The 124,213-nt window shown below is 55.2% G+C and overlaps 6 protein-coding genes across 23 annotated transcripts; 2 read left to right on the top strand and 4 right to left on the bottom strand.

Moving 5' to 3' along the window:
• The first annotated feature begins 7,642 nt into the window (after positions 1-7,642).
• On the top strand, positions 7,643-21,202 carry LOC104016269 (TLE family member 6, subcortical maternal complex member). 10 transcript variants are annotated; one of them, XM_087769153.1, is made up of 21 exons: positions 7,643-7,754; positions 8,292-8,415; positions 9,071-9,219; positions 9,917-9,980; positions 10,436-10,480; positions 13,760-13,822; positions 14,038-14,079; positions 14,783-14,978; positions 15,453-15,469; positions 15,862-15,966; positions 16,118-16,162; positions 16,433-16,588; positions 16,906-17,035; positions 17,138-17,325; positions 17,400-17,476; positions 17,780-18,029; positions 19,242-19,489; positions 19,714-19,861; positions 19,944-20,094; positions 20,476-20,552; positions 20,806-21,202. In XM_087769153.1, the coding sequence occupies exons 2-21, from the start codon at positions 8,392-8,394 to the stop codon at positions 20,911-20,913; spliced, it is 2,283 nt and encodes a 760-aa protein (XP_087625279.1). In that variant the 5' UTR covers positions 7,643-7,754; positions 8,292-8,391; the 3' UTR covers positions 20,914-21,202. The 10 variants fall into 10 exon arrangements, with proteins under 10 accessions (XP_087625279.1, XP_087625277.1, XP_087625278.1 ...); XM_087769151.1 differs by having other exon boundaries at positions 14,038-14,112; positions 17,141-17,325; XM_087769152.1 differs by having other exon boundaries at positions 13,760-13,849.
• Positions 21,203-22,449: 1,247 nt separating this feature from the next.
• TLE2 (TLE family member 2, transcriptional corepressor) lies at positions 22,450-49,596 on the bottom strand. Of its 4 annotated transcripts, none has more exons than XM_087768946.1 (20): positions 48,381-49,595; positions 48,200-48,297; positions 47,413-47,476; positions 45,975-46,019; positions 43,935-43,997; positions 43,627-43,701; positions 42,961-43,153; positions 39,148-39,164; positions 29,867-29,968; positions 29,506-29,550; positions 28,064-28,204; positions 26,839-26,980; positions 25,426-25,586; positions 24,944-25,020; positions 24,332-24,581; positions 23,896-24,143; positions 23,618-23,765; positions 23,385-23,535; positions 23,153-23,229; positions 22,450-23,064 (listed from the first exon to the last, which is right to left on the bottom strand). In XM_087768946.1, exons 1-20 carry the CDS (start codon positions 48,687-48,689, stop codon positions 22,957-22,959), a joined length of 2,514 nt encoding a protein of 837 aa, XP_087625072.1. In that variant the 5' UTR covers positions 48,690-49,595; the 3' UTR covers positions 22,450-22,956. The 4 variants fall into 4 exon arrangements, with proteins under 4 accessions (XP_087625072.1, XP_087625073.1, XP_087625075.1 ...); XM_087768947.1 differs by having other exon boundaries at positions 42,961-43,150; XM_087768949.1 differs by lacking the exon at positions 28,064-28,204 and having other exon boundaries at positions 48,381-49,596.
• A 7,616-nt stretch (positions 49,597-57,212) lies between these two features.
• Positions 57,213-67,271, bottom strand: TLE5 (TLE family member 5, transcriptional modulator). 3 transcript variants are annotated; one of them, XM_087768951.1, is made up of 8 exons: positions 67,256-67,271; positions 67,082-67,140; positions 66,447-66,544; positions 64,881-64,944; positions 62,404-62,448; positions 60,733-60,795; positions 59,160-59,234; positions 57,213-58,472 (listed from the first exon to the last, which is right to left on the bottom strand). In XM_087768951.1, exons 2-8 carry the CDS (start codon positions 67,106-67,108, stop codon positions 58,251-58,253), a joined length of 594 nt encoding a protein of 197 aa, XP_087625077.1. In that variant the 5' UTR covers positions 67,109-67,140; positions 67,256-67,271; the 3' UTR covers positions 57,213-58,250. The 3 variants fall into 3 exon arrangements, with proteins under 3 accessions (XP_087625077.1, XP_087625076.1, XP_087625078.1); XM_087768950.1 differs by lacking the exon at positions 67,256-67,271 and having other exon boundaries at positions 67,082-67,238; XM_087768952.1 differs by lacking the exon at positions 67,256-67,271 and having other exon boundaries at positions 57,213-58,469; positions 67,082-67,238.
• A 17,545-nt stretch (positions 67,272-84,816) lies between these two features.
• On the top strand, positions 84,817-100,698 carry GNA11 (G protein subunit alpha 11). The gene is made up of 7 exons (XM_087769039.1): positions 84,817-85,046; positions 89,493-89,677; positions 90,983-91,137; positions 92,156-92,284; positions 93,694-93,823; positions 94,589-94,742; positions 96,410-100,698. The coding sequence occupies exons 1-7, from the start codon at positions 84,911-84,913 to the stop codon at positions 96,598-96,600; spliced, it is 1,080 nt and encodes a 359-aa protein (XP_087625165.1). The 5' UTR covers positions 84,817-84,910; the 3' UTR covers positions 96,601-100,698.
• A 10,635-nt stretch (positions 100,699-111,333) lies between these two features.
• LOC104016272 (granzyme G) lies at positions 111,334-119,766 on the bottom strand. Of its 3 annotated transcripts, none has more exons than XM_087769594.1 (6): positions 119,634-119,766; positions 114,686-114,838; positions 114,425-114,572; positions 113,163-113,304; positions 112,782-113,015; positions 111,334-112,088 (listed from the first exon to the last, which is right to left on the bottom strand). In XM_087769594.1, the coding sequence occupies exons 2-6, from the start codon at positions 114,750-114,752 to the stop codon at positions 111,951-111,953; spliced, it is 729 nt and encodes a 242-aa protein (XP_087625720.1). In that variant the 5' UTR covers positions 114,753-114,838; positions 119,634-119,766; the 3' UTR covers positions 111,334-111,950. The 3 variants fall into 3 exon arrangements, with proteins under 3 accessions (XP_087625720.1, XP_009467397.2, XP_087625721.1); XM_009469122.2 differs by lacking the exon at positions 119,634-119,766 and adding an exon at positions 118,126-118,256; XM_087769595.1 differs by lacking the exons at positions 114,686-114,838; positions 119,634-119,766 and adding an exon at positions 113,484-114,310 and having other exon boundaries at positions 114,425-114,552.
• On the bottom strand, positions 114,850-119,978 carry LOC104016273 (cathepsin G). 2 transcript variants are annotated; one of them, XM_009469123.2, is made up of 5 exons: positions 119,876-119,978; positions 119,634-119,778; positions 119,306-119,441; positions 118,731-118,982; positions 114,850-118,362 (listed from the first exon to the last, which is right to left on the bottom strand). In XM_009469123.2, exons 1-5 carry the CDS (start codon positions 119,937-119,939, stop codon positions 118,228-118,230), a joined length of 732 nt encoding a protein of 243 aa, XP_009467398.2. In that variant the 5' UTR covers positions 119,940-119,978; the 3' UTR covers positions 114,850-118,227. The 2 variants fall into 2 exon arrangements, with proteins under 2 accessions (XP_009467398.2, XP_087625719.1); XM_087769593.1 differs by having other exon boundaries at positions 119,634-119,793; positions 119,876-119,963.
• Positions 119,979-124,213: the final 4,235 nt, after the last annotated feature.

Here is a 124,213-nt window from a genome sequence, read left to right as displayed (position 1 = left end):
GGGAGCCAGAGCTGAGGGAAGGCAGGGAGGAGAGGGAGCCTTGGCAGGGCCAGCCCGTGTCCTTCCTGCTGTGGGAAGGGCTGCGGCAGGGATGGCCAGCGGCCCCGGGCTGGGGGGGCATGGGGCTCTCTGCCCGGCTGGAGAGCGATGGGGGGACACCGGGAGGCAGCACCCTGGCAGGGCCAGGCTGGACCAGGCTCAAGGGTCAGCCAGGGCTGTGTCTGCTCCACCGCGTCACCCACGGTGTCAGCAACAGCCGCACCCAGTTCTGGGGTTCAGGTCAAGATGGGGGGATCCCAGCTCTGCCCCCAGTGCTTGGGGCCACTGGGGTCCTGCCCACAGCTTGCCGGAGGTGGGCAGAGCTGCCAATGCGGCACAGGGAACCCCAGCTGGACCCTCAGAGTCCCGGCTGCTGTAAGCTCCCTCCACCTGGGCACATCCCATGCTCTCCAGGGTACCGAGGCCTGGGGAACAGGGCCCAGGAGCGCCCGGGGTCACCCCAGGCCCTCAGGGGGTGGGATGGCCAGTCCTGGGGTCAGCTCTGCCTCCAGAGCCTCTTGCCTGCCTTTGGTCAGCGCAGCCCAGTCTGTCCTGGTGAGGAACAGCAGGCGCCCTGCATGCCCCGGGCTTGCTGCGTGGTGTTGATGTGCTTACGCAGTGTGGGTTACTCCAGTCTAGACAAGCCCTGACCAAAAATACCTTCCCTGTGCGGAGGGAACTCCCTCACCACACGCTGCTTTTCTGTTTTCCTTTGAGAGCTTTCCTCCCGCAAGCCCGTCCCTGGTCCCCCAGCAGGCTGCTTCCCCCTGTCCCAGCCCTCCAGGCTGGTTGTTTAATATCGGATGGTGCAAAACAAAGCTGGTGGGAAGTGCCAGGGCAGGGCGTCTCTGCCGCAGGGTTTGCAAACAAAGGTCTGTAAAGGAGTAGCAGCTCCTGGAGTTGGGGGCAGCGAGGCACAGCCCAGGTTCAGGAGCTTGTCTGCTTGGTTTTCCTCTGGCCAGGCTGCGGTGCCCAGCAGCTGCCCCAGTTTCTGGCATTGCCTCGTCAGCTACTCTGTGCAGCCAGGAACGTGCCTGCTCCCTTCCCTTGAGATCTGATTTTGCCCCTTGGATGCATCTCTGGAAAAACCAGCTGGGCCACAATGCTGCAGTGTGCGGCTCCGAAGGGCAGGGCAGCCTGGTGCGCAGTGGGGAGCTCGGCTGCTCTTTCCCCAGGCGGACAAGGCTGCCCGCCTGTTCACAGCTGTGCCTCTATGTGGGAGAGGGGCTGAGACCTGACCAGATTCATGGCATGCCAAGCCACGAGTAACCTGGAGTTGGAGGGAGCGCCCGAGCCGTGTCTGGACACAGTGATGGTCTGTGAGCTGCAGCCAGCCCCTGCCTTGTGTGTGCTCCCCAGCCCCTCTCTGGAAGGACAGGGGATGCTGGCAGCTACCTGTGTGCCAGCTCCTCGGCCCCATGGATGCCAGCAGGGCACTGGGGAAGGCAAAGCAGGCTGCTGCAAAGTCTTCAATCTGTCCCACTTTTGCTAGCCCCAGTCATGGCTGAATGCTGTGGTGTGCTGCTAGTGCTGCTCTGGCTCTGGGCCGGACCCTGCTGTCTGTGAGGGGGCTGCCTTGAGTCCCCCGGTCTGAGCACTGGGAGGATCTGGGCCAGGCTTGCTGCGCTGCTGGCATAGTGGGGCTGGTATTGCTCTTGGGAGCTGAGGGTGGGGGAGCAGGGTCTTGCAGTGGAGTAAAGTGCCCCCCACCAGCTTGTGTGCCTCCCTTTCCCCATTCAAGGCTTGAGGTTGTACCAAGCCCCGTGGGTCAGAGCTGGCAAGAGCTCTGTGCATCCTGCTTGGTGGATCCCAGGCAGCTCCGCTCACGTGCAGGGTGAGTTGTGGCCATGGTCATTGTGCCGGCTTGCGACTGGGGTGTCCAAACCCCTTTGCAGTGGGTGACTCAGGAGTTAGGGATCCAGTCCTGGTTGTGCTGGGGCTGATTCAGCTGCAGGCTGAAGCCAAGCAGCGTTGGCCTGCAAGGCATGGCTGGGACCTGCTCTCTGAGAGCCGTGCTGTTCCCCAGCGTCAGCAGCTCCACGCACCAAGTGCTCAGCCAAGACGCCTCCTTTCCAAAATAAGCTGCTTCTGGCAGCACTCAGCCACGCTCTGACTTCCAGCCCTGCTCCAGAGGGGGCCCTGGGCTGCCTCCCCCAACCTGTGCCTCCTGGCTGCCTCCTGCCTTGCCACGCAGCATCCTCCCTCCTCTCGCCCTGGCACCTGGGACTCCTCCTGCCGATTCAACGGGCTTTGTCTGGGTTCATTTTCCCTGGCCCCATCCACGGGTTTCTTCCTGCTCTTGGCTTCTTTCCCCAGCTGATTGGGGCAAGAGGCAGGCAAAGGGGCTGAGCTTCCCGGTGCCCGCAGCACGATTCCAGGAGTGGGCAGAGGCCTTGCCAGGAAGGATGTTACTCATCCCTTAAACATCCCCTTCCCTGGCCAGCAGCCACGGGAGGAGGCTGCCACCAGATGAGCCTGCGGCTGGGGGGTGCGAGGTGGCCCCTGCTCAGGGACACGCTGGGAGGGGGCCAATGCCTGCCGGTGGAGCAGGTTGCACCTTTGGGTGGGGATGTTTGCAGCTCCCTGCCCGAGCGCAGCCTGTGAGGAAGCGGCATGGGGGGGGCTGCCACATCGCGTGGGCCTCTTCTCCTCAGCGTGGCGAGGGCAAAGCTGGGGTGTCCGGGCCAGGACCCCCAGGCTGTGGCCCCCAGAGGTGGCAGTGCTGCCTAGCATGGCCCTCGGGGGCTGCGAGGGCCCAGAACGGTTGGGAGTGAGGGGCTGGTGCCTGGACCGGGCTCCCTGAGCGGCCCATGCCCCTGGCATCAGCCCCTGCCTTCCCACCGGCCAGCTGGGAGCAGGCACCGTCCCACCCCACCGCCGGGCAGCGAGGGCCCGATCCCGCCCCGCGCTCGTGTGCTGGCTCGGAGCTGCCAGGCGGGGCTCGGCGGAGCGGAGGCGGCTGGGAGCACCGGGGCGCGGCGGCCGGCGGCAGAGGGCAGCAGGAGCCCGGCGGAGCCGCTGGAGCGGGGCCCTTCCGCAGCCCCGGCCCCGCCGAGCCCCGGCCGCCGCCCCTGGGGCCCCCGGAGCCGCCGGTGCCCGCGGCGCCGGCTCCGCTCCCGGGCGCTCCGCTGGCGCAGCCCCGGCGCGGGGCTGGGGAGGCCCGGGGCTGTCGGGCCCCTGGGGGCACGGCCGGAGGAGCCCCCAGCCCCCGGCAGCGCCGCAGGGCCGCCGCCCCCGCCCCGGTGTCCCCTGTGCCCTCGCCGCGCTGCCCGGCCCGGCCCAGCCTGCCGGGACCTTGCGGGGAGCACGGGTGCTCCCTCCAGCCTCTCCTCCTCCTCCTTCTCCTCCTTCTCCTCCTCTGATCCCATCAGTGCCACCTCCCCCCTCCCCCTCTAATCGACGATTCCTATGAAATGTCCCTGGTGCTACCGACTCCTTTGATCTCACTGAGTAAGGGAAGGAGGGGGCTAGAGAATAAATTAAATAGCAAAAGAAGGAGGAAATGAGGAGGGGAAAGCCCTCCCATGGGAGGTTGGTAAATGATGCCTCTTTCTCATCAGAGCAGCCAGGCAAGAGCCTGTCCCAAGCCAGTGCCCAGTGCCGCTGGAGCATGCAGGGTCACCCTGCTTTTGGCTCTGGCACAGGGGTTGGAGCTGGCTGGGGCTGTCCCTCGGCAGGGCAAGCGGCTGGGGCAGCAGGCACCGCCGGGAGCCCTCCCCGCTGCGTAACCCCGGCCCCGCTAGAGCCGCTCTGGCATGGAGCAGCTGGCAGCCAAGCCTGGAGAAGCAGCCAGAGAGTACGAGCAGCAGTTTGTTTTCCACTGCTTGCCAGGAGCCGCGTGGAGATGTGGCGCTGCCAGGGACGTGCTCTCTGGAAGCGTGGGCCTGCCGAGCGCCAGCCCTGCCATGGGATGGTTGACCTTTCCCCACCAGCCCTGGCTCTTGCTCAGGGGAGGGCCTGACCTGCCTAACAGCGGATGAGGTGGGTATTCCTGGGATCCTTTCCTTTCCCGCTCCTATCGTGATGTTCCCACCAAATGCACTGCGAGGCCACCAGGGGCTGCAGGTCCCTCTCCATTATGGCAGGGATCACCCTGCTGCCAGCATGTCTCTGCCTCTTGGCGGTGCTGCGTGAGAGCTGGCTGCTGGAGAAGAAATGACCCACACAGTGCAAGCAGGCCTGGCCCTTCCAAGCCTGCACCTCTCCCCTGCCTCTGCAGATGGACAGTGTGGGCAGCCGGCGGTGATGGATGGTGCTGTCAGAGCCCGGCACTCGGGCCTGGGACGGGATAGAGGGGCTGTCGCTGCCTGGCTGGGAGCGGGTGAGGATGAGAGAAACCGCAGCAGCAGGGCAGGGGGATCTGCCAGCAGCTTTGTTGCCTTCATCATCAGTGCTGCAATGGCATTTGCCCAGCTCTGCTGCCATCGTGCCCTCGTGTTGGGGAACAGTGCAGCCGGGGGGGAGCCCAGTTCCCCCTGTGACAGCCCAGCACCGCCTTGAGCATCTTGTGTCCCCTGGCATGCAGGGCCACGAGTCTGTCCCTGGTCCCACGCCCTGGTGCAACTGAGGGCTCCCTGAGCATGGCACAGCATGCAGGGGCTGCTGCAGCCAGGGGAAAGGGACTTGAGGGGGCTGCAAGAGGGGGCTGCAAGAAGGGGCTGCCCGAGAGTGAGGGTACCAGGGTCGTGCTGGGGGCTGCTCATCGGGGTCTCTGTTCTCTTCTGCTCCTTTGGCCTCTCTCACCCAGCCAGCCCTTCGTACCCGTCTCAGCCCACGGGATGATGCTGGGCAGAGGGGACGGGGTTCCCAGGCTGGGGAGGTGGCTTAGGGGCAGAGATGGCGTGTCAATCCAGCTCTCAATTACTTTTTTTCCTGTTATTTTAATATTTTTGCCTTTTACACTCTTGCTGCCTTAACATGACCTTGGCCAAATTATTTCCCCTCCCTTTGAGATTTATGGCCCTCTTCCAGAAATGATCTGTTCCGTCTACGAAAATAGACATTGTGCTGCTATCACATTTTAAAATATAATAATAAGGGCTGGGAGACCGCTCTTCTGCCCTCTCCCTCCCCAGCCACCCTCCCTCCACAAAGCACAAACCCCACAGGTCGCTGGTGTGGGGCCAAGAGCAGGTGCAGCGAGGGTGGGGGCATCCCCAGCCCTTTTCAGCTCCAGAGACGGGGGGGGTCTCCCTCCTTGACTCCCCTTGGCAGAGCTGGGGTAATGGGAGATCTCCCATCTGAGACCGCAGCTGCTCTCAGCAAATGCTGGGACTGCCGGGGGACAGATGGGGTGAAACAGGCTGAGCTTCCCACGGGGGGACTGGGGGTGGTCCCTGGCTCTGTAAAGCCAGCAGAACCTGGCTCATGGCTGGAAGCCCCTGATCACAGCCTGAGGGGACAGTGTAGCCCATCGCTCCCAGGACTTCCGAGCCCTCCGGGCACATGCAGGGTGGCCTTTGTGCAGTCACGCTCTATTTCAGTGGTTTCGTTGAGGTTATTATTATTATTATTGTTCTTTTCTACCAGGGCCTGGAGGCAAGTTGTTGTACCCGAGGACGGGCTCTCGTTCCCCCGGCGCGTACCCCACCAGTGCTGCCCCGCAGCACGCTAGGAACCAGCATGAGCAGCTGCATGCTCTGGTGCGATGGGGACGGGGAGCAGAGGAAAAGGCAAGTGCAAACCCACCTCCCCAGCCCCATTTCAGCTGGAGGGGGTCTGGGATCACAGGGGTGTCCCAGTGATGCAAAATGGCTGCAAAATAAACCAAACATAAAAATCAGATCAAACTTGGACATTTCCGTTGTTGCTTTTCCTCTCCATCACCTCGTTTGTTTCCTGACTTGTGCATGCGTGTGTTTATGTGTGTGGCTGTGTCTCTGTGTATACATTTTGGGATAATTTGCTTTCTGTTGGATTTTTCCCCTCCTGTTGTAAGTGTGGAGCCTTGTGCTATCCCCGCTCTGGGCAATCTGTAGATGTGAGCCCTAAAACGCGGTCAGTCGCCCTTAGGTGCAGGAAGGCTGTGCGGATGCCACACTCAGGTAATTTAAGGGGTGCATTTAACGGCAAATTTTAACTCTGCAGGAGGGAGTTTCCCTTCTGGATGTCCAGAGCTGATGTCTCTCTGGACAAACACCATCTGGGCAAAGGAAAAGGGGCTGGGGAAGTGTCTGGGTTTGCTTTGCTTTCTGCTCAGTGGAGTCACTTTGATCATCCTGGAAAGCCTGTGTCTGTGTGCTCTGGTGTGAGGACGGGTCTGTCCCATGGGCCGATGGCATCGCTGCCTTCCCGGATGGTGATGGGACCAAGAGGATGGAGCTGTGGTGGGGAGGAAAGGGGCCGGATTCATGGATTAAGGTTAAACAGGAGGAGAGGCTGACCCCTCACAGCTGCTGCTCTTCAAATGTTTTATTTCCTGCTCTGTGTAAGCCCGGATTGACCTGCAGGCAGCAGAAAATGTCGAACAACAAACGATCTCCCTGAAAGGAGAAAACCACCAGAAAACCCACGAGAAAAACCCAGTGGGTTGAATGGACCCCAGCCTGCTGGCTGGAAACATGGGGGCTCTGGGGAGGAGGGACAGGGACTGGTGTAGGGCGAGTGGGCTGGCAACATGGGGGTCCCTTTCCCCAGCTCCAGTGTTCTTCCACACTTGAGTTTTCCCAAGGGCCGCCCGGAGCAGCATCGCGGGGCGCCGGAGCTGGGGAAAGCCGCCCCATGGGGCAGGCGATGGCCGGGAGCTGGGCTGGGAGCAGAGCCCCTGGCGGGGGGGAACGCGGGGGGTCCCTAGCAGGGGGCGGGAAGGGGCTCTCGGCCGCGGGAGAGGGCCGGGCCCAGGAGCCCTTCCCAGGCCAGCGCCCGATGCTGTCGGCGAGAGGGATGCTGCTGCTCCCCGCCATCACACGACGCAGGGAATTCTCGGTGAGCCGAGCCCTGCGGCCCCGCAGGAGGATTTCGGGCTTCGTTCCTTTGCTTGATTAAAAAAAAAAAGGGGGGGGGGGGCGGACACGACTTCTTGCGTTCAGTGTTTATGAGAAAAAAGCCCAAAGCCCAGAGCGCTGCCTGACCGGGAAGGGGCGGCGGCGGGGCGGCTGGCGCAGGGTCTTCGGTGCAAGACTCACGACTCCGTCTTGCAGGCGAAGCTGCGGTACCGGTCGCGGGGGTCCCGCCGCGGGGCTGGCGGGGGGGCCGCGCCGCGCCGACCGGGGGTCCCGCCCACCGGCAGCGGAGCGGGGCCGGGGCCGCGGGGGGGCGGCCTGGAGGCAGCGCCCGCCCTCCCGCTGCCCCCCGCGCCCGCCCGGCACCGCACGGGTTAAATCGCCGCTCCCCGCCCGCGCCGCCTCTTCTTTGGCTGCTCGGCCTCCCCAGATTGACACCTTCCGCGGCGGCCGGCCCGGCTGGCCAATGGAAAGGCAGCTCCGCGCGCCCCACGTGGGGGCGGGCCGCTCCCGCGGCGCTCCCATTGGCTGGCGGCCGGGGCGATTGCCCGCACGGGCCAGGCCCCACGTGGAGCTGGCGCTGGCGCTCGTTCATTGATCGCGCTCCGCAGAGCGGCTGCCGCGGCGGCGGGGCGGGGGCGGGAGGGGAGGGGAGGGGCGGGGCGGGGCGGGGGCGCCGGCGCCGGCCCGGCCCGGCCCGGTGCGGTACGGTACGGTTCGGCCCGGCCCGCCCCAGTGCAGGGGCGCGCGCCTGGGTCCGGGGCCAGCAGCGCGGTAAGTCCCGTCCCGTCCCGTCCCGTCCCGTCCCGTCTCGTCTCGTCCCGTCCCGTCCCGTCCCGTCCCGGTTCGGTCTCCGCCGCGCCGGTTCGGGCTCACTCCGGGACTCCCGCTGGGCGGGGTCCGGCCCCGCTCGGGGCCTGGGGCGGCGGCGAGGCCGGTCCCTCCCCCGCGGCCGTACCTGCTGCGGGCGGCGGCGGGGCCATTGTCTGTGCGGCGCGGGGGGGAGCGGGGTCGGGCCGGGCCCGCGGCGGGGCCGGGGGCGGTGGAGCCCACGCTGGGGGCGGGCAGCCGGCGGGTGGTCCCTCAGTGCCCGGAAGGAGCCCCGGGGCCCCCCCCGGTCCCCGCGGGGATGCGGAGCGGCTGGGCCGGGGCGCGGCGGTGCGGGGGTCCCGGGCGTTGGCGGCCGCGGGGGAGCTGCGGGCAGGGCCGGTGCCCCGGGCCTCTGCCCTGCTCCGCTGTGGCTCCCGCAGGGCCCCGTGCCCTGGCCGGCAACGGGCAGCGCCGGGTGGTGACTCCCTGTCTCTCTCCCAGGGCCCGATCCGGAGCTGGGCAGCGTCCCCAGGCTCCCGTCCTGAGCCTGCATCGGGGCTCAGAGTGGCGAGAGGGATCCTGGGCCTGTCCGGTGCCAAAGATGTTCCCGCAGAACCGGCCCCCGGTGAGCCCGCGGCGTGGCCTCGTCCCCTCCAGGCCACGGGCGAGCACGTGGTGCTGTGGCAGCCGCGCCGGCCTGGCCCTTGGCAGGGCCTGTGTCCCCAGACCGAGCTCTCCGCCTGCCTCACCCCACGGGAGCGCGGGAGGTTTCGGCCTTGGCCTGGGAAGTTGTGCCGATGGCCTGTAATGCACTCGGGAGCATTGTCGCAGCTCTTCCCAAACTGATGCTGAACCCCAGAGCGGCGGGGATTTGGGTTTTAAGACATGCTAGAAGCTGGATCGCAGTCAGGGTGTGAGGGATGAGCGGGTGGGAAGCTCTGCCTCGTGGCACGTGGGCAAGGACAGACCCCCGCTGCTGGGGCTGGGCGGGAGAGCCGGGGGGGGTTGCACATTCTGCCTGCGTAGGCTTCGTGCTCTGTGCCACCCGTGGTTGTTAATCCTCCTCTTCTGGCTCAGTGGCTGAACCGATGCTGAAAAGGTGGAGAACAATTGCCCTCGGTGCCTGGCTGTAACCAGTATCTTCTGCAATAACTTTCTGCTGCCTCCTCCATGTGCCGCTCTCCCAGACGTGCCCGTAGCCTCTCCCCTGGGCGCGGGAAACCCCTGGGGGCCTCGCTGGGCCAGCAGCAGTGAACCTGGGGGTCCCCTCCTCTGCCTAGGCCCATCTCCAGGCTCCCTCTGCTGCCTCTGGAGCCGCTGTTGCTGCCAGTGCCATCCCCAGCACCCCACAGTCCCTCAAGCTGACTTACCCAGAGACCTTGGACCGCATCAAGGAGGAATTCCAGTTCCTGCAGAACCAATACCACAGGTGAGAAGCTGCCAGACCTTGCATGCCAGCAAGGTGCTGGGCACTTAACTGGCGCTGGCGAGAGGCGGGCTCCCCCTCAGCACTGGGCATCAGTGCGGACTGGCAGGAAGTGCAGTCCCGTGCTGCTGTGGGCACTGGTCCATCTGGAGGACGGCTGTGCCAAGCACCACCTTGGTAGCTTGAAATGACACTGTTGGAGGGGGAAACTTGCCCTCCTTCCAAAAGCCCTGGGATGAGGGTGCTGGCTTCCAGGGCCCGGCTTCTGGGCTGAGCTGGAGCCATCACTTAGCAGACCTGGAGTCCCTCTGATCCCCCTGCTGCTGGCCAGGATCACCTTCCCTTCCGTGCACAGTGCTGGGCAGAGCAAGGTTTGAAATGCAGCTCGGCTTTGCAGTGCGCGCACCATTTGGGAAGCAGATGCTGGGGAGGGGGTTAAAACTCCATGCAGATTGCTCCCTGATGCCTGGATCCCTTTCCTGTCCATCTCCTCTTTACCAGCCCCTTCCCACCCTCTTTCAGGTGGTTTTCTTGGCTTGTGCCGGGAGATGGGATTGAATCTGAGAGCAGGAGGCTGAAGCACGTGGTGCACTGGGAGGGCTCATGGTCTGTCCAGCCAGGGGGATCTTGTCTGTGGGGGAAGCAGGGGGTCTCTCCCTCTCTCTTCCTCTGTCTCTCTTTCTTCTCTTTATTTTTACAGCTTGAAGTTAGAATGTGAAAAGCTGGCAACAGAAAAAACAGAAATCCAGCGTCATTATGTCATGGTTAGTGAGCTCCACCTGAAAGAAGGAGAGCGGTGGGGGGTGTCTCCTCTGAACCATCAAAGGACACGCAACCCTGAGATGCTTTGGCTTCCACTTGCGTTTGGGTTGTGTGGCCAGGCCCTGAGATCTGGTTCCTGTGGCTGTTATTGTCTGGTTTTCCCCCAAAACAAGCCGTGGTGTTGGAGCAGGTCTCGCTGCCACAGCTCACGGTGGCGGAATGGTGGCAAAGCTGCTCCCATGCAGGATCCATGTTGGTTCTGCAGGCTGTGGCCGCATGCCACGGACACCTGTGCTCCTGGGCAAGGAGCTGGGGACTGTGTTCTCCTCCTGGCCTGGTCACAGCGTGGATGTTTGTGGCTGGACTGACCCTGCACGCCAGCGCCAGAGAGGACTTTCTGGTTGGGAGTCCCTCTGGGCTCCCCAGCCACACTGATGCTGCCTTCTCTCCCTTGTAGTACTACGAGATGTCCTACGGCCTGAACATAGAGATGCACAAACAGGTGAGTCTGGGTAGGACGAGAGCGTTGTGCTGGGTCCCCTGACCGTGCCTTGCCATCTGGGCCCTTCGGGGTCATCCCTTCACACAGAAAGTGGTCCAGGGAAGGCTGCGCTTGTGGGGGACGTGCTCCCTTCTCTGTGCTTTGGGAGCTCTGCCCTGCTCTGCGTCACGGTCTTGGCCTGTCTCCTCAGCACATGTGTGTGCTCCGGCTTGAGCTGCCGTTTGCTCACTGGGTTCAGGGAACGTGTTCCCAGCTGGGTCGCGATGCGCTCGTTGCAGTGGGGAGAGAGCAGCGGTGGAAGACTTGCGCTTGCATGAGCGGCCTCTTGGGGACCACTGTGGAGGAGACTGGCTCCCACGGGGCAAGGGGTGCTGCAGCATCGTGGCAGGGTGACGAGCTCTGGCTCGCTGCCTTTGCAACTGTCCAGTGCCAGCTGGCCCTGGGGGCAGCTTGCCTGGGGCCCAGGGCTGAGGAGCATCCTGAGGTAGGGAGGAGGGGGCTGGGGCATGGGTGCAGGCTGGGCTCCCCCAGGGCTCGGGGCTGCACATCCCCCCCTTGCTGCCTCCCCATCCCTCCCTTCCTCCCGCTGCGACACGCTCCGGGTCACCAGCTGCTCTGAGACAGAAGGTTTCTTCTCATCTATTTTTAAAGAGCCTGTGGAGGAGCCTGGCAGGGCGTGCTGCAGCCGCGGCCTCCTTCCTTCCCGCCGCGTGCCCTGCCACTGCCAACTGTTGCGCAGGAGCCGGCTCGGGCCGGTGGCATGGGGGTGCCGGCCCCCAGCACAGGGCTGGCTGATGGCCGCTCTCGCTGGCTTTGCACCCGCCGGGTGGGTGTTTCTGCTGCTCTCGTCGTTTCCCGTGGTGCGCCTTGCCCCATGCTGCCATCCCTGCTGCGCAAAGCCAGCCAAGAAGGAGGCGTGAAGCCGCCCTTGTGAGGGGCGACGCCGAGGGTCCACCCAGCCTGGCGCCCCCTCCCTGGAGGGCTGTGTGCTTCTCTCATCTGGCTGCCGGTTCTCCCCTGGCCCTTGCAGGCTCGTGTTTTCTGCTGGTCCCAGGTGCCGCTGGCTGCCTGCCAGCGAGCTGTCTGCGCTTTTAACAAGGGCCCGTAAGTCTGCTCTGACAGCCAGCGGCCATTGTGTAAAAAATGGGAACCGCCTGCGCGGGAGCCGTGGGTTATCGCTGCTGTGGGGAGATCGGGTCGCCGCCTCTTCTCCCCTCAAATCTGGCGCTGCTCATGGGCATGGGCAGGGGTCCTGACCGCTCTTGGCTGTCCTGGGATCCCCGAGGAAGCACTTGGCCCATCGCCGCTGGTGAAGGCAGGGTAGTGCCTTGGTGCGGTGCTGCCTCCGTCCCTGCTGTGCCCAGCCCAGCATCCCCTGGAGGCTCCCCAGGCGCCTGACTCCTGTGGTGCTGGTGTCAGCAGTGCTGGCATCGGCAAGGGCCAAGGCATGGGGTGGTTTTGCCCTGGGTTTGTTTGGAGGGAAATAGGGCTGGAGGACTGGTTGTGGTGGTGCAGCTCTCCAGGCAGCCACAGGCTCGGCAGGGGAGGCTCAAGACAGGAACAAGCAGGAGACGTTATTTTTTTATTGTTGTTTTGTTTTTGGCATGGAAGGGGCCTGTAGCTTTTTATAAAACCACCTCCCTGAATCTGCCTGGCCTTGGACTTGCTCACCGCGAGCCAGAGGGGAGGTGACAGTGCTGGTGGCTGGGGGGGCTGCAAACAGCATGATCATTTTTCATGCTGAGAGCGTTAAAGTGCCAGTAAATTGCACATTAACGAGTGCGAGTGAATTGGAGGCAGCTCTCCCCAAGGAGCTGCTGCCCATCAGTGCATTAGGGAAGAGAATCCATCACTGCTGGCCCCGGGAGACAGCTAAATCCTTCCCAGAACTGCTGGCTGCCAAATCTTCTTGCTCCCCCCGCTTTCTTTCTTTTCTTTTCTTTCTCTTTTTTCCTCCCTCGGAAGGGGAAGCAAGGGCGGGTGCTGGATTGTTTCTGCTCTCTGTGGGTCTGGCAAAAACGGGTTGGTGGCTGCTCCGGAGGGTGGCACAGGGTGTCCCTGGGTCTGTGTCCCCACACCAGGTGGGCAGTGCTGTGGCCCCTCACCCTGGCACTGTGGCGCCTGTGCCAGCTGGGCACGGGAGACAAGCAGGGAGATCCGGGACTAAGCTCTGTCCCTGGCTGTTGGGGCCCTTCAGCCCTGGTCTCCTCCTGGGGCTGACAAGAGGGTCTGGGTTTGACCCCCTCCTCTCAGCCCCATGCTGGCTCTGTAACGCTGTCATCCTCCTCACCAGGGTGGGCAGGGAGCTCCTCGGAGCTTGAGACAGCACCTTACCTGGACCCTGCGTGCCCGGGGCACCTCCTGTCTGTCCAGGAGCGGAGGATGCCTGGGTTTAGGGAGAGCTGCTGATCTCTGCCCCCTCTCTGCTGCTGAGGTGGGGTGGGGTCCCCAGCTCTGCACAATGAGGAGCAGTGTGGGCGTCTCCGCTGTTGCCTTGAGCCGTATCTGCTCTCCTGGCTGTCACTCACTGGTGCTTGGGGCAGGGGCCTGATCCTGCAACCCCTGGGGGGTCTCCCCAGGGATGTATCTGTGGGGCTGGGGATGGTTTAGTGTCTGTGCTCGCCCCCCAGCATGGGGCCAGCGGGGGCTCTGCCCTGGCTGTGGGGTGCCATGGGAGCGTGGCACAGCACAGCATGCTGCCTCTCTTCCTCCCTGTGCTGCTCCCGTGCTCAGCGCTTCTGATTGCCTGTGGCACTCAAGTGTTGCGGAAAAACAGCAGCTGGAAAGAGAGCACCTCTCCAGGGCTTCCTGCGGGCTGGGAGAGTAGCAATTAGTGGTTGTGGTGTTGGCAGGAGGCTGTGCAGAGGGCGGAGGGGAGTCGGCCGGGGCCATGAGCCGTGGGGCTGGGGGCTTTCTTGGGGGTGGCCCTTGGTGGCATGGGCCATGGGGCTCCCTGTCCGTGGCAGGGAGGAGGCGAGAGCCATGCTGGGGCTCTCAGGGTAGGGGTGGAAGATGCTGGGCTCATGTTTTTGGAGGGGGTGACGTTAGGAAGGAGAGTTTTCTTGGTCCCCCCCGAGGTGTTTCTGCTCTTTGGTGCTGAGCAGCAGCGCTTGGGGCCAAGCGCCAGCACCCTGTGGTGGCTTGGGTGGCAATGGGGAGGGGGCGTCTGCCTGCCTGGGGAGCACCCTTGGCAGGAAGGGTCTCCTGCCGAGTCGGGGCTGCTCAGTGCGGGAGCAACTCTGCCCCTTGCCCTGATGGGCACTGCTTTTCTTCTGCCAGACGGAGATTGCGAAGCGGCTCAACGTGATCTGCGCTCAGCTCATCCCGTTCCTGTCTCAGGAGGTGGGTGAGCCCTTCGGCCCCGACCAGGTGTGCAGACCTCCCTTCAGGGCACAGAGAGCGTCCCTGCTGGGGGACCCAGGCCCTGCGCTTTGGGCTGGGCTGGGGGGGGCTGGCTTTGCCCTGTCCCCTGAAGAAACAAGACTGCTGTAGCCCTGCTTGCCGCAGGAGTCGGCGGGGGCATCGCCTGGCGCTGACACGCTCATCTCTCCCTGCAGCACCAGCAGCAGGTGGTCCAGGCCGTGGAGCGTGCGAAGCAGGTGACTATGACCGACCTGAACGCGGCGATTGGGGTACGTCAACCCTCTACCCACCCCTTCCCACCGCCCCCCGGCTGGGGGTGCTGGGCTCCTGCAGGCAATGGTGTCTCCCGGGGCTGGAGACCTGTCCTGCCCTGAGCACGCAGGGGTCGGCTGCAGCCCTCTGCTCCATTGCCTTCTCTCTCCCATGGCTGAGTCAGGGGGAGGAGGGGGACAAGCCAGGCTGGTTTGGGGGGCTGCCAGCAGTACTTGGGGTGGAGGAGATGCTGCTGCTGCTGCAGCAGTGCCAAAGCAGGGTGTGGGGGTGATGGCTGGTGCATGTCACTGTGTCCTGATGTCTTGTGGCCTGGGTGGAGGGGGGGGTTGCCACCATCCACACACCTCAGTTATTCCCTCAAGACCACAGTGGTACGGTGGTATGGATACAGGTAGGGTCCCCCATCCATATGGATACGAGTAGGGTCCCCCAGCTGTCCCAGTAGCTCCTGTCACAGAGTGGGAGGAGGCGGTGGGAGGGACGTGATGGCTCCACAGCTTAGCTGGGGGCACCCTGGGAGCGTGCCCTGCCCTTCCTCACCCAGCTCCTTATCCCTGGGCTGACCCAGGGCTGCCGGTGGGGAGGAGCAGCCTTTCCGTCCCCCCTGCCCAGTGGCTGTCCTGACTCGGCCCTTTGGCTCTGCTTTCTCCTCCTGCTCCTCTCCAGCACCAGCTCCAGACCCAGCACCTCTCACACCACGCTCCCCCCATCCCGCTGACTCCCCACCCCTCCGGGATGCAGCCCACTGGCCTCGCAGGCATCGGCAGCACCTCGGGGCTGCTGGCACTCTCGGGGGCGCTGGGGGCTCAGGCCCAGCTCCTCGCCAAAGATGACCGAGGAGTCCACGACACCGAGCCCAGGGGTGAGCGTGGGGGGACAGGAGCCAGGGGGGAGTCTGGTGTGACCCTCCTGGCAGCAGGCAAATCTGGGAATGGGTGGTGCTGGGCCCCAGGGCTGCTTCTACTCCCCGTGCCCTTCCCGCTTGGGCACTTCCCTGGGGTGGGGGCCAGGGCTGGGTGGGAGCCAGCTTGTCCGTGCCTCGGGGCTCCCAACCAGGCTGGCGGAGCAGGGGGCTTGCCATCTGGGAGGGGTTTGGGTGCGGGATGTCCCCCACTGAGCAGCACCTCCTGGGAGGGCAGTGGGGTGGGCTGAGAGGGGGGTCATCCCTGATGGGGGCCTGGGACCACCCTGCTGCTGTAGTACTGGCCCAGCCCTGCCACGAGCACCCTGGCACCTGCGGGAGGAGTGGGCGGCTTTCCTGGGGGGCTCTCGGCAGTGGCACAGCATGTCCCTCCTTCCCTCCTTCTCCTGCTGCTCCGCGTTGCCACGGTGACAGAGCGAGACCCCGGCCCCGTAAGTGCCTTTTCCTTCTCTTGCACTGTTTCCCTCTGGCTGTGCAGGCTCCATCTGGGACCCCGGGAGCGGGTGGCTGCGTGGGGGACAGGTCCTTGGGTCCTGCTCCCTGGCTGAGGCCCCGCTGCCAGCACACCCGGGTGAGAGCGGGTGGGTGCTCTTCCCATGGGTTCCCCTTCCCCACATCACGTGGGCAAACCATACTATCCCCCCACACAGTGTCCCCCTCCTCACTCCTTTGGCAAGAGCTGAAGCCTGAGCTGGCAGCACAGGGGGCCGCACTGGGGCCCTCCATGCCCTGGAAGCCGGCTGCAGCCCCACATTGGCGCTGCCTGTCCTGGGAGCTGGGCACAGTGGCTTGCGGCCCCTAATGCTGCGTCCCCCTGCCCCAGAGCTCCCTGGCACTGCCCAATGGTGAACGGGCACGAGCCATCTCCGAGTACCTGAGCAGCAGCAAGAAGAGGAAGGTGGAGGAGAAGGACTTTGTTACAGACTATGTGAGCCCAGGGAAGGGTGGCTGGAGGGCTTGGGGCATCCCTATCCCCTCCTGTCGGGCGATGAGCGGAGCTGCCCGCACCTCCGGCACTTCCCAGGCAGGAGCGAGGGCAGCCTCAGCTCCTTCAGCTCCAACCATCCTCTGCGTTTCAGGGCAGCGACGCAGACAAAAGCGAAGACAACTTGGTGGTGGATGAGGTCAGTGTGCTGGGGGCTGGGGTTGGTGTGCACTGCCCATCCCTCTGCCTAAGTGGGGGGCTAACAGGCTGTTACAGACAGAGACGGGCAGCACGGGGAGGTGGCGGTGGGACCCCTGAGTCACGTTCACTGGCCATCGCTGATGGCAGTGATGAGCCCCTGGATCTAGGATCCCAGCCTGGCCCTCAGTCGAGCTACCAGCTCACCATGGTCTGGGATGTCCCCCCACTCCTGCCTGCTCTGCTGCCTGCTGATTTCCCTCCCCCCCAGGACCCCTCTTCCCCGCACAGTGTCCACTCCTACTCGTCCCGGGAGAACGGGGTGGAGAAGGTCCCACTGGGGAGGAAGGAAGCCGTACCACTCAGCCCGACCTCCATGGCCTCCTCGAGCAGCACGTCCCCGTCGCGGAGCAAGGATGCACCCATGGTACATGCACTGTGTGGGGCAGCCAGGGTGCTTTGCTCGGGGGTTGTGCTCGCGTCCTTGCTGCCAGAGCTGCTGGATGTGGGTCCATCTGCCTCTAAACCCACGGGGTAAAGGCAATGCTGGGGGAACAGGGTGGGGTTCTGCTCTGTTAGATCCCCTCTCGTGTCCCATCCTGCACACCCTGCAGTGCTGGCTGGGCTGGGCTGGGCTGCCATCAGGGGTGAAGAACAGGGACCAGCTTGCTGGGGCAGACCTGAGGAGACCCCCTGGCAGGGCAGGAGCACGGCTGTCAGATATTCCCACTCTGTTCCTGGCAGGTGGAGAAGGCAGGGACACCCAGCCTGAAGTCCAGCACCCCCACCTCTCAGGGTGACGCCGCGGCCCCAGGCTCCAGCAGTGCCCAGCAGTTTCGCCCCGCTGCCACCAAGGCCCCTGTGGACCCACTGGGTGAGCTTGGCCCTGCCAGGGCCTGGGTGGGCGGCTCTGGTCCCACCAGCTCCTGTGAGGACAGACCCTGGGGCCCGTCCCTTCATGCCACCTCTCACCCAGCAGCCCTGGGCCTGAGGAACCCGCTGGGAGTGCAGAGCGCCTACTCGGCTGCCTTCGGCATGGCCCACCCCACGGTTAACGGGGACATGGCCGGGACCGGTGCCTATGCCAGCCTCCACCTCATGTCCCCACAGCTCAATGGGGCTGCGGCCACCGTGGGAGCCGGCAGCTACGGGCGCTCCCCCCTGGTGCGTGAGCCTCTTCCCTGCGGGGCCCTGGGGGCCATTGCGCGCGAGCTGCTCTCACCCACTGTCCCCTCCAGGTGGGCTACGATCCGCACCCCCACATGCGCGTCCCAGGGCTGGCGGCTGGCATGCAAGTGGGGACCTCAGGGAAACCGTAAGTGGGGCTGTGCTGGGGGCTGTGCTGGGGGCAGGGGACGAGGAGTCCTGCAGGGCTTAAGCTGGGAGGTGCAGGTGGGCCAGGGACAGCTGGGATGAGGAGCACAGCCTTGGCAGGGGGCACCCGTTCCGAGCAGTGGCAGGCTGTTGCATGCCTGGCCAGGCTTCACCAGGCGCCACTCTGCTCACGGCTCTGACTCCAAACCCTGCTGCATGTGTTGTGCGTGCTGGGTTTGATGTGGCACTGGCCGCTCTCCACATGGGATCTTTAGATGGTTCTCACTGATCTGTCCTCTTCCAGCGCCTATTCCTTCCATGTCAGCGCTGACGGGCAGATGCAACCGGTGCCTTTCCCACCCGACGCCCTCATCGGCTCCGGCATCCCCCGCCATGCACGGCAGCTCCACACCCTGACCCATGGTGAGGTGGTCTGTGCCGTCACCATCAGCAACTCCACGCGACATGTCTACACTGGGGGCAAGGGCTGCGTGAAGGTGTGGGACGTGGGGCAGCCGGGCACCAAGACAGCCGTGGCTCAGCTGGACTGTTTGGTAAGGAGGGGCGCGCCGCTTCTCTGGCACAGCTTGTTTTCTTGTTTCCGTGCACTGTGCCATTGTGCTGTGGTGAAGATGGGGTCTGGGGATGCATTGGGGACCTCAGAGGTGCAGGGGGTGTCTGAAAACGATGATGTGCACTGAGGAGAGTCTCCATGTGCGTTTCTAAGCAGCAGCAGTGTGGGGCTGCTGGGGAGGGATGGTGGCTCCATGCTGCCAGTATGCTCCCCTGCACCGCTCTGTCTCTTCTGAGCATCCCAAGCCGTTGGGGGGCTTTTACACATACACACCCCCCCTTGGCACTGCTTTGTTTGACAGCACCTGCCCTAAGACGAGCCTTTGCCAGTGTCAACCCCCTGGCCAGATACTTCGTACGGGCCAGAATCGCATGGGCTGAAGCATCACTTGGATTCAGCTCTGTGCTTCTTTCTGCTTTTGCTTGTGTGAGTTTGGCTAGAGGGAGAACTCCTATTTCTTTTAAAAATAAATGAGATGGACTGTCAGACCACAGCAACTCACCAGAGCCAAGCTGGAGGCACAGCCATCACCTGAGAGTATTTTTAACCTGTGTTCTTCGAGATTTTTTTTTTTTTTTTAAATGGGCTGCTGGAATTGGAGTCCCTGTGCCTGCTTTGAACAACCCAAACCCAAGTCCTCTCCTCGATATGCTGGCCTTGGGGCCTGGGCAGCCTGACAAATATTATTCCTGGACGATGCTGACCTTGAAGATACAGATGCATAAACAAGGAAATGACTGAGTCATGATAATTTCAAGCTGCATCAGAAATTCGGGAGTGGGGGAAAATGGTGTTTTAGTGCTCAGAGTCGTGGGCTGTGGCAGCCTTGTTGGAGCTGCCTCCCTGGCTGCTCCTCATCTCCTCCAGGACTGGCCATGTCTGTCGGGCAGCTGCTGGCAGGGGTACTGTGGGGCGAGGGTGTCCCCAGGGCCGTTCATAGGGCAGTAACAGACTGAGGGGCTCCTGTGGGGGCCAGCCAGGGCGACCGCTCTGGGCACGGGACAAGGTGGGCTGCACAGCCACCCCTGCCCCAGCCCCACTGTTCTGGGGAGGGTGGCTGTGGGTCTGCCCCGCTGCTGCTGCTCCTGCCCTTGGGACAAGCTGCTGGCCCCGGGGTGACGAGGCAGTCTGGGATGGGTGCAGAAGGGCTGGAAGGCAAGGGGTTAATGGGGTCCTCCCTCCTGCACCCCAGAACCGTGACAACTACATCCGCTCCTGCAAGCTGCTCCCCGATGGCCGGAGCCTGATTGTGGGGGGGGAGGCCAGCACCCTCTCCATCTGGGACCTGGCGGCCCCCACGCCACGTATCAAGGCTGAGCTCACCTCCTCTGCCCCCGCCTGCTACGCCCTGGCCATCAGCCCCGATGCCAAAGTCTGCTTCTCCTGCTGCAGTGACGGCAACATCGTGGTGTGGGACCTGCAGAACCAGACCCTGGTCAGGTGAGTATGGGCAGGGCTGCTCGGGCCTCCTCCGGCCAGGAACCGCTCGGTCCCCTCCAGGGCATCCCCACCCCTCCCTGTGGCCATGGGACAGTCCCTGTCCTTGCAGCAGAGATCTCCCACTCCTCACTGCTGGGTGCCGGCCCAGTGCGCGCTCTGTGCTGCAGATGCTGGCAGCCCTGATGGCCGTGCCCTTGCCTTTTCCCCCCCCCCCTCTTTCCCAGGCAATTTCAAGGCCACACAGATGGTGCCAGCTGCATCGACATCTCTAATGATGGCACCAAGCTGTGGACAGGGGGGCTGGACAATACAGTGCGGTGCTGGGACCTGCGGGAGGGGCGTCAGCTGCAGCAGCACGACTTCAGCTCCCAGGTAGGGGCTGGGGCCGGCTGGGAGCACTGTTGGGCTGGCCGGGACCTGCCAGGCTGCTGCCTGACCCTGTCTCTCCCCCCAGATCTTCTCCCTGGGGTACTGCCCGACGGGAGAGTGGCTGGCGGTGGGCATGGAGAGCAGCAACGTGGAGATCCTGCACGTGACCAAACCAGACAAGTACCAGCTGCACCTCCATGAGAGCTGTGTCCTCTCCCTCAAATTTGCTTCTTGCGGTAGGCATGTCTGTCCCAGTCCTGTAGCTCTGGAGGCTCGTGGATGCAGTCTCTCCTGACTGTGTGTGCCAGGGCTCATAGTACTGGGGGCAAGCACTGGCTCTGGTAGCCAGCCTGGTCCTCTGTGGATGTAAGTGGTATTTCTCAGAGAAGGGGCATCTGTCCCTCTTGGAGCAACACCCATGGCTATGCTCAGCTCTGTTCTCTCAGGACTCCCCTTTGTGTTCCTTAAAACAGCCCCTTGGCTAAGGAGTGATAGAGATGTGGCCTTCCAGTCCCCACCTTGTGTTACACAACCTGGGCACAGTTTACTGCAGGAATCCAGTGGGTGGGCCTGGTTTGGTGACACGATGCTCTTTGTCCCTTCTGTCCCTCCTACAGGGAAATGGTTCGTGAGCACAGGGAAGGACAACCTGCTGAACGCCTGGCGGACGCCCTATGGAGCCAGCATCTTCCAGGTGGGGGGTGTGGGCAGCTGTTGGGGTCAGGGTTAGTGGGAGGTATTCCTCTGGGTGAGGTTGCCCAGAGCTGGGACTGCTCAGTAGAACCCAGCTGCAAATGTATCTTAGCAATAACAAGCCTCATAAACAAACTTGTCTCTGCAGCCTCCCCAGGCACAACTTGGGGCCCCAAGTCCCATGGGGTGGGACTGGGACCTTGCTCTGGGGCTGCTTCTTGCACTTACCCCCCCCTCCACCCTCCTCTCTCCAGTCAAAGGAAACCTCCTCTGTCCTCAGCTGCGATGTCTCCACGGATGACCAGTTCATTGTGACTGGCTCAGGGGACAAGAAAGCTACGGTTTACGAGGTCATTTACTGAGAGTGAGAGAGGTGCCAACTGCCGGGAGGGCCCATGCCACGTGGACAGGCAGATGTCCACGTGCACAGATGAATGGACTCTACCTGCTCTGCTGCTGACTTCCCAAAGACTGTGCAGCCTGTGGCTGGGGCATCCGAGCCAGAGGAAAGCGGCGAGGGGTGGAGGTGGCCCTGGGACCATGGCCAGGCGTCATGCTGGGCTGGGAGGTGGCGGCTGCTGCTCGCAGTGAATTTCCTGGGGACTTTCTCCTTGTTTTGTTCTTTATTTGTTGATTTGTTTCTAAATCTGGACTGGGGGAATTGGGTGGGGGGGTGTGGTCTGGCATTGTTAGAGCTTTTTTGTTTTGGTTTTGTTTTTTTGGTTTTTTTTTTAACTTTTTGCTGGGTTTTGGTTTTTTTTGTTAAGGCTCTGGGCCAGGCTGGGGAAGATGGGCTCTGTCCTCGTCTTCCTCTGTGCCTCCTAGGATGTATTTAATAATAAAAAAAAACCCCAAAAAGCAGAGTTGTGCGTTGTCCTGGGCAGCAGCCTGGGTGCTCTGTGGCAGTGGGATGGAGCCAGGTGAGGCTGGGGGAGGCTGGGGCAGTAGCATCGTCCCTTTTGGCTGCCATAGATCACTGCTCCTTTCCCTTTCCTGCATTGGGGCAGGTTTGCTGGCACTCTCCACTGCCTGCAGTCTATCCACTCAGCCCTGCAGTGGTCCTGTGCACAGTGGAGGGCAGCCTGGGGCTGGACCACTGCTGACCCTGAGGGGAAGGATGCGTGACGGCGGCTGCTGTGTATTACTGTCCCTGGAGCAGCTTCTGCAGTGTGTGGGGGAGAGGCCAGTGCTAGAGGAAGTGGTTTTCAAAGGAAATGAGATGTGAGCAGTTGGCGCTGGGTTATCGGTCTGGCTTCCCGCCAGCGCGGCCATGGGGGAGGCAGGGCTGTTGCAGACAGCCTTGGTGCACAGCCTGCCAGCAGCGACCACGATGAGGGCTGGCAGGGAAGTGAGGTGCTGTTGGCTGTGGCGCGGCAGCCACGATGTGCTCTTGCCCTAAGCGCGGCCCTGAGGCACAGCTTGCCACAGCCAGCCCAGAGCTGGGGCTTGCAACTGCTGCGCTGCTGGAGCTGCTGTGATGGGCAGGCAGCCAGGGCAGGAGGGGCTCCCCCATGGTAGGAAAGGCCTCACCACTGCTGCTGGCCAAGGGAAGGCAGGGGCCTCTCCTGGACCCCCAGGTACACTTCACGGCCCAGCTGTTGCCATTGCCTGGGAGCGAGGCCAGCCTGGCAGAGCTGGCTGGGGAAGCCACAGCAGAGGGCTATGCTTACTCTGTACCTGTGAGGGGGTGAGGGATGGGAGCAGCTCCTGCTTCTGTCCCCCTGCTGCAGGGCCCTGTGCCCCAACTGCCACTGTGGGAGGGGGCTGAGCCCCCTGCTCCGTGTGTACAGCTGCAGGCGCCATTTCAGGGCATCTGGGGCTGGCGGTCAGCTCCCCAGGGATGGGTTTCCAGTGTCCTGCAGTGACATGAGGCCCCAACCCATCACCAGACCAGCCACTCATTTGTTCCTTTTTATTAGTAAGGGATTGAAAACACAGTTAAATACATTACTGATAATTTACAGCTGTTTCTGCAGCAGAAAATGGGTGCCATTAAATCAGTAGCAGTAGTTCAGGAGCAACACTATGTCAGTTGCTCTTGGCCTCCCCTTGCCGCTCTGCCAGCTCTCCAGCTCCCCGTGCCTCCAGCCCTGATGGACAGACAGGCCGTAGGATGCCCAGACCAGCCCCTGCCCGCTGCCCAGCTTGGGGGGACGCCTGGCCACAATGAGCGCTCACATCCAGCTCTCCCCTTCACCTCTGCGACATGTTGGGCAGGAACCAGGGCAGGGGAGCGGGGCCTGTGCCCTAGCCTTGTTCTGGCAGCTGAAAGGAGAGGAGGAAGAGGAGGGAGAGCAGGGCTGCGGGAGGGCTGGCCCAGCACGGGAGGCCTCCGCCACCCCTGGCAGCTCTGGGCAAGGCCTGGCCCCTTCCCTGATGGATGAGGGAGGGTGACAGATAGGGCCTCAGTACACCACCTCGTACACTGTGGCCTTCTTGTCGCCCGAACCCGTAACGATGAATTTGTTGTTGACGGAGATGTCACAGCTCAGCACCGACGAGGACTCTTTAGACTGAATGTGAGAGAGGCACGTGGTGAGGGCAGCACTGGTGGCTGAAGCTGCCCTTACTCCCCACCCTGTCCAAACGACTCCCCCGCACCTGGAAGATGCTGGCTCCATAGGGCGTCCGCCAGGCATTCAGCAGGTTGTCCTTCCCTGTGCTCACAAACCACTTCCCTGGGGAAGGAGACAAAGTGGGTCAGTGTTTGGGACTCCATTCGGGGGACACACACACACGACATGACACCAAAAGGACCCATCTAGGGCTGTACGGAGCCACCCCTCATTCCAAAGTCGACACAGTCCAAGCAGAAAACACAGCGCTCGCCTACCGCAGGAGGCAAATTTGAGGGAGAGGACACAGCTCTCATGGAGGTGCAGCTGGTACTTGTCTGGTTTGGTCACGTGCAGGATCTCCACGTTGCTGCTCTCCATGCCCACCGCCAGCCACTCTCCCGTCGGGCAGTACCCCAGGGAGAAGATCTGGGGGGAGAGACAGGGTCAGGCAGCAGCCTGGCAGGTCCCGGCCAGCCCAACAGTGCTCCCAGCCGGCCCCAGCCCCTACCTGGGAGCTGAAGTCGTGCTGCTGCAGCTGACGCCCCTCCCGCAGGTCCCAGCACCGCACTGTATTGTCCAGCCCCCCTGTCCACAGCTTGGTGCCATAGTTAGAGATGTCAATGCAGCTGGCACCATCTGTGTGGCCTTGAAATTGCCTGGGAAAGAGGGGGGGGGGGGGGGGGGGGGAAGGCAAGGGCACGGCCATCAGGGCTGCCAGCTCCCGAAGAGCCAGCATCCCCCACCACATTCCTGCTCTGTGCCACCAGCCGCCTGCCCCAGGCTCACCTCACCATGGTCTGGTTCTGCAGGTCCCACACCACGATGTTGCCGTCACTGCAGCAGGAGAAGCAGACTTTGGCATCGGGGCTGATGGCCAGGGCGTAGCAGGCGGGGGCAGAGGAGGTGAGCTCAGCCTTGATACGTGGCGTGGGGGCCGCCAGGTCCCAGATGGAGAGGGTGCTGGCCTCCCCCCCCACAATCAGGCTCCGGCCATCGGGGAGCAGCTTGCAGGAGCGGATGTAGTTGTCACGGTTCTGAATTGGGATTACAGCAAATGGGGCAAGTGGAGAAGGAGCTGATCAATGCATGGCAGCGGGGGTGGGGAGACAGATCTCCTTTTCTCATCACAGACGTGAAAGGAGCCCTTGTCCGCCTCCATTGTAACAGGAACACGTTCCTCTTCCCAGCCCCCACAACATGCCTTTCTGTTCCTTCTCCTTACCAAGCAGTCCAGCTGAGCCACGGCCGTCTTGGTACCCGGCTGCCCCACGTCCCACACCTTCACACAGCCCTTGCCCCCAGTGTAGACGTGCTGTGTGGAGCTGCTGATGGTGACGGCGCAGACCACCTCACCATGGGTCAGGGTGTGGAGCTGCCGCGCATGGCGGGGGATGCCGGAGCCAATGAGGGCATCGGGTGGGAAAGGCACCGGTTGCATCTGCCCGTCAGCGCTGACATGGAAGGAGTAGGCACTGGAAAGAAGCAGAAGAGAGGACTGAACAATCCTTGCGTGATGCCCGAGTGCAGGAGCTGACCTCTCCCATTAGCCATGCTCGAGGCAGGCGGAAGGTGTCCAGTGCACTCTGGCTAATGAGGGACATGATTAACTGGCTCCTTGTTACCACCAGCTGCCCGGAACAAAATGACAGCATTGGACTCAGAAGTACAAAGAAACTCCAGCCAGGCCCTGCCCTGCCCTACACCACCTGGGTGTAGAAATGAGCCATGGGGAAGGAGACCCCCCACACACACTCCCCTGCACCCACCCCATGCTGCCCGGCTCAGCCCCTTGCTGCCCACCCTCCCTGCAGCCCCTGCATGCAGCCACACTTACGGTTTCCCTCCAGGGATGGTGGAGAGTGAAGATGAGATGGTGGAAGCCCTCAGGTGAGGGTGTGACTCAAAAGCCACCTGCACAAAGGAAAGGGCACATGATGAGTGAAGTGCCAAACCCCCAGGAGGGGACATGAAGGCTGGGCTCATGCCCTGGGACCGGACCAGCACAGCTCTGCACAAGGTCCCTGCTTGCTGCTTCCTCCACATGCAGGTGACAAAGGCCAAAATGGCTCCCAAAGACACAGCCACACACCATTGAGACCAGTGAGGGCTTCTCCAAGAGCTCTGCAGCCTTCACTGGCCCCACAACCCAGACACCTCCAGAAGGGAGCCCCTCCTATGGCTGCAACCCCCCCAGCTTGAGCTCATTGCAGCAGTGCAGATACTGCACGTCAGGGACAGTGCATGCCCAGGACAGCAGGGGACAGACAACAGAGCCAACATGTGCCAGCAGATTGGGCCTGTCCCTTGGTGACTTACCATTGGGGACCGGCCGTACATCACGGCGCTGCTGACCTGCGGCGAAAGGTGGATTCCCATGTACATGCTGGGGGCTGGAAGCTCCCCGTTGAGGGTGGCATGAGGCACCATCCCAAAGGAGGACATGTAGGGGCTGGACATGCTCAGCGGGCTGCGGAGAGCTGCACAAGGAGAGAACTGCTCATTTGCCCTGACCTACGGGTGTGAGCAAACATCACCCGAGGGAAAAGGGCATCTGACAGAAGCCAGGCAGCAAGAGGCTGCATCACCTCTGCACCGGGCCCAGCCAAGCCTGGCATGAACCAGTGGCTCAGGAGGAGGGCAGGCAGGTTATGTATTGGGAGCCAAAGACCAAAGAAGAGGGGCAGCCCCTGAGTCCCATCAGTCAGGGACCTGGGATGCAGATCCAGCACAGGAGATCAAATGGCTCTTTCCCTCCAACGGCTGCACCATGGACCAGCTGCTAATCCACAGCAACCTTCATTTCTGCTGCCAACACCTTTTCAGTCTCAGCCAGGCCAAATTATTTGCAGTTGATGGCTAAGTGGCTCTACTTCCAGGGTTTTGATGATTTATTGAAATCGATTCCAATTCAATTTTTGCTAAACTGCTGTAATGCCAGACAAGGGTTTAACGTCTCCAGTCCTGGCTCTATTTCTTCCTTGGGCTAGCTGTCCTCCTCCCATCACTTTCTGGTCCCTTTGGCTAGACAAGTGGTCAAGCTGTTCCAGAGACCTCTCCCCAAGGCTTCCCTAAATGTCTTCAAGGAAATTGAGGCAGGAAAAGGGGGCATGACCAGTTCACCATCAGCCACCACAGAGGCCACTGCTGAGCACTCACCCCCCCCGCCCCCCATGCTTTCAGAAGAAGGTGGAAGACATTGACAGGGGCTCCTGGATCAGCTGGATCTTGCCCAGGGTCTCTGCAGCACCCAGCGTGTGCAGACCCTCACCCCTACGGAGCTCCTCAGCTGCACAGGGAGACTGGCCATGTCCTGGCCTCCTGCATGCCCATGTGCCAATGGCAGCACTCAGCCACCCCTCCTACCCCTGCAGCCAAGCCCTGAAGCATGCAGCTTCACATAGCAACAGCAAAATGACAACTTGTCAGAGAAAAACAAGGACCTCCAAACAAAACACCTGCCCCCCCCGAACACCTGTAGCGAAGAGCTCTGCACATCACCACACCACCTCCAGCAGGTCTGAGCCCGCCAGGAAAGCATCACCAGTCAGGTACGTGGTAATTGCACATAGGGGCACACATTGGCCATGGTCAACATGTTTGATTACATGGAGCAAAATGGCCACCCCAGCTCTGCTGACGGGAGAGAGCGTCCTGTCTCCCCTCACTCCAGCCCCATGGCACTGTCCGCAGCAGAGCACAACACCCCCCCCACTGTCCCCAAACACTCACTGATGGTGTCAGTGGCAGGTGCCTTGGTGGGGGGCTGCCGGAGCAGGGCGGCCGAGCTGGGGCCAGGGCTGGGCGTGAGGGAGTCACGGGGCGGTGAGGAAGCAGAGGGCTTGGAGGTAGGAGCGCTGGCTGGAGGGTCAGTCTGCATGGCAGAGGGAAGAGCATCTTCAGTGGCAAGACCGCTGCCCGGAGAGTGATCCCCAGTGCCGCAGGCCTGCCAACAGCCTCGAACCACCCGGGAGGGGAGGGGGGCACCAAGAGGCACTGCTCTCGGACAGAGCTGGAGGGGGACTCGGCCGTCCTCAGCCCAAAACCCCACTCCTTTCCTCCTTTGCCCCTCATGCCCTTCCCACAGCATGGAAGGAGCCCCATGCCTCTGCTCCCCTCCCCAGGTGCAAACGCTCAATGCAAGCCCCACATCACCCCAAACTGCCACAATCCTGCACCCCTGCAGCACCCTGCCACTGGCACAAGGTCTCATGTGAAATCCCTCTTGTGCAGGGGGCACCCCCATCCCTGGCCTGTGCGGAGCAGGACCAGGAGAACATTTGGGACTAACTGGCTCCTTCAATCCCCACAGCTATTTCATTACTTTCTTTTTTCTTGCTTCTCCTATTTCTTCCTCTTTTTCTGCCTGGGGATTTTGTTGACACCAGCAAAGGAAAAAAATTAATAACAGAGAAAAGCTACGTGCTGCGCTGGCAGATTGCTCAGGGCGCTTTGTCTGCTCTAATCCGATTGTGCCGGGGAGCCATTGCTTGCTGCTCCCCATGGCCCCCCAGCCAGCTCCTGACCCTGGCATGGTGGGGATGCATCGCTTCAGTCCCTGTGGTGGTTGGGAGGGCCAGAGAGTGGCAGAAACATCCCTCCCCCTTCCCACACACTGATGTTTCAATCTGAGCATTGGGCTGGTGCTTGGCAAGGAGGAAGGGAAAAAACCCAAAGAAAAATCGATTGTTATGAGCAGCTCTGGATAATCCTGCAGGCAGCCGGATGGAAAATACCTGCAGAGCCAGACCTCTGCCTAGCAGATGATTAGCTTCCCTCTGAGGGCACAGACCTCTGCTCCCAGTGCTGGGGAGTCTGGTGGTGGGTACCAAACACTTGGCACTGACATCTCCTCGCCCACCTTTGGGCTACAGCAGACAGGCTACAGAGAACTTCGGGGCCACGTCCCCAGCCCTGCTGCCCACCCACAGCCCAGGCTGCCCACGTGCCTCCCTACCAGACTCTGGTCCTTCAGCTTGAGGGGTGTTGTGCTCCGGCTAGAGGCGATGGAGGCAGGGCTCTCAGGCATCTCCCTGCGGGCTGGTGGGAACTGGCTGCTGGGTGTGCAGCCAGGGCTGCCGGGCTCTGAGGGGGGGTCCTGGGGGAAGAAAAGGTCTCTAGGGAGTAGGAACCCCAGCCCCTCTGCACAGGAGGGCAGGCACAGGGGCCCTGGAGAGCCACCTCCAGGTCCAGAGCCCAGCAGGCACCATCAAGCCCCCATCTGCTCCCCCTGTCTGCCAGGCAAGCTGCTCATCCAGCAGCTTGCTGTCCCGTGTCTGCCTGAGCGGCATTAACGAGGAGCATCTGCTTAGAGGCCTCAGCTCTGCTCCACAGTCCCCTGGATGAGAAACCTCCTTGATTTTTCTCTTTGAACAAAATCAGAGGTGACAGCAGATTCAGAGGACACTGGTGGCCACGGATGCCTTCACAAGGAGGGATGGTGACCAGCACACCTAAGGAACTGAGAAAGGGCTTCTTGGCAGCCCTTCAACAGCATTTCAGAGCCAAGGCCACCCATCAGCTCTTGCACTCCTATAACCATTCAATTAGGGCTGTGATTTTTATCACCATAATTACACCGATGAGCAGTTTTTATAAGTGTCGTTTTCTGCAGAAATCCCTGCTGATGTTCCTTTCAGGGCTTGTATTTTCTTGGGAAGTGGCAGGAGGAAAAAAAAACCACGTGTTGTCCCTCCCCCCAGTCTTGAAGGGGAAGAAAAGGGATGTCCTCGAAAACACCACCTCTGACAAGAATAGCTGGGGCTGGGATAAAGTACTGTTGTATCTGCCTTGGTGGTCAGGGAAGGTTGTACCAGAAGCGCCTGGCAGTTTGGTTGCGAGAGACTGAAAATCAGTGTGTCCCCTGCACTGAGACACGGACACGGGCTCAGTGTGTTAAAGTCAAGGCCAGGCACCATATGTGACCACCCAGACAGGGACTGGCAGGGCCGGGCTGGGTCAGGGTCCGCTGTGAGCTCTCCCACCAAAGGCAGCACAGCATGCCTGCCTCCTCCTGCCACCTCCATTTGCGTGAGCTGCCACCAGCAAGCCCAGCTCCCTGGGGCTCTCATCCCAGCTTATCAGCCTCCCCATATGGGATGCTACAGGAGGGGGCTGAAACGAGATTGTGAAGCGGAGCCAAGTCTATGACTGGCAAAGCTGAGCCCTGGCTGGCACAACGTTCAAACCGGAGCACTGCGAATCGGAATCAGCCTTGGCTGGCATGAACGCATCAGGGCAGGGCTGGCACGTGGCCTGGCTGGCCACTCCTGCCCAGCAGCAATGACTCGGAGCCTAATGAACCCCAAAGCTTGGGAACCAGAGTCCTAAACCTGATGACTGCAGCTTGAGCTGGATACCCTGCAAGGCTTCAGCAAGCCCTTAAGGGAGGGGGCTTACCTCATCCACCACAAGGTTGTAGTCACTCTTGTCCCCATCGCTATCCTGCAAGGGGGGAGAAACCCAGAAAGGCTCAGTCAGGAGTGGGAGAGGCTCGACCAAGCTCTGGGCCCTGTCCCACAGGACCCCAGCCAGCAGAGAGACCCCATTTTCTCCTGCACATCACTTCTCACGGACCAACACCACGCCCTGCAGGCAGCGACTCAACCCTCTGGCTGAGGGGCTTCCCCGGGGCTCTTCATTTCGTTCCATTTCATTTTGCAGGATTACAGCCCTCTGCACCCAGAGTAGGCACAGAGCTCCCTGGACACCTCCAGGGCCCAGGCCCGTCTCCCACAGCCATGCTCTTTGATGCACTCACGTAATGCCCAGGCAGGTCCTTCTCTTCCCGCTTCTGCTTCAGCCCTGTGCCTCCTGTCTGCTCCTCGTCCTGCAGACTCTCGGGAGGGGAAGCAGAAATGCTCTGAGTCAGAGAGAGGGAGAGGAAGGCGTGTGAGCTGGCAGGAGAGCAGACAGCCTGCAAAGCCCTGCCAGCCGCATTTCTGCTCTGGAAGAGACCTCCCAGTGCTGCTGGCTGCACCCAGCCAGTGTCCAGCATCCAGCCAGCTATCTGTGCAACCTGTGCCACAGACGGTTTGGGGGGCAGGGGTCCCCTTCCCCCACCAAGCAGGGGTCAGGGCTAAAGGGGGAGGCACTACTCTCCCTCTCTGCGCAGATACCTGCGGCATCCCCTTACTAGCACCCTGTGCACCCTCGGCCAAGAGTCCTCTAAGATCCAAAGGTACCTCAGGGCAGAGATGGGGTTTAGTCTGGTGCTTTAAGCAAGGCTGGGGAAGATGTTTCCAGACCCCTGAGTTCTAACCCAGATTCATCCATTCAGCTCTGACGGGGCAGAGAGGAGGGAAGCAGGATGGGGACCACCCCTGGGGGTTGGCTGCCCACAGTCTCCTGGCGTGGGCAGAAGGCAGATGCATTTTTAGGGTGCTCAGAGACTTACCCACATGCAGCCCCAACACAGCATCACCTCCCTTTCCTAGCTTGGCCCCAGAATGACTCCAAAGTGAGCTGCCCTCACCCCTTCCCCTGCCCACCCCTCACCTCAAACCTGGCCAGGCCCTGCATCCCACCCAGGGAGTGCATGGCCAGTCCATCAGCCCATCACCGCCTTCAGCCTGGCAAAGCATCTCCCTGGCTGGTGGGCAGGAGGAAGAGAACAAAGCCCTGCCCCAAACCCCAAAGCTACAGGCTCTCCTTCCTTGTCAGAGCAGAGAGGTGGGCAATGGGGCAGGTGGGAAAACAGCCCCAACTGACAGATGAGACCTGCTGTGACGAGGATGGGGGAGGACAAGGAGGCGTAGCCATGCCCTGGCCCAGCCACTGGCACACAGGGCTGCATGAAGCCAGGAGCTGAGCAAGGCAGCATCCCCATTGCGGCTGGAGAGCAGATCCGCCCCTTCGGGAGATAACAAGGCATGGTGGAGTGGAAAATCCCCATCGGAGACATGTTTACTTCACCTTAACCCTGCTGCTCCAGGAGCCAGAGGGCTAGGAAGCAGGATGGGGCTGAGCAGGATGAACACCTTTTCCCTGAGATGCTGCCAGCAGCTGCAGGGGTGTCTCAAATCCCCTCCAGCCCCCCACGCTCACTGTGTGGAGGATGATAATGCGATCAAGTGGTGCCTGCCCACCCACAGCCCCCTGGCTCTTGTGCAAACCAGAGGAACACCAGGCTGACACCAGTTACTAGAGAGGCTGCCCTCCCTCCCAGAGCAGCCAGGGTGCTTGGGCTGGGGCAGTTTCTGGGGCACGGCTCCCCAACCTTCCCAAGACTACTCTGCAAAGCTGTTCGTGCTGGGTGTCGGAAAAAATGCCCTATCCCAGGGGTCCCACATGGTCGATTGTTTCCAGCACAGTAGGATTAAGAACCTCAACACATAAAACCACGGAGCAGACAGGATGCTCCCTATCCCCTGAGTGATCTCTGGAGGAGGTACCTGGGTATATATGGGATCACAGGGGTGATCCATCCTGCACAACACATGACCATCTCTCCCTCCTCCTCTCCCACCTGACTGCAAGCCTATGAAGATCAATGCCAATTGCTCCCCAATGGAGGGGCTCGTTAACCCTTCCTTCTCCTGCCTGTACCAGGAGCTGGAGCTCTGGCTTACTGCAGCCATGGAGCCTGGGAAGGGAGTCACAGACCTGGGACTCACAACAGGCTGGGGGGTATCTTAAAAGTGAGGGTGCAGCCAAGGGTTACAGAGGGGCTGGCAGCACTGGGCTTAGGTAAGGAGACCTGTTCAGCCTGTTTCCGAAACTGGAAACTCCTTGAAAAGTACAGAGCTGGTTATTTTGGGAGAAGCCCTCGACCTTTAGATCCTTTGTAGTAAAGATAAGGGCTGGCGACCGGAAGATCACGTGCTGTACGGAAAGAGTTAAGGGTCGACCCTCCCTTGTCTCCGCCCCTTATAACATGACACACCTACTGCTGGGGGTATAAAGCCCGGGTCGGCTGGAGATCTAGGGGGATAACCTTGATGTGTAGTGTTTGCTACACAGTGGTGACCCCGACGTGATCAGGCAACAGCGATGGAGCTCGCGGAACTCATAAAGGTACTAAAGTCGGTAACGACAACGGTGCTCAAGCGGGGGTTTGCGGCAAGGCGGCGCCGACCTGCTGCACGTGGTGTGCTGATGGGGCAGGAATCTCCTGGGAACGAAAAGCCAACAAGTTTAGTTTCGGAGGGGACCCAGGCTGGCTGGGAAGGAGTGGCCTGTGGGACACAGACGGAACCGTTGTTACTGGGGGCTGAGCCAACGGAGGAAGGGGAGGTGCAGGGAGACTATGGCGCAGCGGGAACAAAGGAGTCGGGAAAGGTGTTCCCGATACAAGTGGGGAGTTTAGAGCGGCCGCCCACGGAACCTTCGGCACCTCCTGCACCGGTGGATCTACCACTTCCTCAATACCCCTGGGGCGAGTTGCAACAATGTGTGGAAAGGGAGCTGACTGATAGGTTGCTGGATTGGGTCCCGGGGGCTGATGTGGGATCCCAGCAGTATCGTGAACTACGTGAAGGAAGATGGCGGGAAGGAGAAAAAGAAGGCAAAACACCTGAGGACGCCCCGTTGTATCCCAGTGATCGACGAGTGCTGGACACACAGAGAGCGGAGCGCAGGACATTGAGGGGGTGGTAGGGCTCCCCCGGCACTGTCAGTGATACCTGAGCCACCAGAGGGAACCCCTATCCCTAGGGCAATGGGAAATCAAACTGGTATTCCCTCACAGTGGAGGGAGCCTGTACACGATTACCCCATGAGCTCTGATAGCAGTGAGGGCGAAGGGGGTGACGAGGGATCCTCGATTGTTGCTCATCCGCCCCCGCTTCCGAGACGGACTAACGAGGTTTCAAGGGAACTCGAGGCATTGATCAGCCGATTGAGAGGGGTGGTGGCAAATGCGGAAAGTCTTATGCCAGGGGGAATGCCGAAAGAGAGGGCAAACGGGACAGATTGGCAGATGATTGCAAAAAATTGTGTCTTGGAAGGAGTGCGATTCCAGGCCCCTCCGATTCAAGCATTTCCTATCCGAGCAGCCCCAGGTGGAGGATATGAGTGGCAACCGTTAGATGCAAAGTTGGTGAAAGAATTGGTCACAACGGTGAAAAGTCATGGATTAAATTCCCCAGAGACCCAAGTCCTATTAGACTGTGTTTTTGCAACGCCGCTTGCACCTTTTGATATCATTCAGTTGATGCGGGCCGTATTGACCCCCTCGATGATGGTATTGTTTAGGGAGGAGTGGAGGAATCGGTGCACCCAAGTTGTTATTGAGGCGCAACAGGCCAACCATCCCATGGCAGGAGTGACTTTAGAGCAGCTGATGGGTGAAGGGCAGTTCGCAACTCCTCAGGCACAGGCTCAGCGAATGCGGGGGCGCGATTTTGCTGCATCTTCGAAAGCTGCCCAGGAAGCAATACGCATCATCGCAGCTCTTGATAAAAGGGAGCCTCCATGGGTCCAAATACGGCAATCGTTAAGTGAGCCCTTCACAAAGTTTTTAGACCGGCTGCAAGCGGCGCTCCAGGTTGCTCGACTTCCTGAGCAGGCTAAGGAGGCAATATTGCTTGACTGTGCACGTACGCAAGCAAACCCACAAACTGCAGTGTTGCTAAGACAGTTACCCATAGGGACCACGCTTTCACAGATGATTCGTTATGTGCTGGAACAGGAACAGGCGCAAAGTATGCAACCGGTAGTGGCCGCAGTCCATGCGGCCTGCCGCGGCGCACGACTTATGTGCCATAGGTGTGGGGGGCAAGGACACATGGCGCGACAATGCCCTTCAAAAATAAACACCCCCGGAACAGGGGAAGGAAAGAGAGACCTACGATGCTGGCGCTGTGGGCGACTAGGCCACAGAGCTCGACAGTGCAAATCGGGGAGTCAGCAAAGGAGACCGGGCTGGGGAAACGAGAAGAGGGGATGGCTGAGGGCCGTGCCATCCCCACCTGCCCCAGTGATCAGCTCAGCAGGCCCGACGACAGCAGCGCAATGTATGGCACAGGGAGTCTCTCCTTCCCCGGGACCAGCACAGTCGCCTGCGGTCCCAATGATGCAATATCCAACTCAGCTGCCTTGGGGAGATGGGAGCGCGCAATAGAGGAGGCTGGGGATAGAGCCTCGCCGTATGTGGCACTCACCCTAAACATGACCACACGACCAGAAGTAGATATTATAGTTACCCCATGGCTCCCAGCGTTGGGGGGAACACCACGCCTCGTGTTAAGAGCCCTTTTAGATACAGGAGCGGATGTTACAGTAATCCCATCACATCTATGGCCAGATGATTGGCCACTCAAACCGAGAGGTTCGCTGCAAGGCGTGGGAGGCATGCAGACCTCGCATCAAAGCAGGAACCCAATGCAAATTATGTTGAAGGATCCGGAATCTGGACAAGCTAGGGTAGCATGGTGTAACCCTGTCATTGCTGAGTTACCCATTGTCATCTTGGGACGATGTTGCTTGCAGAAGATGAATATAGTGCTGCGTACAAATTTATCATAATGGCCACTGCCTGTGTCCGCCCATTAAAACTCACCTGGTTGACAGATAAACCAGTGTGGGTAGAGCAGTGGCCATTGACAGAGGAAAAGAGGGCGGCTGTTCGACAATTGGTACAACGAGAACTTGACGCAGGACACATCGAACCCTCTACAAGTCCCTGGAACACCCCCATTTTCGTGATAAAGAAAAAATCGGGAGCGTGGCGACTGCTACATGATCTACGCGCAGTTAATGCATGTATACAAGACATGGGTCCGCTACAAGCGGGCCTCCCTTCTCCGGCCATGATTCCACCTGACTATCAAATAGTGGTTATAGATATTAGAGATTGCTTTTTTAGTGTTCCCTTGCATGAAGAAGATAGAGTACGCTTTGCCTTTACTGTTCCTGAGCCTAACAATCAACACCCGTGCGCCAGATATCAATGGAAGGTGTTACCCCAGGGCATGAAAAACTCACCAGTCTTGTGTCAAATTGCTGTAGCTGCTGCGATACGCCCTATTCGAGAAAATTTCCCTACGGTCATCATTTTCCATTACATGGATGACGTGTTACTGGCGTCCAACCAAGAGGAGTTACTGGAAAAGGCACGCGTGCAGCTGATAGTCAGTTTGGAGCGACATGGGTTACACATTGAGCCTCGGAAAACACAGGTAGGGCGTGCAGTAAAGTATTTAGGTACTCAACTGAGGCCACGAAGCGTGACAGCACAATCATTTGAAATTCGGACTACAGTGACAACACTCCATGAGGCACAAAAATTAATTGGACAACTATTGTGGCTTAGAAACTTTATTCCAATATCTGAGGCAGAAATGACTACCTTATATCAACTCCTGAAAGGAGGAGATTCCCCCTAGCTCCAAGGACTCTTTCAAGAAACCATCAGGAGATTCTTAGGACAATTATGGAGCGAGCCCAGCATTGGGGTCTCGCTCGATTTACACCTGAACAACCGGTCACTGCCCTGATTTACATGACCGATACCGCTGGCCATGGTTTACTAATTCAAAATAATGGTGAAAAAGGCTGGCCTTTTGCTTGGTTGTATCAAGGCAAACCAAAGACGGCTTTAATTTCTTGGCCAACATTATTATCCCAGCTTATTCTCCGCTGTCGGAGGCAAACTCAACACTTAACAGGGAAGGACCCGGAGGTCATCGCATTGCCCTGTTCTTTGGCACAGTGGGAGTTGGTACTTCCACAAGTGGGGCTCCTGCAAGCGGCGATAGCTGAATTTACGGGTCGTATTGAAGGTCTAAGACCACACCCCTGTGGGGAGATAATCCAGGTACTCCATTTTTTGCCAGCTAGTGCCATAGTTGAACAACCCACCGGAGGCCGCACGGTTTTTACCGACGCGTCATCGATTACTGGGAAAGCTGTCGTTACATGGCAGGAGGATGGTCAGTGGACCCACATTAGTTATCAAGATCAAGGGCAATCCGTGCAGTATCTTGAGGCCAAGGCGGTATGGATGGCTCTCACTCAATGGCCCGAAGAGGCCTTGGATCTAATCACAGACTCTTGCTATGTATATAAGTTACTGAAGAAGTGCCGATGGGCACTTGGGGCAACGTCAGAGATTGCCGGAATGTTGCTCACCGCACTGCAAATGAGAACCGCTCCTGTCTGTCCTATCCATGTTAATAGTCATAGTTCCATACCGAGTTTTCTTTCTGCTGGGAATGAAATAGCGGACAGCTTAGCAAAGAGCGTACTGGCGGTTGAAGAAACTTCTAACCTAAGGCGAGCTTTCCGCCTGCATGAGCTCCTCCACTGTGGAGCTCGCGGTTTAGCTAGGCTCGCTGGCATTACGTTGCAAGATGCTCGCTCTGTGATTGCTGCTTGTCCTGTGTGTTCCAAAGGTCCCCTCTGGGAGGCAGGGGTAAACCCTCGAGGGTTGCAGCCCAACCAAATATGGCAGTCTGATGTTACGATTTATGAACCCTTTAATCCACGTAAGTATCTGCATGTCACAGTTGATACCTGCAGTGGAGTTATTTTAGCGACTATGCATGCTAAACAAAATGCTCTCTCAGTTATTTTACATTGGCAGGACTGTATGGCGCAACTTGGCATCCCACAAAAAATTAAAACAGATAATGGAGCGGCATATGTCAGCAAGAAGACAAAGGACTTTTGCGCGCGCTGGGATATTCAGTTGAGTCATGGCATTCCCTATAACAGTACGGGCCAAAGCATTGTAGAACGCGCGCACCGCACATTAAAAGAGTTACTCGACCGACTTAGGGAGGGGGAAAAGATAAGCCCAGGAACAGGGGTTCCCCCTCCCCTTGACCCTCCCTTATTTCGGGCACAGCGTCTGTTGACGACGGCACTAATTACCTTAAATCATACCATTCGAGGGAACACCTATAAAACCCAGACTGCAACCCAGGCACATTTCCGGCTCGATGAGAACGAAGGGCCTTACCCTTTGGTTCAAGTACGGGACCTGCAAACCCGTGAATGGGGGGGCCCTTATTCCCTCCGTTGCTTGGGACGTGGGTATGCGTGTGTGCAAACCGAGAAAGGGACGCTAGAATGGGTACCCAGTCGAAATATTCGACCGTATAGACATTAATCAATCTATTGAGTCTTATCTTGACAGGTTACCATTTCCCTATGCATCCTGATGGTGTGGGGGAGTAATGAGGGAGCCGCGACGAACTACTGGCTGGACTGGGCAAAATCTATGAACGTAACGGATGCGTGTCTGTATAAGTCTTACCATATATCGATTATTTTACACGCAGCTTCCCCAGCAAGATCCAGAACTACTGGAGCTAAGGGAGGGGGAAATGTAGTAAAGATAAGGGCTGGCGACCGGAAGATCACGTGCTGTACGGAAAGAGTTAAGGGTCGACCCTCCCTTGTCTCCGCCCCTTATAACATGACACACCTACTGCTGGGGGTATAAAGCCCGGGTCGGCTGGAGATCTAGGGGGATAACCTTGATGTGTAGTGTTTGCTACAATCCTTGCATCAGCAAAGACTCGGAATTGAGGTGGCCCAGAACCTTCAGCTACAAAACCCTGATGCAAACACAGCCCATCCAAGCCAGCAAAGCAAAGGGAATGGGGGCCTCAATAAGCAGAGCCCCTTTGTCTTATATTCTCTGCTCAGATGTTCTCCTGGACTCCCCTACATCCCTACGCACACATATTTGCTGCTTGGCTGCTCCCACCCTCCACACTGCAGCTGGATTTACTCTCCAGCCTGCAGCACCATGGAGTTCAAACACTGCTCTGTCCACCCTAGACACGACTGCATTTTAGCACTGCCTCCACCATGAATGTGTCAGTGGAACGGATGCCAGCTCAGGTGCAGGAGCAGGTCTGGGGCCTGTGCATTCAACCCCTGGGGCTCAAGCTGGGTTTGCACATACAGTGCTGCTCGCCAGAGGGACTAGGCTGCCCCAGGAGCCAGGGCAGAAGCGATGGGCCCTGCTCAGAGGCAACAGCAGAAGGGCTGAACACTTTGCCTGGATAAACGAGGGTGGGAATGCACAGCTGGACGTGGGTCAGGGCCCTCTTCCTTAGGCTGGCCTGGAAGGAGGCTCTTTCTAGCCCTTGGGTAAATCAGCTCCACTGAGAACTAAGGATGACCCCAAAATTCCTCAAATCCAGAGACTTGGCTCAGCCTCGTGAAGACCCCTGCCTGCGGGAGAGGGCAGAGCTGCCCCAAGCCTCTCTCCCCACCTACCCCCAGCTTCGTGGCTTGCCCTTACCTTCTTGCCATGCTGAGCCCTTGCAAACTCAGTACCCAGGGGAAGGCCAGTCGTCGAAGCCTGTTACCCTAGTCACCTTGTGTGCAAGCACAGCCAGCCTCTAAAGGTGACTCACGGTGGCAGGGGGAGATGTCCCCTGCCCTTATCCACCAAGCTGGGGAGGGAGGGGGAGAAAAGGAGCCCACACATCATGAGAAATGAATGGGAGACCTGGAACCCACAGCAGAAGGTGAGCAGGGTGCCTGGGCTGTGGTGTACAAGGGAATAACATAGACCTGCTCTGCCTACAGAGCAGCCTCCCCTCCCCAAGGAGCCCCGCAACCCCAACCTGGCCCCACGTGCGAACAGAGCCCCAGTCCCTACCGCTGCCTCCCCTTGTGCTGGCGTGCAGCCTCGGACTTGCAGGCTGCCACCAGACAGAGGACAGCTCGGCTGCCTCTGGGCTGTTTGCTTTGAAAGGTCAGGAAACAAAACATTCCTGGAAATCCTACTGCAAGTGCTTGCCAAGAGAGCCGGCTGCAGTGTCTGCAGAAGACAGCCCCTGCCCCTGCGCCTGCCTGCGGTGCCAGCCCCAGCTCCAAGCACCGGGCTGCCCCAAAGCCAAGCCCACCGCTGCCCCCCGGTGCCCTCCCCGCAGCCGGGTTCTCCCAGCACCCGCAGCCCTTCCCAAGAGCCGGCAGCCAGCTCTGCCTCCGGCCTGGAGCACGCTGGAGATGCTCAAAGTGACTCTGGGGGCTGGCAGGCTGCCAGGCAGAGCCCCCTGAAAGGAAAGCCTCGCCCATGCATCGAGGCCAGCTGAGGCCACCGGCCCAGCCAGACCCAGGCCTGACGGCATGACTTACCCGGCTTGGGGTGCGCTCTGGAGCCCAGGTGGCAGCAGGGAGAGCGTCCAGGCAGGTCCGTATTGTTGAAGCAGAGGGGAGGAGAGGAAGAGGTGGTTAGTGCGGAGGCTGTGCCCCAGGTACCTGGGCAGAGAGGAGAGGGGGGCACTGCAGGGCAACACAGGAGGAGACAGTGGGATACGGGCTGAAAAATCACACCCAATTTCCCACTTTGCCCATCTGCAGCGTGGACTCTCTGATGTCTAATATGAGGTGGGCACATTGGTCTTCCTCAGGGAAGCAGGGGGGACTGCTCTAACCACCCACCTACTTTCAGAAAATTCAGTCCAGCTTTGGAATCTCTTCCCTGGATGTGGTGATGGGTCCAAGGCTGCCAGGAGGGGATGAGCCGGCTGGCCAGCTGAGACCCCCTGAATCACACCCACCCTATTTATGGGGCCAGATGGGATCCACCTGAGGATACTGAGGGAGCTGGCAGAGGAGCTTGCCAAGCCACTCTCCATCATTTATCAGCAGTCCTGGTCAAGCGGGGAGGTCCCAGATGACTGGAAGTTAGCAAATGTGATGCCCATCTACAAGAAGGGTCGGAAGGAGGATCCAGGGAACTACAGGCCTGTCAGCCTGACCTCGGTGCCGGGAAAGGTCATGGAGCAGATCATCTTGAGTGCCATTACGCGGCACGTGCGGGACAACTGGGGGATCAGGCTCAGTCAGCATGGGTTTATGAAAGGGAGGTCCTGCTTCACTAACCTGGTCTCCTTCTATGACAAGGTGACCCGCTTAGTGGATGAGGGGAAGGCTGTGGATGTTGTCTACTTGGACTTCAGTAAAGCCTTTGACACTGTCTCCCACAGCATTCTCCTGGAGAAGCTGGCTGCTCACGGCTTGGATAAGTGCACTCTGCGCTGGGTTAAAAACTGGCTGGACGGCCGAGCCCAGAGAGTGGTGGTGAATGGAGTCAAATCCAGTTGGTGGCCGGTCACGAGTGGTGTCCCCCAGAGCTCAGTATTGGGGCTGGTCCTGTTCAATGTCTTCACTGATGATCTGGATGAGGGGATTGAGTGCACCCTCAGGAAGTTTGCAGATGACACCAAGTTGGGTGGAAGTGTCGATCTGCTGGAGGGCAGGAAGGCCCTACAGAGGGACCTGGACAGGCTGGATCGTTGGGCCGGGGCCAACTGCATGAGATTCAGCAAGGCTCAGTGCCAGGTCCTGCACTTCGGTCACAACAAACCCACGCAACACTACAGGCTTGGGGAGGAGTGGCTGGAGAGCTGCCTGGCTGAAAAGGACCTGGGGGTGTTGGTTGACAGCTGCCTGAACATGAGCCAGCAGTGTGCCCAGGTGGCCAAGAAGGCCAATAGCATCCTGGCTTCTATCAGGAATAGTGTGGCCAGCAGGACCAGGGAGGTGATAGTGCCCCTGTACTCGGCACTGGTGAGGCCGCACCTCGAGTACTGTGTTCAGTGTTGGGCCCGTCACTACAAGAAGGACATTGGGGTGCTGGAGTGTGTCCAAAGAAGGGCAACGAAGTTGGTGAAGGGTCTAGAGCACAAGTCTTATGAGGAGCGGCTGAGGGAGCTGGGGTTGTTTAGTGTGGAGAAGAGGAGGCTGAGGGGAGACCTTATTGCTCTCTACAACTACCTGAAAGGAGGTTGTAGCGAGGTGGGGGTCGGTCTCTTCTCCCTAGTGACAAGCGACAGGACGAAAGGAAACGGCCTCAAGCTGCGCCAGGGGAAGTTTAGGTTGGATATTAGGAAAAACTTCTTCACCAAAAGGGTAGTCAGGCATTGGAACAGGCTGCCCAGGGAAGTGGTTGAGTCTCCATCCCTGGAGGTATTTAAAAGACAGGTAGACGTGGTGCTTGAGGACATGGTTTAGTGGTGGACTTGGCAGTGATAGGTTAACGGTTGGACTCAATGATCTTAAGGGTCTTTTCCAACCTTAACAATTCTATGATTCTATTTCCTTAGGAAGCCATGCTGAAAAGCCCTGCTTGGAAACCCTCTGATGCTTTTTTTGCATGCACAACAAAATAGGTCCACCTCCCTGGGCTCAAGGAAGAAGTGCCAGGCATTTGCTACAAACCTAAGCATGGGGTTATGGACTGGGGTCTAGCAGCCTTCCCTGGCTGATCTTCACTCCTAACAATCACATCAGCATTTGGAGAGAACAAGCTCATCCCAGTCTCTGCTGGCAAAATGAGGCAGGCAGGTATTGGGAGATGAGGGACTCTCCATGTGGGCAGCTGCTCCAAGGCTATGGTCAGCATGAAGCTGGGGAAAGGAGAGGGACTGGGTGCCTGCCATCAGCACTTCAGCCCTGGCTCAGCTTGATCCACACCAGCTCCGGCTAACTATAGCCGAACACCAGGGATTAACCCCAGCGATATGTAGCATTTCACTATTTTTTTTTAAAGGAATTATTCTGGGTGTCTTTGTGCCCTCTGCCATGGCTGGATGCCCCTGCCAAGGAGCAGCTCTGGGCTGTGCATGGCTGCTGCTGGAAGCACAGGCTGCCCGGGTCTCTAAGGGTTAAGGCAGGCACAGCACAGCCTGCTTTCATGCTCTTTCTGGAGTTTGTTTTTCTCCTTCGGGGAAGGCCATCCTTAAAGAGACACTGACAGAATTAAAACCACAGACACCTGCATACAGGGGCGCAAAGCAGACATGGAGAGTTTCCTGCTGCTATTTACACCACCTCGAAATCTTACAAGCAAACCCGAATCATTAGGAAAATGCAACAAACCCCTCCACTGCCCAGTTTTGCTGTTACCATCGGGTCCTGTTCCAGCAGCATTTCCAGGCCTCGAATCAGGGACATTGGGAGCAGCGAGCACCTTCCCCAGAGGAGCTTGCAGAGGAGCATCACTACGGCTGCTGAATTTTACTGCCTGTTTCTAGTCCATAGAGCTGCCCTGCTGCTCGGAGCCCTCTGTCCGTGCCTCACTCTTCCTGTCAGCAAAAGCACCCAACGCCTGTGCTCTGCAGAAGATGACTTGAGCTCAGAGTGGCTTCTTCTTCGTGCAGCACTTCAATAGCAACAAGCCACCAGCAAAGCTGTATGGTGTTATTAATTTGGCCCAGGCCTGCCAGTAGCATTCAGAGCACTGATTTAACGATGGTTAAATATTGATGATGTTTGTAAAGCACTTTAATCCTGAGAGGAGGAGGCACCCATAAGGATGAGGAATTACTGCTATTTACAAGGCACCACACATGCAATAAGGCTCTGCTGTCTAAATTCCTCGCCACAGACCCGTGGCTCCTACCATTTCTACCAGGGGCTTGCAACAGTATTTTCCCCTAAGTCTTGGCTTCAGGCATCAGATCTTTACCTGGTGTAAACCTTGGTGTAAATAGAGGGTTTCTCTGTGGTGAGGATCTCACACCCTCCCAGCTGCCTTGTGGATGGGGGACCCTCACACACTGGAAATGTCCAGGGGAGCAGGAAGACCCATGTGGGCACAGACGTGTGCCCAGAGCCCTGCTGCCCAGTGTCTGGGGTGCAAACGCAGCCACCTCCACCCCCCCACCGCCGCACACCGTCACTGCACACAGCTGTTCCCCTGGTCAGAAATAGAGCCAGCCTCCCAGGGCTGCAGATATTTAATTAGCTGGATCTGTCATTCGCAGTGCTTGCTGCTCCCCCTGGCCCCAGGGAGCAGCTGCCAGGCATTGAGGAGCCCTGGGAAACAGGCATAGCAGGCAGCAGGATCCCTCCCAGCACTGCCCATGCACCTCTGGGATGTCTGCCCAGAACTGACTCAGCCAGCCTTCGAAGTGTTAATCCAGCTGTGCTTCTTCCCCTTACCTCTGTTCTCCCCATCCTGCGCAACTCTGTCCTCCTTGGCAGCCAGCTGAGACTGTGCCATCAATGCCCCTGAGAGGGTCAGGAGCCCCGAGGTGCTGCTGACCCCGCTCAGGCTAGAAGGCTGCATGCTGGAGGGGTGGGGTGTCAGCGGGATGGGGGATGCATGGTGGGAGAGGTGCTGAAGCTGCTGCTGCTGAAAGAGAAAGAGCAAATGGTCCTCGATCCGGGAGGAGACAGCCGCAGCCAGCCATGCCGGAAGCCCTCAGCTTCCTGCATGAACTGCAATGCAAAGCGCAATGGGATGAGACGCAACGTGAGGAGAAGGAGGGGAGCAGAGCTGTCAAGGCTGCGCAGTCCAGGTCACATCGCTTCCCCTTCCACCCAGGGCACCTTGAGTACCTCCCTGCTGTGGATGTGATCCTGACACATGGCAGACGAGCCCAAGCTGTGGCTCAGCCCTGCTCTGCTCAGGGTGGCAGGGGCCAGGGAGGATCCCAGAGGCCATCCACCGTCTTTGGGACACAGTGGCAAACCCCCTCACTGCCGGGGACCAGCCCTAGGCTTATCAAAGTAGTAAAGACCCTGGCTTCCCCCATCACTGCACTCTGTGGTCTCAACCCCCAACAAGGAAAGAGCCTTTGCCCGCAGCTGGACAATGGGACTCACCCCGACGATGCTGTTCAGTTCCCCCATGGTCACCTGCTTGGCCCGCTCCACAGCCTGCAGGACCTGCTGCTGGTGCTGGGAAGGAAGAGCACGGGGAGGTCACACTGTGTTCCTGGCCAGAGGGACCACAAGACCCAGCATTGCCCCAGCCGCCCAGGGCTGCGCAGCCCCCTCTCCCATCCCTCCAGCCCAGGTACAGAGGTTTTCCCCACCTCCCGTTGTTCAGGCTGGACTTAGGTTTGCCCCTTCCCAAGGGCCTTGAGAGAAGCCCGAGCAGTCCGGTGCACATCCCCTGCCTCCCCCCTTACCTCCTGAGTTAGAAAGGGTATAATCTGGGCGCAGATGGCACTCAGTCTCTTGACAATCTCTGCCTGAAAGAGGAAGCAGGTATCACCATGGATGGGAGGGCTCTGAGCCCCGTCCAGTTCTCTCCAGTGGAGAGGAAGGCAGCCAAGCATCCTGCAGACACACACAGCCTCTGCAGAGGAGATAAACTCTCCCCACCCGCTCAGCGTAAATCCTCCTGCTGCCTCTGCATCCCTGCTGGGATTTCCCAAGCTGCTGCCAAGGGAGGGCTCTGCCCAGGGCTGTGGGACCCTCCCAGGCTGTCAGGTTCCCCCAGGCACATGGGAGGGAACCCGACTCCTAAATCCCTCTGTGGATCCAAGCCAAGCCGAGCTCCGAACTGTCAGTCCTTTCGCAGCCCAGCTGGCTTTGCTCAGCCCAAACCCATCTTGGCTTTGTGGGCTGCCGCTCTTGCAGCCAGCGGGCAGGCTGGCAGGGAAGGAGAGCCGAGCCACAAGCGCTGGCAGCGGGCCATCGGCATGTTGCTTGCTCTCTCCCTGAACATCAGACTCGAAACCAGAGGGAGAAAAAGGGGGACGCAAAATTCACACAAACGAATTCAGCCCTCTTTGCATTGTGCCAGCAAAGCCCTGCAAGGCACCAACAGAAGTACGGGCTCTGCTCTCCCCACCCCAGACGGAGAAGGCGCTCCCACTCCCACCCCTGCCGAAGCGCCAGGCCAGCCCTCCCTGCTCCTTCCAGAGGGGGAGCGGAGGCACAGAGCACCCCTGTACCTGTCCCCTGCCCAGCAAGCGGCAACAAGGAAATGGAGAGGACTTGGAACGTCCTCTCCTCAGCCTGTGGTCATAGACAGACCCACAGCCTGGCCGTGTCCCCACTGGGGTAAGCAGCATTTCCCAAGGGAAGGATCTGTGGCTTCCAGCCCAGCCTCTCCAAAAGAAAACCAGCGCCTCCCGGGGAAAAACTGATCCCCCCCCACCCGCTGCAAATCCACCCTGGCACTGGGGGAGGGATTGGCTGCTCTGAAGTGTTTTCTCAGGTTTCCCACAATCCCTGACAGCATTGCAGAGAGGTCAAACCACGCACAAAGCCGTCAAAGAACAAAGGGAACATCTACCTGCTGCGCTTAAAGGCTGCGTGCACCCTGGGGAGCACCCGCGCCCACCAGCACCCCAGTCACCGGCAGGTCCCAGCTGCTGCGCCAGCCACTGCCCTGACATCCACATGGGACCCCAGGAGCCAGAGACTGACCCCCTCCTCCGGACCTCTCCTGCTCACGCAGAGCGGGCGGCTGGACGCGGGTGGGCCAGGGCTCCCTCTCCCCAGCCACTTGGCCATCGCCTGTCACCCCTCATGGCTTGGGCCACCCCTGGGTCCTAGTCCCACCGGAGCTCAGAGCACGTGGGGATGGCAAGAACGTGCTCACAGGCTACTCTCCCTGCTAACAAAAGGAGCAAACTCGGAGGGGCTGAGCCAGCTGGAGGAATATGGCAGTTGACTTGCCACTTTGTCAGGCACTGGTCCAAACTAATTTCCCTGGCAGAGAGCCCGTGATGACTAGATTGATAAATCTGAAGAGGGAAAGCAAATTAACGCTGGAACAAAAGGGGAACCAGGGAAGGGTGAAAACACTCCTCTGGCTTCAGGAAAGGAAAAGGGGATTAAAAAAAAGAAAAGAAAAGAAAGACAATCCATTTGCCTCTGGGCTCCAGCTCCTGCTGTTTCCTCCATGCTCCCTCCTGCGTCTGGGGCCCCAGGGAACCGCGGGGAGGTACGTGTGCAGGGCTCACAGCCAGGCTCTGAGAGGTGCTTTGGGATGTCAGGGAGGAGGCCCTGTCCCAAGGCACCTACCAGAACTCAACAGCACACATCCTGACAGCTGCTGAACCCCTTTGCAGGCCAGCCCCTCACACAGAGCCGTGCTACATCTCCATGCCATTACAGCTACATGGGGACGAGGGAGATAATTTTCCAACAAAGTCTCCACCCTCAACCTCTTCCCCACCATTCCCTGCTGCGGGCCCGGACCCAATCTCACTTACCTGCTTGTGCATTTCAATGTTCAGCCCGTAGGACATCTCATAGTACTGAGAGCAAAATCACAACACAGCCTGGTTAGGAGCTGCCCAGAGCAACTGGCCTGTTACCAGCCAGGGGCTCAGCAGCCAGCCCACCCCTGCTCTCCCCAGCCAAACTCCACTGCTGCTGCAGGGGGTCCCTGCTCCCCCCAGCCCACGAGAAACAGCTGTCCAGCACGCCATGGGCCCAGACCTGTGTCACGAGCCTGGGACAAGGTCGGGAGCCACCACGGTGTAGCCTGTTTAACACCTGTGATGATTACACTGCAGTTTCTGCACTAGTTTAAGCCAGCATAAGCCAGCCCCATTGCCCTCCACATCCCCTCCTGTCCTGGTTTGTCCCTTCCCACTCCTAACCCAGACCCACTCCCTGATGCAGCTGCCCATCTAGTCACACGGGTGGCCGTACCTGCGCAAAAGCAAAGATGACATTGGGTTACACCTTTCACCAGTCACTAGTGACTCTGGCAGCTGTAACTGCAGCAGACCCCATCCCCTTGCCCCTGAGGACGGGGAGAAGGGGGGGACCAGAGGACCTCCCTTCCTCCAGCAAAGCCCATTTCAAAGGCAGCAGCCCAACTCTGGGAATCCCTGAGCCTCCAGGATGTGGGAAGGGATCCCAGCTGGTGGGTGACAGGAACATTCCCTGCTTTAGCCTAGTACACTGCTGGCCTCACGGGTGGCGCTGTCATCACCCAGGGGATGGGGGTTGTTCAAGTTCTGTTTGTCTTTTGGATGGCATAATTTGGGTTCCCCCTTCCCCTAGAGGGGCTGGTAATGTCAGATGCTGAAGGAGAGGGAATGCTACTCCGTCTCTGCACTTCCCATCCTTTCCCTTCCTTCCAGCAGCTACCCCCCTCCTGCCAGGGCTACCAGAAGCAGAAGGCCTGGTAGCTCTGGCTGGTGGGTCAGTGTCAGGGGCTATTAAACCTGCGCTGGCAACTGTGGAGGGGTCCTGCCCTGCTCCTTCTAAAGGCAGCTTCCCCTTCCACCCAAAACACTAGTCTTGGCAAATTGCTTCCAAGACACCTCCCCTTGGGAGAGAGACAAGAAGGAAGGAGAAAGAGCTCTTAAAAGGCCAAACAGAAAAAGGAAAAAAAGAAAATAAAAGAGACAAAACCTATGGCACGATTCCTGGGCTCAAGCAGCACTGAGTGGCAGCAGACATCAGCAGAAGAGCCAGCCGTTGCTAGGAATAACGATTAACTCCTTCCTAACTCACGCACCCCACCAGCCCCACCACCCAGGCCAGGCATCCGCCGCCAGCACAGGTGGCTTGGGGAGGCCGCTGGCCAATTTGGCTGAGCGGCTGAGTGGAGCCCCAGAGCCCGGGACGTCACCGGAGGGTGGCAGTCAGGGGTGCTTTGGAGGAGGCATGGAGGACAGGGCAGGGGTAGCTTACCATGACATAATGTCTCTGCATCTCCGTCTTCTCACTCACCAGCTTCTCACATTCCAGCTTCAGGCTGCAAAGAGGATCCACAGTTTTCATTCATGGACCTGCATCTCCTGCCCCGTCCTCCCAGTTCCCACTTTCCACCCCATGACCTCAGCAAGCTCGGCACATCTCCCACCTCCCCCCGCAGTCTCATGGGGCTGCAGGGGTGTCACACACCCACCCCTAACTGGTGTTGCCATCCCTGGGGGACCCGAACCCCTGCAGCTGTCCTGCCCACACAGCCCTCGCTCCCCCTGGATGGTCTATCGTACCCACCCAGTGCTCTGTTTCCGCAGCACCGCTGCCATTCCCTCCACGTCACCCTATACCCAGCTCAGCCAGAGGAAACAAACCATGGGTTGTCTCCCCCTTGGGAGCCCCACTCAAGACCTGGCGCCCCAGTTCACGGTTTCATGCTACCCCTCTTCAGCCTAGACCCCTCTCCCATTCTTCCCCAAGCACTCCTTTCACCAGGACCCCTGTCTCCATCTTCTCCTGCCCCAGTTCACCCCCTGGTCTGCATCCCATCCTCCCCATGCCCAGACTCCCCTCTCCCCGTGCCCTCAGTCCCCATTATGCCCCTTCTCTGGATGCTCACCTCTGCCCGCAGCCCTGCCTGACTCCCGGCTGCCTCCTGCCCCCTAAGCCACCTCGTCTCCCCACCTCCCGCCCTACGCCCCCTCCTAAAACAGGGGTCCCCCGCCCGCCCCTCCTTTCCCGACCCTGCAGCCCCGCTCCGCCCGCCCCTCACCTGTGATACTGAGCCTGCAGGAACTGAAATTCCTCCTTGATGCGGTCGCAGATTTCCAGGACCGAGAACTTGAAGGGCTGCCCGGGCTGAAGAGGGGTCTGGGGAGAGACGGCCCGGCTGGCAGTGCGGCCCCGCCGCACTGCCCTCGCCCAGCCCGGCCCCCGCCCGCTCCGGTACTTACCGGGTGCCGTCCCTGCGGGAACATCCTGAGGGCCCGGGCCCCCGCCCCGGCCGCCCCGCTCCCCGGCTCCTGCTCCCCGCCCGTCTCCCCGCCCCTGGCGGGGCAGCTCCCCCCGCCGGGCTCCGGGGGTCCTCGGGGGTCCCTCGCCTCAACGCCGGCAGCGGGAGGGCGGCCGGGCCGCGGGGTCCGGGCGGAGGCGGGGGGGCGGCGGGGGCGGCGAGCGGCCCAGGCGGGGCGAAGGCGGCTGCCATCGGGCGGGCGGGCAGGGGGGGCGGCCCGCCGGCCGCGGGGTCTCCGCTCGCCCCCCATGGGGGCCGGGGGCGGGGGCAGCGAGGAGGCGGGGGCGGGCGGGCGGGCGAGAGGCGCCGGCGGTGCCCCGGCGGTCACCGGCTGGCGGAGCTGCCTCCCGGCCCCGCCGGCCCCGAGCGCCCCGTCCGCCGGCGCCCGCTTAAGGTGGCGCGTCCCCGCAGGACGCGGGGGCCCGCGGGGCTTGGGACGGCGGGAGGGAGCGGCTCCGCCGCACGCCCGGGCGGCACCGGAGCTCCCGCCCCGCCGGCTCCGCGCCCGCGGCGGCCCGGGCAGGCCGCCCCGGCCCCACGACAATGCCGGAGGCCGAGGAGGTCCCGGGGAAGGCCCGGCCCTGGAGCCGCTGCTCCGGCGCCGAGCGGACCCAGCCGGGCGACGTTCGCCGACGCCGTTACCCCAGCCCTCCGCACCTGCCGGAGCCCCGCTCGCCTCCCCGAGCTCCTCCCTCGCCCCGGGACCCCCTTCCCGGCGCCACTCGCACGCGGGGCCGCGTCCCGCAGCCGGGCGCGGGGCAGCGCCGACAGCCCCCGGGGCCGGGAGCACCCCCGTCCCCTGGACTCGCAGCCGGCCGCTCTGGGACGACGCGGCGGGGCAGCGCGGGGGCACCGAGAGCACAAACGAAGGCGGCCTGACGGCGCCCGACCGAGCCGGGAACCCCAGGGGCTGCGGGCCCCCGGTGCGCAGGGACGCCGGCTCACCGCCGGGCCGCCACACTGGGGCCTGGGCGCGGGGCTGCAAAGCGCAACGCCAGGGGCTCCCCAGGACCGGCCCCTCGCCTGCCCGGGGCGGCAGGGAGCGCCGGGCGCGCCGCGCTGCCCCGCCGAGGCGGGATGGGGGCGGGACGGGGCCGGAAGCGCGCCCGCAGCGGCCACGGCGACCCCGCTCCACCTTAACCACCCTCACGGCCCGCAGCGGCGGTGGCCGCACCTGCCATTGGCTGCCGGCGCGGGAGCGATTGCCAATCGCCTTGCCTCGTTCCCACATGGGTTCGTGACGCCACACCCCTGGAAGGCCAATGAGAAGCGAGCGGGTCGCAGGACCCCCCCCAGCGGGGGCGCCGCGGGGCACGCTGGAAGTTGTAGTTCGCCATTCGCTGTGCCGTTGCGCGGCGGCGGCCGCCCGGGGCCGGCCCGTCCCACCCGCTGCCCGCCGGGGGCCCAGGGAGGCGGGGCCGGTCTCTCTCGGGCGGGCCCGGCCCAGAGCCGCCGGGCAGTCGGGGCTTCCGCCGCGGGCGGCCCGGCGGGCGGACTACGCGGCCCACAAGGCCTTGCGGCGGCCGCCGGCTGCCACTCAAAGTAACGTGGGGCGGTGGAGCCCGGGGCGGTGCTCAGCAGCCGCGGCCGGCGCAGGGCGGGGGGGCCGCGGCCCGAACGGGGCCGGAGCCGCCGCAGCCGCCGGGCTCGGCCTTGGCCTCGGCCTCGGCCTCGGCCTCCCTGCGGGCCCTGGGGGACAGAACGGGGGGAAACCCCGGCGCCGCGGGGAGGAAGGAAACCCCCGACCGGCCCCAGGGCTGGGGCGCTCGGCTCTGCCGCGGGAGGTTCCCGGTGGCTCCCGGGGAGCGGCTGCGGCGGCAGCGGGGGCCGGGCCGCCCCGGCCGCAGCAGCTCCGCAGCTTCGCACCCGCCGCGAGCCCCCCGCGCTGTGCCGTTACCCCGAGCGGCCCTGCCGCGGGGAGCGGCGCGGTGGGCACAGTGCCGCGGGGCGCGGAGGGTCGCTGCCCCCTCCGCAGAGGGGCAGGCACAGCGAGGGGCCGGCCCGCAGGCTCGGCCCGCGAGCAGCGCCGGGCTCCGGGCGCGGGCCCCCGGCGGCTCTCCCGGCCTTCCCTAGCCCCGCCGCTCTGCGGCCAAGCGCCGTGCCCCGGGAGCCCCTCCCGCCCCACCGAGGGGCCTTTCCCCGTCCCCCACGATCCCTCCTCGCCCACCACGGCCCCCCAGCCGCAGGCTGCCGTCAAGTCACCACATTTGGGGGTGGCGAAGGGGGAGTGAGGAACCATCCTTAAATATTGCAAGAACCAGCTGTACCTGGGCGCTGCACAGGCAGGCACAAGGTTAAATATTTAATGCCTCACATTTCATCCTAATCTTTTATTAATTGTGTTATTTACTTGCTGCATGCTGGCAGCAGCCAGGGCGGGGGCAAGGTGGTGGGCACCAGAGGCTCACTCCTATCCCCACCCTGCGCCATCCCAGAGCTGCCTGCTGCCGCTGCCCCCTCCCCACGCTGCCCCGGCTGGGACTGGGGGCCTTCCCGTGGCAGTGGACCGGCTGGCTGGGCTTGGGCCCTTCCAGCCCCAAACGGTCCTTGAGCAAGCAGCTGGCCCTGTCCAGCCTCTGTGCCTTCCCCTTTGCCTTCCCTGGCCACGGGTGTTCACCGGACAGATCCAGCGCTGCAGATGGGGACGGCCACTAGCCCGCCACCCTGGCCCCAAAGCCCTTGAAAAAAACCTTCCTTTTGTATATGCATGTATATGTGTGTGTGTATATCGTATATCTGCACATATGAATATGCATATTTTAATCCAAATGTAAAGTTTTAGAGACTTTATTTTTTGTTTGTTTGCCTATTTGGGGGAGTTGGTTTTTTTTTTAAGGAAAATGTTTTTTCAAAAGCTGGAAACATTTCAGATCATGTCTCAAGGGAAGGAGAGACTGAGGTGATGTTTTGCAGCATTTTTCAAAACTCCTTACCAAAAATTGCTGGTTTTCCTTAGGCAGTTTCTCCGCTCTCCTATCTCGGAGAGTGACACAGGTAAACCTGGAACAGGCAGCTCCGGAATGATGGATGTCACACGCATCTTCATCACCCTCCATTAATGACTGACATGGGCCCTGGAGCAGGACAGCCTGTAACCCAGAGATTAATTTGCTTCAGCATGTGCTTGGACTGGGGAGAAAACAACCACAGTTAACCCTTTGCACCCACAGGCCTCTAAATGCAGCAGCAAAGGGAGCTGGTGCCACTCCTCCCTCCAGGCATAGGGAAGGGAGGCACAGGGCAGAGGACGTGGCTGAGACCAGCCAGCAAAGCCAGGCAGAGCCCTGGCTGCTGCCACCGCCCGCTGCAGGATGCTCAGCCGGGGGCCCAGCTGCTTCCCGCAGCAGCCGCGCACTTGTGCCTGATAGCGGCAGCGCTTGGAAGAGCCCCAAAGGACAAGGGCGTTTGAAATCCACGCCAGGATGGAGAGGCGAGTGCTGTAAACAGCAGTTCTGTTTATAACCAGCAGAGAAACCAAACAAGCCCAGGCTTCGGGACACTCGGGAGCTCCGTTTGCCATTTGAACCCAGATCCAAGCAAAACAGGTTGCTGCTTCTGGAATTACCCCAATGAGTTTACCTTTCAGCTCCCTCCCCAAACGCCAGCCTGGGGCATGGGAACACGCAGCCTCCCGCCCTCGCCAGGAAGGGCAGCCCCGGCTCTGTGCTGTGGGTCATTGCTCTCCCCATGTGCCTCCTTTGCGCAGCCTCCCATACCCAGCACATCTCCAGAGTGGACAGTCAAGGGCAGAGACCATCACGTTTGTCAGAGATGCCTATGGGCAACCAGGGCTCGCCACTCTTGGGGCAGCTGAAGCCTGCGCACAGTCTCTCCTCCAGCCCCCAGTCTGAAATCCTGCCGGGTGCCCCTTCTCCCGCCTGCTCTGCTCAGCTCTGCTTTGCTCCATCCCTTCCAAACGCTGGCACTGGGCAGGTCGGTGGTGAAGAGCCACATACAACCATCTCGCATCCAAGGGGACTGCTCTCATAGCGCAAAGCTGCTGTGTGTCCAATTTTGCAGGTGTATTTGCTGGCCTGGCAGGAGACTGCTGGGGATGGAAAGGGAGATGGGGGCACGGCTAGGACCCAGCACTGCCTCAGTCTCCTCTCAGAGGATGGGGATGCCCCATTCTTTGCAAACTGCTTCCCTGCACCTGCCTTTTCAGGTCCACGCAGCTTTGGGGCCCATTGGGTTTAAGCACATGGGCAAGCTCAGCCCTGGGTGGTCTTTTTTTTGGTAGCCAGGTAGTGGTGGGTTTGCACACAGGGTTTTGGGGTCAGTAGGGCCATTATGGGGTGGGGGGGAAGAACCAGGGTCACCAGATTTAGAAGAGTCAGATTTTCCTTACCAGGACTCAGTCGACCAATTTGCCTGGCCTGTGGAAGCAGGGAGCAAAGATGACCATGAAGTTTCCAAACCATCCTGTTTTCAGCTTCTTGCTTTCATACTTGAATGAGGAGACCTGAACTCAGTGGAGCTGAGTTCCTGGTACCCTCAGACAGTGTGAATTTCCCTGGGCATTTATACCAGCAGTTGGCACAAACAGGGGCCTTATCCTGGCTGGACTCCATCCTGGAATGAACATGAGATGAGAAAGGAAACTGAGGGAAGGGACTGGCAGCAAGTCTGCAAGAGCTGAGCCAAAGCTGTACTAGAAATCAAGGTTCTCCAGCCACACTCCTGGGACCAAACCACAGGTCCCCATCCCTGGGCCCCCAGTGCTGTCACCTGCTCTCTAAAGCCACGTGTCCCCAGAGCATCTGCAAGGCAAACCACAGGCGGGAGCTGGGGGGGATCTCTCCTGCCATGCCCGGGCAGGGCCCCCCCGGCACACTGCAGAACCGATGCACTCCCTCCCACAGCCCCTGCGCTGCTGCGCTCCCACCGTGCCAGGGACACCTTGTCACCACAAGGCTGCGGACTGGGGGGGATGCCTGCAAGAGAGATGTGGGAGCCCTTAGAGCAACCCAGCAGCCGACAGCTTCTCGTCTCTGGCACTGCCTTCGATCTGTATGTTTGCTTCTGTTTGCACTTACCAGCTTTGAGTGGTTTTTAATTATTGATGCCTCTCTTAGCTTTTATCTCGTGCTCACTGCAGCCAGGAAGGGCTTGGCGTTCCTGCATTAGTGATGAATTGGGAAGGAGGCCCTGCTCCACCGCGCTGCAAAGCATTCCTGGCTTGCAGGCTGTGCCATTGTTTCAAGCAAAGCTGCACTGAAAAATGAGGAGGGTGGGAGCGGGAGGGGGATGTGGTGGAGGCGATTCCTGCTGCTGCCACAGAGGCGACAGGGATCTGTCCTATGGGAAAAAGCTGAAGGGGATGAATCGAGAATCAAACAGGTGTGGAAACCTCCTTCACCCAGGGAAAAACTGGCACCCACTCACCTCATCGAGAAGGAAAGATGCCATTTTATGACCCTGCCAGTGACAGGCAGATGGAAGGGGAAGACATGGGAGACAGCAGAGTTTTGCCAAGCCCCTGGCAGCTGCAAGCAGGAATCAATATCAAACCCAGGCTAAATGCTGTGCTGCTCTGTGGTCAGGGCACAGGGCGCTGATGGGTGGGGGTCCTGCCCCTGCCCTCCAGACTCAGCCAGCTCTCCATCTGCCGCAGCTGAAAGCTCTTTGGACAGTGGCTGTCACTAGGTTGCTCTCTATCCCCCCTTAATGAGCCAGAGTTTATCGAGCTTTTCCAAGGATCCCGGTGCCAGGAGAGCTGGTTCTCAGCCCATCTGCCTGTGTCCCCCTCCCACTCTTGTATCGCAACCCCTTGCACACAAAGCGAAGGGGTTTCTCTGCCAGGAGCCAGTCTTAAACCATCCCTGATCAGCAGAGCTTTGGAGGTCCCACATCACCCACTTCTCATGAGCGAGCATTGAGCCAGGGCAGGAGAGGAGCTCACAGCTCCAATCGTGAGAGAGGTTACAAGGCAGAGCAGCCTGTTTGGAAGGAGAAAAGCTGTTTCCTCAAGTCTGCAGCTACTGGGAGAGTCATGAGGGAGGTGTTTTTAACCCTTTTTTGCTGCTGGTATGGGTTAGATTTGCAGATTTTGGTACGCAGTTAGATTTGAGCCCAAATCTGGTAAGGTGCCCTATGAAATGACTCTGGAGATCCAGAACCAAATCTGGTGGTTGCAAACAGAGCCAGGCTGGAAGCATGGGGAACTGCAGCACTGCTTGTTTGTGGAATGGGTATCAGGGTGCGTCCCACCACCCAGAGAAGCGCTTTGGGTGCGAAACCAGCACACTTCAGGAATGGGTCACTGGAGGAAGCAGGAGTGGAGCACGAGGTTCAGCTCAGCATCTGCTGGGAAGTGCAGGGGATTTGGAAAGCTCGAAAGCTCTGTCTTTATACTTTACAGTGGGTTAGTCTCCTGCAGGGAGCAAGGAGACATCCACAGCCCGGTCAGGAGTGGCTCCCCAGCCTCAGCCTGCTGGCAGCTGAGGATGCTCAGCCAGCAGCCTCGTGGTTTGTTCGACCCCTTGCCCATGGAACCGAGGCTGCTAATTAGCTCTAACAACAGGGACGTCTGTTCCTCTAAAATCGCCAGCCTGAAAACACCCCAGACCAATTTCTCCTAAATCCTCCTCCCTTGCACATCCATCAGGAATAACAACCACTTATGGTGCTCCCTGCCCCCAGGCTAAGTTTGAACCAGTAACCTCGAGGTGAAAGCGCTTGAAAAGCTCCAGCGCTCCCCACAGCCAGCATGCTCCCAGCGGGGTTTTCAGCAGCACTTACAGAGCAGAGATGGTTTTAGCAACTGTCGCATCGCAGCAGCCCCTGGCCCGAAGCTGTGTTGGCCTTTCACATCAGAAACCTGCTCGCTCTGCGTCAACAAGGCCCTTGGAGCAGCTGCAAGACCGTGGGGTCAGACTGCAGCTATCGGTAGTGTTTCAGCTGGCTCCTGCCCAGCAGCCCCTACGCAGTGCAGGGGGGGCAGGCACTGGACCTGTCTGCCCAGTGCTCCAGCCCCCCAGGGGTGCTGAGGTCAGGCCAGCCCCTGCCACGTGGCAGCAGCTCTGCTTTTGCCATGGGCTCTGCGCTCTAGATCTGCCCCATGGTGGCCAAGCAGCCAGCGGTGACGGCTGCGTCAGGAGCATCAGGCCCTGCACAGGGGTGCCTGGTTTGTCAGGGGACAGGGCTGAGACCCCCAGACAGCCCTGCAGAGTCCCAGCCAGCAGCCAGAGTTCAAAGACCACCACTGGAGCCGTGCTTCTCCGCAGACCTGCCTGGTCCCTTGCAAGCCTGTGCCAGGAACGAGCCATCCCCCGGTTCATGGTGGCGAGGCGTCACAAGCAGATAATGGGAGCATTGTCAAGCCCTCGTGGTGCCCACAGGCTCTGTAACCCATCTGAGGCTGCAGCACAGCTGTGCCAGGCCTGGCCGGTGCTCCCGGGACAGTGGGACATGGGACACATGCCAGTCACTCCATCCCCTCTTTGCAGCAGGCTGGTCCGCGTCAGAAGAAACCCATCAGAAGCAGCTCTGGGGAAGGGGCTGAGCGGAGCTGCAGCCCCGGCGGGTGTTCATACAGCATTGTGCACCTTTCCTCAAGCCTCTCTCACCCTGGACCCAGTGCCGCAGACAGCCCCAGCCCAAAGCACCACCACTCTAGAGCCAGTGGTCCCAGGCCTGAGCCGGTTCAACAAATCCCATCAAATCCCACCCTTAGGTGTTTGGCCTGATCTTTGCCCAGTGCCAGCAGGACAGGGACACAATGGCCACTGCTCCCCTTCTGGCTTTTGCCAGGGTCCCTGTCTGTGCCTCCACAGTCCTCCCACCTTGGTGGGCATCCAGGGGCACTGAGACACACCCCCCCCCCCCCCAGCTTCCTTCCCAGGGGAAGGAAATTTTCCCACTCCAGCTGGCCTGGGAGATATGGAGGGGAAGATGTTATCAGGGCAGAGCAGGCTCTGAAGCCAGAGGACAGCTCTAATTATTGAGAGCCAATTCCATTACAGCAATCTCAGCCCCAGGGCAATGCAGGCCAGATTTTCCAGAGGGGCCGAGTGCCACGGAAGCAACTTATCCTCTGCACCCACAGGAAAAATGAATTATGCATGCACAGAGCAGACCTGTGGCAGCCCACAGGGACCATTCCCATGCGTTACCAAACCATGCTGCTCCTGCTCCAGCAGAGAGCCGATAGCCCTCGGTGACACTTTGCTCCAGCCCTCCTCGCTTTTCAGCTGGAGAGCTCCCAGGTCCCTTTTGCCACCACCTGCTTTTGCCTTGCTCTCCAGATTGTTTTGGCTTTGCCCAGGCGTCCTCCTTGCCCTGGCTCCAGCAGACTCCAGCCAACACTCCAGCGTGGGCACACAGCTCCACAAGACTGCCTGTGGGAGGAATTGCGTCCCAGAGCAGGATGCAGGCAGCGAGGACGGTCCTTCTTCTGCTAGCAGCTACAGAGGCAAGAGCAGGAGAGAAGCCAGAACCAGAAGTGTCAACGTTAACCCCCCTCCTCCTGGCTCACAGAGAAACCTCCAGAGAGAGGGGGGGCCCCCCAGGAAGGGCAGCACATCACACCAGGTAAGGCAGGGACTTCTGGGACATGCTCACCTGGATGAGGGAGGGCAGCTCTTCCAGACACCTCCCACAGCCCACGGGGAGCTGTGACAGCACATGGGGAAACCAAGGCAGAGTCCAAGGTTAACCAGCAAAGCTACCTGTTCTCCCCCACCGACTCCCCTATCTAGGGGGGCAGGAGAGGGAGGGAAGTATTTTAAAATCATCCCAAAGGTGGCAAGAAAGCAGGCAGCAAGTCACAGTCTTAACCAACCTTCTTATTTCTTTATTTGAAAGGCACAGCTTGTACGTCCTTGATACAGCATTTTCAGTTCCTCTTTTTATAGGTCAAGTGATTAAACACAAAAAGCAAACCAAGATCTTTCTAAAGGACTATATACAAACACCAGATTATTATTTAATTTTATTCTTTTTTTGTTCCATTTTTGTTTTTTTTAGAAGACACGCTAGCGCACGGATATAAGAACAGAGAAAGCTGCTGTATCCTCTACATGGGGGCGGGGGTGCAGGGAGGGGGAGGACCAGGAAAGGCTCTCAGTCTGCCTGCCCCTCTGCCCAGCTGCCCAAGCCTCCCCCAAAGCTGGGTGCTATGCCGAAGGGGAGCAAGTGGTGGAGGCTCCCCCTCCAGCCCAAGGCCAAGAAGCAGCCGAGGAGAAACCCCGACGGCCAGAGTGCGTCGTACTGCCACGGTGCCGTGGGACTGGTTAAGAACAGATACATGCAGAACAGCAAGGTGCCGGCCTGGTATTAGTGCAGAAGGGGTGTGGGGAGGACAGGGACAGAGGTGGGGCAATGCGACGAGATCAAGAGCGCTTGGGAAGGGAGGAGATGGTTTCGGGGCAGGGATCCCAGCAAGGAGTTGTGCAGAAACCATTAGGATCAAGGGGCATCTTTAAATACCAAGGGGGGAGCAGCGGGCAGAGGGGAGCCACGCAGCACCGAGAAGCAAGTGGCCCCAGAGCAGCCCAAGCCACGCTCTGGCTTGGCTCTGCAACAGAACAGGAGCAGGGACGGGGATGCCAGGCTGGGCACAGGGAGAGCACAATCGGCCACACGGTTACTGCTATGGCGCTTGCATTGCTGCAGAGCAGCCTGTCCACTGGGAAGGTGGTGGGGGCATCCCCCAGGCACTGCTGCCCATGGGAACAGGCCTGGCAAGCTGCCACCAAACACAAGCCCCTGCGATTCTGCTGCGCAGCAACTAGAGAGAGATACTGCATCTTGCATTAACCCGCCCCACCCACCCCCCAGACAGCCCCCTTCCCCCAGCCCCCTATTCACTCTAATCTGATTTCTCCCCATCGTCATCTTGGTGGGCATCTCCGTCATGCCCGTTCTTGTCCTCCTTGGAGAGGTGAGCCTGGGATCCCAAGGCTGAGAGTGAGAGGAGCCCGGTGCCAGCACTGACAGCGGGGAGGGACGGGGGCTGGAGGCCCACAGGGAGTGGAGTCAGAGGCAGAGCGAGGGCTTGGAGCTGCGACAGCTGGTGAGCTTGAAGCTGCTGCTGTAGAGAATGATGGACAGACAGGAAGACAAGAGAGGGATATTGTCATTTTGAGTGCACTTGGAACCCAACCCAAGGGCTTGGGCTGCCCAGACAGACTTTACCAGCAGCCAAGCTTAAACCAGGGACCTCAGGGTCCTGGAGAGCACCGCCACCTCACGGGGGGCAGGGGGGGAGAAAGAAAAAAAACACCCCAAACCACCAGATTCTAGAGTCCTTGGGCTGTGACAGCCTCAAGAGAAGACTCAATAGTGTGTCCCCAGCAGGACATACAGCCCCTAGCCCACAGGACATCTGGCCTCAGACTCTGGCATGCTCCAAGGATGTGGTTAAAGCCCTCCCGACCTTGACCAAGAACAGACGGTGTTTTCATGTCAAGGAGCTGCTGTGGTTCCTGCTCAAAACCAAAGCTCCTCTCCTTGCACCCTGCTGGGACAGAGCAGGAATCTGTGCTCCGCCTGCAAACCCATGCCTGCATCATAACAAGTCTGGACAAAACCAGCCCCATGCCAGCAGGTCCGGCCCAGCACTCACAGCCTCATCCCAGCATCCACTGCATGTGGAGCAGCCTGCTCCCAGCATGCAGGACACATCCCCAGGTCATGACTCCCCTACCCAGCTCTGTCTCAAAGGCCAAAGGCACAGATTCCTGTCCCTCTGAACCCAAATGAAATATGCATCACGTACACGGATGATGGAGTTCAGTTCTGGTGCCGTAACCTGCTTGGCTCGTTCAATGGCTCCCAGGACTTGCTGCTGATGCTGGTGTGAAAAGAGGAATGCAGGGTCATTTCTAATATCACAGGGAAGGAGAACAGGGACCCAGCCCCGCTGGGTCCGACACACACACATGCAGATTATCTCAGCTGCTAACACTGAGATGTCAGGGCACAGAGGCAGGCTGGTTAACCCCACAGCTAGAGACACCTGCACGCACTTCATTTGTGACAAGGAGCTTAACCACTGAGGCCCACAGTAGCGAGGAGCAGGGAAGGACGCATGCTTGTCTCATTCCAGTTCCTCGCCACAGGGTTAAGCAGGTCCCCCTCTTACTCCCGTCCTTGTCCCACACTGGACAGGCCCAGCAATCCTGGGCCAGAAGGGCTCTAAGGTGAGCAATGCCTCTCACCCTGCCTCCCCTCTCCTACCCAGACCTGACACAAAACACGACCCTGTAACAAACAAAACAAGCCCTAAAATCAGAAGCTTTTGGGAAGCTCCCCACTCCTTGGGACACATCCTGGGTCCCAACTGCAGCAGCTGGAAGATGCTGCAGTGGAAGAGCCTAGCACAGCTGCTCCAAACACAGTCAGGAAAAACAGCTGTATCACATACTTTAAAAAAATAAAGGACAACTGTACTTGCTCCTCTGAGAGCACAAGGTCTTCGAACACCAGGCCTGCCCATTGCACTCCAGCAACTGGATTTTTCTTTCCGTCTTGGCAGCAGGACAGGGTTGGGGAGGGGGAAGAGGTTGCATTAAGATGAAAAAGGTTTAGTCGTGGCTTAGTTATTACGCAGCTCTGATCTGATCAGCAAGCCACTTTGTCTTCCCCGAGAACAGGTGGCTGGGAGAAACACAGCCTATCCCCCAACCCCACAGCTAACCCAGACCAAGAAACACAGCCTCCATCCCACAGCTAGTCCTGACCAAAAAAAACAGCCATGGGAACAGCTGTAGAGTTTAGCCTCTGCAGGGTTGTGTGGGGAGACGGACAGATACGGCACTAGAGGTGCTTCATCTTCCTCCTGCCTCAGGCAGCAACTCCCAAGCCCTCCCAATTAATTTCTCAGGGGAGTAGGAGGAGCCCATCAGCTGCATTAATTAATGAGGCAGAGGAACTAGATCTCAAGGAGGAACGATATGGAGGTTATTTTTTTCAAACGGCCCCCTCCCCCAATTAGCCACCCGAAGCTCCCACTACCACAGAAGTGGTCGATGACTCAGGAATCATGGGCAGGAGAGAACAGAGCCCATCTTTGTCCACAGCCCCCAACAAAGGGGACGGATGGGCACATTAGCCACTGCACAGTGCCTGGGGGGGGGCTGCTTGAAGGCCTCCAGGCCAAACCTGTCTTGAAGGGCTCATTCCCTGCACAGGGGCTGAGAGCAAGCGACAAGGTTTCCCAGACCAGAGGCAAGGAGCTGCCCATGAGGAAGGGCTGTGGCACCTTGCTGCCCCGCAGTGGGATGGGGGCCTCCACTCCCCCATGCCAAAGCATCCCTGAGCCAGAGCAGAGGCTGAGCCAGGGGACTCACCTCTTGCGAAAGGTAGGGCAGAACCTGTGCACAAATCCCATTTAGCCTCTTGACGATTTCAGCCTAGAAGGTGGGAAGAATGGAGAGGAAAGGCATCAGGTGGCTCAGGACAGACCACCCTCAGCACCAGCTGCCCCACCTTCCCCCTCCCCAGGCAGGGCCTGAGTACCCCAACAGCCCTAAGAAAACACACTCCCCTCAGAAAGATGCTGGCAGTGTCCTGGTGCCATGGGGGGGGATCACCTCACCCCCAAGGCCCCTCCCTACATAGTTAAATGAATCAATGCTGCTGACTGCAAAGAGCAGATTTTCAATATTCTCTTCCCTCTCCAGGTCTTCGATATTCATTTAACAAAGTCAGGAGCAACCAGAAAGGAAACTTATTATAGACCCAGGTGGGGATGTGTTGAATTACATTTGCCATGCAGACACAGACAGATACACGTGCTGCCGCCACCAAGACCCCCGCTCTGCCTCGGAGACCAGCTGCTCAGCCTCCTCAGACTCCCCCTCCCCAAAGGCAAGCGTTCACCCACTGCCAGCCTCCCTGCGGCCAAGCTGCAGGACTGGGGCTATTCGGGGAGACCACAGGGACTGGGCAGCTTCTTCACTAGCCTCATACAAGCAGACGGCAAATTTGGAGGTGTTAAATGCTTTTCTCCTGGGAAAGAGTAAAGCTACCAGCAAATCACTTTACAATGGAGTCAAAAGAAATAGAGTCAAAGGGTTTAGGCATGCACCAAAACTGGCCAAGGGGGCCCCACCAGCACCACAGGGGAATGGACTAGGCTGGGAGACAGTTCATGGGACAGCAGTGAGGATTCGTGGCTCAGATCCTTTACCATGATGCAGGTTTTCCCAGGGAAGCCAGTCTCATGGGCTTACCAACAAGGGTGATGGGATCGGAGGCACCAAGTGCCTTTGCGGGGAGCAGAATTGTGCTAAGATGCTTATAACTGAGCCACGACACACAGATGACTTTGTGACTGGAAGCTGAAGCCAGATAGAGTCAGACTCAGAGCAGGCTCATGTTGTTAACAGCACAGGTAATTAGCCACTGGGGATAATTAACAACTTAACCAGCAGTGAGGGTAATGAGCAAACTTATCTAGGCTGCAGTCATCTCCATCACAAGGAGGCTTTCTTAGAATGTCTGCCATCACATTACTTAATCACAGCCCAAGAGAAGTGCTCTCTGGCCTGACTGCAGCACGAGCCTGGTGGGAGCCAAAGGTATTTTTCATGTTGGGTGATCACAAGCCTTCTCAGACACCAGGCAAGATGGCAGGGCCAGGAACTCTCCTGGGGCCTGGGAGGAGGGTTCGGAGAGACCCAGGGTCATCTCCTGCCCTCCACCCCAGGCTCACATCTGCTAATCAACTCTGAGCCCCAGCTCCACACCCTGCCTGCACTGCCTTGTCCAGTGCTTAAATATCTATTTAGGCCCTGGGGAGAACCAGAGCATGCCCACAGCCCAGGGTGGGAGCCCTCAGTCCAGCTCTGCGATCCTGAGAGGTGGGGGGGTCCCTGCATTTCAAAGGCAGCTCTAATGTTTTACAGGCTCATGGCATTTCTAGTTCATGAAATACCACTGAAGTGACAGGGGGCAAAGCACAGCAGACAACCCACCCTCCACAGGAATTAGAGCACTTGGAAATGCCTTCCCCCTACCTGTTTGTGCATTTCAATATTCAGCCCGTAGGACATCTCGTAATACTGTAGAGCAGGGGAGAAGAGAACAAAAGAAATTGTAAGTCAAGTCTCCACCAGGTAAAGAGGCACCATACAGCAGTGCTAGGAACTACTACTGCTTTCCTAGCAACGTCTTCTACAAAGGCTGGGCAAGGATGGAAGGAGAGAAGAGCCCAGCCCTAGGAAACAAAGACAGCAGGAGGCAAACACAGACAAGAGACCCTCTCCAGGTCTAAGGCAGAAGCACTGAGCCCAGGCACTCCCTGCCCACCCTGCTCCAGTCTCACACTGCTGCAGATGGGAGACCTGGGAACTTGCTGACTGGGCCCCATGCAACACCCCTCACAGAAACCTTTCAGCAGTCTGCATCAAGGTGAGAGTGAGTGATGATCCTTCAAACCTACAAAAAGGCTCAGGGCTCCACAGACTTCCATATCCATGGCCAAAAGAGAGGCAGCCTGACTCTACAAGCTTTGCCTGGCCAATATCCTAAAGCCCACATGGCTGCTTCAGCAGCAAATGGAAGAGATCACAACTGGGCTTCATCTAGCAAGTAACACATCCAGCTGCACACAGCTTCAGCTGTTTGGGGGGAAAAAAAAAAAACCACCACACAAAAAAACCCACCCAGAAAACCCCCACACAGCAGCAACAGGCAGCTACAGAGCAATCTATTGGCAGGAGAAGCTAATTCCTGACCCCTGGAAGAAGCTGTTTTAAGGCTGATGTTTGAGAGTTTAGAAATCTCCTCCACCAGCTTGCAGGCTGCAATCCTGATTCTTCCAAAGGGAAAGAAAAATCCACATCTGCGCTTATTTAATTCAAGGAGAAGATCACTGGCATTTTCATACTGACGCCACAAGTCTGAGAAGCGCCCAGCTTGGTATCGCCATGATCTCAGTCTGCTCTAACACTGCTGCTGGCTCTCGAGGCTTCTTTGCATTCTGAAGACCAAGCAGGAAGCAGGAGCCCGACCCCCAAGCTGCTAATTGTGACTTATTCAAAAATCAGAGCAGCTGTAGCAGCTTTGCACATTCACAGAAACCCTCCTCTTCACTTCCCGTGACTTGCTGTGGTGGGGAGCAACAGCAGCTCTGTGTGACTCCAGCTCAGCCATGCAGACAAGGCAGGAGCTGCTGTGCCCGCAAAGCCTCGAGTGCTGCACAACAAGCAATAGCCCTTCCTCTCTGCTGCCAACAGTAACCTGAATCAATTCTGGTGACTGTCAGCATTAAGGGGAAAAAAAAAATATATCTCAGCCACACCTGGAGATGAGTCTCCATGCAGGCTGCAAGGCTCAGGAAGCAATCATTTATCAGTGAGAATGGGGCAGGCTTCTCCATTAATATACAAGGAAAGCTGTGACCTCTTCTCCTTGGCCCCAGCCCCAAGCACGCCTTGCCCCCCACAGCCTCGAAGTCTGGACACACAGGCAGTACAGGAGGATGGAGGAGCCAGCTCCCTCATTTCTGGTTTTAAAGTCCTAACTCTCCTCTGAAGAGCTGCTGTATTAATTTCTACATCTTATCTCTTCCTCCTAGGGCAGGTGCAGCAGCTGGCAAGCAGGCACCACCTCATCTTTACGGAGAGTATCACAACCTCCTGTTAACTCCTTGATAGGAAAGGAACAGACCACAGCCTTGCCTGGCACCCCTCCGCTACAAGGGCTCTTCCACACATGGGAAGACAGAGGCATTACCTGTCAGGCAAATCATCACCCTGCCTACAAGAACATGGCTGTTTCCTGGTGGATTTCTCTTTAGAGAGTTATAGCTAAGCCTGCTGCCCACGTGTGGCACCAGGTCTCATGCCTTTACCAGGCACTACCCTGAGATTTGCACACTTTGTACTGGGACACATGCACTGGTGAGACGTGCTAGCACTTTGCACCAGGGGTCCACAAGGCTGCTGCGGTCATGAGAAGGTGCAGAGGGTTTAACTCTCACACAGCAGCTGGTTTCTGCTTCCAACTCCCACCAGGCTTGCGGGGTTTCCCAGCTTCACAACTTATCAGAGCACTGCTTTTTCTTTCACTGACCATGACTCTTCCAGAGTCCCCAGACGCCTGCACACCAGCACCTTGCAGCTCCTTCTCAGGTACATAAGAGCTGTCACTTCCCACATTGCACAGGGAGTAAGGTCAAGCAGCCAGTCAGTGGCAAGGCCAAGGACCCCGTCACCACCCATCAAGCAGTCAGCCACCAGGCCCATCAGTTTTCTATGTCCAACAATTCTCTGCTACTTCCCTGCATTTCAACAATCCACTGCATGCAGACAACACAAAATATAAAAAAGCCCCACTTTCAGAAAAGTCAATGCCGGCCTTGCCTAGAGACCTGCCACTCCACAGGGCAAAGGCTCCCTGCCAGGCAAAACCCAGGCACAGGCACCCGCTCGCCGCTGGAGTCCCCACCCGTGCCACCCATGTGCTCTCAGCTGCCAGGGCCAGTCCTTACCATGACGTAGTGACGCTGCATCTCCGATTTCTCACTGGCTAGTTTGTCACATTCCAACTTCAAGCTGAAAAGCCAGAAAACAGTAAGAAAACCACAAACAGGAGGTGAGAGAGTTGATTGCCACAGAGCAGCTGCTTCCTGCACAGCCTCATCCTGGCCAGGCTGGCTTCTTGGACACCACCATCCAGACTCCAAGGGGCAGTCGGAGCTGGGCCATGCTGTGCTGCCACAGTGGTGACCGCAACAGAGCCTGCTCTCACCTTCCCAGCTGGAGTCCCACCAACACACGTTCAGAAGAAGCAGCACAAGGCAGTCCACCAGCTGGACACTGACCTCCCCCAGGCAAATCCTTTCAGCAGGAAGCAGAAAGCTGGGCAGAAACAGAGGTGGCTGCCCAGGGAAGGGTTTGTCTTTCCTCAGCTGATTGCTGGCAGCTGGGGACAGCTTCTAGCACAGGCCTGTCTGCAGCACTCGAGATGCTCCAATACAACTTCAAAACCAAAGCCAGATCCATTTCTGGATGGTGGGGGGAGGCCAAGTGCAGCACATCACTCCAGAAGAAAGGATTTTTTCTCTCCCCTAGGTTCTTCACACCCTTCAGAGAAAGTGCTGCTGCTCCCAGTGTTTTATGAGACTCCAACTCACCAGCCGAGCAACTGCAGCTGGCATGTGCTGCCGTTTTATGTTTCAAACAAGAAACAGCTTCACCTACACAAAACCTGCTTCTTCTTGAGCAGATTAAGTCCAAGGGGGTGGAGTGGGGGGACAGCCTCCCTTCCAGCAGGCATGTTTCTTGGGCTCCCCTACTCTCTTGCTGGCACTGCCCAGAGACACAGAGACACCACGAAACAGCCATTTCCCAGCAGTTTTTCTGCCTGCTCCTGCCAGAACGACACCACCGCAAACCTGTGACCCAGCCGCCCAGCAGAGTCCAGGCTGGGGGAAGGCAGACAGGGAAGTTGCAGCCGCATGGCACCAAGGCATGCGCCACAACCAGTGCCTCGCAGCCTGCCAGGCCGTGGCAGAGGGCATCACCCAGTTGATTTAACCCAAGAGCTTCACATTTATTTCAGACATGCACACACACAAAGCAACAGACTGTCACAAGCCAGCTTCTGGGTCAGCAGAAGTATTTCCACACACACCCGCACAAAAGCGGAAGCTTTTGGATTTAAGTGCTTCATGCAGCATTCGCTGTCCAAGAATGGCAGCCAGTGAGAAGAACTGAGGAAAACTCCCAGCAAGACATGGGAGGCCTGGCAAGCCTCCGCACGGTCCTGGCCAAGCAGTGCTCAGAGGAAAGACCTTGGCTGGAGAGGGAAGATGCATGTTCTCCTTGCTGGGCTCCCAAGTGGACACGACTAATCCCCTGACTCGGGTCCTCCTCTAGCCAAAGGTGACCCAAGCTACGTGACTGGGTCCCCTCCTTGGCATTCCGTGCAGTGCAGCGAAGCAACGAAGCAGAAGAATCGGAGCGATTCTTGCGTGGCGTGCCGCCGCCTGCCAGCCCAGTGGAGGCTGCGGGGCAGAGCTGGGCCTGGCCCAGCAGCGCATGGGAGCACGTACCTGTGGTACTGGGCCTGCAGGAGCTGGAACTCATCCTTGATGCGGTCGCAGGAGTCGGAGGTCGTGAACTTCAGCTGCTGCGGCAGGTGAGAGGAACCCTTGAACAACAGGAGACAGCGCTGGTCGCCGGGGGCAGGCAGCCTGCCCGTCCCACCCGCGCAGCTGCCCCGACCCGCCCTGATCCCGCCGCCCCAGGCCGGGCCGGGCCGCCTCACCCCGCGCCAGTGGCAGAGCCCCTGCGAGGGCAGGCCGGGCCCGGGGGCAGGAGGGCGCCGGGGGCCAGCGCGTTCAGGCCCGGGACGCGCCCAAGGTCACCCGTGGGGCCGCCGGCGCCTGGGCCCCTTCCCCGGCGTTGCCTCCGGCCCCGCCGCCCCTCGGCACCAGCCCGGGAGGCTCCGCCGGCTCGGGGCCCGGCCGGGGCTGCGGGGCGGGGAGACCCCCGCCCTCTCGCTGCCGGCGGCGGGAGGCGCTCGGTCACCTCGGCCCCGCTGGGGCCGCCACAGTGAGGACGGGGGGTCCCCTCGCCGGGCCGGCCCGCGGCCCCCGCCATCCCCCCGGTGCCCGGCCCCGCCCCACGGCCTCGCCACCGCCCCGGCCCCGGCCGTGCGGGGCTCCCGCGCCCGGCGGCGCCGTACCGAGTGCCGGCTTTGTGGAAACATCATGTCAGGCTGCGGCTCGGCCCCCGCACGGAGCGGCCCGGTGCCGGTGCCGCCGCCCGCTCCCGCGCCCGCCGCAGCTCCCCGCGCCGCCGCCTTTGTCCGCGCCGGGCCCGGCCGCCCCGGCCCCGCGGCCGCCCCGCCCCGGCCGCGCCGCTCGCCCCGCGCCGCTCCCGCCGCCCCGCCGCCAGCGCCTATTGTCTAATGGCGGCTGCGGCTCCGGCTCCGTCCTGCGGCTGCTCGGCACCACCTGCCGCCGCCGCCTCCCCGGGTCGGGCGGGCCCATGGCCGCCCCCGCCCCCGCCGGTCCCCGCCCCCGCCGCGCGGCGCCGGCGGCCGCGGGCACCGGCCCGGCCGGGGCTGCGGGCGGCCCTGCCCGCGGCGGGCGGCGCGGGGCTCGGCCGGGCCGCGCGAGCCGAGCGGGGGCCCGGGGTCGGGGCCGGCGCTCCGGGCCGAGGCCCTGCGCGGCCGCCCGGCTCCCCCGCCCCGCTGTCGGGCGCTGTAGGGCACGGGGATGGGGCGGGCCGGGCCGGGCCGGGCCTTTCCCCCATCGGCGCCTCCATCCGCGCCCTCACCCTGAGCCCTGGCCGCTGCGGTCCTGTCGGGGCTGCCTGTCCCCCCACACCCTCCCGGTGCTGCGGGCTGTCGGATGTCGCTCCCATTTCCCCGGGCCCCTCCTCGCTGCGGGTGCCGAGGCAGGACCCCAGGCTCAACACCAGCGGAGGTGTGGAGCGCTGCCCCGCGGGGCCCGGGGTCCGAGGCGCATCTGGCTGAGCCACCGCAGCAGCTCTTTGCAGAGGCCTTGGGTTTACCCTAGACCGGGGTAACTCTGGGACTGAAGTCCGGCAGAGGTTTGTAGGGCAAACCTCGGTACCTGCAGGCCCTGGCACCAGGTCACGGGAGCTCTGGACAGTCCTGGGTCTCGCTGTGCGATGAGGCTTCTCGCCTTTCACAGCTCTCTTGATTAGAAGAGCCTTGACCAACGCAGTGAAGCTAATTCATGTGGCTCCTGGTGTTGCATCTTTATTACATGGTGTCGGAGGGAAAGGGAAGTTCTGCTGTTAATGAAGCCACCACTCCAGTTTCTTACAGGTTCTTAAACCTGATGTGACACTGCAGGATCTGAACTGTGCCAGCAATGCAGAGAACGCCATCAGATGCGGCTCATTTTCACATCTTTCCCCAAGCAGGAGAACAGGGTTTGTTTACACAGCGGGTTTGTTTTGCTTTATTTCAACCCTGCCTTTTCTGAGCAGGAGGGAAGGCAAAGGCAAGGGAATTCACCTGCAACTGGCCCTAAACAAACCTCCCATGTCCAAACAATGGAAAATTCTGCTCTGCATGCAAACTTTGGTCTTAAACCTGCTGCCTGAGGAGCAAACTCTGCAGTTTGTGTCCTGGGGGATTGATTGCATCCCCACAGAGAGCAGAGAGGTGGGGAAATCAGCCACAGACTTCATTGCTGGAAGGACTTTGTGGCCATGGGGCCTCTTGATGACCACACACACAAATATGCCTGAGCTGAGGTGGGATCAGGTCCTTGGAAACTAGCCTGAGAATAACGGGCAGGAACACGGCTGGAGTGTGTGAGCACACAGGGAGCTTTCATCAATTTCAGATGCTGCTCTGTGACTATCTTTAAAAATCAGTACATTTTCTGATTAAAAATAAAACCCTACGCCTCATGACTCCAGCAATGCGGCCTGGGCTGTTGGGGTATTTACTTTTAAAGAGAACAATATAGCAGCTGAGTTATCGTGACACCTCCTGCATATTGTGCAGTAGCTTTTTCACTTCAACATCTCCATATTAGTGAAAACTGTGACAGCTTCATGCCAAGGATTATTAATAGTGCAGGCAGGCTTTATGTCCCTGCAGAATAAGGGTTGGAAAACAGGGTAGACAGTCTCCCTGCAGCTGGTCAGCATCCTAGTCCCCTTTTTACATGTAGAGAAACTGAGCCACCCTAGCTTGGGCTTTGCACAAGGGTAGTGAGATGCAGTTTGTAATTGGTATGTGCGGAAGACCAGACTAGGTTACCGCTGTCTCCTTGCAAAGCTCAGGCCTGCCTCTCTGGTGAGCTCTGCCTTCAGTGGGAGACACTGGAGCAAGTCTGGAGCATGTCTTGTGTTCCATGCCAGGCTTGTCACCTTGCTGCCATGTCAGGGAAGGAAGGGACAATGGGATGCAGAAGGGTTTGGCTGTCAGCTAAGTGATGATTCGGATAGATACACAGTGCCTGGTTTGAGAGCTGTATCATCCTTGGCCCCCAGCACAGAACAGACTGGCCTTGCAGGTAATAGCCCCCACTCCATTATAGGAATTAGGTATCTATTATAGAGATGATTATGTTAAGTGCAGAAGAAATGTGCAGCATGCAAATGCCGTACAAATCACGTGTTCGAAATCAGGGGCTGTGGGCTCTCTCCTGCACTTTGCAGTGGGAATGCTGGTGCAAGGTCTGTCACTGTGATCCCGTGCGTGTGGCCACTGAGAAGCTTCTGGGCTGGGCCAGCTCATCCCAAGGGGAGCATTGGAGCTTGGGATCCTTTTGGATGGCTGCTGCCTGCAAGGTTTGCACCATTCAGACTGCTCCGGCTTCATTTGCAGAAGGGCTCCTGTGTTGTTCTAAGAAGTTAGTTTAACTCCCTTTAGTTAAAAAACACCCTTTGAGCATATGTGTGGGTCAGGAGGCTCACGTTTGCTGCTAGTTTGGAAGAACAGATTATGTGTATTCCTGCAGCAGCTAAAGACCTAAACCACAATGTCAACTGCCCTGTGCAACATGATGTACATGCACATAAGACGAGATGGCCCCTAAATACACGGCAGGTTGTTTCTCCCATTTTACAGACTTTGCCCATGTTAGAGGTGCTGAAGGATGATCTGGCATGCTGTGCCTGCAGAGCAGTTGGTGTCTGTTAATATCTTCCCATCCAGAATATTGCAGGGGTTGGTCATGATGCAGAGCAGGACAAACTTTGAGACGAGACCTCCAGAGTGGATGTCTTGCCTTATCAGTCCTCTCAGGTAAGACAAGGAGGGCAGCCGGGGCCAAAGGTACAGTCTTCACCCAGTGGTGGCTGCCTTTTAGCACAGCTATGTACACACACGTTTGTGAGACACTCAGGAATATCTGTCTGCCTGCCAAGCCTGGTAGCATCTCTGCTCTCCTTTTCTAGCTCACCCCTTCATTGCTCATCTAGATTTTATAATTTCTTCTTTAACTTGAATGAAATTTTTTCCAGTTGAGATAAAGCAGCGAAGTTGCCACGTAGCAACCTGAAACAACAGGTATTCCTAACAATGGTACTGCCAAAGCCATGAAGCATTTGTCCTTGATAGAAAGAGGACCGGGCTCTTCCTGTGGTTGATGGACTTCTTTAAACAACAATAATAATTAGAAGAGTAGATTGAATGTCCCAGAAGATGAGGCAGAGGCACTCTTCCCAGGCCCCAGGCTGCCAGTATGAAGCTTTCCTCAGCTCAGCTGCGCCCAGCCTCCACGTCTCTGCCACACAGCACCCCAGCCCAGACCCCGGCCTCCGGAAAGGGCTCGCGGTGCCTCTCTGAGGCGTGTGATGGGGGGAATGGCTGGGCAGCTGCACTGCCAGCTTGCTGGCAGCTTTGGCCCCAGCCGGGCTCCCCAGCAGTGGGGGGTAACAGGAACGTGCATGTCAAGTCATCCCTTGGTCACGGTGAAAGCACAGGAGCCCTGCTCACACTGCCCTGCACTGCCTTCCCCTCTCTTTGCAACAACTTGCAGTTGCTCCCTTCCAAGCGGGAATTGAAATGGTCCTTTATTGGCTTTTATGCTGGCTACAAAATGTTCCATTTTATCTTTTTTTTAATCTCCTTACTTTCTTCCAGGAAACACACTAATTTATGGTATAATCTTGGCAAATCCCAATCCAGGGGAACACAAACTCGCTTGTGCCTAGTAAATGACTCTTTAATGGGCCTGTCTCCAGCCGGGCAATGTGTCTGCATCTGAAGAAGGGGGAATTATAACCTTGCCCAAGCAGTGGGCCTGCATGTGTCAGCAGGGTGAACATGGCCCGGGCATGGCAGCAAAACAGCGTGTGGAGGAGCCTGCCTTAAACACACCCCAGAAAAAGGAGGGGATTCCCACAGCCCACCTCAGACCTGGCTCAGGAAATGAGGGTTTTTCCAGTGCAGGAAGGGAGCTCTGAGCACATGCGTAGAAGCTCTCCAAGAACCAACATTTGTCTGCTATGAGGCTGTTTTACAGCAATGTTGGAAAGCTGCTGCTGAAGTGGATCCCCCCGCCTCCAACACTTCTGTCAGGAGCAGGACTGGGTCGGGGTTGGGCTGAGCTTGCAGGTGGGTTTCCAGGGAGTGTGTCTGCTCCTAGGGAAGCCTGACCACCCTTTGGAGGGGCCACAGAGGGCAGCCAGGGACTTGGCTTCTGATGTTGACAGCTTAGTTGAGGGCCTGACACTTGGGCTTAGTGTGGGAGGCTGGCAAGGGGGTCTCCAGGCCAGGGCAACCAGGACACAGGGGCTGGAGGAGCCACTTCCACCTCTCCCGTGGCACCCTGCTTGGCATCAGCCTTCCAGGGAGGAAGGTGCCATGCCTGCCTTTAGCATCACTGTAAGGCACTGTAGTACGCATGGTGATCTCGTGGCATGCCTGCTGGCCTCATGTCTGCCCCCAGCCGTGTGCTCTCAGGTTGTACCACACCGTGTCCACGCTGAGCTTTGCCTTTCACCACATCCTGAGCTTGCCCAAGCCTGTGGGCTTGTCTGGCTGGAGAGCAGGAGCAGTCTCCTGCTCAGAGCCGGTGCAGGACTGGACCTCTCCCATGCCTCCATGCTGGTCTCCTGCCCGCAGGGGCTGGAGGGAAGATCCTGCCATTGCTCCCACTTCCCGTGACATGCGTGTCTAGGGACATTCTCGCTCGCCAAGTCGCCTGGCCACTGATGCTGGAGCCTGGTTACCCGGGACCGGGAGTTTATATTTAGCATTGCTAATGGAGCAATAGGCTGTCCCAGTCCCTGGCCTCAGCAGGAAGGGTTCGTACAGGGATGTCCTAATCAGACCAGAACAACTTCCTATTTGTTCCTAAAAGGAGCAGTCTAACAAAGCTGCCAAAAATAAATCTGTTTAATGAAGAGCCTTTGTAAATTATTCAGATATTATATCCCACTCCAGCACTGGTTCAGGGAGAGAGGCTGTACAGACACTTTCTTCTGTGAAGCTCTGGACACAAGGTGGAAGTCATGCTGTCATTGCAATGGAAATATAAGCTCTAAGATCCTGCCTTTACCCTGAGAATACCATCTCTTTTATCTGGAATTAAAGAGGAAGAAATAAAAAAGGCACAGCAGCAATTCAGGCCCTGAGACAAGGAAGGTTTTTTCCTCTGCCCCCCCCCCCCCACCTCAGGATGACTCTTGAGTTCCAACACCTAAAGCTGACCCCATACACAAGTGCTTTGCAGGATTGAGTCTGAGAAATTTGGGCTGCCCTGGGCACTGCATGCCTCAGCGCAGTGTGGACAGGACCTCGCTGGAGGTGGCGTGGTTCAGCCAGTGGCTCCTCCTTCTCTTAGTTGTGGTTTGAATGCCGTGGACTCTTTCCGGTAGAAACAGTACTGAGACCCACCAAACTCGTTAAACTTCAGCTGCCATCCATACACCAGCTGCTAACAAATCCCAGTCCCACCCCAGGATGTAAAGCTTGGCTTTGCAGAGTGCCATCCCCCACTGCCACCCTATATTCAGACATCTGTGAGGCATTTTATAAGGTACAGTGGTCGGCAACTTGCAGGCTATTAGCCCGTGCCACACTGCTGGTGCTCACAGGCTTCTCCCCTTCCACCCTCCCTGTTTTTCCAGCCCATTTTCACAGGCAGCAAGGCAGCGGGACCAGCTCCTGCTGCGCCCAGCCCTGCAGCTTTGCTCTGGCCAGGGCTGGGCAGAGGAACTGCATGCTTCTGCTCACCGGCAGCTCTGCCGGGTACATGCCTGACCTCGATGACTTGCACACAGCAGCAGAACCCTTGTGCAAAGTTTCCCTGCTGACTTTAATGTGGAACCACGTGGTTTCCAGTGCTTTGAAGCTGCAGGGGTTAATTCTGCGTTTTGCTTCAACCTCTCAGGACTACATTTAGGTTTCTTTCTGTGGTTCCTTGCACCCTACAATCAGCAGTTTGCTGTTGCAGGCAGTCAGCAGGGACTGCATGTGGGAAGGGTTAGCACATCTTGGGGCACAAGGAGAGGTGCTTGGGACAAGGGAGGCATTTTCACAGAGCATGTTTCAGCCAGGATCCCTTGGGTGGGTTGCCTGTGGGCCATTCCCACACATCTCATGATGCAGCCTTGCTCTCCCAGGGCAGAGGTGGCTTTCTCCCCTCTCCACAGACTGCTGTGATGGGCCACACACAGACTCATTGCCTGTGACTCAGGTCAGGCCCCCCAGGGACGTCAGGGGCCTGCAGGACTCCAGCAGCATGCCCAAGGGCCAGAGCAGAGGCTGGCAGGGGGCTGGCATCCTGGCACCAGGCTCCCACATTGCTGAGCTGTCTGACAGCCCCTCGCCTGCCCCTGCCCCTTCCCTCTCCCAGGAGTCGCTGTGATACAGCCGCTCAGACACCTCTGCAGCCCTGTGGCTCCTGCAGGGAGGAGCGCTGCTGGCTGCCTGGTTTGCTCTCAGTGCTCATGGCTCACATGGAGGCAGATCTCACAGCCGAGGGCCTGGGGACCAGGCTGTCCATGCAGCACCTACAGTACGGCTCACTCCTACGGTACGGCCCACCCCTTCACCACCCATCTGCCGTGGCTGGGCCAGGGCCCTGGCTCCCTGCCTGGCTGACCAGCTTCACCTGGGGGGGCGAGAGGTGCCAGGGAGGTCACGGTGCCGGGGATGGCGGGGGGAGGGGGCTGGACGCTGGGCCCCGGCTCCCTGCCATATCCAGTCCATCTCCTGTGGGACTCAAGGCCATGCTGTCCCTTATCACCCCTCTTATCACAGGGATTATTGGCTTTTTATATTAAACTTTCTCCAGATAGCGTAACACAATCTACCAGATGCCTGGCAAGGGCTTGGCAGGCCCAGGACTGATTTATAAGCAATCTGTCTCTGTGGTCTCTCTTTCACACACAGGCTGTTTCCTCCTCTCCCTCACCACCTCCCACCTCTCCCCGCTGCCACCGTTATCAGCCATACAAATCTCCCTGCTGCAGTGAAGGGCTGGAATGAGCCATGGGGATGTCCCACGGAGGACGGATCCCTCACGCCACCGTCCGGGATGGCCAGCCAGCAGCCATCTTGCCCACCTCTTGGGCTGCTGGGCACAGGGCCTTTGGGCCCTGCCACATCCAGGCGGGCAGCCGACTGCCTGGGTAGGAAATGTCCTTACGACACTGGTGGTGACCAGTACCGTGGCCTTGGAGTCAGGTAGCTGCATCCCATGGGGGTGTAGCTGTGTCCCCTGGCATGCGCCCCCCTGTCCATTGTCGTATTTCTCACATCTTCCTTGAAATGTCTGCTGCTGGCCTGTGTCAGGGACAGGTATTAACCCCTGGATCTGATCCTACCCTCTGCAGTCACCCACAGCCTCCTCTGCTCTGCCAGGTGTGGTGGCAGACCAGAGAGGCAAAACCCCTCCACTACAACTGCTGACTTAAACACTGTCCTGGGAATTGACATGAGGGTGCGGCATTTGGACAGCAAACACAAGGCAGGCTCCTGATTTAGTTACTGACACCTTACTCAATTGATAATTTGGAGCTGTCTCTGAACCCCGAAGCTGGGCTGCTTCTTGCAGTCGGTCCCACTGTACCTGCTGCAGCACTGTCTGCCTGGCTGAGAAGAGGAAACCAGCAGGTTCCTGCACTCAGCTGGGACCGAGCACAGGGTCCTGGTGCAACAGCTGCTCTGTCCACTGCATCCTTTGGTAGATTTCACTGCTTGTTGCTGAGATTCCCCCACCAAAGCTGGGGCCCTGCACTGGCTGTGGTGGCTTTTGTGATCATTCTTTGTCTTGAACTCCAAGGAGCAGCTGATAACCTCGGGAGCTGGCAGAAAGCTTGTGCTACTCTCTCAGTGCCCTGGCAGTACCTGTGCTGCCGCAGAGGCTGCCCAGCACATGGCACTGGGACAGCCTGGGGTGACCTGCTGATGTCTCCTCGCCTGGTCCTGAAGGTGCTCATCTGCCACACATCCCCATGCTGCCCAGCCCAGCCAATGTGCTGCCCAGCGCTCTCTTCCCCCGATTTAAATGGCAGTGACCTGGGGCTGGGGTCCTGGGCAGCGCAGGCTTGCGGGGAGGTGAGGAAGACCTACAGCAGCCAGCAGTGTGGCACTGCCCACCCCGCGAACATGGCCTTGGCAGTGCACCTGTCAGATGCCATTCTGCAGTGCTATCCCTCTCCCCCATCACTGCCCAGCCCTGACTGCTCTGTCCCCTGGGACACCCAGGTGCTCATGACAGGACACAACAGAGCCCTGGCAGCTCAGCTCCCATGCAGGGCAGCAGACCGTATCTCCACATTACTATGCTCTTTTCCTGGGGAAACTTATTGCTTGCCCTCAGAGGCAAAAATGAACCTCATGCCAAATTCCCCACCTATACCAAGAAGAAAAATGAGAAACTGCCCCATGGATGTGCACAGGTCCCAGCCAAGGATGGCCTGTGGGCAGAAAGGGCCTTTCTCCAAGGAAGAGCCTTGGTCCAGGCAGGCTTTTTACAGCTGGTAAAACATTTCCACCCTCTTTGATCCTGTTTTATCAGTGACTTGGAAACATTGGGTTCCATTCCTCATGGTGGCTGCCCCCTGCTTCTGCTGTGGCCTGTGTTTTTGCTGCAGACTGATTAGGGGTAATTATCATCCTTTTTACCAGCCAAAGTGCAAGAAACAGTTCTCAGTCCTCGCAGGAAGCAGGAAAGTGATTTTGCAGCTGAGGCATGATGAGGAAGCACATGGCAAGGATGCCTGAAATTGCCTGCTCCCAGGCCAGAGCTGGGACAGCATCAAGCTCCAGAGAAGGGCTTAGCTCTGGATGGTGTCTCTGAGGCATTTGGTGGGAGATAAACAGGAAGTTTGAAGCTATAACATGGTCAGGAGGTCCAGGGGAATCCACTGACCCTTTGACCATGAGGAGGCTCATGGGCTGATTAGTTTCCAGAAGCAGCATTTGAATCCCTCTGCATACAAAATACAGACTGAACCTGATTGAGGGAGTGATCAGCAGAGACTGGAATGGGCAAAGGAGGGGCTTCTAAACCAGGCCCGCTGTGTGTCATGAGCGTGGCAAGGACTCTTACCTCTCTCCTCTGTTTCCCTTGCTGGACGAAGGGAGTAACAAGATACCAATTTTAAGGTCAAAGGGATCATCCAGGCTTTCCTCCTGCCTAATGTGAGGCAGATAATCTCTCCCCTGTATCACATTCCTCCTGCTCCTGTGCAGGATCAGTGCTCATCTACTGCATGGGAGCTCCATCAAATGAATATTTGCAATGATTTCTGAGATTTGCACAGGGAAGACAGATTACTACACCCTTAAGTGTCTCCCTGTACTCAGCTAGTTTAGCAGCGCTGCATTCCAGGTACGGAGAACATTTCTTCCTGACCTCAATTTATGACAAAACACTAAAGCGTGAGGCTGGATTGATTGCACAAGGAGATTGTGTCTTAGTAACTTGCGTGAATGCTGCAGCAGCTGTGCTAATTCATCATTCCTTTATTTATGAAATCTATGTGCAGGTTGAGTGCAATTAAATGGTGTGCTTTGGTATCCTAGGGGATGAAAGGATCATGGTAAATGTAGGTTTGTTATCCTGATTTACCGTGCACTGAGCCCACCTACAACAGCCATGACAAACCAGATGTGAAACATAAGGTTTAAAAAACTGTAATACAGCAATTGCTGTCACAGGCTGTATTTGTCAGCGTGTTTGATCTGGGTGCCTTTCCCCCTCTTTTCAGAGAACTCAGGTCTCCTTGAGGCATCTTCCTGTGACAGGCAATTGAAGAGCTCATAAAAATAATTTTGGGGGAGGCTGAAACATTTGACACCTGCTCTGCAGTAATAACACCTGGCATGCTCAGGCTTTAGGAAGAGACCTTATGCACCTTGCAGGTACTTATTAAGTACCTCTTGTGGCCTCCTGGGCAGCATTTACAGACTGGGACCTGCAGCACAGGGAAGGAGATGAAGGAGCTGATGCGGGGGGAGTCCCGGCTTATGCAACTACTGTCATGATTACAGTGGTATAAAGGTACTTTCATTTATCAAACGATACATCGCTTTCCTTTTCCTTACTAGAAGAGCTGTGCTGGTATGTGATGGGAACTACTGGCCATGCACTGGCCAGGAGGGGGTTAAAGAGTGTCAGGGGCCCGATCCTGGCCTGAAACACCAGGGTCAGGAGGGGAAGGAGGTGTTAAAGCAGTAGAGCTGGCTGGAGACAGGCTGTCAGCATCTCTGCGGGCCTGTGGCTTGCTAGTGCCCTCCTGTGGGAGGCGAGGCTGGCAGTGGGCGCTCTGTGCTCCTTGCGGAGTGCTGGGGCCGATGGCTCTGGATGCATGCCCAGGGCTGGAGGTGGTGCTGGCCAGACTGAGGTAAGGCGGCTGCAGGGTGCCATGGGCAAAGGGGTGTGCTCAGGATCAGGTGCTGTGAGACAAGCCTAGCTGCGACCTGCTGGCACATGTGGGTGTCTGGCATGGGCTGAACCAACCCATTTTTGTCCTCGGCTCTTGGTAGGCACTGCTGGACTACCCCCTGGCTGCAGGTCCCAGTGACCCTATCCTCTTCCCTGCTGGAAAACATGCCTCATTTTCTGTTGGCCCCTGACTTCTCCTGCTTCTCTGTAATGGCTCTGCCTCTGTCCTCCTCAGATCAGAAAGCCCTCTCAGTGCCTGGGTTGTGCTCTCAGGAGTGCCAGTTCTGCTGGCATGAACCCAGAATGTGCCACCGATGCATGAAAGTCCTCAGCATTGCAGAGATGATGCAAAGGCCCTGGCATTTTCTAATGCAGCCTTGCTGTCGTGGCCTGCCCCAGAGCAAGCACTGGGCATGCAGCTCCCTCCCAGGGGAACCTGTGTCTCCATTCAGGGTAGTGATGGCAGAGAGCTTGGGGAGGAAGGGATGCACTTGCCTTTCCATGTGCTTTGAATGTCATCGCAGATTAAGTAGGGAGAGTGTTTGACACAGCAAGGTTGCACATCATACTGCTTCAGTCTGCCCAAAGGGAAGGGCTGAATGCTGGAGTAACTCTTGTCCCACGACAGCAGGAACTTGCTGTTGCTCTTTCAAGGACTTGGGCAGCTCCCAGGGTGCTGGCAAAGGATGGGGGTGAAGGACAGACAGGCCAAAGAGGAGTCAGGGTGGATGGCAAAAGCAGGCAGAGGAGAGGGGAATTCCAAGGAGCAGTGGTAAACCTCTGTGAGAAGGGGGGAACTCAGGATGGGGGTCATAGGCCTAGTGTTCACAGCTGGGGAGGGAATGTGTTTTGTTTGGGGGAAAAAAAAATAATCCCACCCAGTAACTGAAATGATGTAGGTGACACCACCACCCCTAAGCCTGCAGATTATGGTCAGTGGGTCTCCAGGCTGGATGGAAAGTGTGCTCTGGCCCTTAATTGTGAGCTCATTTTAAAAACACACATATGAGAAATAGCTCAAGAGTTCTCCCAAGCACCTGGGTAGGAGTTGTGTCACCTTGCTTTGTTCCTTAAACACCTGTATGCACCAGGAATTCAACAGTCCCTGCACAGTCCTCACCACGCGGTTTTGTGGCTGGTCTGCCTGGCCCTGTGGGGCTGACCTGGCTGCCTGCATTCCCTGGCTGGTGGCACTGCTCTGCTGCATGCATGAGGGATGCTCCCAGGGCTGCTGCAATCCCTTCTCTTTGCTCTGTTCCAGAGACTACTTCAGTGATCCCACTGGTCCTGACCACTCATTAGTGCTGATGAGAGCTCAGGGTAGTGTCCAATTGATGCCACCCCTTCCCAAGATGTCATGAGGGAAATACTACTGCTGCAGGTGTAGACAGGAAACCTTGAAAGGGATGAAAAAGGAGGGGAGCAGGTGTGAGGCTACAGAAACACTTGGGAGGGGCTTTAAAGTGTTTTTTTTTTTAATGGAAAATGGTGAACAGCATGAAGCCTAGATCAAAGAGGAGAGTGTTGTGTCCTGTCCTGTTCCTCCCACCACCCAGCTTTAACGAGAGCCTTACATCCTAGCACAGGGCCCAGCAGGTAGCAAAGCTCTGCTGTGCAATCCAGGAAGTATTTTGCTTCTCAGACCTGCAGCACGGGGCTGGGGGCAGCTCATCAAACTCTGGCTGGCTGGAAGGTGGGTCTGTGGAAAGAGTGAGCTGGGTATGGGCTCTGGAGTGCTGCATGGAGGGCTATGGGGAGAGCGCGTGGCTGGCCAGGGCACCCTGGCACCGGGTCCCCAGTCCCTGTCAGTGCTCGCTGCTCTGTGGGTAACGCCTGACCCAAGGAAAACTGCCCTGGGGTGACTGGGATACAGGGATGGGGCTCGGTCGGTCTGATTTGACCCCCCCTCCAGTTGCTGCCACCCCTCTTCTGGAGGGCTCGGGGATGAACGGCGTTCGAGAGGCTGACTCTGCGGCTGGAGCTGCGGGGTCCCGCGGCGATGGGTGCGCGGCCTGGCGCGCTCGCAAGCGGCCTGTGCGGCAGGAGCCCGGCGCCGGCTCCTCCGGCGGGGCGCGGCGGCCACCCCGCTCCGCTGCTGCCCTCCGCCGAGCGCGGCCCCGCCCCGGCTGCGCCCCCGCGCCTCGGGCAGCAGGCGGGGCCGGGTCGGGGGCCGGGTCGGGGCCCGCCCGCCCGGGGCCGCGGCGCCCTCCGCCGCGCTCGCCGCCCGGGGGAGCGGCCCCGGCGCGGCCCTTCGCCCCCCGGCGCGGCCGTGGGGCCTGGGGACTCCCGGGACCGTTGCGCTCCGCCCCGGCGCGATGGCCCCGGCCCCGCGGGGGATGCGAGGCGCGGCAGTGAAGAGGTCGTCGGGGCCCGTTCTGGGGGACGCCCGGGGAGAAGGGGCTCCCGTTCAGGTCTGACGCTTAAACCAGGCGCTTGCGTCAGCTGCTGCGTTTCTGCCGCAGGGCTGGAAGCGCCCGGTGGGCTGCTCCTGGCAAAGACTTTGTGACAGTAAGGCTCCGGCTGTCTTTGCTTTCGCTTTCTCATCTCTTGCAGACCAGCTCTCTGCTTTCTCCTCCTCCCCTTTTCTCCCTGGTGATGTTCCCCCTTTTGTTTTGATCTTGCTGTGCACTCTGAGCCGTTCTCCTTTCCTTCAGACTACTAGGAGACAGCTACCAGTGCCTGCTCGTGATCCACCCTCCCATCCTGCTTCTTGGGAAGGGGTAGCCATCACAGACTGGACACCTCCTAACCTGGGAAATGAGATTCTAGCTCAGCTCCGTGGGACTGTCAGTTCCTGGAGAGACGCTGAGGAGTGAAACCGCATGCTGCGTTTTTCCAGCAGCTAGAAGCTATAAAATGTTGACTGGCACCAGGGCGCTGCCAGCTGACAGAAAACGTCACCCCAGTAGTCGGCGGGGGGGATATCTATAATCCTGCTCCACCTCTGCTGTTGAGAGTTCATCTGAGAGGTGAATTGCAGTAACTAGTTCTTTCCAACAGCTGAAGGAAACGGTTGTTCAACTTACATCTTCTGCTTTGCGATTATTTTGTAATCAGGGTCCTGATTCAGCAAAGCACGTGCTGAAAGGGGCATGTGCTTGGCTTCCAGAATATCCTTGTGTGTATGTGTGCAGCTGAACTGGGGACCCTGTGCTCAGAGCACCTGGTTCCTGCATTAAGATGGGAGCGGTTCCTATTGTCTGGTTGCAAGCTGCTTTTTTAAGCAATGAAAATTTTTCTCAATTAAATTGTTGATCAAGCAGCTGCAGCAAAATGCAGCTGGGCTGTCCCTGCTCCCCTCTGCTCTCAAGCATCTGGAACTCAAAAGCACCTAAGAAATGGGGCCAGAATGGAGAAAGAGAATGGGACTTTGAAGTATCTGCAATGCTACCTAGCAAGGTGTGCTTGCATCCTGATGGACCCAGTGACTGAACACCCTTTACAAGGGCTGGGACCTTCCTCTCTATAAATGACTGGGGGTCGTCTTTGTGCTTATTTTAACTGCTGCAAATGTAGGCTGTGAAAGTGGCTGCTCCGAAGTGGCCTGACATGTTCAGGATCAGCTTTCTGGGAAATGCTGCTCATTAAGTCCTTCATGCAGAACTTGGGAAGCCACAAAAGCTGCAAGGATTCCCCCCTGCCCCTTGCCAGCCTGCTGGAAAATAGAGGTGAGGCTAGACAGATTGACAGAAACTCCCCTGCTTAGGCAAGCTACTGCTGATCAGGGCAAATACTATTGGAGAACGTGCAGCAGTAGGGGACTGGGGAGAATGCCTGGAAGTCAGTGACACCTGCTGACAGCAGCAGTTGCGAGAAGCTGTGAGGGAAGAGAGAGGGAAGGGTGAGGGGAGAGAAAGGTAAGGAGAGGAACATATGAGACTACAGACATAGCAGCCCAGGTGGGGCAGGGAAATGGAGACTGGGGCTTAGGGAATTGCACAGCACACTGGGGACAAAGCTGAGGGAAATCCCAGGTCTCCCGTTTTCTAGGTGAGCCCTCTGAGCACTGAAATTTTTCCCTTAGGGCAGAAAGGGAAAGAGTGGACAGACTTGTTGCTTGGAGACTAGCAGTTCTGTCATTCTTAAATCGATAGTTTGATCAGGATTCATTAGAACTGATGTCTGTCAGCAGGAACCAAGCAAGTGGTCCAGAGGATGGATGCAAATTTTATTATTCCTTTTCTTTTGGCAAGCTGTGAAAGTTTCTTCGGGATGTTCTGGCATTTAGATTTTGACCCTGCTCAGAGGAAGGTAACCAAAACAATAGCCTCTAGTGTATAGCACCTTGTGGTTCAAAGCAGCCTAGCAATCCTAACTAGATAACTCTTTAGCATGCTCCTGAGACACAGTATCTATCTTGCACTCACAGCCTGAGGACATGCAAAGAGGTTAAGTGACTTGCCTGAAGTCAGAGCAGTGTTGCAGGTGTTATAGAAACTTAAGTCTTTCTGCCTCCTTAAGCATCATCCATAGGTAGAGTTCCAAAGGGCAGAAGGTCACACTGAGCAGCCCACTGTGACTTTGATACTGGATGTCCCGAGCACCTCTGTCTTTAGAATAATTTTTGGCTGCCAAAGCAGAATGACTACCCATTCTTCACCAGAGATCAGTAATGAGGGAGTAACTGTCCTTTCTCAGCTGTTGGGCATCTGGAAGAGAAAGCAAGAGAACATAAGAATGGGAGGTGAGTATTGGTGCTGTGAAAGGCCAAACTATGGAGAGACCACTGAAAAAAAAAGTTAGAATGTTCTTTTAATTGAGGCCAAGAGCTCACAGGAATAGCATAGGTATAAGAGGAGCAGGTGGAATTTAAGTAGAAAACAGAACCTGTTGTTTGTGAATATCTCGTGTTTCTGTCTCTAGCCAGACTGCCATGAGGTAGGGACTGCCAAGCCACGGCACAAACCAGGCAGGTAACGAGGAAGACAGGTATGTAACAGCTCTATCATTCTTTTTTGGACCTTCAAAAAGACTGGTTACATGCAGTCCTCCAGGCAGAGTAGACTAGGAAAGGTGAGTGAGCCCAGCCCAGGAGGTGTGGGAACACACTGCAAGCAGACAGAATGGGCAGCGTTGGAGCTTGGTGTCTGTAAGGACTCCAAAACACCAGCAGAAGCACCTGCAAAAAGAACAAGAGACTGAGTAAACTGGGGGTAGGGAGGTTGAAAGTGAGACAAAGAAACAACACCAGATGGAGCAAGAGAAACCAAGACAAGCAGGGGGAAGGTGGGAAGAGACTTGTTTGGAGAGTTAAGTGTGCATCTGTTTACCTTGCCTCATGGAAAATGCAGAGGTCTTGCTTTGCCTACTCCCCGCCTTCTGGGAGGAGAGATTTGAAATGAGAGGCATGTACTAAAGCACTTACTCCATAGGGCTGGAACGGAGGGGGCCCTGCTGAATCAGGATACACAACCATCCCAGTACAGCTTGTAACAGCTGGAGCCCTGGCATCCATCTGAAAGGAAGGTGGGAGCTGCAGCATGTGGATTTTGGCAGCATCTGCTGCTGTGTGATCTGGCCATAGAAAAGGGAGTCTTCTGAAGTTCCAGAGTTCTATCTTTCCTTCTGTATGGAGTGCTATGGGGAGAGCACGTGGCTGGCCGGGGCACCCTGACACCAGGCCCCCAGTCCCTGTCAGTGCTCGCTGCTCTGTGGGTAATGCCTGACCCAAGGAAAACTGCCCTGGGGTGACTGGGATACAGGGATGGAACTCGGTCGGTCTGATTTGACACACCCACCTCCAGTTGCTGCTACCCCTCTTCTGGAGGGCTTGGGGATGAACTGTGATGGGGAAACTGACTCTGAAGAGTGGAGCTGGGGGGGTCCCAGGTAGCCATGCAAGGCAGGGTGATGGGTGTGCAGCCACAGGAGCTCACACATGGTGTGTGCGTGGGGGGAGTCCAGGTGGCAGGTCTTCTGCTGGGGGCAGGTTCCTGCTGGGCATGGCAGGGTTGCTCAAAAAGGTAAAGCTCCACTGGCAGGGAAGGGATGAACACGTGGGTGTGGCTTGGATGGGATGCATCAGGCTGCTGGTTGGGGTACCTGTTACAGGGCAACAGGGACCTAGTAAGAAGCAATGGGGAAAACTGGGTTAAAGACAGCTTTGAGACCCGTCTGGAGAGATGCAGAGCGAGGAAGGACTCAGAGGTGGCATCCAGAGAGCTCAGCCAAGGGACTCTGTCCCTGTCTGGCTCAGCTCCGATGGGACACAGTCGGGAGACAGCAGCAGCCAGAGCCTGGGAGCGCTGGCCTGGCACTTCTGTGCCTCAGGTTTTTTTTCTCCTCTGCAGCGAGGACTGCCGCAGCCGTGGGCGGCAGAGGGAGGCCGGGCTGGCTGGGTCTGCGGGGCCTACAGCTGAGGTGGGCCCTCCCCCGAGCAGGGCCAGGCCTGACTGGCTCCGCCGAGGCGGCGCAGGGCACCTCCGGATGGCGGGTGGGCCCCGAGAGGTGCGGGAAGTGCCGCAACGCCCAGGGTCGCGGGCCCGCCCTGCGCCGCCGTCCTAGCGGCCACCGCGGCCCTAACGTCCCGGCGGGACCGGGCCGCGGCGAGCGGGAAGGCAGCGCGGCGCCAGCTCCGCGCTCGGCCGCGACGGGGCTCTGTCGGCACAAGGCCGTCGGCACAAGGCCCTCGGCCCGCCGCCCCGGCCCGCCCCACGATGGACGCCCCGGTCCGCCAGCGTCCCACAATGCCCGGCGGCTCCGCCCCGCTCTGGGAACGCGCGTCCGAGCGCCCTCCCCCCCGACCGGCCAACCAAACTTGCGCTCCGCTTGGCCGCGGCGTCCCGCCCCGCCGGTCCGCCGCCGCCCCGCCGCGCTCTCCCACTGGCGCCGGCGGCTGTCAGTCAGCACTTGTTTTCGGCGGCAGCGGGTTGGGTTGCGCCGGCTCGTCGCTGGCTCGGCGGGGCTGTGTGAGGAGGGAGCGGCGGGCGGCGCAGCCGGGCGAGGGCAGCGCGCTGAGGGGGGCGGCGGCGGCGCTAGGCCCGGCCGCAGGAGTCAGGGCCGAGGCCGGGGCCGGGCCGGGCCGGCGCCGCGGAGGGAGGGAGGGTGGGGTGGGGAGGGAAGGGAAGGGGGCGCCGGGCGCGGGGCCGGGCCGGGCCGGGTTGCCGGCCGTGCGGAGGACGGTGGTCGGTGCCGGGGGGGTGGGGGGTGGGCGGGGGCGTCCCGGCCGCGGCGCGACCATGACTCTGGAGTCCATGATGGCCTGTTGCCTGAGCGACGAGGTGAAGGAGTCGAAGCGCATCAACGCCGAGATCGAGAAGCAGCTGCGGAGGGACAAGCGCGACGCCCGCCGTGAGCTGAAGCTGCTGCTGCTGGGTGAGGAGCGCCGGGGCCCGGCCCGGCCCGCGGGGCCGCCGCTCCCGCCGCGGGGCCTGGCCCGCCCGGTCGGCCTCGGGCTCGCGGCTGCCGCGGGGCTTGACAGGTCCGGGTGGCTGCGCGGCCCCGCCGCGCCCGGGCTGTGGCAGGGAGCGGGTGTGGTGGGGAAGCGGCGGGAGCCACCGGCGATCCCGCCTCTGTGCCTGGCGCTCGGGGCGGCCTTCCTGTCGGTGCCGGGGCTGGCCGTCTCGTTGGCTACCCTTTGTTTGTTTTTTATGATGCCTTCTCTGTTAAAATGGATTTTGACATAAGCAGGAACTATGAAGCTGAAATTACTGGTTCTAAATGCAGGCACGCACACACACGTGTGAAAATTGTCTCGAGGAAACGCTTCCCAGAGTGCGCTGGCCTTTATTAGCGTATGAAAATTCACTGATGGAGTTGATGCTTTTCGTTACTGTCAATGAACTTCTGGGCCTTGAGTGAGCATCTGTGGAAGAATTGGCCTCCTGCTCCTAAGCCACACAGTTCCCCTTGTGCAGTCTTGGGAGGGCCGGCGGGGTTAGGAACTTGGTGTAGCGAATCTGAAGGGAGACGAAGCAGTAAGAATGCATGAGTTCTGTGTCTGATGAGGAAATGGCTATAGTGTTTAGCATTGCCTTAAGAGGTAGAGATCACCTGTGCAGCATAAGGATGCAGGTGTTCAGATGGAAGCGTAGTAGTGTTCTGTGGTTGTGTAGATGGATAACTATTTCCCATTTCAGTACGGTTTATAGGGATGGGTAATCAGTTACAAGAGCAGCCAGCTAAGATTTCAGGCATTTACATCCTTCTTCAGCAGTGAGTTTGATGCTCGTGTCCAGGTAGCCCTCAAATTTAAACTTAAGTTACAGTTTTCATGGGTGCTGTGATTTATCATTGCTTGTGTATGTATCCTGCTTGGTGTCTTAAATACTGTATCATCTCAAGCTGAGATGTGAAGCAGATCTGAGGGATTAAGTTTATTCTCTTGGGGTCTCTTGTGAGTCAGCAAGCCATTAAGGTACAAGTGAAGAATTAGGATGATCCTTGTGAAAACAAATGTAAAACTTTACACAAGTGAAATGAGGCCGTGTCTGCCCAGTCCTTTGGAGGTCTCCGATACTGACATTGTCGCATAGTGATAATTATTAAGTGAAGGCCAGGGCTTTCCTTCTCACCATGAATCCTTGACAATTAACATGGTGCTGTTCTTTAGGTGAAAGGTAAAAGCGAGGGCTTGATGCTCTTTGAAGATGCTGCGTCAGTTTCTGTAAGGCTTCTTGTACACTAGGGAATGTGTCTCTTGCTCTCATGCTTCCCTAAAGCAGTCCCACAGAAGCAGCTGTTTCAAAATAGGTTGGCACTATAGGATAGATCTGGGTTAAGAAGATCTAAAGATTTTGGATCACTGGATCTAAAGATTTTACTTTAGAAATAATTCAAAATTGCTCAAGAATCCTTTCTGCTTTTCTAAAAGATACAGTTAAGTAAGATTCAACATCAGATTTAAAAAAAAATAAATCTATGTGAGGTGGTCAATATTGGATAAGCGACACTCCTAGTTTTAGGATGTGTTTGCTGGATGCTTTTCACTGGATACAGCACATTGCCCACTTTAAGCTGTGGCAGGTAATGTGTGTTCTCTCTCCTTGATGTAACTGCTGCTTGCAGGGATTTCTTCTGTCTTGCTCCTGTTACGTGGAATTGTTAAGTTTGCAAGTATTAGTGATCGTATTAGCGAGAGGGCTTTCCCAAATCTTCAAAATGTTGAAAAGAGTGCATGTGTGGAGGGAGTTTCTGGCTTGTACAAACTCTGTTGATTTTTCTTGTCACTACATCTAGTGACGGTTAGTTTGTTGAAGCCTAAAACAGAAAATTGGGCTGAAGAATAACAGTGCTAATCAATGATGAATCTGGTAATAAGAAATTTAATTTCAATGTATTGGACATTGCCCTCTGGTATAAGGTAGTAATTCATCTTTTTATTGGGGGGGGGGGAGAATATTTTATACAAAAATTACTTGTGATTAGGCATGGGATACTGTTGACTGAATGATGTATTTACAAGTGCCTGTCAGGTACTTGGGGGTCATTAGTAACTTATTGTAAACTCTGCTGGTTTTACGTGTTGACAGAAGAAATGGTGAATTCAGATTATCTCCTTGTCTCAACGTTGTCGTATTAAAAAAAGGTTATTGTGCTCCTATAACGGTAGGAGACCATACCCACCAGAGCTTATAACGTTCTGGTGTAGTGCTGTTCTGTATTGTTGATGGCCTAGATAAAAGCAAGAGGCACCTTTTAAAAACAAAACCAAAAAAAACAAACAAAAAACCTTACCAAAAAACAGGTGATGATGGAGTGACAGGAAAAATCTGTGTTTGAACTCTTAAGTTCTGAAGTAAGTGAATGGCTGGTGCTGAGGTTTCTCTTGTGTTTTCATTAATGGAATGCTTTGAAGCACCACTTTTTTTTTTTCTCAGTTTTGGTCGTTGTGGTAAGAGACAAGGAAGTATTTCTCACCACAGTGAGAGAAACCACAAAAGATTTCAGTTTCCAGTTTTTCCCCCCATTTATGGTGCAGCTTTCTGTTTGAGAAGGAGATAGTTTGCTGCATATTAATGGTGTTTATCATGTTAATTTCTAACTATGCCGACATAATTTCTGTCAGTTCTTGGATATGGGGAGAGTTTGTTTATTTTAAACATGCTGCTTCTAGTTATGTGCTTGCTGCTTTTTTTTTGTTTGCCTCTTAGCCTGGCACTATAAACATGAGTAATTGAGAATCTACATGTGAGTAGTAATTGTGTATTGTGATGAATGAGATCCTGTCTTAATATATCTATCCCCTAGTGTGAGGTGAGTACCTGGTGGTTCCTGTGGTGAAAGCCAGGGCTCTGCCAGCATGCTTGTTTGTAACTGGAGATCAAAAGGATTTGCCACTTACGTGACACATTTTAGTTTTTGCTCCCAATAGTGAAGTGAGCTGGGCCACTGTACTAAAAAGAGCTGTCTTTTTTTTTTATATATATATTCTGCATATCAGTAGCAAATTTTAGAAGACTGAACAAAAGTACTCAGCAGAAGCATCAATGGTATACGCTTAGGCTGTTGCTTGTGGGATGAAGTGTGGAGATATGCTAATCACATGCAAGACTTGACCCATATGTCCCCTCCACAAAAGGTACTGTGTATGTATAGAACGGAAGTTGCTGGGTACTTTCCATAATAGCAGTTGAATCGTGAATTCAACAAGGCTGTGTAACGGCATGGGTATTTTATCTGATGATGTTTTTCCCTCATACTTACCGTGTTAGAAAGTTCCCACCGTCCTTTTATATCATCTGTTGGCCTTCACATGTTAAATGACACTTTTCTGGGGCCATAAATGTAGGAGTGGGAGGACCTGCCCAACTGACTGTGCAGGAAGCAGGCGTTGAAAGGACTGGACTGTTTAATGCGCTGGCATTGCTGCGAGCGTGGCTTGCCCTCGCATCTACTCTAAGACCCAGCTTCTCTGGGGCAGTAAACCTGTGTGATAAGGAACCTGTAGCCTTGCTGAGCAGCCTGCTGTCTGTTGGGGATCAAGGCAGGGTGCAGACAGCTGTGAGCAACATCCTACTCTGTTCTCCCTGCCAGTTGCTATTTTTAACTCCATAATATCCAAAGGCTGCAAGCAGTATTAGAGGTATCTTGCCCCAATGATGATTATCATTTCAGTCCTTAAGAGCAAACATTGTGTTTGCACAGTAGTTTAGGATACTAGGCAGATGTGCTGACTGTATTGTTCATGTCAGATGGATAAGCAAGCAGTTTCTTGAGCTCCATTCTCCTTTAGGGTTGATTTTTCTGTTGTGTTCAGTTCTTTGCTATGAAAAGACACATAGTCTATAAGGTAAAAAGCATTCTGTGCCAAATCACAGCGAAAGAAAATTCGCTCTTTACTGTGCAAATAGGCTTCTCCTGGCCCACTCACTGTCATCTCAGTTTGCAGTACTTACCAACTTGAGAGTGCATCTGGACCCTCTCTGGCTGGTGCTGTGATTGTAGCATCTTGCTGGAGTATCTGGGAATAGGTCAGGTGTGACGGACAAGGGCCTTTTGACGCAGAACGTGTGGGAGTGGCTGTAATGTGAGATTTGGAATAAGTACCAGAGCTGCTTTTGAAGGCTGCTGTAAAGGACAAGATGTCTTCTATGCTGTTAGGTTCATAGTGGGGATGAGCAGGACCATCCAGACTGTCTTTTAATATTCTGGAAAGTGGCTAAAAAAGTGGCTGGAAGTAGTGTATACTTGGGTATAGTAATAGGAACTTTGGGGTATGATGTGATTGATGTTACCTCACTTTGTTCTGTAGCAAGCCTTGCTTGTGATGGCTCCTAACTCTCTCTCTCTCTCTGTGTCTCTGTCTCTCTCATTCTGTAGGCACTGGGGAGAGTGGAAAAAGCACATTCATTAAGCAAATGCGTATAATTCATGGCTCAGGCTACTCTGAAGAGGACAAAAAAGGCTTCACCAAGCTGGTGTACCAAAACATCTTCACTGCCATGCAGTCTATGATCAGGGCCATGGAAACCCTGAAGATTCTGTACAAATACGAACAGAACAAGGTAGGTTTCTCGCAATTTTTGCGTATGTTTTTAGGCAATGGGGATTCTAGGGTTTGACTCCTAAGTTCCTGTTTGTTTGTGTCCTTCTGCATTGCAATCTCAGCCTCCCTGAACTCTTTCCCATAAATGTTTTGTGCTTAAGGTCTGCTTTTTATGACATTTTGCTCATATCTGACTCCGTTTACATGGTTGTGTTAAGGGACAGAGCAACTTTCTCAGGATGGTTTGTGCACTGGTCTGCATAGTGAGTGGTGGGAGCAAGGGATTGGGATACAATATAGGGTGTAGGAGAGGTGTTCTTTTTACTCGTTTCAAGGATTCAGTATTGTTAAATGTGTTGGGCTTTTCTTTGCATGAGTTACTATTCACATTGGAACTTGAAGCTGACAAAATACATGCTGGACCCAAAAGACACCTCTACTGGTAGTTATCACTATTACTGCAATCTGTCAGTTTTTCTGATAGGTACTGACCAAAGGTACAAACCTTTCTTGAAGGGGTTTGGTCTCAACCGCAGAAACGTGATTTGAGCTGAAGCCTGGCTTACTGGTTTTGGGTCCAGGAATACATTTTTCAGCCAGATCTGGTCTAAATTATTTTAGCTTTTTGGGGGAGGATGGGGAGGGTGAGGGTGTGCCAGGAAATTAGATTTTTTTTTTTTTTTAGTGTGTTTTGCTTCTTTAATGCTTAGTACCTTAATATTTTTAAGTGAAATTGTATTTTATCTGTTCTGTCACACAGAAACTTGAAGATGATTTTAATTAACTGTTTATAGGGACTGAAGGGTGCACCAGGAGTTCTTGAGTCTGAATATCTTTACTTGGCTTTTTTTTTTTTTTTTTTTTCCTGGCATAGGTGGTACAGGCAAAAGCCCCTTCCTGTGGCAAGTGTACCAAAGATTTCAGAAAGCAGCTTGGTGTGGATAATAACCTCACAGATGCCACAGGCTGTTGTAATGACTGTAGTCCTTCCTTTGCTTATAGATTGTATGGTGGGCATTTTCTTCTCTCTCAAAAGGGGTCATGATTGAAGTAAGCTGAAACAATGTCTCTATTGCTATTCAAAATGTAGTTTAAATTTTTTTTTGTAAGAAACCTGGGATAGCAACTTGTTATCCAGCTGCAGTTTAGCCTCCTCAGAAGTTGGGCAGTCTGTGGTTCTTCACAGTGAATGCTCTGCCTTGAAAACCACTGTGGTTTTTGCCTGCCTGTGACCAGTACCCCCTGCTCCTGACCCTCCCTCTTCCCCCCCTACCCCCCCCCCCCTTTTTTTTTTTCTCTTTAATTTTTGCTTTTCAACCTCCAGGCCAATGCAGTGCTGATCCGGGAAGTGGATGTAGAAAAGGTCATGACATTTGAGCAGCCATATGTAAGTGCAATTAAAACATTGTGGAACGACCCTGGAATACAAGAGTGTTATGACAGGAGAAGAGAATATCAGCTTTCTGACTCAGCTAAATAGTAAGTATATAATGACTGGCATGCACTGGTAGATGGTAGTGATGGTCTAACAAATAATACCTGTCCAACTTTTTAATTGAAGTCTTGAATTTGTTTCAAAGGACAGGAACACTGCTGTAGGTTTCACTACATAGTTTGTTTAAAGTATCTTTTTCATTGAGGTGGCTGAGTCTTGCTGGTGGTTTAGACAAGCTGCACAGTCTCTGCTGGCCACGTGTATTGGGATAAAAATCATAGGTATATGAGAGAGGTGCTCTGCCTCTATCAACCAGAATATCCTTAGGAAAAGGTAAGATGAAAGAGCAGTGGGAGCAGGTAACTGGTAACTTGTTTGAATCTGGCTCCAGAAAGGCAAAGAGCTTTGCTGGAGATGGGGGAAGCTATGTTTATTTGGGGATGGATTTAGATCTGGAAATTCCTTACCATTTGCTACTTTTCATGAGGGTATGAGGTGTTCTGGTGGATGATAGACAGTTGTTCACACATCTGCTTCTGGATATACCTGAGGCTAGAATCTCTACCTTATGCCATCTGTGTTGGTCCTGGCTCTTAGCCAGCAGAAGTGTTGCTCTTTCTCTTCAGGTTTGTCCTTTGGCCTACAGGTGTACATGGATGTGTAACTTAATAGATTTATTATTAACAAAATCTAAGTCTGGTGACATAGGTTTGTTTATAAATAGAAAACCTCAGATGAGACTTGATTCTGAAACATAAGCATCCACTGTACTTAAACTTTCTCCGTAGTAAAGATTGTCTTCCACACTCCAATACAGAATTGATAAAGTTGTTCTTAATGTATCTGTTTATCTTCCAAAGGGGATGGCTGGTGAATTACTGTTCCCCAAATATGTATTCTGTTATTTTTCCACATCACATTTTAAATGGTTCAGGTGACTTCTGACTTTCTTGTTATGCTAGGGAAAGACTAAACGTAGCAATGTTTAAATCTGTATATTTATGTGCTGCAACTTAAAGTAGTTTGTTTTTTTTTTTTTTTTTTCCATTGTGCTTCTTGTAGCTATCTTAGCGATGTGGATCGTATTGCTACCCCAGGATATCTACCAACTCAGCAAGATGTGCTACGGGTTAGAGTTCCTACAACCGGTATCATAGAGTACCCCTTTGACCTAGAGAATATTATCTTCAGGTACTGAAGGTGTATTCATGTTACAGCTGAACTGAGAGAGGAGTGATATGGTTTCAGGAAGGATGAGTTCTGGATTGCTTTAGTGTCCAGGTGCTTAGTTGAGAGGCTTGAGTGGATGTATGTGCTGTGATGTTATGAAGTATATGCTGACAGGTGCTCCAGTAATGGGGATGGTGTAACATTTTATTCTGACTCAAGCTGAAGGATTGACTGTCACAAAACAGAACACGCTTTTGAATCAGTGACACTTAAAGCCCAGCTAACCATCTCACAGGAATTGGTGTTCTTCCTGGGAAGGACTGCATTGCTGGCATCTGAGGCTGAAGTGGGGCTTGTGAGGCAGCCGAGTGAACCTGTGGGTAGTTTAAGCCACCAAGGGGAGGAAGGGAAAGCTTGTTCTGGGCAGTGCTTGACTTGAAATGTATTTCCCTTTAAGAATGCTTAGCTCAAGCAACTTTGACGATTTATTTCTCCTTCAAAAAGAGACCACCTTTGTGCAGAAATATTTCCTTGTATGTGATACCTAATATCTGTCTTCAGATATGGTTTTCTGTGCCTGCCTTGTGCTCTCAGGATGACACCAAGACTTGCTGCCTGTGCTGCTGCAGCAACAGATGGTATTTGGAGGCTTAGGCCAGCAATCGAGCATGGCATAAAGGGCACAATGACATGCCTGTCTATTGCAAAGCAATTTTCTCACTAGCTCTCTGGTACTTACATGCTCCCTGCCCTTCTCTACCACAGTGTTGATGTTACAAGAGAGAAATGAAGAAGCCTACATCCTCTCTCTTAAACCATTCAGTTACAGTTATACAGAAAGTTACTCTCCCTGTTCAGGTTTGCTGACCTATGAAATAGGTATAGGGTTTTAGCAAAGGTGGACCATGTGTGTTGCTCTTTAGGTGAGTGACAAAATAATTTTAGCGTACTATACAGGTGGGACTTAAAACTGAGGAGCTCAAGTGTGTAACTGTTAAACAGCACATTCTAAGAAAAGTTTAATAACTAAAGAAAGCTCTCTGTGAGAGAAGTTTTGAGGCAAGCAGATGCTCTAATTAAATAGTTTGCTCATTTGACAGAGCAGAGTGTTGAAGGACTTGTCTTTTCAGACTTAGGACTGCTACCTGGCAAACCAGATCAGAATGCAACTAAAAATGGTAATGCTGATAATTTGGGATTTGAATTTGATACCACTCGCCTAAGGCCATCTCTTCAGTTTGATATATGTCTGGAACAGGATATTTTGTAAACTTGATGGTTTTGTTAGCAAGCACATATTATTACATTCCCATGCCAGGTTAACTCGAATGGTAAAGAGCCGCATTCTTTCTCATCATATGCTGGTCCTTTGCATTCGGATAGAGAACTGCAGCTACTTCTGTGATACTGTATGTATTTCTCTTTCTTAGAATGGTGGATGTTGGTGGTCAAAGATCAGAACGAAGGAAGTGGATCCATTGCTTTGAAAATGTGACTTCCATCATGTTTTTAGTAGCACTTAGTGAATATGACCAAGTTCTGGTGGAATCTGATAACGAGGTAAGCCAAAGAATGGGAATGCTGCAGGAGGGTGGAAGGAAAGGAGGAATGTCTTTCTGGTTTCTTGAGGTTGGTACCAATGTGTTTGGTGCCAAGTTGGATTGCAAGTATTGTTGGTTTTGGCCTTCAGTTCTTCCTGTTCCAAAGGGAACATGAGCCTCAATGGGTCATGATGTCCCTGAGAATGGAAAATGCACAGTGCATTCAGATCATCTGCACTTCTCAAGTAATACTGAAGTACTCTGAAATTGCCGAGATCTGTGTGCCTTGGAAGGTACCGTGCAATGTGACGGCATGCTCTTAAAAATCACCCATTCCTCTTTTTCGCACTGAATTACTTTGTGCTGTGACTGCTGTCTTGTTAGATGGTGACTGGTCTCTTTGAAGGTGCAATACCAAATTTTTGCACTTGCTAACAGATTAAAAAAATGCCATTAGGTAACAGCAGTTATTCCTTTTCTATTAGACAAAACATGTTCACAGAGTATCGTGGCCAGTCCTCTCACGTGTCTGTCAAAGCATAAAATTACTTTTAAGCCTTTTGATATGAATGGCTTGCCGATTTAATGAAGCTTGAGTCGATCAGATTTTGCATTTCCTTTCCTTTTACTGGCGCAACTTGAGCCAGAACCTACTTGGGGCCAAAGTATTCTGTGTTCAGTATCTGAGATGCTGGATCGATACAGATATGAGTACGTGTGGAGGTAGCAGAAAGGCATCTTAGTGCTCATTTGTGAAAACAAGGCTTTCTTTTTCTTATTTCAGAACCGAATGGAAGAGAGTAAGGCTCTCTTTCGAACCATTATCACTTATCCATGGTTCCAAAACTCTTCTGTTATCCTCTTTCTCAACAAGAAAGATCTGTTGGAAGACAAGATCCTATATTCTCACCTTGTTGACTATTTCCCAGAGTTTGATGGTGAGTGGTTTTTAAGGAGGAACACCCTATATCTAGAAGAAAGGGTAGAGGTGGTTTGGTTAGAATTTTTTTTTGTTTTTTAAAGACAACTCAGATCTAGAGATGGGGAAAACTTATTAATTTGAGAAGGAATACCTACAACAATGAGAAAATGTCACAAAAATGTCTTAATCATATGTAGATAACTGGAATCTGATCGAATGAGCAAATAATGAACCTCTCCTAGATGAAGAATTACCTGCCCCCCCCCCCCGCCGCACTTCAGAGTATTAAATAATAGAAGTCTATCTTTCCTACCTGTATGCTTGTGCATATAACCTGTTTCATAAACATGTGGCAATTCGCTGGTATATTTCTAGTCAAGAGGTGACTTGAGTCCTTGTTTTGAGAAACTGACTGGTCAAATGCCCAAGTCATTCAAATAATGGTGCTGAAAAATCTCAGGTAGCATGAAATTCTTATTAGTGTGCCATCTGCAGTTGTGGAAAAATAATATCTATGTGAAACAGAAATTCCCATCTGAAACAAAATTCCTTAGCCAAGATAACATTTCAAGCTCTTCAGTTGGGTGCGTTTAAAGTTGGCTGGTAACACATCTGTACAGGGCTGAAAATAAATAAAAGTAGTGGAGAATGAGTTCAGGCAACACACTTCTTGCCATGCTCTCATGTATTAACTCTGTCATTATGTGCTTTAAAAAAACAAGGTAAAGGAAATATTGCCATTTTGCAAACAGCTTTCTTTTAAACGATTAATGAAATTGCTCCGTATTGTCCTCCCACTTCTGGAGTTTCATGCCCCCTGCTGTCTGAAAGCACAAGCACTCTGAAATTGTCAGTGGTGGAAAACATCACGTTTTTACAGCAATCTGGGAATGGCTGCTGAGCTTATTGGTCAAATAGTGCATACTTCTAATATAACTTAACAGCTGGAGGCAAGATCTCAACATCAGGAAGTGTCATATACTTTCATTTTTTTCATATAAGTACTTACTGTAGCTCCTCCAGGGATGCTGCATGGCTTGTGAGTGGGAGGTAGCCCATCAGACCACCTCTTGAGATGGTCCTTGCCATGGGGAATGTGACAACACCAGTACTGTGAAAGAAATATCAGTAGGTGACTTTTTTCTGAGGAGTTGTCAGCAATATGAAGTAAATACTGGCAAAAATTCCAGTTTTTAGCTCCTGTGAGTTGACCAGCCAGTTAGGACAGACTGCAGTGTTGGCTGAAGATGACCCTTGTTTGCAAAGCATACGCTTGTGTCCTTCAGTGCATAAGATCCATCTATATATTAGAAAGAAATATACATCCCATCTCCAGAGGACAGCGTTGTGTTACGTATATCCAGCATCTGTCACTGTTATCTAGCGAATGCAGCACATACAGGGTTATACCAAATGCTGTATTTCAAAGCACGGTCTGAAATGATGCCTTGGTGTCTGTCAAAACTCTCAGCATTGGAAAAATGCCTTTTGTAGGTTTTGGTTAGATAACTGAAAAGCATAAGACACTTCAGCTCCTGGGACCTTTATGCAATAAAAGATCTTAATTTCTTCTTTATAGCTCTGTAACCCATAAGAAAAAGTGTGCTAGCAATTATTCTGATGGATCAAACCGGGGGATGCACTTAGCATAAATCCATTAACTGGTTTCTTTGTTTGCTGCAGGCCCACAGAGGGATGCACAGGCAGCCCGTGAGTTCATTCTCAAGATGTTTGTGGATTTAAATCCAGACAGCGATAAAATCATCTATTCTCACTTCACATGTGCCACAGACACAGAAAACATCCGTTTCGTCTTTGCAGCTGTCAAGGACACCATCCTACAGCTCAACCTGAAGGAGTACAACCTGGTTTGACCCGCTCTGCTCTTGGCCCCTTGAGAGGCTTCATTGTGAAGAAAAGACAAAAAAAGAAATTTTAAATATGACAGGAAAAAAGTTTTAATTTTTGATGATGTAATGATTGCAAATTGTCTGATCTGTGGAGTGGCAAGTGCTCAGTGTTATCCTGGAGTCTCATGTCTCTGTCCACAGAGTAGCTGATTTCATATTTTTAACAAATTGCTTTTATTTCACAGTTAACGGGGATATGCCTCATTTCTTCAGCACCTTGCTTACTTCTTAATTTTTTGCCAAACAGCTAAGGCAGTCTCATCTTGAGCTTTCCTTTGTTGCTTAGCTATTTTTTTCCCCTTTTCATTCCCATGGTATATATATAAAAAACTAACTTTCCAGCCGAGATTGTGAATTCACTGGACTGTGGGAGTGCAGAATGCTACTGGTCCCTTTGCCTTGTGCTATAGGGTGCCTCTGGTGTAATTTGCTAATCCTGCTTGCTTCCCCGTGCCCCCCACCCCTCCCTTCTTTCCCTTCCCTTCCCCAGGACACGCTCCATGGTTCACTGTGATGAAATGTTGGGGAGGAGCGATTGCTCTCCAACTATTGTGCAAAAAAAGAAAAAGGCAAAACAAAAAAAAAAGCCATCACTTTTCCATTCTTTATACGTTCTAGTTCTGAGTTATTTTTTCTTATCAATTATAAAAAGTATGGAGACTGTGATTTTTTTTTTTTTTAAATTATTGATGTTCTATACATAGTTTGCTACGTGTTGCTGTATTTTGTTCATGGACTACAAATGATGGAAGCTCTTGGAGCAATAGCTGCTGAGCCTGGGGAAGTGCCTGACTGTAATTGTTCTTTTTTATTTTATTTTGTTTCTATTTTTTTCCACACACACATATACACACATCCCCCCACACACCACAAGCGCATGTGCGTGCACAAGGCTCAATTTGCAGAGAGAAACTACGTTTTGTTGAGTAGAGTATATGACATCAAATGAGCAACTTCTCTATGCAGCAAATATCAAAAGCACACTGAGTAATTGTGGCATTTAAACACCAGACTTTGGCTGGATTGAAAATCTCAGTCTCATGCCACCCTCTAATTCTTTTCTTGCTGCTAGTAGCAAACAAGCCTTGTTTATTGCATTTTGTGCCAGTGTGTTGAATGACTTTGTAAGAATTCCTCGGTCCTGTCCAGCTTGCAGATTTTTAGAAAGGACCAGAGTTGGTGGGTGACAAACTTTGGGACGTAGGTAGGATTCTTACTTGAAAAGATTGAGGATAGCTCTTGGAGGGAGTGGCAATTCTCTCTCTCCCGTTTATGCATTCCCCTGAGGCACATGCTGCTGTGTTCCTGTTTAGAGGAGTATGGATCCTCTTTGGAAGACTTGCACACATACTTGCTCCAGGGTGCATGTGATAATCAACTTACAGTAGTTATGGCTGGAGCACGCAGCTGCTATGGAATCCAGAAAGCCCTGCTGTGGTTGCACTTTTGTTTAGCAGGAGAGTAGAAGCAGAGACAGCAGGGTTTGCTGGTGCAGGTGGAAGGTAGAGTGGAAGTAGTTCTGGATTCTAGATGCCAAATGAAACTCCACTAAGCAGAAGGATGTGAAGCCTTTGCACATTAGAGAGTTTTTTCCAGGATCTGAGGCAAGTGAACAAATGTGCTGAAGACCTGTTGCAGGCCTGGAAGATAACTGCAGTGGCAAGGCAAGGAGTGAGTAGGAAACAGGGAAATCTGACACCCCCCCCCCAGGACGTGTGTCGTTTAGCCATCACTAATGCTTCTGTTTCAATTCCAACAAGTAGCATTGGGTCCAAATCCTCTGGATCAACCAGATTGCCCCCTCGAAGGCTAGCAGGCTGCCAGTGGATAAAGACTAAATGAGCTGCACTGTTGAAGGGGGCTGTTGGTATTTTGTCTCTTTTGTAGACAGAGCACTACATCAGTGTTTTGCACAACATGTAAGAGTAAATCTTAACTGTCTGAGATGCTTAAGATGCTTTGATCTAGAACACTAAAATATGGAGGGACATAATTTTGAGTAATTCTGTTTATAGGTCCCTCTCGTTTTGCAGAATAGCTGAGGGAAGCCTCTGTATGTCTCAGAGCACTACAGAAAAAAGCAAGCTCTGCTAAGAGTGATTAGAAAGCTTAAGTTGGAACAGTAGCCATGGGACCAACAGTTGAAGAGCCAGTCTGGCTGAGTGGTGATGCTGAGGGAATCACGGCATCTCTGTAGACTAGCCATGCTCTGGACTGCATTTAACACTTGGGAGGAATGAGAGGGATTCCCATATGTCAGACAGCTTTGCATCAATTTTACTGCTTTTTTTGTCTTTATGCCAAAATGATCCATTTTGTAGAAACTGTCCTATAAAGAGGAATTTATAATCATCTTCATGTATTGTAAGTGCTGTTCATCTGAAGCAGATGGCAGCACCAGCCTCTTCTGCTTCTGTGATCCTCTTGTAAATGGTTCACACTACAACTATTGCCAGCAACGAACCTGGCACTGAGATATACAGGTTCTTGGAAATAACTTCCCGGAAGTTTTCTTTCCAAGGTGAATGATGGTGGTACTTCCACTTGAATCAGAAACTTTTTTTTGTTTTGTATCCTCCCCTTTAAGAGCTGCTGCCCTGGCACAGGAGGAGGGATCTTGGTTTCTGTCTCTTGCAGAGTGAATCTGCATCGTTGTGGGGAATTGTGGGAGGCTATGGGCACAAGGATTTAGGCATGTGCTGTACCTTACTTAGCAACTGCTTGGTGTAACTGTTGGCCTGATAACTGGCTTGGTGTGATGATTATTGCAAAGGGAAGGGGAGAACGTTACGCGATGGCTGTCTCTTGGGTTCCCAAAACCTCATTCTGAATTAGGGGAGGAATGGGTCAGACTTGTACACGTGATCTGGAGTTGTCTGTGGACTATATTATATGTGAGAAGATACCAGTGTTAGCACATGCTTTTCTTAGCAAGCAGTAGTTTGTATGCCTCCAGCTTGGCCAGTGAAGCATTCCTGCAGAACTGGTTCATGTCTCTGTTGGCTGGCCATTTGGCAAATGCCTGCCCTAGCAAAAGTGCCAAACCTTAAACCAAATTTGCCTATATCATCTTTTCTGAAAGTGAGGCCAGTCAGAACTTTCTGCAGGTTGAGATAACAGATTGACCGTAAGAAAAGAGGTAGAATTGGGTTCTTGTAGAGAATCTAGAATCTTGAGTCTGAGGAAGTGGTCTCTTGGTTAACCTTTGCTCCTTGTGCACTTTTTATCTTTGTTCTGCTGAAGAAACCAACATACTTTGAACCAGTTTGAAACTTGAAGTCAGTGAGGAGAGGACCATCCCATTTCTTTGCACCATTCTGTGTAGATTGGCTACCTGGTGAGCAACAGCCCCTTACTGCTTCAGCGTGTCAAATAGCTCCTGCCCTTTCTGCCTGTCTCCCCTTCTCCCAGAGTTGGATTCTTTGGTCTCTTGTTGTTGCTTCCTAGCAATGTTGGCCTTGCGTTCAACTATGGTTTTTCTTCATGTGTTTTATTGGTTTAAAAAAAAAAATACTTCCAGAGTGTGCTGACCATTGTATTGTACTGTACAGAGCCCAGGCTGTTAGAGTCCAGCAGAGATAAAGTGTGTTATGCAGCACCCAGTTTTATAAGAGTATGGTTTGTGCCAATGCCCCTTCTTTAGTAGTGCCAGAGACTCTTTACAAGTGCCAATGTGGTGGAAATTATTTGGTTATACTTGTATATTATAGGATCCTGATCTAAGACAATTTAAACATTATCCTATTTAAAAAGATACTATATAAAATGCTGTTTTTAAACCTTGTCATTTGCAATGCATGTATTGTTGTGCGTGTTGGGGTGGGGGGAGGGAAGAGGGTAGGGTAAAGGAGTTTCTGAATAAGATGCCCAGTGTCAGGATCTATTCAGGCTCCAAACTGTCTCATTCCAGTCCAGGAGTGTGATTGTTTCTTGGAATGATCCCACTCTGACTGCTGGGCAACAACCCTTATTACAGAAATATCTGATGGGAATTGATTTTCATATCTTTCTCCTGAAATAAATTCTCTGTTTGAAATTGGAATAAATTTTGTTCCTAAAAGCCGTGGTGGTCATGCATGTGTTTCTTCACTCCTGTCCCTCCTCTCCCCCTCCTTCTGGTTGGCTTAACAACTTGTGTACCCCATGAGACCTGTATCTGATTGAAGCACACTCTCCCCTCCTGCTAGCAATCTTGTCCCTGCTCAGAAAATCAGGACTCTGAGGCATAGAAACAAAGTGTGTTTTGGTAAATATAAGATATAATATGCAATAACTATATATAACATACTGTACTAATAATTCTGAACTGAAGTGTGAACAGTGGCTGACTGGGGTTTTAAGATGTAGGGATGCAATGGTGGCACCTTGACTTAAAATTTTACAGGATTTTGGAGTAGAATTGCGAAGTGAGGTTGTCAGTATTCACTGCTGCCTCTGGCTGCAGTGTCAGCCCATTTCAGGCACATTTTTTGCAGGATTGTCCTGGTTTCGGCTGGGATAGAGTTAATTTTCTTCCTAGTAGCTGGTATAGTGCTGTGTTTTGGACTTAGTATGAGAATAATGTTGATAACAGACTGATGTTTTAGTTGTTGCTAAGCAGTGCTTACACTAGTCAAGGACTTTTCAGCTTCTCATGCCCTGCCAGAAAGAAGCTGGGAGGGGACACAACCAGGGCAGCTGACGCAAACTGGCCAAAGGGATATTCCATACCATATGACATCATGCTCAGTATATAAACTGGGGGGAGTTGGCCGGGGCGCAGCAATCACTGCTGAGGAACTGGCTGGGCATTGGTTGGCGGGTGGTGAGCAATTACATTGTGCATCACTTGCTTTGTATATTCTTTATTATTAGTAGTACTATTATTTTTTTTCCCTTCCTTTTCTGTCCTATTAAACTGCCTTTATCTCAACCAACAAATTTTACTTTTTTTTTTTTTTTTCCCCCTCCCTGATTATCTCCCCCATCCCGCTGGGGGGGGTGGAGTGAGCAAAGGGCTGCATGGTGTTAGCTGCCTGCCGGGTTAAACCACAACGTTGCCAATAGCAGAAATGGTGGGACTAGACCTGCTTCCAGTTAGCCACATGGACTGAAATATGAAACACTGCTTAAATTTATCCCTTTAGGAATCCAGGGATGGATGATTGTGAAAGCTTTCACAAAGGGATTTCCTGGGATGGAGTTCCTAGAATTTAATTTTCCTTCCCTAGGATCAGTCCCCAGGAATTTCAGATTAAATCAGCTGGGAGCGGGTAGAGATGTGTAACTTCTGTGTAAGGTTTCCTCTGTTTTCAGGAAGCTGCAACCAAGGCTGTTCTGCTCCGTTCTATGTCATTTCATGCACAGGTGAAGTTGCAGGTACTCAACAGCCTGAGATGCTGTGTTTCATCTTGAACCAGGAAGATCGCTCCAATCTGGTTGGCCATAATACCGGCAGGTATTTGTGTCATTGCTGTTTTCTAATTAAGGGTGAACGTACATTGCTGGAAAGCATGAAATAGTAGCTGAAAGAAGTGTGTTTGGTTTGTTGTTTATTTCCTTCAGCTCCATGTCGGTCATGTGTTATGCCATTCTTTGCAAAGAGAGTATAATAAGCTCTGTTTAAATAAAGCATAGTGACAGATTCAGACTCTTCAAGGAAGAAGGTAAAGTCAAAACTAATGCCCAGTATTCCCAACTGACTGCAAGAGGGCCTTGTGTTGTGGCCTTTTGCAGCCTCCAGCCATGATGCGTGTGCAAATTGCCCACAGTTGCTGCAGGTGTGCATTATGAGTGCTGTCTCTGAAGCATTGCAGCTTGCTCAGCATATATGCAGGAGGTTGGGTCCCTGTCTGTCTTGGAGTGGCCCAGGGAAAGAGGCAGCTGGGAGCAGCAGCAAATAGAACAATCCATGCAGCTTGCTCACAGTTGCTGCCTTTCCCAAGGGCCCCTCAAACACAGACTGAGTAAACCTTTTCCAGCAAGACAGTGAGTGCCTCGCCCCCACCTCAGCAGCTGGGGGTGAGAGGCCCTCAGCTCCTTTGTCCTGTGCAGGAAGTACCCCATCCTGCAAGAAGTCTTGGGAACCCAGGAGAGACTGTGGCATGGAGCAGCCTGCTGCTGCCTTTTGCCTTCAGCCTGCTCTCAAGGGACTTTTGGGAAAAGAGGGCAGTCAGAACTGGGCTGTGGGCCAGGTGAGTTTTCTGGTAAGGTGTGCTGGCCTAGGGACTGGGGTTTTGTTAGTGCTGCAAGTCACTTCAAACCTGGCCGTTGGACGTCACTGCCAACACCAGAACAGGTCCTTGGGATTGTGTACATAAGTGGACCCAGACATTAAGGAAATCAATTTCCATCTTTTTCATATTAAAAAAATCCCATGCAGAGGAAGAGGGCAAAGAGGAGAGAATTTGGGATTCGCGTTGTCCTTGGACAGCCATCATCCTCATAGCAGGAGAAAGCTCTTTTCTTTGAGCATTACATTTGCTCTTTTGGGAAAGCTAGGGAAGCATCTGTCCAGCATGAGAAGAATAAAATACTATAAAAAATTTATAAAGCAGGAATATAATGCCTTCCTCCTTTCACTTCAGCTTTCTCTCCCATGTCTAGCCTGATCCCAAGTTGCCTTATGCAGGACTCTGCAATCTATGGCATGCAGGTCAGAGGCATGGTACCAGCTTGGCTTGTTAGAATGGCAGCTGTTCGTTGATGCAACATTACTGTCAAGAGCAGTGACTTCCTAGACCCCAGGCTCAGCGATGGGCATCCACCCAGCACTCTTGGCCTCTAATTATGTTTTTGTTTTCCCATGCAGCACATCTGTCCTCTGAAGACTGCTGGGTCCTGTCTCCCATTTCATTGCCTACTTTTATCATGCCTAGCAGTCACTGTGGTAAGTTCCAGATAGCTCAAGGATAGAACATGGAAATCATGAGTCCCTCCATTGCAGAAGCCAATCTCTTCTGGCATGAAGGCATTTGAATAAATACTGCAATTACCTGTTTCTGAAAGTAGTGCTTTGGAATGCAGGTGGAGGAAAAACTTTTTTTATTAAAAAAAAAAAAAAAGATTTTATAGTGTATGTGTCCCTGCAGACAAAAGCGATAAGAACTGATGGGAAATAGTCAGGATGGAAATGAAGGTTTCCAGAAACCACCTTGGACAAAATCTTCTTCCTTCCTTTTCTCTGGTTTGTAAAGCTAGTTGAAAATAAATTGTATGTGTGATCTCCTGTCCATGATATCTCAGTAGCTCCCCAGCAAAAGCTAGCATCATTAGCAATTTCTAAAATGAACTTGTCTGTGTACTCTCCTCAGGTGTGCCAGTTCAGTATAGTTGTCTTTGAGCTGTTTTATCTTCTGTGATGCAGTCTGATTGGGAATTTAAGCCTCTACAAACAATTTTTGTAATATCTGTATCACCTTGGGCTGGGAACTCATGGCTTCTGAAGAGTTTTTGTGGCTCCCATACTGGACTGTATGACAAGACTCAGCATTTGGGCTGTGTGAAAGCTTCTGGGTAACCTAGCTCCTGAGATGGGCAAGGATGTGGCTCAGCAGGGACTACAGATGCAGCCTGCGGGCTGTTCTGCATGCCCAGTCAGGTGCTATTACCTGTTGTCACTGGCCACTCCTATGCAATGCTGCCAGAATTGCTCCTCCCTTCATCTCAGGTGTGTATCTATAGCTCCTGGCCATGGCAGTAAATGGTGTTTGTATGAAGCATCCAAATGGCAGGTTTTCTCCTGCTATGCTGGTTTGTATACTCCCTCCCAGTGGCTCAGACCTTCAGTCTCTAATACTGCAAACACCTGATAGCTTCAATGAGGCTCTTTGCAAAGCAGAGGCGATGTAGAGTGAGATCATCCTTGGAATTCTCATGGAAAGGTTTTGGCAGCCTGATTAGAAAAGAAGTCTCAGCTCGATGTCAGCTTTGCAACACTTGATTCAGAGAAGATAAAATGTTGTAAAGAACCCTAGGGGAAAGCGGTGCCTTTCTCATCTTAGCCACGAATTTACTTCCGAACTGCAATCTTATGCTTTGTTGAAGAAGGTTTTTTAGAGGTAAGTTTTTTGGATCAATTCAGAAGTTGTTTAGAGACAGAACTTTGAGGAACACGTGCTGTTGCTAACCTGAAGAGGGCACTGTGTGCATGTAAAACGTGCGGCATAAAGGCGCTCTCCTTGCGCAACTTCATTATCCGCAGCAAAAGTCACTGATAACTTTGTTCAGTTATAGCTTTTCTTAGTCACGTGAATTACCTGGGGGGCTTTAAGACGTTTTGAATGACTAGGTTTGGAAAGTACTTGGAATCTTAAAATCTTTGGTCTAGTGTTCTGTATCCAGCACTGCTGCAGATATTATATAGGCTCTAACAAGTTGCCCTTCTGCAAAGGTGAACATAAGGAAAGGCAAACACTCCCCAGAAGTACATCTTGAAAAATAAAACCCATTAGGGGTTTTCTTTTAACACAAAAACTTCAATCGGACTGCTGCTTTTCAAAAACTTTGGAGACTGTGTTTTTATAGGCAGGAAAATTTTGTTGTAACCTGCGAACTGAAGTGTACCTATAGGCTTAAAATGGTTTAAGAACAGGAGCTGGTTGGTTACGTTGGGCTTGATCAAAACTTCCAGATCAAAAAACAAGTTTGGATTCAAAAAGACAGATGTTCTTATCAGTAGTTTTGTAAACTTTATCCCCTAGTCTTTGATTTTAGAATTTCATTTGTCTGTTCTAATCTCAAGAAATATGTTGGATTCCTGTGCTTTAAACAAATCTCTCTCCCCCCCCCTTTCTATGCAGTTAGAAGAATGCAAATATTGTCAAGTTCAAAACCTCTATGTGCTACAAAACTACCTGGATACCTCTTATAATAGAGGTACCCAGATTTTACCCCATTTTTCTCCAACAGTTGATTAAATGTCTTCAGCTGTCTGACTGCTTTTTCTGTTACTGGCACATCCCTGCTGCTTGGGTATGAATCGAGCTCCATACCTCAGCTGGGCAGATTTCTGTCAAATTCATCTCATCTCGAAGACTCACGTTCTGTTGTTCTTTGTCTGGAGAGCTGGGTCTCTCATTCCCCAGCTCAAAGCCCCGAAGTGTGCAGCCATAGTTAAGGGCAAATTAAATGTGGCATCGAGGAGAGTGAGATGTTTGCTGTGCAGGTGCGGGCTCAGATTTTCTCCTGAGTCTGGTGGTGTCATTGCAGCATGACACACACTGAGGTTCCTGTGCCTTACAGCTCTGAGGTCCTGAACCTCCAGTGGTTTGGTGGGAGTGGTTATTGCAGTGAAAAGAGGAGAGAAACCAGGCCTGCTTACAGCACAGGAAATCCGTATAAATAGATGATTATTATAAAACTCCTCCTCTGCTCTCTGCCCTGCATTAGGCTTGGACAGACTATGAAATTTTGCCAATGTCTCACCTGGAATCCCAGTCAAAACTAGTATGTTTGGAAATCCGCATGGGAGAAAAAGTGAGTGGAGTTAGTGTTTTCATACTTGTTTGAAGACAAGCCTCAAAGTTACAGGTCTTGGAATACCCTTTGTCTGTGTAAAATTTAATACGTTCACCATTTCACCGTCCATCACACTCCTTCCCTCGCCTTCCCCTATCAGCAGCAGTTATCTTGCTGTGAAAGATGGCCAGATGGCTGATGTGGATCGTACAGACTCTGCCTTCGTTCTCACTTCAGCGTGGTTGCATTGTGCATGTGTGCTGTGTCTGGGGAAAGGCCCTCTCAAAAAAGATTTCTTCTGGCTTTTTCCCCTGCAATTGTGTAGAGAATAGAAGAGGTTTACTGTCACTTTTTACTGGTAGGAAGAGTCTGTGCTTCTGTGATCTGAAGTTTTCACTCAAAAAGTTTCTGGCTTTGTTTCTGGCTTTCAAAATTCAGGAGAAGACAAGGTTCTCTGCATTCACTTGTACTTGCCTGTGTTTCACTTCCATCATATGAGTACAGAAGCTGGCTGATGGGCATTAAGCCTAGACTGTATGCCTTGTACTTGCAGCTGGCGGACAAGAGTGTGCTCTTTCAGGGCTCTTTGAGATCAGCTGGTTTGCTGATGTGCAGATGCCCTCCCCAGTTAAGATTAATTCAATCAGACTGATGTAGTTCAGGGTATGCCAATGAGCAGCAGGTTAACCCTGAGTACCTGTGATGAGGGAGGGAGTCCCTGCACTGTTAGATCTGTTTCTTGCTCTGTGCAGTCAGCAGCAGGGTTTCTGCATTGCCCAGTTCTCACGGATGAGTAACTCCTATCAGGGCAGGGAGCCTTGGCATGCGTGGGGGAACTGAAAGCATTGGCTCACAGCAATGCAGAGGAGCTTCCTTGCCTCTTAGACTGGGTGGCTCTGTTTTTAAGAGCCTGCATCTCTAGATGTCAGATTCCATTTCCCTCCCCTCCTCGGGGCTGAGGTGGTAGTGTGAGAGGTGCCAGATGAGGAAGCAAGAAGCTGTTTTTTCCCTATGGTTGCTCTTTCTGAGCTGGGGGTTCACTGTTCATCTCTTTTGCTTGTGGACCCCCCACTGGTGCCAGGGAAGGATGCAATGTTTCTCAGAATGTGAGGTTTTTCCCATCATGGCTTGTGGATGAGAGGTTGTGCAGGGCACAGGAAAGTGCAGCCTGGCAGGCTTAGCCATTTTTGTAACTTGGACGTGATTGGCGCTTCTGTCACACAGGGCAGAACTCTGCCGAGGGACATACTGAAATTGTTTTTCTGGAGGAACTGTGGTTAACTTGAAAACATAGTGGGACCAGGCAGAGTGGGTTTTTCTTTGTCTCTTTTATTTTTGTCAAGGAAACCCTAAGCACCTGATGGAAATGCTGTTCTCATTCTCTTGCTATCTCACTTGCCAAATTTCCAGATTAATTTCCTTCAGATGTAATATTTTGAAGCTCTCTTCTAGAAGAGGTGGGTCTTTTTTTTTTTTTTTTGGTCTTAAACCACAAAATGTAGGAAGAAAAAGTTTGCTGACTGTCAGGCCATGGTGGGAATGTGTGGTTCTTCTCTTTGCTGTCAACTTCACTAAAAAGACCTGACTGACTCAATGTGTCTTGATGAACACTTGGATGTGACAGAGGGCTCATCAGGATTTCCCTGACTGGCACTTGCCTGAGTCCAGCCACAGAGGGATGCAGAGGGCTGGAGGGTGGAGCAGGGAGGGACAAAAATGGAGCCTGCCTGAATCTGTGCTCTGCTCTGAAGAGCTGAGCTGTTGCATCCACCTTCTCCCCAAATCCTGCCCCTCCAGCCTCCGTGGCTCAATGCTTCTGCTGCTGCCACATTTGCCCATGTTTCCTATTAGAGGAGGATAAAGCTGTCATTCTGATCAACAGCAAAATCGACAAAATACAGAGGGGGAATAGATGAGTCTGGCAGGAGCTGAAATTGCTGCTTCTTGGCAAGTTGCACTGGGGGAAAGATGCTGGTTTTCTGTTGAACAGCAGCCAGGCAGAGGCAGGATGGAGGAGAATCGAGAGGGACCACGGGGTAGCAGATGCGATAGAGGGAGGAAGTCCCCCAAAGCACCAGCTGGAAGTATGTGGGGGGAGCATGTGTGCCCAACTGCATGCGAGGAGAGCCACTGGCTGACTAATGCCAGAAATGCTGCTCTGGATGCTGAGGTGGTTCTCCCAGCTTCACCATTGTGCAGCCTTGAGCAAGTCCATGTCTCTATTGCCTTTAGCTGTGTTTCTTTAGCATCTTCAGAGTGAGGAGTGAGGACTGATTCTACCGTATGCACATACAGCACCTTGCACGGGAGGATCATTGTCACCAGGGCCTTTGGCCACTACTGTAATACACAGCACTGAAACATCTCCAATTTTATGGGTCACCAATGAGCTAATGCCTACATCTTTCACTCTTGTTTTCCAGTACAACCAGGCACAAAAATCTCTTGAATCTTTGGGTGTGATTTCTTTTCTGACACACCAAAATTGGGGTTGACTCTGTGGGGTTTGTGCCTCAGTAACACAGTGGTTGGATGTTATCACAAGCTACAGGGGCTTGTGGGAAGAGAAGGGTGGTGATATGATTAAAGCACGGGGGCAGGAGTAGTACTCCCAGTTCCGTTTCCTTTATTGCTACAGATTGACTTTACCCTTTTATGGACTGGCAGAGATCTGAGATGAAATCGTGTATTGCAGTGGTGCCTTACAGCCTAGGCACAAGACCTTACTGTGCAAGGTGCTGTTGTCATCTTGCTTACAGTTAGGGTCAGCGTTCTGTCTGTCCACATGTCTGTGGCTTGAACCAGGACCAAAGCCTTTGTTTCTAAGCCAGTTGGTGCAGCTGACTTGTGTCCAAACTTCTTGGGGATATTGCCTTCTGGAATAGACTGGTTGTATTCATGTGGCACAGTGATAGGTCTAGATCTCTTCTGCACCCTGTGTTACCCATGGTCAGAAAACACACAGGGCTTTGACTTTGGTAATATTTTTTTTCTTCTGTTGAAAACTGCAAGAAAGAACAAAACGATGGTGTCACAGCCCTATAGGATGCTGTATTTATACTGTGACATCCAGTGGCATGAGTGTATGCCTGCTTTAGGAGATAGTGTAAAGATGCACATGAAGGGGAGCAATTGAAGGCATGAAGCTTGCTGGACAACTCCAACACTAGCAACAGGCAGAGAAAGTCAAGTTTGGTGCTATCTGCCTCCGCACTGTCTATCTGGGAATGCACTTGCCTCTTTGCTGGAGGAAAATAGTTGTCTGACTCTAGAAGAGAACTGGAAGCGAGCTAGCATGTACACTGTGGAGAATGAGGGGAATGTGGCTTGAGAGTGAGCCAAACATATGATGTAGACATGTGGCACAGCCCTGTGGGTCGAAGGGACAGTCTGCTTCCTTGTACTGTGGCTCCCTGTGTTTTTTTGTCCAGTTTGGAGTGGAGAGCCGAGGGCTCTTATATTCCCACTCTTCAGGATGTGCTGCAGACCCAAATGCCTACAGTTGGCAACAAGGAATACCACTTCTCAGTGCAGAATGGGACGTTAAGGTGAAGCTCCTGTAAAGCAGTCACCCTTTCAGCGTGGCAAGTGCATGGGATTCCCCTTCTCCCAAACAACTGTCCTATACCCTGCCTTTTCCTTCTCTATCATACCTCTTGTCCTTGGGCTGTCTCTCTTGGCTGCCTCTCTCTTCCCCAGTGGGAAATAAGGCAGCACCTACCATAGCATCCTCTGCTTCTGCTTGGGCTGGGCAGGTTCTGTGGTTATCAGGAAGCAGAGCCTTTGCACCTCTGTTCCTTCTTTTGTTTGAAATGCTGCCTGCATCTTGAATTTCAGGTAGTTGAATTCCAGCTGGCTCTGGTGCTCTTCCTGTCCTCTGCCCAAGAGGTGGCTTGGTATGGCTTCTGCTCACTTGCTCTTGGCAGGCTAAGAGTGCATTTGGGATTACATTTAGTAACTCACTTGATATCTGGTAACCTGTGGAGATGCAGCAGCATAGTCCTGAGGGGGCTCTGAGTCCATGATCCTTGCCAAAGCTGGGGTCCCAGGCACTGCCTACCCAAAGGGTAAAACATCGTGCCCCTGCCTCTGGCTGACCCTCCATCCTGGCAGGATCATGGATGTGGTTGGGCAGAAGTCAGAGCAGAGGAAATGGATCTGCTGCTTCCAGAGTGTGATTGCTCTCATCTGTCTGGCCTGCCTCAGTGAATGTGACTGCTGCCTGGAAGCCAACAGCAAGGAGGTGAGAAGCTCGCAGGCTGTGCCAGGAGGCGCTGGTGACGGAGCTTGTAGGGTGCTCCAGGCAGGTAGGTGAGTGTCAGTGAGGAAGTGTGGGCCGTCTCTACCATCACTGCTCTGCAGCAGGACTGTGGAGTTTGGCATAGTGCTCTTGGAGGCTGGTGAGCTGGATGTCCGCCCGAGAAGGACAGCTGTCTCTGCGTGTGCCCCCTTTGCTGCAGAACGGGGTGGTGGAGAGCCTGGCCCTCCTTGGGGCTGCCATGGCTCTGGAGCACACCGATGATCCTCTTTCTGAGCAAAACAAACCTTCTGGAGGACACGGTTGCTGCCTGAGGCACAGCCTCGTACTTTACCTCCTTCCACGGCAACACACTCCTCCAGGCAGCTGCATGGCTGGAGCAGCCAAATGCATGTGTCATCAACGTGAGCTGCTGCTCCCCTGGGTGTCTGACAACCTGAACGAGCTGGAGGCAGCAGAAGGCTTGCCGCAGGGCCGTGACACAGCTTGTCTCACAGAGCACTCGGGCACTGCAGGGGCTGGAGCCTCGGCGATGTTCTTGACTTTGCTGTGCTCTGCAGGCAGGCTGTCCTGTGATGAGATGGGCTAATTCTGCCCCCATGCAACACCAGCGGGCACATGCTGCAAGCGCTCCCATAGCGAGGAACCCCTTGTGCTCAGTGCCGCTTCCCCTGCGTAGTTCTTTTTTCCTGCCTGCTCACACTGCAGCATATGGAGGGAAGATGATCTCCTGCCAGATGACTGATTACCATCTTTTTCACTTTTGCCTGAGCACTCCACACTGGGGAGAGGAGGCCAAGAGGCTTTCCCTGCCCTGAAAACCAGGCTTGACACCTATTCTGGGGGTTTAGGTGGGACAGAAAATGGAGGCCACTGGTTAGGATAGAAACTTCCAGCTTGGGATTCAGCTGTTTGAGTGGTGACTTTCTTCTGAGCTTTTCAGGACTAGAGCCAGCAGCTGAGAGAAATGACAATCATAGAAGGGAAAAGGCTCTCAAATGCAGATGCAATTTATTGGTTTTATGTATTTTACAACACTGGAGCTACAGCAAGAGGGGAGAAAGGAGGCAGCAGGTTTCAGAGGTCGGGGACAGCAGCAGCAGCGAAGCAGGAGCTGAAAATGTCCTCCTTAGAGCTGGGGCAACCCTCTAACCCCAGGGCTTGAACAAAGGAGACCCAGGCATCTGGTGTCACAAATGCAAGGGGCAGGGAGGAGGCTGCTCTTTGGATCCCCCTGATCTAATTGTACTGCCTTCCGCAAAGGGCGGCAGACATCGCAACAGCTACTGTCACCTCACTCAGGGCTGTCCTGCTGCTTCCTTTCTAGAGCTGTAGCCACAAGCAGCTTGACAAAAGGGTAAATCAGAGCAGCAAAGTGTGGGAACATGCACTGTGTTAACCGGCGCTCCCTAGCTTGCACAGGGAACAAACACAGTTGAGGTGCAATCTCTGTGCCAATCCCCCCACTGCCATAATTTGGCTTTGCCAGAGAGAAGTCATTGCCATATCTATGAGGATCAGTGGAAGATGTTTCCCAGGGAGAAAGGAAGAAAAAGCAGGTGAGCATGGGGCCCTGAAGCGTGAGTTTTCCAGGGCAGCAGCTGGGAGAAGAGTAGGGTCATGCTGACTTCATGACACTGTTGACCCAGGGAAGGTAAGGAGCAATGTGCGTGTAGAAACCTGGCCAATTGTTATGCCTATAGGAGAAGATGCCATAGGCTTTGTTGTTGCAGACGAGTGGATCCCCAGCATCACCCTGTAAAATGGGGGAGGAGAGAGATCAGTGTTGATTTATGTGGGGTCTCCAGGAAAAGGGTGCATTTGCAAAGAACAGGGAGGATGCAAATATCAGGACAGAGCTTCCCCAGGAGAAGCTGGGACTCGCAATGCATGTGGATAGCTCTGCGTCCAAAAGGGACCATTGGCAATTTTGTCTGGGACCCAGCACAACTACAGCTGGGCAAACGCTGAAGCATAAAGTATCACTTCATTTTTGCCCTTCTGCTGGCTGCAGAGCACTACAAAATGCACTCAGACCAGCTATGAGATTTAGGGCAAACCCCTCTTTGGCCAAGCTGTTGTTGTCTTGTGCTGTTGCAGACTCCTAGGTCCTCTGCTGTAGGAAGACAAGGATCCCCTTGTCCCTTCTGCTTGGCCCAGGGCTGAGCACAAATGTGATGCCTGCAGCAGGAATGCTACTGACCCTCTGAGGGTCTGATCCTTGGAGATCAAGACCCAGGGCACCTCTTGAGCTAGGACAGCAAGAGAGAGGGATGCTGGTGAGGAAGCATGAAGTGATGGCAGGGGGGAGGAAGAGAGTGAGGGGAGAACAAGAAGCAATTTTATACAGTACCTTTTCAGTGAAATTTTTTAGCCCAGATCAGGTTTGTGCCCAGCACCTGACTGAAACCTCCCCCACAGCCTTCTACTCCCTAAGTCAGAGACTGACCTTTTCAGGTACCCCAGCAGATCCACTGTGGCCACAAATCAAGTTGTCAGCCAGTCCAGGGTAGTGGCTGAGGCAGTCCCTTTGTTTGATGATGGTGACGGTGGTTTCACGTAACGTGGCAGTGGGTGTTTTGTAGCCCCAGCCGGCTATGCTGCATGTGGTCCCACCAGGGACTTTTGATTTTTCAAAGGAAATGGTCCTAACATAGCTGTTGCTGGTGGCATTGCCTTTCAGCTGGGCAAGGGGACAGAAAATACAGAAATAAGTGCTTGGTCTGTAAATGCTCTGTGACAAAGGCTGTCCCCTCCTGCTCCGGGGTTACAGCTCAGCCCTGCACATCGGGCAGATGGGACCATGCAGGTGCTCCAGGCAGGTAGTTACCTTCAGCAAGAGGATGTCATTTCCTTTCTTAGGACTCATGAAGCCTGGGTGGCAGTGATACTCTTGGACTTCAAATATTTGCCAGCTTTCCTCTCTCCTCTGGATTGTGTGGGCTCCAAGGATGACAGTCAGAGGTTTGTGTCTGGTAAATCAAGCACAGTGTATGTCATTAGCTTTCTCCTGTTGTCCCTGGTAACACTGAGGCGCATCTCCCAGGGGCATGGCCAGGAGAGACCAGCTGGGCTTTAAAGAAGAATGGTGGGAGCAAGAAGCTCTGCCAGTGAATCTACCCAGCCAAGAGCTCTGCAAGAGTTACTTTACCTCTGGATGTCGAGCTGAGTGGATTTGGTCCAATGCTGCTGCTGTGTACTAAGATATGTGGACTGTTGATCCAGGCTTTGTAGGCCCATGGAAGTCCATGGCACCGAGGAGGGATTTCTAAATCAGGACCCTGCTCTGGGCCAATGTACCTTTACTGGCCTCTACATCATCTGCAGAAGGGGCTGCCTTAGGAAAATCGGGAGGGACCCTGGGCATGAGTGGTAGTCCGTCTCAATCTAGCAGGTGGGACTTGGGCATCCGGGCTCCTGGCTTCTGCTGATCCTCATTTCTGCATCTCAGATGTGGGGACTGGCCCTGAGCCTGAGTTACCGGCAGCACAGGGCAGAGCTGTCAGCCCTGAGGAGTGTAGTAGCTACACCCAGAGTCACATGCATCTAGAAAAGCCCTCTTGCCTCCCCATGCCCCAGTTTCTCCAGCTGGAGCGATGGAAGAGAGCTGGGCAAACACCTTGCTCATAAGATGTTATTAATTCTGATAATAGTCTTGGAGGTCTTTGGTGGCAGAAAGGGCAAAGTCTGACACCAACAATCCCTGCTATGCCAGCAGGCCAGTGACAGCAAAGGAATAAGCTGGTCTGACTTCTCATTGCTGATGTCCGGGAAGAATAAAATGAGTCGGGGGGGGGGGGGGGAATAAAAAAAAATAAAGGTAAGTATCTGAACATGGGCTGGGGAGGGACATAGGGAAGGATGGCCCAAAGGAGAGTTGCAGACAGACCCTTGCTGTTCCGGTGCTAGCCCCCACAGCCTTGCTCTGTCCCAGCAGCGCAGCCTGCACTCCCTGCTAGGGAAAGAGTTTGGCCACAGCTGTGAAGGAAATGATTCAAACTGTTAGACCTCCATCTAGGAGATGTTACCCAGATCATGGCAGTGTGACAATCTTATTGCACCAGGTGCTGCACAAACATAGCAAAAACTTACACAAAGCACTGAGCTGCTGTCATCACCCAGTTTGGGGCCACTAGGAAGCCTCCGCAGAATTGGTTGTTCTTTCCTTGCAGGTAGGCCACGTAGGGTGTGGGGTGGTTCTTGGCTTCACCTCCTCCCTCCATCTGATTCCAGGAATAATCTGCAATGACCAGGACTGAGGTTGAGGGGATCAGAGGACACAGGGCACAGCACACGCTGTCTGGAATTCTTCCTTCCCCAGCCCTCTCCCCACCTCCGGGCCGCTCTACTTACTGGCTTTGGCTGGGGGACATGTCACCAGCAGCAGAGAGAGCAGGAGTTTCTGCAGGTGCTTCATCATAGCGTTCTTGGCTTCAGTGGATCCCTTGGAGGTGAGGCTGCAGCTGGGGTCTCTTCCTGCTCCCAGCAAGGTTTTATAGCCTGAGACTAGACTCCAGGAAAACCACAGAAGTCAGACTCATCTGATTAACCTATCCGCAAATTGCACGCCTCAGCAATCTGAGAGGGGAATTCAGTCAGCCTTAGCCTTGGGCATCAACCCACCTTCATCTTGGGCCTGATCTGGGGTATTTCACGTCCTTGTAAACCCAGAGCCAATTTTAACCCATTGCCTTTGAGCTGGAAGCTACAGGGAGCATACCCACCCTCATCACTTTGCTTGCCAGTGGGCTCTTCCCTTGCAGCTTGTGTTTGTTTTGTGCATTTGTAAACTCCCTTGATTTTTATTGTGAGCCTTGCAAGAACAAGATTTCTTTCACTTGATGTACCAGTTCCAAAGACTGTACAGTGGCAGCTGAGGAACTTCCTCCTCTTTCTTAGTAGGTGTGGTCCTGGCTAAAAGAGCAAAACTCATGTGGGTGCATTTATAACACGACACTGGTCATGACTATGTGAGGGCAAGAAGTTGTGATGGTAGCTTCATGAGCATGGCCCACAGCAGTGTGACTGCTGCTGTTTCCATGAGGTCTCTCTTCTGCACCAGCTGCTGACTTAGGGCTTTGCTTTGTACAGCAAAAGACACCATTTTAAGTGTTTCTTTCCAGATGTAATTGTTCACTGTTAAATTGGGGAGTTCTCTGTCTCTTACCAGCCAATGTGAGAGAAGACAGAAGGACAATTCCTTGACCCTGGGGCAGGGGCTCACTTTCCTTCTGAAGTGTTGAGGGTGGATGGAGACATCAGATGCAGGTTTGGGATTCTGCCCCTTCGCTAGCTAGAGGTAACCCAATGATGCGCCTCCCTGAAGCTGGTCTGTGTCCAAGTGCATCACAGCCAGCGCTGCCCCCACCTTGGCAGGCAGTGATTTTTAAATGCCAAACAAGTTCCAGGTGCCTCTTTGTGGTGCATGGTGGGGATCTGTCTTCTCTGGACCAGGCCCTGTGGCAGCTGCACCTCCTCCTCCTCCAGCGCATGGTGAGAGGGACCGTGCTGGAGGAAGGGCTGGTGGCAAATCACTGAACACACTCCCCCAGCCTCTGGCCCCCAGGATGTCCCCTTGCCTTCCTACTGGCACCAGTGCATGGCTCCAGCGAAAGGTGGAAGATGAGCATGTCTGTACACTTGCCCCAGCAGCGGTTACTTCTTTGGCTGTGACGAAATGGGGCTGATACATCCTTGCTGCCCTCACTGACTGCCGGTAAATTTGCTTTCCTATGTGCCCCCAGTGTCGCAGGGCAAAACCAAATTTTAAGCTAAAAGCTGCCATTCTCGTGCAAAGACTGCAGCAGCTGGAGCTTCAAGGAAAACCCTGACGTGATAAAGATTTGTACTACACAGATAAGCAGTTGCAGCCTTTACACTTGCAGATTTCCTAGCTGATAGCAGTTGTTAGCAGAAGCCCAAACCATGGACCCTTCTCAGTTTCCCCAGCGTGGCATGGGTGCTGAAGGCAAAGGTGATGTCATTTCCCTTCATTCCAGGCAAGAACACAGAGAACATAAGAGCAGACATCCAGGGCCGGACTGCAGGCCATCTCCTCCCTCTGACAGAGGTGGCTACTGGGAGACTAGGAAAGACTATGAGAACAGGGCAAGCATCCCATTCCCTTGAATTGCACACAGTTTTTGTATGTTTAAAATTCCCCGCTGGGTTTCCCCACAGCAAACCAGTCTGGTCTCCTCTTGAACTTGCACAGACATCTGTCATCATGCACCTCATGCATCATGCCGTTCTACAGCTCAGTTATTTACCAATGCACTGACTCTGCCCCTTGTGATCTCCTCCAGGAAAGTGTCTAGCACTCTCCTATCTGTAAATGAGAGACACCATCAGAAACTAGCTGGAATGAAGGAGACTAGGGCTCAGAGTTTAGGCAGGTTGGTTTACACCCAGTGCAGGCCATGGAAGGAGGGGCTGGTGCAAGGTATTCAGACTCCAGTGCAGGGACTGTCTGAAAACGGTGCTAGAGCATCCTTTGTGGGGAGGAGAAGCTCACCTCTGAGCATCACCTGGCTGAGGGGAGAGTCATAAGCCATTTTGGTTTTGTGCTACTACTAGAATAGTCTCTGCTCGTGTTGTACTGCTAGGGCTGGTCTTGCCTTCCTGAGAGGGACAGAAACATGCCAATAAGCTCCAAGGCAGACAGCTCCCAGCTAGGACTTGCCCTTGCCCTCTCCAGGGAAAGAGCCAGGCTCTCCTGTGATAATTGGCATGGGAGGAAAGGAGGAAGTGGCATGGGGTCAGGCACTTCTGTGAACCCAGGTCCTTTATCAGTCCTTTCAGTACAATCCTTTCAGAGACTGTATCGATTTCTCTACCTACAACACCATATTGCTCTTCAGGAGATGGAGGACTGTTGCTGCTGGAGAACAGCAGAGGCAAAGACTGAAAGCACTGGTGTGCAACAGCTGGGACTTTGAGTATGTCTCCTTTCTGGGATCCTAAAGCCCCATCCCTAGGATCTCAGCCACCACCTGCCCTACACCCAAAGAGGAACAGAAACAGCACAGTCCACAGAAAGTCCAGCTCCCTTCATCTGCTGGAGCCTCTTACAGCTAAGACAGCTGAAAAGATTAGCCTGGTTTCCCCTGTGACCCAGCCCGCTGTCTTGGCTGCCATATGTCCTAGGGTGCAACATCACCCAGGCACGAGGTCCCTGCAGAGGAGACAGTCATTACATTGCAGGGAATGGCAGCTTTTGACCCCTGGTACCTGCTGACACACTGCATCCTGGCTGTCAGCTGCTCCCAGGCAGGTGATGATGTTGGTGAATGGAGTATGTGCACATCACTTTTCCCAGCCTGTTTCTACCTGGGCAGTTTCTCTTCCTGCAATGCACTCATCTTCACGACCCCAGGAACAGCAACTGTAGCTCTTGTCCTCCAAGTCTGCCAGCAGTTCAGTGGATGCAGAGCTACAACTGCCTCTATCCCAATAGGCTGACCTCTCACTTGGACCAGCTAGACCCTCCCTCCCTTCTCCCTGGGGCAAGGCACGAGAAAGGAGAAGACATATGCTGGGAAATGCAACTCTGAGTTTACTGTGGGTGTTTTAACTGCAGCAAGGTTCAAGCAGGTATGGGGTCATCTCTGAAGGAAACAGGCTTCTCTTGTAGCACAGCCGCTTTCTGGTGCTATCTGGGACAACCCCTGCTTCTGCCAGGGTGATTTAACATGGCCCTGAACTGGCTGCCTGAGATGGGCAGGGAATGGGACAGCCAGCAGCCTCTGAACTGAAAGAAGAGGACCCTTGCGTGCACCGATCAGGTCACTCACATTCCCAAGGAAAGAGGAGGGAGTCAAGCCTTCAGCAGCCGCAGGAAAGAAACCAGTGCAGTCTCCAGGGCTGCACCAACGCTGGACTGAGTGCCACTGCTGCTACTTCTTCAGGGTTTTTTTGATCCAGGGCAGGTAGTTGGAGATGCGGGTGTAGACCCCGGGCGGGGTGTTGTACCCGAAGGAAACGATGCCTTGTGCCACCTTATTGCATACCAGGGGCCCACCAGAATCACCCTGAGGACAGATGAGAGACTGGCTTTAGAGGCCTCTTCCCTGTGGAAAGAGGTTTCACCTTGGTCCCTCCCTGCCCAGGCACTGCCAGTCAGCCTATGGCTCTGCTCCGGATCTGCGTCTCTGCTCCTGCCCCACATGCCCACTGTGCTGGAGGAGCTGTCCAGAGCAGGTTAGCTGGGGCTCTGCCCCTGGGACTGTGCATGGATGGTGGTGTCAGGGCATCCAGAGAGCTAGTCCACATGGAAGCTACAAATCAGATGCTTGTCATCTCTCCTGGGAAACAGCTAAGTCTGTGCCAGCAGAAACTGCTGCTACCAGAAAACCTGCCTGCCCCATGGCCAAGCCCCTAGCCCATCAGCAGCCCATACCTGGCTGGAATCCCTGAGCTCGTGGAAGCTGCCAGCACAGACCATGCCGGTGTTGAGATGCGGATAGAAGCGGATGCATTTCCTGCGGCTGTAGATGGAGACTTTGGTTTCAAAGAGCTTGTTGGTTGCCTGGTCATCATCAATCAGGCCCCACCCAGCTATGCTGCACTTGGTACCCGTGGGGAGGTCGCTGCCAGTCTTGGGCAGTGGAATGGTCTTGACATAATCATTGAGGGTGGCCTTTGCTGTCAGCTGGGATAAAGCAAGGTTTTTGGAGAAGGCTATGAGCAGAACAGCTGAAGGACACTTTGTGTGCAGAGGCAGGGGAGGTCTAGCAGGACATACAGCACTGCAAGCTCTGGTAAGCTGCTGCGAATAAGGCATGCGGCTCCAAGCCCTGCCCACAGTTCCCTCCCAGGTCCCTCCCATTCCTGCCTGCCTCCAGCACTCATGGGAAGAAGAAGCTGATGGTTGGCAGAAGGAGCTAACAGCAAAAATGTGCTCTGCCCAGACCCTGCTGGACCCACAGCCCCACTCTATGCTCTGACCCACTGCCTGCTGCAGGATTGCCTTGCCTTGAGCAGCATGATGTCGTTAGACACGGTGTTGGGGTCATATTCAGGGTGCTGGTGGTATCTGAGAACTCCCCGGATCTGCTGGGTCGTTTCTGGTTTGTGGATGTTGTGAGCCCCCAGGATGACTGTGGCATTCCTGGCCATGGCAGCAGAGGGGAGAAGGTGGAAAACAGGTTGAGTCTCACTCACATCCCTCCCCTTTTGCAGGCAGGTGGAGAGAGCTGCTCAGCACAGGAGGAAGAGGAACGTACTCCAAAATTACTCCAGTGATGGACCTCACAGGTTAGGGGAGGAAGAAGGGGATAAAGGCCCTGTATGAAGTACTCACCCCATGCAGTGCGCGGCTGTCATCACCCAGTCAGGGGCCACCAGGAAGCCTCCGCAGGCTAACATCCCTGCCTTCAGGTATGCCATGTACGGGTGGGAATGTGGCTGAGCCTCATGGCCCCCCACAATCTGACCCTGTAGAGCACCTGCAAGACACCCCACTGCAGGATGAGCTGGTGGCTGCTGAGGTCAGAGCCCAGACCAGCAGTCTCACTTGCAGCAGCTTGCAGCACCCCAGCTTACTGGCATTGGCCCATGGGCAGGAAAGCAGGATCAGCAGGGCCAGCAGTAGCTGGGGCTGGCGCATCTCTTCCCGCAGCCGGACACTCCTTCCAAGATGTGTGGAAGTCTGAGTCTGCTAGTGCCCAAGGGCTGGTTTTATACCCTGGGGCCAGCTGTACCCAGCCGCCAGGAAACCATGTGCGATGGCCTGATTGTGCTAATCAGAGCAGTGCAGCATCCTTGCAGGTCTATCTGCATCTCCCCTGCCCCGGCTTGCTCACATGCCCCATGTGCCCTGAGGCCGTGATCGATGAGTGATAGAGCAGGACAGAAAGGCCAGGGCAGAGAGCGTGTGGTATGCCACAGCCCCAAAGCCTCAGGGGTGCTGAGGAGAGGTGTCCTAGGTTATTTTCAAGGTGTGATTTAGCATTTCTCCTGCAGTTTGGCTGCAGGACAAATCATGTCCACCTGCTTCAAAGCATGGTGTCTTCAAGCTCTGGCAATCAGGCTGCCTCATACTGTACCTTCAGTAGTTCATGCCACTTGCTCCTGGGGTTGGTCAGGTCACTTTATGCTTTGTTGACAAGTGCAATGACTGCAGTTGCTCCTTCCCCTCTATGGTTTCCCCTCTGCAGCTGGTCTGGCCACTGGCACATCTGTTCAAATGGGACCAGGGGAAGCCTGCATCTACCGTGCTCTGGATTCTCTGCCTTCTCCCTTCCCTGACCTGAAATTGCCTGCAAACCAGACTGCTATTGCTGTCTTCACCTTGCTCCTAGCAAAGTGTGATTTGGTTAAATGTTAAACTGAGCACCAGTCCTGCTACACTTGTCCCTTCCTGGCCTTGTGGTCCTGAACAGAAACCACCATTGGGCTGCCCCAGGTGACCCTGTTTCAAAGGGGTGACCAAATATTTGTGTCAAGGGCACGGACCTGGGGCTCCGGACACCTGCGTTCTTCCTACTCCTGGCTCTCACACTGCCTTAGCTGGTGGCTGTCCGCACTTTCCCTCTGATCTTTGGGCCTCCAATTGCCTAAGTGTGTCCTGTGGTGGTAGCTGAGATTGTCCTTTGTATGAAGAGCTGCCTAACTCTCAGGCTGCAACCTCAGAGGGAGCTGTGCCATACAGCCCTGTGTTGTTTAAAGTTGTCCTTCCTGTTTGCACTTCCTAGCCCTTATCTACCTTAATTTTCCCTGTTGAGAGGTTGTCCCAATTTGCTGCATTTTTTCTTGCTCCCTGGGGCTTGTCGGCATTTGCATGCCCACAGCAAAGTGTAAATCTATTAGGATTAATGATGCGTGAAGTGTCCACTCTGCTCAGGAGGGATTGCACATTGCATACTGGAAGGACATGTTTTCCATGCTCACAGACTTTTAACAACTCTTGACTCTGCTCCAGCAGAAGAGCATCCGAGGGGCTGGGGACAGCCATAGCAGAGAGAGGCCATAGAGGAGGGGGCAGGGTGCTGCACTGGAGCCGTGCAGTTTCTCTGCTGCCATAAGGACAAAAGCTGTCATGAGAGCACAGCCAGGTTCTGCACACCTCCTGCACCCAGCCTCATCCCTCTTATTTTGAGTCTTGGTCGGGATTATACCTTCCCTCAGATGCTCTCCAGAAATTTTCTCTGAGCCCTGAAGTCCGGCCCTTTCCCTTGCTTTGCCCCATTGGCACCAAAGTCTGGCTTAGGTGCAAACAGGCAGGCAATTGCCCAGCCACAGCCATTGCTCATCCCCAGAGGCTGTGCTTATGTGACAAGAGCCCAAGAGCATGGAAGTGCCACTGGCTTGTGTGAGCACTTGCAAGGTAGGGCAGCCAGGTCTCTGGCCAGCGTGCTAGTTGCTACAGCTGGAGCAGTGCTCTCCTCTCCTCTCATGCCCAGTAAAGCTGTGAGTAGCTGCTAGCAAAGCAGCTACTCCAAAACACCTTTCTCTACTACGTAGATGAACAATTTGCTATTGAAAGGATGGGGAGAGCTGGGGAGGTAGGGGCTAATGCCTCCTTTTAATCCCTGGTGTACTTTCAGTCTGGTTCACCTAGGCAGGAATCCTCCTGGAAGCTCTGGCTGAGCTCACTACAGATTCTCTGCAGGCATCTGGTTTAAATAAGCTAATTTGGCCTTGTAACTGCAGCCAGGAACTGATGAAAAAACACAACAGACAAAGGCAATGGATCAATTAGCACTCTGAGGCTTCAATGCTGCCCCCTTCCTCCCACCCCCCCCTCCAAATCCTTGGTCCTGCTAAGGGAGATTTTTCTACCCAAAGACCCTGTCTGTGTGCCCATTCCCTGGGACACTTTCTGCCGACACTCCTCAGGGGCCTGCACGTCACTTGAAGAAAATGAGGCTTGCTTTAATCCTAAATCACCATCTCTGGAGCAGTTTCTGGTTACCAGTCCTAATGTAGGTCTGTGACAACTGGTTTAAACTCAGCTGTGCCTGCCCAAGACATGATACCAGCTTTGCTTCCTGCTGAGTGTGATTTCAGGTTAAAAAGCACATACAGGTCCAAGTCTCCCAGCAAAGGAGAGCGGATCAGGAGGAAGACCTGTCCTAAAAACACCTTTGGCACACAGTAAGGGTGCTGCTTTGTGGCAGACGTGCCCTGTGCAGGCAGTGCTGCCAGGCCTGGCACAAGCATGGTGCTTGGGTGCTCTGCCCACAGTGTGCCCAGCAAGCTGGTGCTGGGTTGATTTTGCCATCTCAGATAAGATGCCCTCTGGCACCCTGCTCATGAGTCAGAGAGTCACAACACTCCGTCTCTCCCAGCCCTTCCTCCCCTGTCTGCTTGGGCCAGTCCTCATTCCCAGCCGGGGCTGGAAGCTGGGGGACTCCGGGCAAGCTGGCAGCAGGGTTCCCATGCTGGGGGCACACGGGCAAGCTGACAGGGCAAGTGTCCCAGGAGGGCACCAGGGAGGCGGTGAGGCTGATCTGCCAGTTAGTCTGAATTTCTGGCAGGAGGGCATTTGAGGGAGAGCTGCAGCATGAGAATGTAAAACCCCTGAAACAGTTCCTGGAAATAAAATCAGAGTATGTGTGTACGTATAAACAAACCAACAGATAAATATATCCCTCTCTTCCTGCCCAGAGAAGTCTTCAGCACATCAAAAGAGTCACTGGGCTTGTGGTAGGGCTGTACTAACTTGGGCAGGGAGGTCAGGGAGTATGGGCTATCCTGCATGCTAGTCCTTGGCCATCATGGCTTTTGTTTGATCAAAACCGTACTCCCAAATACAGGGCTCCCACTGCACTCCAATCTCTAGTTACTCTCTGTGAGCAGCAGCTCTCTCCATGAGTCTGTACCCTGCAATAACTTTGTGCAAAGGTCTTGCTTTCTCCTTGATCCCAGTGGTGCTGAGCTGAAAGCTCTGAGCTCAGATGCCCAGGGCCATTTGAGTTTACTTATTGCTCTGTAACTGCTGGTGGGTCAGTGGTACCAGGGCCAGGCTATGCTGCAGACAGTAGAAACCAGACAGCAGTTCTCTGCCCCAAACTGCTTAGTACACTTCTGTAAAACAAGCAGGGAGGAGAAACAGCAGGTGGAGGAAGTGATGCACAGGATGGTAAGCAGCAGAGCTTGGAATAAATTTATGCTCTCCAGACACAGCGCAGCAACGCCAGCCCTGCTGCCAGTAAACGCATTGCCCCTGCCCCAGCCAGGCAGCACTAACCACAGGGAGGTGTGTTGCTTGTCCTTCCTCTACAGTGCTCAGATTAGGTTTCAAACCAGCCCAGTTTCCTCCGAGTGGTGCTTGGAACCACACCCCTGCCAGCTCCCCCTTGCGCAGGCATCACCCTGCTGTTTACACTGAGCCCTCCCTGGCCCATTTCCTGGGTGAAGACTGGTTCCTCCCTGCCATCCCTGCATGAACATGGGAAGAAACAGCTCTCAGCTGTGAGTCTGTGGTGACAAGTCTGGCATTGAGCTAGGCCCTGCCCCAGAGGGTGCAAAGCAGTGTTGATGAGCTCACATGAGGGATTTTATGGGTCCTGCACAGGGGATCCTAGGCCAGAGGCTCCAGCCAGGCCTCTGGAGCAGCCTCATGGCCTTGGTCATGCCACGCTGACCATGGCTGGCCCTGCCACACTGACTGGGGGTGGCGGGAGCACCGTGCAGCTCCCTCCCTCCTGGGGATGTGTCTGCTCACTGGAGACATGGTTACAGGGCAGAAGATGCTAGGGGAAAGCTGAGCTTGCCCCAGGCACAATAGGAGAGCTGGTGCTGGGCAAGGCATTTGGAGACCAGGCACTGAGCTGATCCAGTTTCTCCAGCCCCTCTGAGCTACCCGGGCCAAAATCCAGCCCCAGGGAGGGGAGGGATTGCTTCTCTGTCAATTGCCAGTGGCTGTCAGGAGCTGCA

The sequence above is a fragment of the Nipponia nippon genome, unplaced genomic scaffold (genome assembly GCF_047370975.1).
Source record: "Nipponia nippon isolate SJK-2023a ecotype South Korea unplaced genomic scaffold, ASM4737097v1 scaffold_31, whole genome shotgun sequence".
Classification (NCBI taxonomy): Eukaryota; Metazoa; Chordata; class Aves; order Pelecaniformes; family Threskiornithidae; genus Nipponia; species Nipponia nippon.
Note: the sequence above shows the minus strand (reverse complement) of the source record. Positions and strands in the feature narration are given on the sequence as shown.

Bases quoted from the DNA above. Each gene is read 5' to 3' on its own strand.
- LOC104016269 (XM_087769148.1), top strand. From the start codon at position 8,392: ATGTTCCCGCAGAACCGGCCCCCG. The intron at 17,326-17,399 runs GTGCGTGAGCCT...TGTCCCCTCCAG, and splicing joins GCTACGGGCGCTCCCCCCTG to GTGGGCTACGATCCGCACCC. The intron at 17,477-17,779 runs GTAAGTGGGGCT...GTCCTCTTCCAG, and splicing joins GTGGGGACCTCAGGGAAACC to CGCCTATTCCTTCCATGTCA.
- TLE2 (XM_087768946.1), bottom strand. From the start codon at position 48,689: ATGGGGGGCGAGCGGAGACCCCGCGGCCGGCGGGCCGCCCCCCCTGCC. The intron at 25,587-26,838 runs GTGAGTGTTTGG...CTCCTTGTGCAG, and splicing joins ACCTGCCACTGACACCATCA to CTCTCCGCAGCCCGCTGAGC. The intron at 24,582-24,943 runs GTAAGTGTGGCT...GCTTCTTTCCAG, and splicing joins ACCATCCCTGGAGGGAAACC to TGCCTACTCCTTCCATGTCA.
- TLE5 (XM_087768951.1), bottom strand. From the start codon at position 67,108: ATGATGTTTCCACAAAGCCGGCACTCG. The intron at 64,945-66,446 runs GTACGTGCTCCC...CTGGCTTTTCAG, and splicing joins CTGCAGGCCCAGTACCACAG to CTTGAAGTTGGAATGTGACA. The intron at 60,796-62,403 runs GTAGGGGGAAGG...CCCACCTTCTAG, and splicing joins ATATTGAAATGCACAAACAG to GCTGAAATCGTCAAGAGGCT.
- GNA11 (XM_087769039.1), top strand. From the start codon at position 84,911: ATGACTCTGGAGTCCATGATGGCCTGTTGCCTGAGCGACGAGGTGAAG. The intron at 85,047-89,492 runs GTGAGGAGCGCC...CTCATTCTGTAG, and splicing joins GCTGAAGCTGCTGCTGCTGG to GCACTGGGGAGAGTGGAAAA. The intron at 89,678-90,982 runs GTAGGTTTCTCG...TTCAACCTCCAG, and splicing joins ACAAATACGAACAGAACAAG to GCCAATGCAGTGCTGATCCG.
- LOC104016272 (XM_087769594.1), bottom strand. From the start codon at position 114,752: ATGATGAAGCACCTGCAGAAACTCCTGCTCTCTCTGCTGCTGGTGACA. The intron at 114,573-114,685 runs GTAAGTAGAGCG...TGGTCATTGCAG, and splicing joins ATGTCCCCCAGCCAAAGCCA to ATTATTCCTGGAATCAGATG. The intron at 113,016-113,162 runs GTAACTACCTGC...CCCCTTGCCCAG, and splicing joins ATGACATCCTCTTGCTGAAG to CTGAAAGGCAATGCCACCAG.
- LOC104016273 (XM_087769593.1), bottom strand. From the start codon at position 119,939: ATGCGCCAGCCCCAGCTACTGCTGGCCCTGCTGATCCTGCTTTCCTGC. The intron at 118,983-119,305 runs GCAAGGCAATCC...GCTTTATCCCAG, and splicing joins ACGACATCATGCTGCTCAAG to CTGACAGCAAAGGCCACCCT. The intron at 118,363-118,730 runs GTATGGGCTGCT...ATCTGTCCTCAG, and splicing joins AGCTCAGGGATTCCAGCCAG to GGTGATTCTGGTGGGCCCCT.